At 52.5% G+C, this 144,179-nt stretch overlaps 1 protein-coding gene across 1 annotated transcript; it reads right to left on the reverse strand.

Annotated features, from left to right (window-relative positions):
* Positions 1 to 3,954: 3,954 nt before the first annotated feature.
* On the reverse strand, positions 3,955 to 75,647 carry LOC140398170 (intelectin-1a-like). Its single transcript, XM_072486517.1, has 7 exons — positions 75,539 to 75,647; positions 72,669 to 72,821; positions 53,307 to 53,554; positions 28,847 to 29,005; positions 27,583 to 27,703; positions 9,533 to 9,636; positions 3,955 to 4,424 (listed from the first exon to the last, which is right to left on the reverse strand). The coding sequence occupies exons 1-7, from the start codon at positions 75,606 to 75,608 to the stop codon at positions 4,272 to 4,274; spliced, it is 1,008 nt and encodes a 335-aa protein (XP_072342618.1). The 5' UTR covers positions 75,609 to 75,647; the 3' UTR covers positions 3,955 to 4,271.
* Between the last annotated feature and the right edge of the window lie 68,532 nt (positions 75,648 to 144,179).

Raw genomic sequence — 144,179 nt, forward strand, 5'->3', positions numbered from 1 at the left:
CATTGGAGTACGTCTAGAGAAAACCTAAAAGATCAGGGTCTGGATTCTCAGTTGCGTAGACGAAGGGTGGGATCATCCATTTCCTGACGCCGATTTTGTAATCTGCGATCGGGTGGAGAATCCCTTTTGATGCCGAAATTGGGGCCGACACCTATTTGACGCAGGTTTCGTATGCTCCACCCCATCCGAAACGGCGTTATCGCAGCGCTCGCTGTTGGGACAGCCTCAGAGGGTCATCTGAAGGCCCTCCTCTGAAGCTCGGCCCCCGATGGGCCGAGTTCCCGACAGCGCGGTTCACTCATCGTCTCAGCTGTTTGGGAACCCGGCGTGGCGGCTGCAGATTGTGACCAGCGCCATCACAGTTGCCGGGAGCCGTGTTGCTGGCCGGGGGTCTACCGCGAGGGCTGGGGGGAATTGCTGGGGGTGGTCAGGGGTGCACTATCTGGCAGGTCTGGTTCGCGCACGGCCAGCACCATGTTTTACGGCGCGACTGCTGCAGGTCATCAACGTGCATATGCGCAGCCACGAACCCGGCCATTCTCCGGCCATTTATTTTGTGGAGGCTGGGGGATTTACACGGCGCGGCTGCTCGCCTCTCACCGGTTGCAGGATCGGTGAGGGGGCAGCGCCAATTTTTTTCCATGTAAAACTCCACAGATCTTTCGCACTTAGCCTCAGTAAAGGAGAATCTGGCCCAATGTGCTGTCACCAGCAGAGAATTGGACCTGGTCTCCACTGGAACTGGGAGCAGGGCCCAAATACGAGTCTCTCTCCTGAACCATGCACATATATGCATCGAGGAAAGCTCGACAGATTACCTCAAATCCCAGTATCGGGCTGCCATTTTGAGCGCACGACCCGATCCCGAGGTCCAGCGGTGGGCCCCCCACCCCACCCCCCCACAAAGTTAATCCTGCTCTCATCCCCAATGACATGTAGGGGCATCCTCCCTCACCATGGGAATAATGGGTCACCCCCTCCCCACAGAACGCTGCATGAGGATGACCCAGCTCCTTGCCCCACCGAACCCCCATCAGAGACCACATCAGACCCCCTACAGAGATACTGTTGGAAAACCCTATCAGTGACCCCCATCAGACCCCCTCAGACCTCCCATCAGAGACCCCCATCAGAGGCACCCAGTAGAGATCCCCCATCAGAGACCCCCGTCAGTCACCCCTGCCTAAAGCTGAAAATCAGTCCAGGCAGTACATTGAAAGGTCTCTGTATTTTCACTTATCCTTCCCTAATATCTGCTGCCTCAGACCAAAGGGTTAAGCAGCAGCTGTTACAAGTGTCAGAGGCTTCGTCAAAAGCCACGTACACGAGAAAAGGCTTCAAATCCCCGACAGCCTTTGAAATGCAAAACGGTCATTCAATTTCTCACAGCAACACATTGCACTAGCCAGTGATTGACAGGTTTATCACTTCAGAGACAGGTGCGTGGTGAATTGGTTATCTATCTTTCCCTTCACACTTGAATGCATCTCAATTACCCTGCTTTGATGCTAACCACAATGTTTATAAACACTCTTGCTCTGATTGTCAGCTCCTCACCATGTCTAAAGGAACTAGGGCTTTTCCCCAGGGTAGAGGGGTCAATTACTAGGGGGCATAGGTTTAAGGTGAGAGGGGCAAGGTTTAGAGTAGATGTACGAGGCAAGTTTTTTACGCAGAGGGTAGTGGGTGCCTGGAACTCGCTGCCGGAGGAGGTAGTGGAAGCAGGGACGATAGGGACATTTAAGGGGCATCTTGACAAATATATGAATAGGATGGGAATAGAAGGATACGGACCCAGGAAGTGTAGAAGATTGTAGTTTAGTCGGGCAGTATGGTCGGCACGGGCTTAGAGGGCCGAAGGGCCTGTTCCTGTGCTGTACATTTCTTTGTTCTTTGTTTGTTAAGCAGTTTCACCTCTTATTCACAGCAGAAAGCACTTTGGCTTATGGGGGTCAGTGGAGGGGGTTCAGGGGAGGAGCGGTGGGGGAGGGGAGAGGGTTACCCTCATGCATGTGTGTTGTGGGCGGTGACCCCTTTTTACCTGGTGGGGGGGGAAATGCCCCTATTTTTCAGTGGGGGAGGGTGGGATTTGTGTAATTGGAGGAGGGGGTCCTTCCAATGGACTTTGGGGGGCACCTCAGTTTTGCACTGACCCCCTTGACCCACCTCAGGGTCCAGCACGCCGTGTCCAGGCTTGGGCAGACTTGTACCAAAGGCTGCCGAGTGGATATCCCAATGGGGGTTGGTACATAACAGGAGGATGGTGAATCAGGCCTGCAGGCCGTCAATCAAATTGAAATCCCGCTGGGTAGTTGCTGAGGCTGCCAACCGGGTGAAGCATCGCAACTGGTACCAAACCCATTTTTCAGGGGGCATTCCATTCTCTGCCCGATCAGGAACCAAAATCGCAGCATCGGAATAATGCACCCCCAGAAGTCTGAGGCATAAGAGCAAATAGAAAAGCACTTGGGCTTTTCAGCATTGAAACTGTTGTGTCAATATGACATGAAAAGCAATCAAAACTGCATGTATCATAACTTTATAATTTTCTGTTATTTTAAAATGGCTTCTGTTGAATCACAAAATGTCTGCTACAAGTCACATGACTACAGGACTTCCCTTTGTTCTGGAAGCTAACATCAGGAATCACAAAAACAAAAGCATCCTCTTTTTATCGTCATGGACTCTCACACCTAATTGTGAGGAGATGACCAGGATTTTCCAGCCCTGCCATAGTGGGACCTGCTGAGATAACATGGTCAGGGGCGGAGAAAGGGGCCATCTGGGATGGGCTAAGTTTAGGGTTGAATTAAGGAGGCGGGAGTTAAGTAGGGAAGATAACGGACGGTAGAGGGGACTGGAGGAGTAAGCCTCCGGTAAGGCTGGTAACGTGGAACGTCCGGGAACTTATTGGGCCGGTTAAAAGGTCACGGGTGTTCGCACACCTGAGGGGCCTGAAAGCGGTGGTCTTTCTGCAGGAGATACACCTCTGTGTGAAGACCAGGTTAGGTTAAGGAAGGGGTGGGTCAGGCAGGTTTTTCACTCGGGGTTTGATATTAAATTGAGTGATTTTGGTGATTTTAATGACCAAAGAATGGGGTTTGTGAGTGCGAAGGAGGTGAGGGATCCAGGTGGGAGATATGTGATTGTAAGTGGGGTATTGGAAGGGGCACCGGTAGTGTTGGTAAATGTGAAAGCCCCAAATTGGGATGATGTGGGTTTTATGAGGGGGTTGCTGGCAGCAATCCTGGATTTGACCACGCACCAGTTGATCATGGGAGGAGATTTTAACTGTGTCCTGGAGCCAAGGGTGGATAGGTTGAGGCCCAGATCGATGGGTAGGATACGAATGGCAAGGAAACTGGGGGGGTTTATGGAGATTTGGTTTAGAATGGGACGAGAGCAGAGGCCGGGGTGGAGGTTTGACTCTGGGTTGTTGGCAGATGGAGGTTTTTATGATAAGGTGCAGGCGGCGATTAAGGAGTATGTGGAGTTGAATCATAATGGGGAGGTGTCGCTGGCCATTTTTTATGAGGCACTGAAGGCAGTGGTCCGGGCGAAATTATTTTGTTTACGGCTCTTGCGGATAAGGAAAGGAGGGAGGAACATGACCGTCTAGTGAGCGAGATAGTGGAGGTGGACAGGGAATATTCGAGGGTGCCCACCGTGGAGGAATTGCCACATAAACAGAATGGCCTAAATTTTCCAGCCTTTCCCAATGGCGAGATTTTCTTGTCCCGTCAATGGCAAATTCCCCGGCGGCAGAGTGTGCAAAACCCTGGAAACACCAGTGGGATCAGAAGATCCTGCCTCCAGCCAATGGCAGGTCACCTCCGCCAATGGAAAATACGTCAGCCAATCTCCTGAAAACATTCCTGAGAGGCCTTCTTGTACCAAGTAACTAAATGTTATAACCTGAATGACACAGTAATATTTGAAAACAAACTCACACGGTTAGCATTTGCAATTCCAGTTTATTGAGAGCCTGTCAGGAATCTGATGAAAGTCATTCAGGAATTCAGCGTTAAGAAAAAATGATTGTCAGAAATCCCTGGTATGATCAGTGATTAATAAAATATTGCCCTTACACCAAGTATTAAGTGTTGTAAATTGGCCCCTTCATTAAATATCGGGATTATGGGAATTTCTGTTTGCAGAAGAGGAGCGTTATAACAAGCCAATTTAAAAAAATATCTTAAATGCTAAATGCTTTATGTTGCATTCAATTGTCAGTGTACTAGCAAGTGACACACATGACGATGTGGCTTGTGTTAACGGTAGAAGATCAGGACAACTGCTTCTGAGATTGCCTTAGTTGCACTCCACAAATTTCCTGTTCCATGACCATTCCAGTCAAATGCTGTGAAATCTCCACACTGCCTTGGCGAACTCTCGGGAAAGTATCCTCCACCTCCAAAACAGACCTAGACATAGATAATTTGAAATATCTTAACAGTCAAGTTCAGCGACATCCCGATGGGCAAACGCACCCAGTTACTGTATTATTGAGGCATAGGCTGAACTGTGTGTCATGATATGTACATTGACTGGGATGTAAAGGGTTAACAGGTTAATGATAATAATTCATGCCACTCGAGGGAAGCACAGACCAGTCAAATATATATCGTATAACTTGGGGATTCTGGGATTAGAAGATTAGATAGTAAACTTATTAGATAGTGGGGTGTGGAGAGAGCAGTTGTATCCTTGAGAGTTCTGTAAATTAGAGATTGCATAGTTTTATACAATAACCTTCTACATTTAGGAATGTGAACGAATCTTAGTTAGTAGCGTAAATAAATTTATAGGTTTTTTTGAGCTTTGAGTTCTTTATTCAACACTACGCTTCTGAGCAATCCGAGTAAAGCAGAATAGAGAACACAACATGGTACCAAGAATGGTACTAGAGTAGATTAGGTTCAGGGAGAAACAAAGAATCTCCATTCGAAGAAAAAAAAAGTGCAAAAAAAAAAATCTCAACCAGACTCCCGGTAGCAACAACCCGCAGCAACAAAAGGAGAGATACCCAGCCGAAGTGTCATGGAAGGTCTGCAGTTTCCAAAGGCATTCAGCATATCGGGTAAAGTAGATGTTAACTGGAAAATATTCAAACAAGAGTTTGAACAATGCCTCTCAGCCTTAAAACTCGAAATGGTCAGTGAAAAGCGAAAGATTGCGCTGGTACTGAATTGGGCTGGACCGCTGGCCATCAAATTGTATTACTCATTCCACTTTGAGAATGAAGTTGAAAAAAATAGCTTTGAAGTGGTCATTAAAATATTTGATCATCATTGTAAGCTTAAAGGAAATTAAAACCTCAGTAAACAACTGCAAAATAAACAAAAGATAATGCTGGAAGATTCAAACAGGGGCTGGTTTAGCACAGTGGGCTAAATAGCTGACTTGTAGTGCAGAACAAGGCAGCAGCACAGGTTCAATTCCCGTTTCAGCCTCCCCGAACAGGTGCCGGAGTGTGGCGACTAGGGGCGTTTCACAGTAACTTCATTGAAGCCTACTTGTGACAACAAGCGATTATTATTATTATCAATTAAAATTTCTCATGTGAGGGAAGAATCTAAAAGTAGAAGAGCCGAAACATTGAATCAAAGTGAAAAAAAATTTGCCTCCGTTCAAACTGTGGCGTAGTTAAAAATTCATTGCGCTGGAAAAGAAGACCAATCTGCGCAAGCACACCCGAAAAAAACGCGCGCTTCAGAAGTGGGACATTTCAGACATGCGCAGTGAAAGAAAAAATGCGCAATTCAGATTCTGAATGTTCTGTGCATGTGCGGGACCAGTTTGCACATGCGCACTTTGAAAAAAGATGCAATCTGGAAAAATACCGTTCTGCGCAGAGCAGAGAATTGTGCACGCGCACTTGAAAACAGAACGCACTCAGGACGTTGATCGATTTGCGCATGCGCTATGCATGTTTGCGCATGCACTCTGGACGACGATCGATTTGCGCGTGCGCAATGCATGTTGGCACATGACATCACGGACGTGATGATGTTAGAATGTTGTGGACACGCCCACTTAACAAGTTTTAACGGCATAAAACGTAAGTTGTTTTTTACCTCGCAAGGCAGGACATTGCCTGAATTTGAACAAACAGCTCAAGAAGGTTTTTGCAGTACTATGGAACAAAATGTTTGCAGCATGCAACAAGAAGAAAATGTTAACAAATCTAAAACTAAAGATGATAAATCCTACATTGCAGAATATTACTCAGATATGGCAGAGATATTCGGGTTAGATAATTATTGTGTTAGCAACAGGATTAAAAAGTGAAATACCACTACTAAAGGTAGCTGAATCCAATACATTGATGGAATTTCATAGCATTGCTGCATCGGATAGCAGTAACCGGACAAATGAACAACCAGAAGAAGAAGATTATGAAGGTCTATCTTGCGCAGATGACACGCAAGAAAAATACTATAAAAGTCTATCCACTGTATTTGCCAGTAAGTACAACAGTGAGGAAACAGATAATGAGCAACAACAAAAAGACTATGAAGGTTTTTCCACTTTATTTGCGACTAGTGATGAAGTGATCACAAGTAGCATACAAGCTGTGCAGGGCAAAAGCGAGACTGACAGATCTCAGCTGGACTACAACAAAAGAACATGGCAATCAGAGTGCAACAATGAATGAATCAATTGAGAACACATCAATTGTGAACAACCTACAAGAAAATGACATCTTGGAGAAGTTGATGCCAGATGAGAAGCACCAAGAGCTCAAGAGTACTTTGGATCATCCAGAAGGGACTGATGTCACAAAGCTCAATGATGCACCAGATCATCCACAGGAACCTGAGATCATAAAGTGCAGCGAAACATCAGACAATACAAAGAACATTGATACTAAAATGTTTGAAAATGAATCAAACAATCCAGAAGGAACAGATCTTGAGCACACAAGTGCAACTACGGAACACCAGGCTTTACACAGAGGTGTAGCTCTGAATCTGAAGGACATTGAGACTGCATAGTCTAATGCAATGGCAAGAAAGTGTTGAAACTTGCAGTCATACTTGCCAGACCATAAAGTCTGGAAAGCAATCCAGATGGCAGCCGAGCAGGGGACTGCACGACAGTGTGTGAAGCACACAGGTTGAGGTTGAACAAGCAAATGTGTGTGTAGACAATACAAAATTCATGCACAATGGCACCAAAGTCAGGAAGAACAGGACATTAAGTCATCCTAACAAATTTAATGAGCTCGTATTTGCTCAAAGACCGAAAAGCAAACTAGTTTTTAGGGCAAAGGACACACAAACTCGACACCACAAACACAGAAAAAAGACCATGTCAGACAACAAACAAGTTTCAACCAAACACCTGATCAATTTGGACTGATGACTTGGTACTTCAACACACTACCCAGTGAAGACTGAGTACAGACTCAAATTGTGGACTCTAAAAAAAGTTGTTTAAAAATTGTTAACTAGTACTCAGTTACTTGTAATGAACAGGCAATGATGTTGACATGAGGGGCGTCATTCTCCGACCCCCCGCCGGGTCGGAGAATGGCTGTTGGCCGCCGTGAATCCCGCCCCCGCCAAAGTCTCCGGTACCGGAGATTGAGCGGGGGCGGGAATCGGGCCGCGCCGGTTGGCGGGACCCCCCGCTCAATTCTCCGGCCCGCATGGGCTGAAGTCCCGCCCAGAAATTGCCTGTCCCGCCGGCGTAAATCAAAGCTGGTATTTACCGGCGGGACCAGGCGGCGTGGGCGGGCTCTGGGGTCCTGGGGGGGCGCGGGGCGATCTGACCCCGGGGGTGCCCCCACGGTGCCCTGGCCCGCGATCGGGGCCCACCGATCCGCGGGCGGGCCTGTGCCGTGGGGGCACTCTTTCACTTCAGCCTCCACCACGGTCTCCACCATGGCGGAGGCGGAAGAGACTCCCTCCACTGCGCATGCGCGGGAAACTGTCGGCGGCCGCTGACGCTCCCGCGAATGCGCCGCATTTCCGCGCCAGCTGGCGGGGCACCAAACGCCATTTCCGCCAGCTGGCGGGGCAACAAACGCCATTTCCGCCAGCTGGCGGGGCGGAAATCCCTCCGGCGTCGGCCTAGCCCCTCAATGTTGGGGCTCGGCCCCCAAAGATGCGGAGCATTCCGCACCTTTGTGCCGGCGCGATGCCCGTCTGATTGGCGCCGTTTTTGGCGCTAGTCGGCGGACATCGCGTCGTTGGGGGAGAATTTCGCCCATGTTGTAGAAATATCCAAATGTCTTTGAAAAAAGGGGATGTCATGATATGTATATTGACTGGGATGTAAAAAGTTAACAAGTTAATGATAATGATTCATACCACAAGAGGGAACCACAGAACACTCATATATATATCATGTGATTTGGGGATTCCGGGATTAGAAGATTAAGAAGACTGGATAGTAAAAGTATTGGATAGCGAGGTGTAAGAGAGAGAGCAGTTGTATACTTGAGAGTTCTGCAAGTTAGATATAGCATAGTTTTATACAGTAACCTTCTACTTTAGGAATGTGAACGAATCTTAGTAGTGTAAACAAATTTATAATTTTGTTTGTTAACAAAACTTTGTGTTCTTTATTCAACACTATGTATCTGAGCCATCCAGGTAAAGCAGAATAGGGAACACAACACTGGTCTGATCAAGAAAGCTGCAGGCAAAAGCAGGAGGAGTTTGTTAATCCCATTTGGGTTGGGACAGTGTTTGGTTAGAAAGAGGAAATTAGCATGGATCGTCTCCTGGTCCTTGGACAGTGATCTTTGCTGTAAAGTCTGTGTTTAGATTGTCCATTGCCTTTCCTTAATGTATATTTGCTCACCCATACACCCACTTGCATTCTTCGGTCTGTGCGCATTCAGGACCCTAACCTTCCCGCTGCTTGCCATTTTAACCACATGTCTGTTCTTGGCCTGCTGCAATGTTCCAGTGAAGCTCAACGCAAACTGGAGGAACAACATCTCATCTTCCAGTTAGGCACGCTACAGCCTTCCAGCCGGAACATCGAATTCAACGACTTCAGATGATCAGCTCTACCCCACATCGACCCATTTGTTTTCATCCCATTTCATTTTTACTGTCTTTTACCATTTCTTTATTTCTTAATATATTTTTAATTCCCCCTCCCCAATCTTATCCACCTTTCCTTCACCTTTCTCCTCTTTGCTTCCCCCTTCCTTCCCCCCACATCTACAGTTCATCCTCTGATGTTAGTTTCCCTGCTGTTTGACCTTTCACATCTTTTGTTCTCTCTGGGGGACTGCCATTAGCACTCTTTCCCCTTGGTTTCTGTGGCCATTAGCACCCGGTTTCCCTGGGTTTCTGTGGCTGTGACTCATCTTTCATTCTCACTGCATAGTATAAATATTTCCCACTTTCTCTGTCTGTTAGCTTTGACAAAGAGTGATCGGACTCGAACGTTATCTCTTTTCTCTCCCTACAGATGCTGCCAGACTTGCTAAGATTTTCCAGCATTTTTTCTCTCACCTGCTTGCATTCATTCCTTTATCATCCCTCTCTACAGCAGTCCCCTTACTTACATGTTCTGGATTGCATGCTTTGTATTTCACTCCAGAACACATGGCTAGTGCTGCCTTTTCATTGTTGAACACCCTGAATTGCACAAAGCCAGGGTCAAATTCACCTGCAAACACACAAAAGAAAATCACAAAATTATTTAGATATAGAAATTAGGCTTCTATGGCTCTGGATGTCACACTTCAATGGATTATCATTGCAAAAAATTAATAGGATCGATATTTGAAAACCATTTTGAATAATACATAGAATCCCTACAGTGCAGAGGGAGGCAATTCAGCCCATCAAGTCTGGATCGACCCTCCAAAATCCCCTATCCTATCCCCATAACACCACCTAACCTACACACCTCTGAGGCAATTTAACAGAACATAGAACATTACAGCGCAGTACAGGCCCTTCGGCCCCCGATGTTGCGCCGACCTGTGAAACCACTCTAAAGCCCATCTACACTATTCCCTTATCGTCCATATGTCTATCCAATGACCATTTGAATGCCCTTAGTGTTGGCGAGTCCACTTCTGTTGCAGGCAGGGCATTCCACACCCTTACTACTCTCTGAGTAAAGAACCTACCTCTGACATCTGTCCTATATCTATCTCCCCTCAATTTAAAGCTATGTCCCCTCGTGCTAGACATCACCATCCGAGGAAAAGGGCTCTCACTGTCCATCCTATCCAATCCTCTGATCATCTTGTATGCCTCAATTAAGTCACCTCTTAACCTTCTTCTCTCTAACGAAAACAGCCTTATGTCCCTCAGCCTTTCCTCATAAGGGGCGTCATTCTCCGACCCCCCGCCGGCATGGACGGGCCGAAGTCCCGCCCAGAAATTGCCTGTCCCGCCGGCGTAAATCAAAGCTGGTATTTACCGGCGGGACCAGGCGGCGTGGGCGGGCTCCGGGGTCCTGGGGGTGGCGCGAGGCGATCTGACCCCGGGGGGTGCCCCCACGGTGGCCTGGCCCGCGATCGGGGCCCACCGATCCGCGGGCGGGCCTGTGCCGTGGCGGCACTCTTTCCCTTCTGCCTCCGCCACGGCCTCCACCATGGCGGAGGCGGAAGAGACTCTCCCCACTGCGCATGCGCGGGAAACTGTCGGCGGCCGCTGACGCTCCCGCGCATGCGCCGCATTTCCGCGCCAGCTGGCGGGGTACCAAACGCCATTTCTGCCAGCTGGCGGGGCAACAAATGCCATTTCTGCCAGCTGGCGGGGCGGAAATCCCTCCGGCGTCGGCCTAGCCCCTCAGTGTTGGGGCTCGGCCCCCAAAGATGCGGAGCATTCCTCACCTTTGGGCCGGCGCGATGCCCGTCTGATTGGCGCCGTTTTTGGCGCCAGTCGGCGGACATCGCGCCGTTGGGGGAGAATTTTGCCCAAGATCTTCCCTCCATACCAGGCAACATTCTGGTAAATCTCCTCTGCACCCTTTCGAATGCTTCCACATCCTTCCTATAATGCGGCGACCAGAATTGCACGCAATACTCCAAATGCGGCCGCACCAGTGTTTTGTACAGCTGCAACATGACCTCATGGCTCGGAAACTCAAACCCTCTACCAATAAAAGCTAACACACCGTACGCCTTCTTAACAACCCTCTCAACCTGGGTGACAACTTTCAGGGATCTATGTACATGGACACCGAGATCTCTCTGCTCATCCACACTGCCAAGAATCTTACCATTAGCCCAGTACTTTGTCTTCCTGTTATTCCTTCCAAAATGAATCACCTCACACTTTTCTGCATTAAACTCCATTTGCCACCTTTCAGCCCAGCGCTGCAGCTTATCTATATCCCTCTGTAACTTGTAACATCCTTCCGCACTGCACAACTCCACCGACTTTAGTGTCATCTGCAAATTTACTCACCCATCCTTCTACGCCCTCCTCCAGGTCATTTATAAAAATGACAAACAACAGTGGCCCCAAAACAGATCCTTGTGGTACACCACTAGTAACTGGACTCCAGTCTGAACATTTCCCATCAACCACCACCCTTTGTCTTCTTCCAGCTAGCCAATTTCTGATACAAACTGCTAAATCACCCTGAATCCCATGCCTCCGTATTTTCTGCAGTAGCCTACCGTGGGGAACCTTATCAAACGCTTTACTGAAATCCATATACACCACATCAACTGCTTTACCCTCATCCACCTGTTTGGTCACCTTCTCAAAGAACTCAATAAGGTTTGTGAGTCACGCCCTACCCTTCACAAAACTGTGTTGACTATCTCTAATCAAATTATTCCTTTCCAGATGATTATACATCCTATCTCTTATAAACCTTTCCAAGATTTTTCCCACAACAGAAGTAAGGCTCACTGGTCTATAGTTACCGGGGTTGTCTCTACTCCCCTTCTTGAACAAGGGGACGACATTTGCTATCCTCCAGTCTTCTGGCACTATTCCTGTAGACAAAGATGACTTAAAGATCAAAGCCAAAGGCTCAGCAATCTCCTCCCTAGCTTCCCAGAGACTCCTAGGATAAATCCCATCCGGCCCAGGTGACTTATCTATTTTCACACTTTCTAGAATTGCTATCACCTCCTCCTTATGAACCTAACTGAACCTTCATGTCTCATCTTTACATAAGCCTCCTTCTTCCTCTTGACAAGTGTTTCGACTGCTTTAGTAAACCATGGTTCCCTTGCTCAACCACTTCCTCCCCGCCTGACAGGTACATACTTATCAAGGACACGCAGTCGCTGTTCCTTGAACAAGCTCCACACTTCCATTGTGCCCATCCCCTGCAGTTTTCCTCTCCATCCGAGCCATCCGATGCATCCTAAGTCTTGCCTCATCGCATCATAATTGCCTTTCCCCAGATGTAACTCTTGCCCTGCGGTATATACCTATCCCTTTTCATCACTAAAGTAAACATAATCGAATTGTGGTCACTATCACCAAAGTGCTCACCTACCTCCAAATCTAAAACCTGTCCTGGTTCATTACCCAGTACCAAATCCAATATGGCCGCGCCTCTCGTTGGCCTATCTACATACTGTGTCAGGAAACCCTCCTGCACACATTGGACAAAAACGGACCCATCTAAAGTACTCGAACTATAGCGTTTCCAGTCAATATTTGGAAAGTTAAAGTCCCCCATAACAGCTACCCTGTTGCTTTCGCTCCTATCCAGAATCATCTTTGCAGTCCTTTCCTCTACATCTCTGGAACTTTTCGGAGGCCTATAGAAAACCCCTAACAGGATGTCCTCTCCTTGTCCATACTACCTCAGCAGATGAGTCCTCATCAAACGTCCTTTCTGCCACCGTAATACTGTCCTTGACTAACAATGCCACCCCTCCCCCTCTTTTACCACCTTCCCTGAGCTTACTGAAATATCTAAACCCCGGCATCTGCAGCAACCATTCCTGTCCCTGCTCTATCCATGTCTCCGAAATGGCCACAACATCGAAGTCCCAGGTACCAACTCATGCCGCAAGTTCACCCACCTTATTCCGGATGCTCCTGGCATTGAAGAAGACACACTTTAAACCACCTTCCTGCCTGCCAGTACACTCCTGCAACTTTAGTTTGGCCAATTCCCCTAACCGTCATATCTTTGGACGAGACTGGGCTAAAATTCTTTGGCCTCCCGTTGCAGGGTGTTTCTTGGCAGCGAGAGGCTGCCTGTCGTTGGCTGGCAGTGGGATCTTCTGGTCCCGTCATTGTCAATGGGATTTCCCATTGAATACACCCTACGCTGCTGGGAAACCCATGGTGGGGGTGCACCATTGGCAGGACAGGATGATCCCACTCATCATGTCTGCTCTTATTGGATTTACACACAAACATACCAATTTGGAGCAGGAGTGGCCACTTGTTCCTCGAGCCTGCTCTGCCATTCAATAAGATTGTGGCTGATCTGATTGTAATCTAAACACCACGTTCCCACTGACCCTGATAACCTTCCTTGTTTATCAGGAATCTATCTAACTCTGCCTCAAAAATATTCAAAGACTCTGCTTCCAGTTCCATTTGAGGAAGAGAGTTCCAGAGACTGAGACTTTGGGAACTATGATTTTCTGCCAGCTGCATATTTGAGCCAATGATGTGTCTATTTAACCATTTCCACACAGGGATCAGTGGGCTTAAAGGAAACTCCAGTTTACAGCCAAACCGGAAAATAAAAGCAAAGTAATGTGTTTGTTGGCGATCTGAAATAATAAAAAGAAAGTGCTGGAAAATCTCAGCAGGTATGCGAACATCTGTGGAGAGAGGAACATTGGCCGCAATTTAAGGCCGTTCCCACTGGCGGGATCTTCCGGTCCTGCTGACGGTGAACCCCCGTCGCGGTTATCCCGGCAACAGGAGTCGTCTAATGGGAACGCTGTTGACAGCGGCAGGATCAGGTGATCTTGCCTACGGTCAATGGCGGGCTGCCAGGAAATTCTCCACAGGCTGTGGCAGCATCTATGGAGAGGTACAACGTTGTTCCGGTCTGTGACCTTTCATCAGAATATCTGCTTCTTCTTTGTAACTTTGAAGGGGTGGTGATATAAGTCCAAGTTGTGATGTGATGAGGGGTGTCCCCACACACTTATTGCCCTTTTCCTTTGAGGTGGCAGAAGGTATCGATTTGGAAGGTACTGTCAAAACAGTTTGAAAGGTGCTGCAGTACATCTTGCAGATAGTGCACAGTAATGGTACTCTGATTGGGGAGAGCATTTTAGAAGGTGGATTGGCACCAATGAAGTGGATGGTTTTGGTCTTCATCATGTTGAATTTTTTTACTGTTATTGCAGCTACACCCAGCCAGGTAAGTGGAGAATATTCCATCACATTTGTGAATTGTGCCTTGTGACTGGTTAGAAGAGGTGGAGAAGCTATTAGGTATCAAGAGGCCGGCCACTCACCAACGAATACCGAGCCTCTGAGCAGAACTAGAAGCAGAGACATTTAGTGGCTTGTCCAGTTCCATTTCTGGTTAATGGTGACACCCAGGATGATGCCTTGGGAACCATAGAATTCCTACAGTGCAGAGGGAGGCCATTCAACCCATCGAGTCTACACCAACCCTCTGACAGAACACCCTACCAACACCCCACCATACCCCATTACCCCATAGCCCCACCTAACCTGCACATCTTTGGACACTAAGGGACAATTTAGCATGGCCAATCTATTTAACCTGCGTATCTTTGGACTGTGGGAGGAAAGCGGTGCACCCAGAAGAGACCCACACAGACACGGGAGGAAAGTGCGAATTCCACACAGTAGTCACCAAAGGTAAGAATTGAACCCGGGTCCCTGGCGCTGTGAGGCAGCAGTGCTAGCCACTGTGCCGCCCAATTGAACAATGTTAATGTCATTGAATATCAAGGGGAGGTAGCGATGCTCTCTGTGTGGAGACTATCATTCATAGATTCATAGAATCCCTACAGTGCAGAAGGAGGCCATTCGGCCAATCAAGTCTGCACCGACCCTCTGAAAGAACATCCTACCTAAGATCAGGCTCCCACCGTATTCCTGTAACCCAGTAACCCCGCCTAACCTTTTTGGACATTAAGGGGCAATAGAGAATAGCCAATCCACCTAACATGCACATCTTTGAACTGTGGGAGGAAACTGGAGCACCTGGAGGAAACCCATGCAGACATGAGGAGAACGTGCAAACTCCACACAAACAGACAGTCACCCAAGGCATGAATTGAACCCGGGCCCCTAGCGCTGTGAGGCAGCAGTGCTAACCACTGTGCCGCTCTTGCATAGCACTTGTATGTCATGGATGTTATTTGCCACTTACAAACCTAGGTCTAGATATTGGTCTGGTCTTGTTAGATTCCATCTGATGGTTGTTGGGTTTAGGTTACTTTCCTGAGAAAATCCTGCAGTGAATCCGCTGAAGCTGTCTTCATTGACCTCCAACAACTACAGCCATTTTTCTTCATGCTATTCATGGCCAGCCAAGAAAGAGGTTTCCCCTGATCCATATGAACCTCAGTTTTAGTGGGACTCTTGATGCCAGATTGGTTAAACACTGATACAAAAACAAAATGCCCTCTGTTGGTTGGAGTCATACCTGGCACAATGGAAGATGGTTGTGGTGGTTGGAGGTCAATCATCTCAGCTCTAGAACATCACTGGAGGAGTTCATCAGAGTTAATGTCCGAGACCCAACCACCTTCAGCTGCTTCATCAATGACCTGCCTTCCAACATAAGGGGCGGGATTCTCCAACCCTACCCCGGGTCGGAGCATCGCCGGGGGCTGGCGTGAATACCGCCCCCGCCGGTTGCCAAATTCTCCGGCACCGGATATTTGGCAGGGGCGGGAATCGCGCCGCACCGGTCGGCGATGGGCTGAAGTCCCACTGCTGGAATGCCTGTTCCGAGAATCAAGCCACCTCTCTTACCGGCGGGACCAGGTGGCTCGGGCGGGCTCCGGGGTCCTGAGGGGTGGGTGCGGGGTGATCTGGCCCCGAGGGGTGCCCCCACAGTTGCCTGGCCCGCGATCGGGGCCCACCGATCCGCAGGCAGGCCTGTGCCGTGGGGGCACTCTTTTCCCTCCACCTCGGCCACAGCCTTCACCATGGCCGACGCGTAAGAGACCCCCCCACCCGGCCATGCACGGGGATGAAGTCAGCAGCTGCTGACGCTCCCGCGCATGCACGGACTTCCGCCGGCCGGCGAAGTCCTTTCGGCCCCGGCTGGCGTGGCGCCAAAGGCCTTTCCCGCCAGCTGGCGGCGCGCCAACCACTCCGGCGCAGGCCTAGCCCCTCAAGGTGAGGGCTTGGCCCCTAAAGGTGCGGAGAAATCCGCACCTTTGGGGTGGCCCGACGCCGGAGTGGTTCCCGCCACTCCATCCCGCCGGGACCCCCCTCCCCGCCGGGTAGGGGAGAATCCCAGCCAAGGTCAGAAGTGGGATACTCGCTGATGACTGTAGATTTTTCAACATCATTTGGGACTCCTCAGATACTGAAATAATCCATGTCCCAGTGCAGCAAGACCTGAACAATATCCAGGTTTGGCTGACAGGTGGCAAATAACATTCGTCCCACACACGTGCCAGGCAACAATCTAACCATCACCACTTGATATTCAATGCCCATTGGCATTCCCATCATATGGGTGGCATGGTAGCACAATGGTTAGCACTGTTTCTTAACAGCTCCAGGGTCCCAGGTTCGATCCCCAGCTTGGGTCACTGTCTGTGCGGAGTCTCCACGTTCTCCCCGTGTTGGCGTGGGTTTCCCACAGGTGCTCCGGTTTCCTCCCAAAATCCAAAGACGTGCAGGTTAGGTGGATTGCCTATGCTAAATTGCCCTTAGTGTCCAAAAAGGATAGCTGGGACTTCCGGTGGTGGCCATGGAGTGAGTGGACGCAAATTTTGTGGCTCCCGCTTGTGGTGTTATTGTTGTGGCCTTTGCCCCGGTATGTAACAGAAATTCTGGAGGAAAAAGGCATAGAGGTGAGAGCAGAAGAGAGTAACCCCTAGTTCATGGAGTGGAGGACCCAGAAGTGCCTGGAAAAAAGCAAACCAGTTGGCAGAGTCGGGTGTGGAGCTGGCAACGCACACGGAGATGGCGGATGGGCAGGGGCAGGGGCCGGCCCTGCCGGCCCAGTGGTCGATGGAGCAGTTGGTGAGCTTTTTGAATGAGAAGTTCACCCAGCAGCGGAAGGAAAGTTCGGAGGACCTGGCCCGGGCGGTGGACTCGATCAAGGCGGTTGTTGAGCGCATGGAGACGAGACTGACGACCAAGGGACAGGCGATCCAGAGGTTGGAGGAGCAGGCAGGGGAGCATGAGGGACAGACAACCTCGATGGCAGTGGAGATGGGACTGATGCAAGACCAGCAGAAGCGACTGCTGGAGAAAGTGGAGGACCTGGAGAACCGTTCACGTAGGCAGAATATCCAGATTGTGGCTCTGCCGGAGGGGAGCAAAGGAATGGATGCTGGTGCGTACATTGGGAAGATGCTGGAAAAGCTGCTTGGGGAAGGTGCGTTTGACCGGCCATTGGAGGCGGATCGAACCCACAGGGCGCTGATGCGCAAGCCCCAGGGGGGGCGAGCCACCAAGGGCGATGGTGGTACGGTTGCATCGGTTCCTGGATAAGGAACGTATTATGAGGTGGGCCAGGCAATGCAACTGGGAAGGTGGTCAGATCTGTGTGTACCATGGCCTGGGGGCAGAGCTGGAGAAGAGGAGGGTGAGCTTTAATAAGATCAAGTCGGGCCTATACAAGAAGGCGTAAAGTTCGGACTACTGTACCCGGCTCGCCTATGGGTGACCTATGGGGGCTGGGAGTTGTACTTTGGCTCACCGGAGGAGGCAGTCCACTTCATGAAAGCGAATGGACTGGCAGGAGAAGGAGGACTTTGGTGTTCGGGTTTCTTTCTTTTTTTGTTTTTCGGTTTCTTTTGGGGTTAGGCTGATTTACAGTTCTTTGTTAAGGGATGAGGGGTGGGTCTCTGTGTTTGGACCTTGGGAGGGATTGTTTGTTTGTTTTTACTTCTTGCCTTAGTTTTCATTGTTTGCACTAAGAGCGGGGGAGGGGAATCAATGGGGAATAGGATGTTAGGCGCCATGGGCGGGAGCTGCCAGGCTAGGTGGGCGGGCTAGTTCACGGAAGCAAAGTGGGGGGTGGGCTAAAGATCTATTGGGGCGGGGCGGACTATACTGCTGACAGGGAGGGGACTTTCAAATTGGAGGAGGAGTTGGGTTGATGACGGTTGTTACCCGAGGGTGGGCCAGTGGTGGTGCGGGACATGGGCTGAAGACTGGCCTCGGAGAGGCTATGGCTGATCAGCAGAGGAGGTGGGCATGGTGCCCCCCAACCAGGCTGGTCATGTGGAACATTCGGGGACTGAATGGGCCAGTCAAAATGGCCCGTGTGTTCGTGCACTTGAGGCAACTGAAGGCGGATGTGGCCATGTTGCAGGAGACACATATGAAGGTGGGGGATCAGATTAGGTTCAGGAAGGGATCGGGGTTAGACTTTAGAACAAGGGGAGTGGCGATCTTGGTTAATTATCGGGTGGCATTCGAGGTGGGGAATATAGAAGCGGACCCGTGGGGGGATAGATATGTTATGGTTAGTGGGTAGCTGGAGGGAATGGCCGTGGTGTTGGTAAATGTATATGCCACGATCTGGGATGATGTGGAGTTTGTGAGACAGTTACTGGGGAAGATTCCGGACCTAGAATCACATCAACTGATTATGGGGGGAGATTTCAACACAGTCCTTGATCAAGGTTGGACCGGTCGAGTTCTAGGTCTGCCATGTGCATAAGGTGCATTCCCGGATAGACTTTTCAATTATGGATAAGACGTTGCTGGCTGAGGTGGTAGATGCTGAATATTCAGCAATAGTGGTGTCAGACCACGCCCCTCACTGGGTGGACTTGCAAGTTAGCAAAGGAAAGGCCCAGCGCCCACAATGGAGGTTGGATGTGGGGCTGTTATCAATTGAGGAGGTGTGCGAGCGGGTGAGAGAGGCCATTCAGAGATATATAAGGATCAATGATACGGGTGAGGTTTCGGCCGGGGTGATTTGGAAGGCACTGAAGGCAGTTATCAGGGGAGAATTCATCTCAATTTGGGCCCATAAGGAGAAAGCTGAGTGGGTGGAGTTAGACAGGCTGGTAGGCAAAATTTTACAGTTGGAGAGGAGGTTTGCGGAGTCTCCGGATGACGGGCATCTGAAGGAGCGTCAGAGACAGCAGCTGGAATTTGGGCTCCTGTCCACAGGTGAGGCGAAGGGACAGCTGAGGAGGGTAAAGGGGACGGTGTATGAATATGGGAAAGAAGCCAGCAGGATGTTGGCGCATCAGCTGAGGAAACTGGAGGCAGGCGACGAGAGAGATTGGGAAAGTGAAGGATACAGGGGGGAAGGTGGTTCTGGATCCGGCGGGGGGGTGAATGATGTGTTTTGGAAATGTTACAGTAAATTGTATGAATCGGAAGCCGGGGAAGAGGGGATGAAGTGATTTCTGGGGGTGGTGGTTGGAGTTCCCGAGGATAGATGAGGAGTTGGTGGAGGATCTGGGAGCCCCAATTGGGCTTGGGAAGGTTCTAGAAGGGTTGAGGGCGATGCAATCGGGCAAAGTCCCGGGACCAGATGGATACCCAGTTGAGTTCTATAAAAAAAATTCCGGGCTATTGGGGCCACTTTTGGTAAAGCTTTTAGTGAGTCAAAGGAGCTGGGAGTGCTCCACCCAACATTGTCGCAGGCATTGATTTCCCTTATCTTGAAATGAGATAAAGATCTGGAGAGCCGTATAGGCCAATCTCACTGCTAAATGTGGATGCAATATTGCCGGTAAAGATCTTGGCCACACGGATAGAGGACTGTGTTCTGAGAGTAATAGGGGAGGACCAGACGGAGCTTCTTAAGGGGCGACACCTGACGTCCAACATTAGGCGGCTCCTTAATGTAATAATGATGCCTGCGGAGTTGCGCGAGGTCGAGGTGATGGTGGCCGTGGATGCAGGAAAAGCCTTCGATCAAGTGGAGTGGAAATATTTGTGGGATGTCCTGGGAAGGTTTGGGTTTGGACAGGGATTTATGGATTGGGTCCGGTTGCTATATAAGGCACCGGTGGCGAATGTAAGGACAAACCAGGTTCGATCGGAATATTTTAGCCTGTGTCGGGGGACGAGGCAGGGGTGTCCACTCTCTCCACTACTGTTTGCCCTGGCCATAGAGCCTTTGGCAATGGCGCTGCGAGCATCGAACATTTGGTGGGGGATAGTGAGCGGGGGTTGGAACACGGTCTCGCTCTATGCGGATGATTTGGTCCTTTACGTAACGGACCCGTTGGGGGGATTGCAGGAATTACGGGGATATTGGAGGAATTTGGCCGATTCTCAGGTTAGAAACTGAATATGGGAAAGAGTGAAGTTTTTGCGATTCAGGCAAGGGGGCAGGAGAGGAGACTGAGGGCCGTTCAAAGTGGTGCAAGGGAGTTTTTGGAACCTGAGTATTAAAGTGGCAAGGGACTGGGATCAGCTTCATAAACTAAATTTGGTCAGGTTGATTGAGCAGACGAAAAGGGACTTCCGAAGGTGGGACGTGCTCCCGCTGTCATTGATAGGGAGAGTACAGACTGTGAAAATGACAGTCCTCGCGAGATTGCTGTCCGTTTTTCAGTGTCTCCCAATTTTCATCCCTAAGGCACTTTTTAGGAAGATGAATGCGGCGATCTCGGGTTTTATATGGGCCTAGAAAGCCCCGCGGGTGAAGAAGGTCCTACTTGAGCGGGGGCGTGTGGAGGGAGGTTTGCCCTTCCAAACTTTATTAATTACTACTGGGTGGCTAATATATCGATGGTTAGGAAGTGGGTAGTGGGGGAGGGGTCGGTGTGGGAGCGAGTGAAGGCAGCATCTTGCAAGGGCACGAGTCTGAAGGCTTTGTTAACGGCACCTCTGCCGTTCTCGCCTGCTCGGTACTCCACAAGCCCGATGCCAGCTCTGAGGGTGCGGGAACACTGGAGGCAGCACATGGGACTGGAGGGGGCATCGGTGTGGTCACCGATCTGTGACAATCACCGGTTCACTCCGGGGGGGCTGGACGGGGGCTTTAGGAGGTGGCAACAGGCACAGATTGAGAGATTTGGAGGTTCTTTCATTGAGGAGGGTGTCCCGAGTTTGGAGGAGCTAGAGGAGAACAAAGAACAAAGAACAAAGAAATGTACAGCACAGGAACAGGCCCTTCGGCCCTCCAAGCCCGTGCCGACCATACTGCCCGACTAAACTACAATCTTCTACACTTCCTAGGTCCGTATCCTTCTATTCCCATCCTATTCATATATTTGTCAAGATGCCCCTTAAATGTCCCTATCGTCCCTGCCTCCACTACCTCCTCCGGTAGTGAGTTCCAGGCACCCACTACCCTCTGCGTAAAAAACTTGCCTCGTACATCTACTCTAAACTTTGCCCCTCTCACCTTAAACCTATGCCCCCTAGTAATTGACCCCTCTACCCTGGGGAAAAGCCTCTGACTATCCACTCTGTCTATGCCCCTCATAATTTTGTATACCTCTATCAGGTCGCCCCTCAACCTCCTTCGTTCCAGTGAGAACAAACCGAGTTTATTCAATCGCTCCTCATAGCTTATGCCCTCCATACCAGGCAACATTCTGGTAAATCTCTTCTGCACCCTCTCTAAAGCCTCCACATCCTTCTGGTAGTGTGGCGACCAGAATTGAACACTATACTCCAAGTGTGGCCTAACTAAGGTTCTATACAGCTGCAACATGACTTGCCAATTCTTATACTCAATGCCCCGGCCAATGAAGGCAAGCATGCCGTATGCCTTCTTGACTACCTTCTCCACCTGTGTAGCCCCTTTCAGTGATCTGTGGACCTGTACTCCTAGATCTCTTTGACTTTCAATACTCTTGAGGGTTCTACCATTCACTGTATATTCCCTACCTGCATTAGCCCTTCCAAAATGCATTACCTCACATTTGTCCAGGTTAAACTCCATCTGCCATCTCTCCGAGGAGTTTGAGTTGCCAGAGGGGAATGGGTGCCGGCACTTACAAGTGCAGGATTTTGTTCAGAGGCAGGTCCCGGGCTTCCCTCGCCTTCCACTAAGGGGGCTACAGGATAAGGTGATATCAAAAACAGGGGTCGGGGAGCGAAGGGTCTCAAAAATATAAAAGGAACTGATGAAGTGGGAAGGGGTTCCAATAGGGGAGGTGAAGAGGAAGTGGGAGGAAGAATTGGGAGGGGAGTTGGAATCGGGTTATGGGAGGAGGCCCTGAGGAGAGTCAATGCATCCTTGTTGTGTGTCAGGCTTAGCCTGATCCAATTCAAGGTGGCTCACAGGGCTCATACGACTGTGGCCTGGATGAGCAGATTTTTTGAGGAGGTGGAGGACAGGTGTGGGGGAAGTCCTGTGAACCATGTTTTGGGCGTGTCCGAGGCTGAGGGTTTTTGGCAGTGATTTTCAGATGTCATGTCAGAGGTCCTGGAAGGGAGGGTGACTCCAAGTCCAGAGGTGGCAATATTTGGAGTGTCGGAAGATCCAGGAGCCCAAGGGGTAGAGAGGCCAACGTTTTGGCCTTTGCCTCCCTGGTGGCCTGGAGACTGATTCTGTTGGGATGAAGGGACTCGGAGCCTCCAAAGTCGGGGGTGTGGGTCAGTGACATGGCAGGCTAGAGGAAATTAAGTTTGCCTTAATGGGTTCATTATAGGGGTTCGCTCGGAGGTGGCAGCCGTTCATCGACTTCTTCATGGAAAATTGACCGTCAGCAGGGTGGGGGGGATGGAAGTGACAAATGAGGGTAGGAAATCTAATGAAAGGAAAACCGTGGGATGGAGTAGGTACATGGACCATGATAGTTAGGGTTTATGCTGGGGGTTGATGGGTATGTTAGTGTGGGTTTTTTGTGTGTGTTGGATCTCTTTGTTTAAAATGTTAAAATTATAAATGCCTGAATAAAATATTTTCTTAAAAAACCCAAAAAGGTTAGATGGGGTTACTGGGTTAAGGGGATGGGGTGGAGGTGTGGGTTTAAGTAGTGTGCTCTTTCCAAGGGCTGGTGCTGACTTGATGGGCCAAATTGTCTCCTTCTGCACTGTAAATTTTATGATTCTATGACTGAATTCCCCACTATCAACATCCTGGGTGTTACCATTGACCAGAAACACGAACTGGATTAGCCATATAATATTCTGGCTACCAGAGCAGGTCAAATCATGAAGCGAGTAACTCACCTCCTGACTCCCCAAAGCCTGCCCACCATCTACATGGCAGAGGTCGGGGGCATAATACAATACTTTCCTGGATGAATGCAGCTCTAACACTCAAGAAGATTGACACCATCTAGAATAAAGTAGACCGCATGATTGCTACCACTTCCACAAATATTCACTCTCTCCACCACTGACGAACAGCGACAGCCATGTGTACCATCTACGAGATGCACTGCAGGAACTCACCAATCTTCTTAGGCAGCACTTTCCAAAGCCATGGCCACTACCATCTGGAAGGACAGGAGCAGCAGACACCTGGGAGCACCTGGGAACTTACCCTCCAAGTCACTCACCATCCTGACATGGAAATATATCACCGCTCCTTCACTGTCGCTGGGTCAACATCCTGGAAAAGTTCAAATTTCCAGATCCCGGGATAAGAACAGGAGAGTAGGTGCAAGTGGATATGGGGGGGGGGGGGGGGAGGGTGAACAGCCAGCTGTCGTGGTGCACATAGGCACCAACGATATAGGTAAAAAACGGGACGAGGTCCTACAAGCTGAATTTAGGGAGCTAGGAGTTAAACTAAAAAGTAGGACCTCAAAGGTAGTAATCTCAGGATTGCTACCAGTGCCACGAGCTAGTCAGAGTAGGAATGTCAGGATAGATAGGATGAATGCGTGGCTCGAGAGATGGTGCAAGAGGGAGGGATTCAAATTCCTGGGACATTGGAACCGATTCTGGGGGAGGTGGGACCAGTACAAACCGGACGGTCTGCACCTGGGCAGGACTGGAACCGATGTCCTAGGTGGGGTGTTTGCTAGAGCTGTTGGGGAGAGTTTAAACTAATGTGGCAGGGGGATGGGAACCGATGCAGGAAGTTGGAAGGTAGTAAAACAGGGACAGAAATAAAAGGCAGTAAGGGGGAAAGTGTAAGGCAGAGAAGCCATAGTCAAAAATCAAAAAGGGCGACAGTACAAGGTACAGTGACTGAGGGGAGCTCAGTGAATAGGACAAGGAATACTAAAAGAAATAAAACGGGAAGTGAAAACATTAATGGTAAGCGACGCGGCAGGTTGTTACAGGAAGATATGGGTTCGACAACAAGGAAAATTAGGAGAAAGGTTAAGAGGAAATATAACTTAGGACAGGTTACTGATCGAGGTGTTAAGATTCAGAACAGAGGTAAAAAAGCCAACATACGTGTACTTTACCTGAATGCTCGTAGTATTCGGAATAAGGTAAATGAGTTGATGGCGCAAATCATCGTGAATGACTATGATTTATTGGCCATTACTGAAACATGGTTAAAGGATGGTCACGACTGGGAGTTAAATATCCGAGGGTATCAAACTTTTTGGAAGGACAGAGTGGATGGTAAGGGAGGTGGTGTAGCTCTGTTATTTAAGGATGACATCCGGGCAACAGTAAGGGATGACATCGGTGCTATGGAGGATAAGGTTGAATCCATTTGGGTGGAAATCAGGAATAGTAAGGCGAAAAAGTCACTGATAGGAGAGAGTAATCTATAGGCCACCAAATAGTAACATTATGGTGGTGCAGGCAATAAACAAAGAAATAACAGATGCATGTAGAAATGGTACAGCAGTTATCATGGGTGATTTTAATCTACATGTTGATTGGTTTAACCAGGTCGGTCAAGGCAGCCTTGAGGAGGAGTTTATAGAATGTATCGGCGATAGTTTCCTCGAACAGTATGTAATGGAACCTACGAGGGAACAAGCGGTCCTAGATCTGGTCCTGTGTAATGAGACAGGATTGATTCAGGATCTCATAGTTAGGGATCCTCTCGGAAGGAGCGATCACAATATGGTGGAATTTAAAATACAGATGGAGGGTGAGAAGATAAAATCAAGCACGAGTGTTTTGTGCTTAAACAAAGGAGATTACAATGGGATGAGAGAAGAACTAGCTAAGGTAGACTGGGAGCAAAGACTTTATGGTGAAACAGTTGAGGAACAGTGGAGAACCTTCCAAGTGATTTTTCACAGTGCCCAGCAAAGGTTTATACCAACAAAAAGGAAGGACGGTACAAAGAGGGAAAATCGACCGTGGATATCTAAGGAAATAAGGGAGAGTATCAAATTGAAGGAAAAAACATACAAAGTAGCGAAGATCAGTGGGAGACTAGAGGACTGGGAAATCTTTAGGGGGCAACAGAAAGCTACTAAAAAAGCTATAACGAAGAGTAAGATAGATTATGAGAGTAAACTTGCTCAGAATATAAAAACAGATAATAAAAGTTTCTACAAATACATAAAACAAAAAAGAGTGGCTAAGGTAAATATTGGTCCTTTAGAGGATGAGAAGGGAGATTTAATAATGGGAGATGAGGAAATGGCTGAGGAACTGAACAGGTTTTTTGGGTCGGTCTTCACAGTGGAAGACACAAATAACATGCCAGTGACTGATGGAAGTGAGGCTATGACAGGTGAGGACCTTGAGAGGATTGATATCACCAAGGAGGTAGTGATGGGCAAGCTAATGGGGCTAAAGGTAGACAAGTCTCCTGGCCCTGATGGAATGCATCCCAGAGTGCTAAAAGAGATGGCTAGGGAAATTGCAAATGCACTAGTGATAATTTACCAAAATTCACTAGACTCTGGGGTGGTCCCGGCGGATTGGAAATTAGCAAACGTGACACCACTGTTTAAAAAAGGAGGTAGGCAGAAAGTGGGTAATTATAGGCCAGTGAGCTTAACTTCGGTAGTAGGGAAGATGCTGGAATCTATCATCAAGGAAGAAATAGCGAGGCATCTGGATGGAAATTGTCCCATTGGACAGACGCAGCATGGGTTCATAAAGGGCAGGTCGTGCCTAACTAATTTCGTGGAATTTTTTGAGGACATTAACAGTGCGGTAGATAACGGGAAGCCAATGGATGTGGTATATCTGGATTTCCAGGAAGCCTTTGACAAGGTGCCACACAAAAGGCTGTTGCATAAGATAAAGATGCATGGCATTAAGGGGAAAGTAGTAGCATGGATAGAGGATTGGTTAATTAATAGAAAGCAAAGAGTGGGGATTAATGGGTGTTTCTCTGGTTGGCAATCAGTAGCTAGTGGTGTCCTTCAGGGATCAGTGTTGGGCCCACAACTGTTCACAATTTACATAGATGATTTGGAGTTGGGGACTAAGGGCAATGTGTCCAAGTTTGCAGACGACACTAAGATAAGTGGTAAAGCAAAAAGTGCAGAGGATACTGGAAGTCTGCAGAGGGATTTGGATAGGCTAAGTGAATGGGCTAGGGTCTGGCAGATGGAATACAATGTTGACAAATGTGAGGTTATCCATTTTGGTAGGAATAACAGCAAAAGGGATTATTATTTAAATGATAAAATATTAAAACATGCTGCTGTGCATAGAGACCTGGGTGTGCTAGTGCATGAGTCGCAGAAAGTTGGTTTTCAGGTGCAACAGGTGATTAAGAAGGCAAATGGAATTTTGTCCTTCATTGCTAGAGGGATGGAGTTTAAGACTAGGGAGGTTATGCTGCAATTGTATAAGGTGTTAGTGAGGCCACACCTGGAGTATTGTGTTCAGTTTTGGTCTCCTTACTTGAGAAAGGACGTACTGGCACTGGAGGGTGTGCAGAGGAGATTCACTAGGTTAATCCCAGAGTTGAAGGGGTTGGATTACGAGGAGAGGTTGAGTAGACTGGGACTGTACTCGTTGGAATTTAGAAGGATGAGGGAGGATCTTATAGAAACATATAAGATTATGAAGGGAATAGATAGGATAGATGCGGGCAGGTTGTTTCCACTGGCAGGTGAAAGCAGAACTAGGGGCCATAGCCTCAAAATAAGGGGAAGTAGATTTAGGACTGAGTTTAGGAGGAACTTCTTCACCCAAAGGGTTGTGAATCTATGGAATTCCTTGCCCAGTGAAGCAGTAGAGGCTCCTTCATTAAATGTTTTTAAGATAAAGATAGATAGTTTTTTGAAGAATAAAGGGATTGAGGGTTATGGTGTTCGGGCCGGAAAGTGGAGCTGAGTCCACAAAAGATCAGCCATGATCTCATTGAATGGTGGAGCAGGCTCAAGGGGCCAGATGGCCTACTCCTGCTCCTAGTTCTTAAGTTCTTATGTTCATTCTGTGGTGCAGGATGCCATGTGCAACCTTGTACTTCTCCATATGGAACGGCATTTGTAATCAGTATGCCCAAAAAACAATCCTGTTAACATCTCTTTGGCAAATTTTGTCTTTGTCCAATTGAAAGACATTTATTCCAACCGTGACTTTCACATCGATTGTGTGGCTGATCCTTTATGGATAACAGAACCTAAACGAGAAAACGCTTTGCTTTTTTCAAGCTTTGCACGGAGCTCGAGGCAATCATTTTAAAGGCACAGTGCTTTAATGCAAAATAAAGAGAACATTTTACATTTACCATGAGTATGAGGCCCATAAAAACTTTTTATCTTCTCCGCATTACCAAAGTCATAACTGATGGGACTTGAAGGTCCGTTATCACCTGGACATTTCCCTTTGTTGTATTCGACAGGGTATTGCTGAAATGAAGCATATTTTTCACAGATTGAAAGACTACCTTCACAGACTTGTCTTCCTATGACCCTCCTCTTCCTGTGCCCACTTCTCTGACTTTCTCCTAACTTAGCAATTCCCCCCTTACCAAGCAACATCTTCCTGCTGTAACTGTACAGGACCTTGGTAAAACCACATCCAGAGCACAGTGGGCAGTTTTGCCTCCCTTATTTGAAAAATGATATAAATGTGTTGGGAGCTTTTCAAAGGTTCACTTGACTCGTTGCTGGGATGAAGGGCTTACCTTTTGAAGGTTGCCACTCTTAAATACATCAAGGAATATTTTAATGAGAAAATACAATAATACTCTTTTAATATGCCCAATTGCCCTTGTTCGTGGAAGATTTTTAAGTTTGTGGCAGTGCAATTAAAATTTGTTGGAATTTTGAACTGTAGCCTGACCAACTCAGGCTTGAGCCCCTTTTAGATTCAATTTCCCAATTTCATGGGCTGGATTCTCCGATTTTGGGGCTATGTCTGCAGGATCCGTGGTGTTTTACATGAGAAACATCGGCGAGACCCCACCGATCCTCCGACTGGTGAGGGGCTAGCAGCGCACCATATAAAACGCAAGGCCTTCCCGATATAAAAGCCTGGAGAATTGCCAGGTCCACGGCCTCACATGCGCATGGCGATGATCTGCAAGCAGTCGTGCTGGACAACATTGCACTAACCCGACCTGCCAGATAATGCCCCCTCTGGGCACCCGCTCGCCAGTCCCGGGGCCACCCCCCACCAATCACCTCAACCCCCGTCGAAGCCCCCATGTCCAGCAGCACGGCTCCCGTCCAACTGTGGCGCTGCTGGACACAGTCCGCAGCCGCCAGGCCGGGTTCCCAACCGCTGAGACCATGAGTCAACCGCACGGTCAGGAACTCGTCCCATCGGGGACGGAGCATCAGGGTAGGGCCTTCAGGTAAGGTCCTGAGGCCGTTCCAATGGTGTGTGGCGTGCTCCTCAATGATGCCGTTTCGGAGCCCTGCTCCCATCGTAAAAAGGAATTCTCCGCCTGATCGCCGATTACAAAATCGCCGTCCGGGAACGAAGAATCTCACCACATTCCTTTTTCAAAAGTTACAATGAAATTGAGGCAATGCTGAAACACTCACTTTGAAAAGCTGGCACAGATTTCCCCCGTACCGTTGTAGGAAGTTGGTTTCAGTGTGATAGCGGAGGATTGCTGCATCTTTCCAGTTCCTTACGGGTGTGTCATTGGGCACGTGCCAAACAGATAGGTCTGAAGCCGTTATGTCGTAGTAACCTGGATTCTGTTTGGAAACAGACAGTCAGAGTAGAATGCAGGAGCATCAAAAGCATCAGTAACTAAGGGCGATCTCTTTAGAAAACATACTGCTGCAGAGTGTGGCGTTGATAATACGATCATAGGATGGCTACAGCATAGAAACAGACCAATCAGCCCATCATTTTCATGCCATCTCTCTGAAAGAACACATCAGTTATCCTCCGTCCACCACCCTCTCATCAGAGTCCAGTATATATTTTCTCTTCAGGTGTTTATTCAATTCCCTTCTGAAAGCCACAATTGAATCTACCTTCCCCGCAGTCTCTGGCAGTGTGTTCCAGTTTCTTTTTTTAAACATATTTTATGACAAACATGCATCAAAACAGGTTTCAACACATAAACACCCTGGGAAACATACTTCCCAGCAATCAACAATATGGTCTGTACAAATTTTTCCCCCTTTTTCACGCTTCCCACCCCCAGCGACGAAACAGCTCCTCAAACACGGTTGTGTTTCAGTTTCTAACCACTTGCTGTGGAAAAAGCTTTTCCTCATATTGTTTCTGTTGCCAGTCACCTAAAATTGTTGTTCTCTGGTCCTCAATCCTTCTGCCCAAAGGGACAGTTTCTCCCTATCTACTCTGTCCAGAGGCCTCATGATTTTCAACAGCTCCATTAAATCTCCTTACAACTTTCTCCAATCCAACGAGAACAATCCGAGCTTCTCAGCCGGTCCTTTAAACTGAAGTCTCTCATTTTGCTAAATATTTTCTGCATTCTCTCTAAAGATCTTTTTGATGCCAGTTGCATTTCTGCTTATTTTATGTAGAGTAAGAAGTTTTACAACACCAGGTTGAAGTCCAACAGGTTTGTTTTGATGTCACTAGCTTTCGGAGGGCTGCTCCTTCCTCAGGTGAATGAAGAGGTATGTTCCAGAAACATATATATAGACAGATTCAAAGATGCCAGACAATGCTTGGAATGCGAGCATTAGCAGGTGATAAAATCTTCACAGATCCAGAGATGGGGTAACTCCAGGTTAAAGAGATGTGAATTGTGTCAAGCCAGGACAGTTGGTACGATTTCGCAGGCCAGATGGTGGGGGATGAATGTAATGCGACATGAATCCCAGGTCCCGGTTGAGGCCGCACTCATGTGTGCGGAACTAGGCTATAAGCTTCTGCTCGGCGATTCTGCGTTGTCACGCGTCCTGAAGGCCGCCTTGGAGAACGCTTACCCGGAGATCAGAGGCTGAATGCCCTTGACTGCTGAAGTGTTCCCCGACTGGAAGGGAACATTCCTGCCTGGTGATGGTCGCACGATGTCCGTTCATTCGTTGTCACAGCGTCTGCATGGTCTCGCCAATGTACCACGCTTCGGGACATCCTTTCCTGCAGCGTATGAGGTAGACAACGTTGGCCGAGTCGCACGAGTATGTACCGCGTACCTGGTGGGTGGTGTTCTCGCGTGTAATGGTGGTATCCATGTCGATGATCTGGCACGTCTTGCAGAGATTGCCATGGCAGGGTTGTGTGGTGTCGTGGTCACTGTTCTGAAGGCTGGGTAGTTTGCTGCAAACAATGGTTTGTTTGAGGTTGCGCGGTTGTTTGAAGGCAAGTAGTGGGGGTGTGGGGATGACCTTGGCAAGATGTTCATCTTCATCGATGACGTGTTGAAGGCGTGAAGAAGATGTCGTAGTTTCTCTGCTCCGGGAAAGTACTGGACGACGAAGGGTATTCTGTTGGTTGCGTCCCATATTTGTCTTCTGAGGAGGTCGGTGCGGTTTTTTGCTGTGGCGCGTTGGAACTGTCGATCGATGAGTCGAGCGCCATATCCCGTTCGGACGAGGGCATCTTTCAACGTCTGTAGATGTCTGTTACGCTCCTCCTCGTCTGAGCAGATCCTGTGTATACGGAGAGCTTGTCCATAGGGGATGGCTTCTTTGATGTGTTTAGGGTGGAAGCTGGAGAAGTGGAGCATCGTGAGGTTATCCGTGGATTTGCGGTAAAGCGAAGTGCTGAGGTGACCGTCCTTGATGGAGACGAGTGTGTCCAAGAATGCAACTGATTTTGGAGCGTAGTCCATGGTGAGTCTGATGGTTGGATGGAACTTATTGATGTCATCGTGTAGACGTTTCAGTGATTCTTTGCCGTGGGTCCAAAGGAAAAAAATGTCATTGATGTACCTGGTGTATAACGTTGGTTGAAGGTCCTGTGCAGTGAGTAGGTCTTGTTCAAACTTGTGCATGAAGATGTTGGCGTATTGGGGTGTGAATTTGGTCCCCATGGCTGTTCCCTGTGTCTGGATGAAGAACTTGTTGTCGAAGGTGAAGACATTGTGATCCAGAATGAAGCGGATGAGTTGCAGAATTGCGTCTGGAGATTGGCAGTTGTCGGTGTTGAGTACTGAGGCTGTTGCAGCAATGCCGTCGTCATGGGGGATGCTGGTATAGAGTGCCGAGACGTCCATTGTGACGAGGAATGTTCCTAGTTCAACTGGTCCATGGGTGCTGAGTTTCTGTAGGAAGTCCGTCGTGTCGCGACAGAAGCTGGGCGTACCTTGTACGATGGGTGCTCTGAAGATCTGGATCCAAGGTCTTGATCAGTCTGTTAAGTTGGCGGATGTGTTCCTTGGTCGGATCTGCGGGTAACTGTCTGTAGTGTTCTTGGTTGTTCAGTTGTCGGTATACTTCTTTGCAGTAGTCCGTTCTGTTCAGTATGACAGTGGCCCCTCCTTTGTCTGCTGGTTTGATGACGATGCTGCGGTTGGTCTTGAGAGCGCGGATGACATTGCGTTGTGCTTGGGTGACATTCGGGGCTGTCTTGTGAATGCGACTGATGAATCTGGCATTGACGCGTCTCCTGATGGCTTAACAGACTGATCAAGACCTTGGATCCAGACCTTCAGAGCACCCTACGTGCTCTCATCCCACGTACTCCCCGCATTGGAGATCTCTACTGCCTACCGAAAATACACAAGGCCAACACACCAGGCCGTCCTATCGTTTCAGGCAATGGGACCCTGTGTGAGAACCTCTCTGGCTACATCGAGGGCATCTTGAAACCCATCGTACAAGGTACGCCCAGCTTCTGTCGCGACACAACGGACTTCCTACAGAAACTCAGCACCCATGGACCAGTTGAACCAGCAACATTCCTCGTCACAATGGACGTCTCGGCACTCTACACCAGCATCCCCCATGACGACGGCATTGCTGCAACAGCCTCAGTACTCAACACTGACAACTGCCAATCTCCAGACGCAATTCTGCAACTCATCCGCTTCATTCTGGATCACAACGTCTTCACCTTCGACAACAACTTCTTCATCCAGACACACGGAACAGCCATGGGGACCAAATTTGCACCCCAATACGCCAACATCTTCATGCACAAGTTTGAACAAGACCTACTCACCGCACAGGACCTTCAACCGACTTTATACACCAGATACATCGATGACATTTTTTTCCTTTGGACCCACGGTGAAGAATCACTGAAACGACTACACGATGACATCAATAAGTTCCATCCAACCATCAGACTCACTATGGACTACTCTCCAAAATCAGTTGCATTCTTGGACACACTCGTCTCCATCAAGGACGGTCACCTCAGCACTTCGCTTTACCGCAAATCCACGGATAACCTCACGATGCTCCACTTCTCCAGCTTCCACCCTAAACACATCAAAGAAGCCATCCCCTATGGACAAGCTCTCCGTATACACAGGATCTGCTCAGACGAGGAGGAGCGTAACAGACATTGAAAGATGCCCTCGTCCGAACGGGATATGGCGCTCGACTCATCGATCGACAGTTCCAACGCGCCACAGCAAAAAACCGCACCGACCTCCTCAGAAGACAAACATGGGACACAACCAACAGAATACCCTTTGTCGTCCAGTACTTTCCCGGAGCGGAGAAACTACGACATCTTCTTCACAGCCTTCAACACGTCATCGATGAAGATGAACACCTTGACAAGGTCATCCCCACACCCCCACTACTTGCCTTCAAACAACCGCGCAACCTCAAACAAACCATTGTTTGCAGCAAACTACCCAGCCTTCAGAACAGTGACCACGACACCACACAACCCTGCCATGGCAATCTCTGCAAGACGTGCCAGATCATCGACATGGATACCACCATTACACGCGAGAACACCACCCACCAGGTACGCGGTACATACTCGTGTGACTCGGCCAACGTTGTCTACCTCATACGCTGCAGGAAAGGATGTCCCGAAACGTTGTACATTGGCGAGACCATGCAGACGCTGTGACAACGAATGAACGGACATCGTGCGACCATCACCAGGCAGGAATGTTCCCTTCCAGTCGGGGAACACTTCAGCAATCAAGGGCATTCAGCCTCTGATCTCCGGGTAAGCGTTCTCCAAGGCGGCCTTCAGGACGCGCGACAACGCAGAATCGCCGAGCAGAAGCTTATGGCCAAGTTCCGTACACATGAGTGCAGCCTCAACCGGGACCTGGGATTCATGTCGCATTACATTCATCCCCCACCATCTGTCCTGCAAAATCCTACCAACTGTCCTGGCTTGACACAATTCACACCTCTTTAACCTGGGGTTACCCCATCTCTGGATCTGTGAAGATTTAATCACCTGCTAATGCTCGCATTCCTAGCATTGTCTGGCATCTTTGAATCTGTCTATATATATGTTTCTGGAACAGACCTCTTCATTCACCTGAGGAAGGAGCAGCGCTCCGAAAGCTAGTGACATCGAAACAAACCTGTTGGACTTTAACCTGGTGTTGTAAAACTTCTTACTGTGCTCACCCCAGTCCAACGCCGGCATCTCCACATCATATTTTATGTAGAGCTCATGCATTGGATGGGATTTCCTGACCACTCTGCCACGTGTTTTTCGGCAGTGGTGGAGGGGCCCACTAGCTAGCACTGTTACTTCACAGCGCCAGGGACCTCGGTTCTATTCCCGACATAGGTCACTGTCTGCGGATTCTGCACGTTCTCCCCGTGTCTGCGTGAGTTTCCTCCACGTGTTTCGGTTTCCTCCCACATGTCCCGAAAGACGTGCTTGTTAGGTGAATTGGACATTCTGAATTCTCCCTCAGAGTACCCGAACAGGCACTGGAATGTGGCGACTAGGGGATTTCCACAATAACTTCATTGTAATGTTAATGTAAGCTACTTCTAACAGTAATAAAGATATTATTATATCTACCGGTCCTGACATTGTCAACAGGATTTCCTGTTGATAGCACGCCTTGTCACCGGAAGCCCGTACACCATCTTGGGACCGGAATTTCCCACCAGCCGGTAAATCTCACCCATTATGGGATGATGGGGCGAAATTCTCCCCAAACGACGCGATGTCCACCGACTGGCGCCCAAAAGGGCGCCCATCAGACGGGCATCGCGCCGCCCCAAAGGTGCGGAATGCTCCGCTTCTTTGGGGGCCGAGCCCCAACATTGAGGGGCTAGGTCGGCGCCGGAGGGATTTCCGCCCCGCCAGCTGGCGGAAACGGCCTTTGTTGCCCCGCCAGCTGGCGCGGAAATGACATGTCGGCGCGGCGCATGCGCGGGAGCGTCAGCTGCCGCTGAGTTTCCTGCGCATGCGCAGTGGGGAGAGTCTCTTCCGCCACCGCCATGGTGGAGACCGTTGCGGAGGCGGAAGGGAAAGAGTGCCCCCACGGCACAGGCCCGCCCGCGGATCGGTGGGCCCCGATCGCGGGCCAGGCCACCGTGGGGGCACCCCCCGGGGCCAGATCGCCCCGCGCCCCCCCCCCCCCAGGACCCCGGAGCCCACCCATGCCGCCTTGTCCCGCCGGTAAATAGGTACTCTAATTTATGCCGGCGGGACAGGCAATTTCTCGGCGGGACTTCGGCCCATCCGGGCCGGAGAATCGAGCGGGGGGGGGCCCGCCAACTGGCGCGGCCCGATTCCCGCCCCCGCCCAATCTCCGGTACCGGAGACTTCGGCAACCGGCGGGGGCGGGATTCACGCCGGCCAACGGCCATTCTCCGACCCGCTGGGGGGTCGGAGAATGACGCCCATGATGTCTACAGGGTGCCCAGTTCCTGCTTGATAATGCAATCCAAGAGTAACTCCGGCTCATTAAAAACACATTTCTGAATGAACTGAAAGGAGGCACCGAGAATACGAGTGTTCTAGGCACATGTACAAATAGGTTAGTTGGGTTACACTGAAATGTTGCAATATCTCCCTGCATGTGAAGGAGTAAACAAGTGAGTGACTGGGAAGTAAGAAGTAAAAATCATAAATAATGGTGAGAGGTTTATGGGAAGCCTCTGGACACTCCCGCCTCACATCTCTGAAGACTGGAAATAGATTTTTTTAAATGATCAAGAAGATGGCTGCCAAAAGCCACACTTCCTTGATGCAGACATCCACAGGATGTTGGATGCCATTGAGGAATGGAGGGACACCCTTTTCCCCAGGGTGGGGTGGAGACAACAGCCAGTTGTTATGAATAGTGCCTGGGATGAGGTGGCAGATGCAGTGAGTGCTGGCAGGCTGACCAAGTGGACTGGCATATACTGCAGGAAGAAGATGAACAACTTCCTTCAAGCAGCTCGGGTGAGACACCATGGATTCTCCACTCTCACGCCGAAGTGGCCGCGCCGTCAGGAACGCCGTCGAGGTTCACAACGGCGCGGACCGGCCCCGATCCCGACCGATTCAGGGCCCGAAAAAGGGCTAGGATCGGGGCCGCGAGAACCTTGGGCGGTCCTTCCGCGAAGGCCGCATCGTCACCGTGCGACGCCCGAATGACGCACCGCTGCGTCATAAATTGCGCGAACCGCGCACAGAGGACCCGGAGGAGAACCGAGGAGATGGCTGAACCCCGAAGAGCCGCACCGAGGTTCCGGGATACGGACCTGGACACCCTGGTGGATGAGGTGGAGCGGAGAAGGGACACCCTCTGCCCAAGACGTGGGCATTGCCAGCCATCCAGCGCGGTGAGGCGCGGCTGGTGGGAGGTGGGCACTGCAGTCAGTGCTGTGGGGCAGAACCCCCGGACGGGGGAGCAGTGCCGCAAGAAGCTGCACAACCTCACCCGGGCTGCCAGGGTAAGTGCCATGAGGGTGCCCCCAGGCTCCCCCCCCCCCCCCCCCCCGGCACCGGGGGAGGGGGGGGGGGGGAGTGGTGTTGGGGTTGGGGGGGGCGGGGGCATCAGGGGCGATGTTGGGGGTGTTTGGGGGGTGTCATGGTGCCCAACTATCTACTCGACCCACATGAGCCCTGGGACCCCCCTGGAGCGAACCCATGGCGTGCTGTCTCCTGTCTCCATGTGCGTGCTGTCTCCTGAGCCAGCCACAATGTTGTCAATATCTGCATGCCCTGATGATACCCGCCTAATGGTGCTGCTTTATCCAACCCCCCCCCCCCACCCCAAGGACAAGACAGCACATAACCAGCGGGAGCGCATGAGAACCGGAGGGGGTTCTCCGGTCCTGCACCCCCTAACCATTCACGAGCAGAGGGCCCTGGACCTCGCTGGGGGATCCGCCACCCGGGAGGTCGCGCCATGCCAGGTCGGAGGCGCAGAAGCAAGTGAGAGAACCCTGCATGTCCTCTCCACCCCCAACCCGTCATCGCCCCCCTCACACTCTGGCCACTGCACCCCAGATCCCATCCCCCCTCACACTCTGGCCACTGCACCCCAGATCCCATCCCCCCTCACACTCTGGCCACTGCACCCCAGATCCCATCCCCCCTCACACTGTGCACCCACCACCACCATACACCCGGGCCACCGTGTCTAACGAACCCCAAATCTTTTATGTTCCCCAGGGCCATCGTCCGAACCTTCAGGGACGTCTCGCAAAAGAAGCAGCGCAACGCCACCCACCGCAACGGCACCCAGGGACGCACGCCAGCGGTTGACAGTTGGTCGGACAGGAGGGCAGACCTCACAGTCTGGGACACAGGACCGGGACGCTGAGACCTCCGGGACAGACATTAGTCAGGGGCACAGGGTGGACAGTAATGCCGAAGCGCACATCACGGCCACACACCCGCTGGATCGAACTGGAGGTCAAGACGACATGGCCCGCATGGAGCTTGCGCCGGGCCATGAGGGGGAACAATACACACCAGACTTCTTGACGGATGATGACCTCGAGCTTGCGGCACTGCTGTCTCCCACACCGTTCACCATCACAGAGACACTCACCTCGGTTGGGCAGATAAGTGATGAGGCTCCCGGGTCATGGTCTGGTGCGCACCCCACAGCCGAGCCGGTACAGCAGGTGGAATTTGGAGCAGCCGAGGGGCTGGACGGTCGGAGGGCAGCCCAGGCGCAGCAACCAGCTGCCACCCTGACGGTTCCTGGGTTCCTGGATGTAATTGACCCACCCGGACAACCGATGCGTATGGACACCCATGGACTGAGTAACCAGATGAGGGCCATCTTCCAGGACCTGCACACGCAGCTGGAGGAGTCTATCCGCGTCCAGGAGCAGGGAGTGGTGCCGCTCATCGCAGCCACCCAGGCCGACATCGCACGGGTGGCGTCCGCGGTGGAGGCAATGGGTGAAGGGGTTTTGGCCATGGGTCAGGTTCTGCAAGGCGTTAGGCTTCACGTGCACACGTCATCCAATTGCCCAGGAGCGGACTGTCCTCTCACAGGTAGCCATGCGTCAGAGCCAACACGACATTGCCGCCGCTCTCCGGGCCCTCGCTGAGTCTCACCATGCCATGGCCCAGTCCCAGCAAGCGATGGCTCAGTCCCAGCAGTCAGTCGCGGAGAGCATAGACCGCCTGGCCCACGTGATGGATGGCGTAGTGCACTCACAGGTTGAGATAGCACAGACCTTGGCAGGAATGTGGCACTCCCTGGGCCCCGTCTCGGCGAACATTCGGACCGTGGTCAATACCGCTGCAGGCCTCCAGGACTGGCAGCGCCAGGTGTCGGGGGTGCGACGGGGCATGTCTCCGAGCGCATCTCCGTCCCACGGTGAGACCCGGGCTCCCCGAGGGAGGAGGAGGTTCTGGGGCCCGTCCCGGTAGCTCCAACAAGGGGCATCCCGGTACACTCAGCCTCCCCCCGTTCCGTCCCTGGCACATCTGGTGGGGAGCGGGCAGGTCAGGGTGGCACCACGCCATCCAGCACGCCCGCAGAGCAGCCTGGCCCATCGAAGCTGGGCCACCCCGGGAAACGTGTGCCGAAGGGGAGCCATGTCGAAGGGCGTGATTCACAGCAGTCCACCTCCACTCCTGCTGTACCATCTGGGAACACACCTAGACGTGGTGGTAGGGCCCGTAAGGCAAAGTCGTTAGGCACATAAGAAGTTGGCACGGGTGCAGGGCACAGTCTAGTTGTAGTGGGTAGGGCACCTATGTTCACCACACGAATAAACGCACTGTTAAATTTGACTTGTAAGACTCTGTGCTATGTCTGGTGCTAGGGGGCTCGTGAGGGTGCCCGATTGGCGTCGTGGTATACGAGCCGTTCAAGGTCTGTTCCGGATGTGGTGACCCTTTCCCCCCCCCCCATAATCGGACACCGTTGTCCTCGGTACACCGACGCAAGCCACCCCACACGGGCATGTGGTGAAATATCCGTCAGGAAGGCTGTGACCACCGGAGTGCATGGTTCAGCTAAAGCCACGAGTCAGACCTCGGCTGGCGAATCTGAGCACACAACTCATCGCAGAGCGGGCTGTCATCATTCAACATGGCACTGTTCACACCCGCTTACCCAATCATCAATGTTGTGCAATCCCGTAGTGCCACAGTGGTAAGGTGATGTGGAATTGTTGCCATGAACGCGGTGCGGGGGGGGGGGTTGGTGTGTGGTGCCCGTGTGCAGGACTGACGGTGCAAGTGGCAGTGTTCAGCGAATCCCACCCCCACAGTGCGTGAACCGTGCGGCCACCAACGCGTCGCATGCCCGCTGTCCCCGGCGGTGCCGTCGCGCAGCCTCCTGGGCGTAACGAGCAGCCGGGCAGTGTCTGCGTCCTGCGCCCCTCCCCCACCCTGATGCACCCCATCATCCTCATCCTCCGCATCCTCCTCTTCCCCATCCCCCTCGTTTGCATTGGGTCCGGTGCCGTCAGGTCCTCCCTCCGTCTCCTCCACCAGGTCATCTCCCCTCTGCATGGCAATGTTGTGCAGCGCACAGCAGACCACAACCATGCGACCGACCCTGTCGGGTTGGCACTGCAGGGCCCCTCCTGATCGGTCCAGGCATCTGAAGCGCATCTTCAGCAGGCCGAAGCACCGCTCCACCACACCCCTGGTTGCTGCATGGGCCTCGTTGTATTGGCTCTCCGCGTTGATGTGAGGCCTCCGTATTGGCGTCAGCAGCCATGACCTCAATGGATAGCCCTTGTCGCCCAGCAACCAGCCCCTCAGCCGGGGGGGGGCATCCATCGAACATTGCGGGGATGAACGACTGTGCCAGAATGTAGGCGTCATGCACACTGCCGGGGTACTTTGCACACACGTGCATGATCTTCATGTGGGGGTCGCACACCACCTGAATGTTCATGGAGTACGCGTCCTTCCTGTTCATGAACACGTCCCTGCTGTCTGCAGGTGGGCGCATGGGGATGTGCACACCATTGATGACACCCTGGCCCATCGGTATCCCGGCCACCTTGGCGAATCCACGTGCCCGTGCTTCCTGCTGTGCTCGGTCCTCGGGGAATTGAATGTACCTGTCCGCGATGGCGTACAAGGCGTCGGTGACGGCCCTGATGCACCTGTGTACCGATGCCTGTGAGATCCCGGATAGGTCCCCACTCGGCGCCTGGAAGGAACCGGTAGCGTAAAAGTTTAGGGCCACCGTCACCTTGACGGAGACTGGTATAGCGTGTCCTTCTCCCGTTCCACGTGGTGCGAGGTGCGCCACGAGCTGGCATATATGTGCGACCGTCTCCCTGCTGAACCGTAGTCTCCTCCTGCATGTGATGTCCGGTAGGGCCTCGAACGACATTCTGTCACGGTACACCCTCGGCCTTGCTGGACGCCTGTGGCGCCCTGGCATGACCATCGGTGGATCCTTGTGCTCCACCTGCTCCTCCTCCTCCTGCTCCCCCCCAAGCACTTCCTCTGCATTCCTCGCCATCTGGCGGTCAATGTTCCCCTCGGCATCTCCCTGTACATTCGAGTCCTGAGCGCCTGCGGCCTGCGCGTCGACGACGGGTCACTCCGCGGCCATCCCCTCTGCTGCACCGGCGACCGCTGCATCTGCAGCCACTGTGGGCCGTCCGACTCTATGCTGCCGGATGGCAAACTCCAGAACTGCGGCTCCAACCACGGCAGTGAACATCGCTGTCTGGTTGGCATACATGGTGACCTGCAGGAGGGTGGTGGGGGGCAGAGAAACGACATGTTACACGGAGGTTCTTCCACACCTCGGCAGCCGGGCTGCATGGGACCCCTGTGTGCCCTGGTGGCCTGGTCGCGCTGCAGACACGCAGCCAGCCTAACCCCTGGTCACTGTCTGCGCCCAACGGTCACTTCACACCGTACTGCTCACCAGTGTGCCACTCGCCTGTGCCCATCAGCCACACGCACCCTGCGGCCGTGTCCTCGTCACCGTCCTGCCATATCAGGTCGGCTGACATGTGGCATCCGCGGATGGACGATACCATCCACACTCTCCCTCACCCCCCTCCCACCTGCACACTCTCCCTCTCCCCCCCCACCTGCACACTTCCCCCCCCCCCACCTGCACTCCGCTCCCTCACCCCCCCCACCTGCACACTCTCCCTCTCCCCCCCCCACCTGCACACTCTCCCTCACCCCCCTCCCACCTGCACACTTCCCCCCCCCCCACCTGCACTCCGCTCCCTCACCCCCCCACCTGCACTCCGCTCCCTCACCCCCCCCACCTGCACTCCGCTCCCTCACCCCCCCCACCAGCACACTCTCCCTCTCCCCCCCCCACCTGCACACTCTCCCTCATCCCCCCCTCCCACCTGCACACTCTCCCACACACCCCCTCCCACCTGCACACTCTCCCACATCCCCCCTCCCACCTGCACACTCTCCCACACACCCCCCTCCCACCTGCACACTCACCCCCCCACCTGCACACTCTCTCTCTCCCCCCCACCTGCACACTCTCCCTCTTCCCCCCCCACCTGCACACTCTCCCTCATCCCCCCTCCCACCTGCACACTCTCCCGCACCTCCCCCACCTGCACACTCTCCCTCCCCCCCCACCTGCACACTCTCCCACACCCCCCCCACCTGCGCACTCTCCCCCCCCCACCTGCACACTCTCCCCCCCCCCACCTGCACACTCTCTCTCTCCCCCCCACCTGCACACTCTCCCTCTTCCCCCCCACCTGCACACTCTCCCTCATCCCCCCCTCCCACCTGCACACTCTCCCCCCCCACCTGCACACTCTCCCTCATCCCCCCCCCACCTGCACACTCTCCCACCCCCCCTCCCACCTGCACACTCTTCCCCCCCCCCCACCTGCACACTCTCTCTCTCCCCCCCCTGCACACTCTCTCTCTCCCCCCCCCTGCACACTCTCCCTCAACCCCCCCCTCCCACCTGCACACTCTCCCCCCCCACCTGCACACTCTCCTTCACTCCTCCCCCCTCCCACCTGCACACTCTCCCACCCCCCCTCCCACCTGCACACTCTTCCCCCCCCCCCCCCCACCTGCACACTCTCTCTCTCCCCCCCCCTGCACACTCTCTCTCTCCCCCCCCCCCCCTGCACACTCTCCCTCAACCCCCCCTCCCACCTGCACACTCTCCCCCCCCACCTGCACACTCTCCTTCACTCCTCCCCCCTCCCACCTGCACACTCTCCCGCACCCCCCCCTTTGGCCGCAGCTTCTCAGGGAAGCCGACCCGGTCTCCGGGCGCTGCGCTACAGTCCGCTCACCTCCTCCCTGCTCAGCGTCAGCCAGCACGACTGGCTGACGACTTTAAATAGCAGGTGTGAACGGCGACGGCGTGAACTGGGGTCACGCCATCGGGACTTCGGCCCATCCGGGCCTGAGAATAGCAGGGGTGCCGGAGAATCGCCGTTTTGGGTGTCTCAGGTGATTCTCCGGTCTGCGGCCCGCGAAACCCGACCGGGCAATTACCGCCGCTTGGGAGAATCGCGGGAGGACGCGGGAGAATGGCAGCCCAGGCGATTCTCCCAACCGGCGTGGGAGTGGAGAATCGTGCCCCATCTGTGTGACCCTGGAATCACTCCTGTCCTTGACATCTGGGGCGAAATTCTCCCCCAACGGCGCGATGTCCGCCGACTGCCGCCAAAAACGGCGCCAATCAGACGGGCATCGCGCCGGCCCAAAGGTGCGGAATGCTCAGCATCTTTGGGGGCCGAGCCCCAACATTGAGGGGCTAGGCCGGCGCCGGAGGGATTTCCGTCCCGCCAGCTGGCGGAAATGGCGTTTGGTGCCCCGCCAGCTGGCGTGGAAATGCGGCGCATGTGCGGGAGCATCAGCGGCCGCCAACAGTTTCCCGCGCATGTGCAGTGGGGAGAGTCTCTTCCGCCTCCGCCATGGTGGAGGCCGTGGCAGAGGCGGAAGGGAAAGAGTGCCCCCATGGCACAGGCCCGCCCGCGGATCGGTGGGCCCCGATCGCGGGCCAGGCCACCGTGGGGGCACCCCCGGGGTCAGATCGCCCCGCGCCCCCCCCCAGGACCCCGGAGCCCGCCCGCGCCGCCTGGTCCCGCCGGTAAATACCAGCTTTGATTTACGCCGGCAGGACAGGCAATTTCTGGCGGGACTTCGGCCCATTCGGGCCGGAGAATTGAGCGGGGGTCCCGCCAACCGGCGTGGCCCGATTCCCGCCCCCCCACCCAATCTTCGGTACCGGAGACTTCGGCGGGGGCGGGGGCGGGATTCACGGCGGCCAACGGCCATTCTCCGACCCGGCGGGGGGGTCGGAGAATGACGCCCCCGACATCTGCCCCCAAACCTTTATATCCCAGCAACACTCCACCGGCCAGCAAGTTCCTCAGAACCCTCCCTCCAGGAACCCCCAACACATGTCCTGCTCTCCTTGGCCAGGCACCTTGCTCCCATATACCACCAGCTAGAAACCCCCTCCATAAAACTGGTGTTCTGGCATCTCACTATGTCCTTTCTGTGTACCAAAGGTTAAAGCGGGGCATAATCAAAGGAAGAGACAGAAGACGGGTGTGGGTGTGCATGACATACGGGTCCAGACGGGCCATGGAACTCGTACGGGAGACCGGGGGGGGCGGGGGGGTGAAGCTGTGGCTAACATGGAGTTTGGCGTGCACTGAAGTAGTGAAAACCCAACTCAACTTTATTCAGATGTCTTATTCAAGTGAGTCTTTCATCTCCCACAGCCCGGTCCTCCCCAACAGCTGACCCCATGTCCTTTGTCTTTCAGGATCCCCATCAGACGAGGGTGGGCCGTCCAGGGTCGCAGCCTACCTCCAGACCCTCAGAAGACCCCAGCGCAGACGTCAGGGGAAGACACAGCTTTCACCATCCACCAGCACAGAGACTATCGCCTTGGTGAGAAATGTTAGCTGTTAGGCTCCTCGGTCTCCCCCGTGGGCAGCACCGCACACATATGCTGCAGCACATCAGGTGGAGTCAGGGACATACGAGGGAGCAACTTGTTGGAGGGCTGCCCAATCCCAGGGAACAGCTGCCCTTAATGCAGATGTCACGCTTCTAGAAGAGGTTATCCCATCAGTGGTGCAGATGTAGATTCAGAGCCAGAATTTACAGGACGGGGTGTCAGCTATATTCCAATTCTGAAAGTACAACTGGAGGAGTCCAATCGCCTTCAGGCACAGGAGATGTTGCAGACAATGCATGGCACCCAGGCCAACACTGAAAGGGGCAAGAAGTCAGAGCCTTGTGTCAGGACTTCCAAGGCTTAGGCGCAGGACCGGAGGACCCAGCCACAGGTGTACATCGTCCAGGCGCAGATGGACACTGCGGAGCACCTGGGCTTGGCCAATTCACACAGGGTCATGGCTGAGGGCATCGAGAGCATTGGCCGGGCGCTGACTGACCTTAGCCAGTCACAGAGGAATATGAGCAAGGCAATGAGGGACATGTCTCACCCGCTGAGGGGCATGTCCCAGTCACAGAGCACGCACCATGACTGAGGGCATTGACAGCATGATTCAGATGAGATGGGCTCTCCAGGATTGGCAGTGCCAGATGATGCTGAGGCCTCTGGAACTTTGGAACGGCTGCCCCTCTGCCCCATGGAGCAGCCCAAGTCCAACATGCATCCCACGGGAGGAGGAAGTGATGGGGTCCATCATGAGGCCACTCGCAATGGAGGCATTGGGACACTGCAGCTCTTCTGAATCCCACCAACCTGACACTTGTACATCTGATTGGCAGCAAGCAGAACAGGGGCGACATGTGGTCACCAGTGACAGCCAAAAGTCGTCCAGGTCTATCCAGGCCCAGGCCCTCCAGAGGACAGCCACCAAGGGCATCACAGGACAGAGGATGAGACAAGCAGCTGGCCGCCTCCACTCCTGATGTGCAATCTGGGGAACATCTTGAAGGAGTGAGAGAGTGCGGAAGATCAGGAAGATAGATGACTCTTAAGTTGGCATGGGTGAAGTTGAACATAGTGAGTCAGGAAAAGGTCACCAAATCTGTAAAAAGCCCCATCAAACACCTTTCCACCACCAGTCCGATCTGCCTCTCACTTTTATTCCAGGGGTGGGAAGGTTGGGCTGGGGGTGGGTCTTGGGTTCTGACAATTGGGGGTGGGAGGGGGTTCAGCTCACTTTGGACCCATGGACGTCCCACAGGCATCCACCCTCACCAAGAAGTGACAGGCCATGGGTGTGTGAGACTGCCTGGTATGACAGCATCCCCAGTCTATGAGCCCAGCCCTTGCCCAATCTCGCCCCCCCACCCTGAAAATAATGTGGCCGATGAGAAGGTGTCCCCACTGCACAACTAGGCATCATCCAGGCGGATAGGGGTATGTTAGCTAAAAGACAGGAGTCAGACTTTGTCAGACAATAAGGAGCATCAGAGGTCATCTCACAGTGAGTCATCTACATCCTCCACCCCACAGACTAGAGCTGCTGATACTGTCAACCCAGGCCCAGTATCCTGTTGTGATGCTGAGATGACCCTGGGGGAGGAATGGGAGCTGTGCTCATGGGAAGAGGTGAAAGGCTGAGGGGCAGTTGGGGTGAAAGGCTGAGGGGCAGTTGGGGTGAAAGGCTGAGGGGCAGTTGGGGTGAAAGGCTGAGGGGCAGTTGGGGTGAAAGGCTGAGGGGAAGGTTGGGGGAAGGTGAGCTATGAGACAGAAGGGACTGAGGGTGATGGTGGTGGGGTGGGGGGCATGAATGGTGAGGGCAGCCAATGAAAAAGGTACTTAGCCCTTGCGCCCCCCCGAAATTCATGGTGCCAGAATCCAGTTTGTAAATACTTGCACCAATTCACACCTGTGTGACTCCCAGCTGGGAACAGCATATCAGTGGGGGGGGGGGGGGGGGGGGGGACTGTTTGCAATGTTCTCGTCACTGCCGGGTGGGAATCCCGCTTTGCCCGGTGGGGTGGATCCGGAGAAAGCCGGCCGGTGCCGATCTCATTTTTCAGCCAGCACACGATTCTCCGCCCAATCAGCATTCCCGATTTTAACAGCAGGGAACGCAGAATCCCGGCCATTGCTTCAGTCAGAGATCAGGGGCGTCATTCTCCGACCCCCCGCCGGGTCGGAGAATGCCCGTTGGCCGCCGTGAATCCCGCCCCCGCCGAAGTCTCCGAAGGGAGAAAAGTCGGCGGGGCGTTAATGGCGCCGCTGCCGCGGAGAATGTCACGGGTCTGCACAAGGCAGCCGATTTTCGGCCTGCCGATATTCTCCCTTCCGGATGGGCCGAAGTCCCGTCGACGTGATGACCGTTCACGTCGACGTGAATCAAACCTCCTTTTCATCGGCGTGACCCGGTGCTCCAGGCTCACGCCGACCAGCGAGGAGGTGAGTGACGGCTTGGGGGGTTGGCTCTGGGCAGGAAATGGCGTGGCCGCAGACTGATTGCGTGAGGAGAGGTGTGTCTCGGCTTGTGTGTGTGTGCGGCGGGGGGGGGTGGTTAGAGTAGGCTGGGCTCCGGGGGAGTGCCGGGAGGGGGTCCGTGCCGGGGTGGAGGTTGGGGGTTGGGGAGGGGGTCCGTGCCGGGGTGGAGATGGGGGGGGGGTCCGTGCTGGGGTGGAGGTTGGGGGGGGGGTCCGTGCGGGGTGGAGGTTGGGAGGGGGGGTCCGTGCTGGGGTGGAGGTTGGGGGTTAGGGGGGGTCCGTGCTGGGGTGGAGGTTGGGGAGGGGGTCCGTGTCGGGGTGGAGGTTGGGGGTTGGGGGGGGTCCTGTTCTGGGGTGGAGGTTGGGGGTTGGGGAGGGGGTCCGTGCCGGGGTGGAGGTTGGGGGGGGGTCCGTGCTGGGGTGGAGGTTGGGGAGGGGGTCCGTGCCGGGGTGGAGGTTGGGGGGGGGTCCGTGCTGGGGTGGAGGTTGGGGAGGGGGTCCGTGCCGGGGTGGAGGTTGGGGGTTGGGGGGGTCCGTGCCGGGGTGGAGGTTGGGGAGGGGGTCCGTGCCGGGGTGGAGGTTGGGGGGGTGGGGGTCCGTGCTGGGGTGGAGGTTGGGGAGGGGGTCCGTGCCAGGGTGGAGGTTGGGGGGGGGGGTCCGTGCTGGGGTGGAGGTTGGGGGTCCGTGCTGGGGTGGAGGTTGGGGGTTGGGGAGGGGGTCCGTGCCGGGGTGGGTGATGGGAGGGCAAATGAGTTGGTCCACCTGGCCAGGTGCCAGCCTCCAACAGTTGGACCCATGCGGTCCATGCCACCTGGCTGGGGGGAGGAGGGGATATGGGCAATGATGACATGTCGTCGTTCCCCTCCCCCCCACCAGGCCGTCATGTTTTCAGACCATCCAGCGATGTTGGCCGCCGTGGTGGCAGCTGCTCATGTCTATGTTGCCCTGGATGAGGAGGAGGAGGAGGAGGAGCGTGCCAGAGAGGCGGCGCAGGCTGCCGCAGAGGGGCAGGCGGCAGCCGCCCAGGCTGGAGGGAAACCTGACCGACAGGACGAGGAGGGGGAGGAGGACGTCGCGGCCCCACGGCAACGGAGGCACCCGAGGGCGCCCCGTGTGTACCGGCCCCGGCAGTCATACCAGGACCTCACGGACCGGGAATGCAGGAGGAGACTCCGGATGAGCCGGGAAACCGTGGCACACATCTGCCACCTGCTGGCACACCTGTCACCGCGTGGCACTGGCGGGGGACACCCTCTCCCCGTGTCCGTCAAGGTTACGGTGGCCCTGAACTTTTATGCAACGGGGTCATTCCAGGCACCGAGTGGGGACCTGTCCGGCATATCGCAGACATCGGTGCATCGGTGCATCCGGGCAGTGACAGATGCCCTTTATGCCATGGCGCACCGCTACATCCGCTTCCCCGTGGACCGGGCCAGCCAAGATGCCCGGGCCGTGGGCTTCTCTGCCGTTGCCGGATTCCCCATGGTCCAGGGCGCGATCGATGGGATGCACGTCGCCGTGCGGCCACCTGCAGAGAACAGGGCCGTGTTCACTAATAGGAAGGGGACCTATTCAATGAACGTACAGGTGGTCTGCGACCACCGCATGATGATCCTGCACGTCTGCGCCCGTCACCCAGGCAGTGTACACGACTCATTCGTGTTGTCGCGGTCATCCATCCCCGGCATGTACGAGGGACGCCATCTCCGGCTGAGGGGCTGGTTGCTGGGCGACAGGGGCTACCCATTGCGATCGTGGCTGATGACGCCTATACGGAGGCCATGCAATGAGGCGGAGAACCGCTACAATGATGCCCATGTAGCGACAAGGGGAGTGATCGAGAGGTGCTTTGGCGTGCTGAAGATGCGTTTCAGGTGCCTGGACCTCTCTGGGGGCGCCCTCCAGTATCGGTCAGATAGGGTCGGCCGCATCATTGTGGTGTGCTGCGTCCTGCACAACATAGCCCAGCAGAGGGGCGATGTGCCGCAGGCAGAGGAAGGCGGAGTGGAGGAGCAGCAGGAAGAGGCCCAGTCCTCCCCAGATGAGGGGGATGGGGGGCAATGGTCAGGGCAGACGGGGTAGACACAGGCGGGTGGCTGTCCACCGTTACCAGCTGGCCCAGCGGGCACGGGACAGATGCCCGCTTCACTGACTAGATGGGCGTGGGAATCGGGTAGTATGGCCACAGACCGCACACCATGACAACAGCCGACCACCCACACCCCCCACCCATCCACCCACCCAGCACCCTCACCCCCCTCCCCAACCCCACACACCCCACCCGCATGCACACCACCCCCCACCCCCAATTGCCGATCCACCGGCGGCACAACGGGCCGGGCTCACCCAGTTGCGGGTGGACGCGTGTCTATCGCAGGCCATGGAGGATGATGACAACCCGCCTCCGATGAGCTCCTGGCTCTACATTGTTGGACTATGTCTGACCCATGGCCACAGTACCACCATCCACCCGGACCATCCCTGCATGCGGCTGTGACACTGCAGCGCACGGTCCCGTCCTCTGCCCGGGGGATGTTGATGGCGGCCCAGGGGGAAGGGGGCAGACTCACCTGGGGCTGAGGTAAGACCACCCGTCACACACACACTTGCGCTCAACGTACATGACACGCCCGCACACTTTGGACAGAGCACAAAGGCAGCTTCGGTAGGTGTAACATTGACTTTAATAACCAAAGGAGTTCATGCACGTGCCCTAGCCCCTAAAACTCATCTGTGCCCTGCACCCGTGCCAACTTACTCAGTGTCTAATTGTTTGGCCTTACGGGCCCTTTGACTACATCTACGTGGTTCCCCAGACGGTACAGCAGAACTGGAGGTGGACTCCTGTGATTCCTGCCCTCTGACACTGGATCCCTTTGGCGGCCGTTTCCTGGGGCGTCCTGGCCTAGATGGGCCAGGCTGCGGCCCGGGCGACAGGGATGGCGAGCTGCCAGCCTGTCCTGCCCGTTGCCCACCCGATGCACCTGGGACGGAAGGGGGGGAGTCCGAGGTGTCGCGGTGTACCGGGACCTCCCCTACAGAGGGAGCCGGGACGGACCACACCACCTCCTCCTCCCTCGGGGTGCCCGATGGCCCCCAGGCCTCTACATGGGTGGGGGATGCGAACGGACTGGCCATCCGACGCGCCCCCGACATCTGGCGCTGCCAGTCCTGGAGGCCCGTGCTGGTATCGACAGGGGTCTGCAGGTTTGCAGCCATGGAGCCCAGGGGGTTCTCGAACCCTGTCTGCGACAGTGCGACGCCAGCTCGCACATGGCCGCTGGCGCCGATGCCCTCAGCGATGGCCTGCTGAGACTGGGCCATGGCCTGCAGAGACTGGGCCATGGCCTGCAGAGACTGGGCTATGGCCTGCTGAGACTGGGCCATGGCCTGCTGAGACTGGGCCATGGCCTGCTGAGACTGGGCTATGGCGTTGAGCGCCTCTGCCATCTGGCACTGGCACTGGCTCATGGCCTCCTGTGAGAGGGCAGCCATTTCCTGGGCCACAGACGCCGCCTGCACGGAAGGCCCCAGGCCTCGCAAACCGTTCCCCATGTCTGACACCGTCGCACCCATTGCCTCCACCGCGGACGCCACCCGTGCGGTGTCAGCCTGGGTGGCACGCATGACCAGGACCACTCCCAGCTCCTGGACGTGGGTGGACTCCTCCACCTGCGACCGCAGCCGCCGCAAGCCACCCGTCACCCTATTCGCTCGTCTCCGTGTCGGTGGTTGCATCGGATCTATGTGTGGGTGTGGTAACTGCAGGAACCCGGGATCCATCTGGGCGGCAGATGTTCGCTTGGCCTGGGCTGCCCTCCGACCGCCCGGTCCCTCTGCTGCTCCTACCTCCACCTGCTGTACCGGGACGGCTGTGTTGTGCGCACCAGTGAGTGTACCAGACGCCTCATCACTAAAGTGCCCAACTGTGGTGAGTGCTCCTGCGATGGTGGAGGGTGTTGGTGACAGCAGTGGCGTTGTGTCGTGCTCTTCGTCCCACTCTGAGTCCATGGCACTTTGGGGTGGGGGTTCGTCTCCACCCATCCACTCTGAGTCACTGTCCGGTATTTCGTCTTCCCGGGTAGGGGTGTCCTGGGTAGTGCTGTCCCGGGTAGTGCTGTCCCGGGTAGTGCTGTCCCGGGTAGTGCTGTCCCGGGTAGGGGTGTCCTGGGTAGTGGTGTCCCGGGTAGGGGTGCCCTGGGTAGTGCTGTCCCGGGTAGGGGTGTCCTGGGTAGTGGTGTCCCGGGTAGGGGTGTCCTGGATAGTGGTGTCCTGGGTAGTGGTGTCCTGGCTCGGATGTGACGGGGGCCTGTGGCTGCCCCCCTCATCGCTGGGTAGTCGCTCCCGCACGTGACGGGGGTGTCATCTCCCTGTTGCTCCAGGTCTCTCCGTCTCCCGTGGTGTGCGAGGGGCATCCTGCGGGCGTCGCATGCTGGAGGGTCCGGGTCTCTCCGTCTCCCATGGTCTCCGAGGGGCATCCTGCGGGCGTCGCATGCTGGAGGGTCCGGGTCTCTCCGTCTCCCATGGTCTCCGAGGGGCATCCTGCGGGCGTCGCATGCTGGAGGGTGCGGGTCTCTCCGTCTCCCGTGGTCTCCGAGGGGCATCCTGCGGGCGTCGCATGCTGGAGGGTGCGGGTCTCTCCGTCTCCCGTGGTGTTCGAGGGGCATCCTGCGGGCGTCACATGCTGGAGGGTCCGGGTCTCTCCGTCTCCCGTGGTCTCCGAGGGGCATCCTGCGGGCGTCGCATGCTGGAGGGCGCGGGTCTCTCCGTCTCCCGTGGTCTCCGAGGGGCATCCTGCGGGCGGTGTGCATCTGCGGGGATGGGTGCCTGGACGTTTGGTCCTGCGATACACAATGAAGCATGCATGGTTAGGCATCAGGCAGTGATCAGGTGATACGGGGGAGGGGGATATAGGCGAGGGGGGATATGGGGACGGGCTGTTGGTGGCTCACTTGCACGTGGGGCCCCGACCTCTGCATCAGCAACCTCCCGGTCCTCAGGTCCGCCAGCCAGTTCCAGGGCCCTTTCCTCGTGTACGGTCAGTGGCCTCTCATCAGCGGGCCCTCCTCCAGTCCTCACATGCTCCCTATTGTTGTGTGCGCGCTTCTCCTGTGGGGGGGGGGGGGGTGGTGGCAGGGGTAAAAGGCAACAGTGTTAGGCAGGTATATGAATGCACGCCATCGGTTGCGCGTGCATTGCAGAGGTTAAGGTTAGGGCTGGATTCACTTGGGGATATGGGGGATATGGGGGAGGGGGGGATATGGGGGATATGGGGGAGGGGGGATATGGGGGAGGGGGGATATGGGGGATATGGGGGAGGGGGGATATGGGGGAGGGGGGATATGGGGGAGGGGGGATATGGGGGAGGGGGGATATGGGGGATATGGGGGAGGGGGGATATGGGGGAGGGGGGATATGGGGGGATATGGGGGAGGGGGGATATGGGGGAGGGGGGATATGGGGGATATGGGGGAGGGGGGATATGGGGGATATGGGGGAGGGGGGATATGGGGGATATGGGGAGGTGGGATATGGGGGAGGGGGGATATGGGGGATATGGGGGAGGGGGGATATGGGGGAGGGGGGATATGGGGGGGATATGGGGGATATGGGGGAGGGGGGGATATGGGGGAGGGAGGGATATGGGGGAGGGGGGATATGGGGGACATGGGGGAGGGGGATATGGGGGAGGGGGGATATGGGGGAGGGGGATATGGGGGAGGGGGGATTTGGGGGATATGGGGGAGGGTGGATATGGGGATATGGGGGAGGGGGTATATGGGGGAGGGGGGATATGGGGGAGGGGGGATATGGGGGAGGGGGGATATGGGGAGGGGGATATGGGGGAGGGGGGATATGGGGGAGGGGGGATATGGGGAGGGGGGATAGGGGAGGGGGTATATGGGGGAGGGGGGTATATGGGGGAGGGGGGATATGGGGGAGGGGGGGATATGGGGGATATGGGGGAGGGGGGGATATGGGGAGGGGGGATATGGGGGATATGGGGAGGGGGATATGGGGGAGGGGGGATATGGGGGAGGGGGGATATGGGGGAATATGGGGGAATATGGGGGAGGGGGGATATGGGGAGGGGGGGATATGGGGGATATGGGGAGGCTCACCCTGCCTGCTCTGACGAGGTCGTTCACCTTCTTGTGGCACTGGGTGCCTGTCCGTGGTGTTAGGGCCACAGCGGTGACGGCCTCTGCCACCTCCCTCCACAGACGCCGTCTGTGGCGTGGGGCAACTCTGCGGCCGTGCCCGGGATACAGGGCGTCCCTCCTCTGCTCCACCGCGTCCAGGAGCGCCTCCACATCGCGTGACTCGAACCTCGGGGCTGAGCGACGGCCAGCCATCAAGTCGGGTGTTGCGGTCGGCTGTTCCGGTCGGGTGGGGGGGAGCTGCGCGGCCTTATGAGCTGTCACGCCGTGCAGCGCGTATGACGCTGCACGGCGTGAACCACTGCGCAAGCGCGGATCCCGTTACGTCGCTGCTAGCCCATTTCGGGCCGCAGACTATCGGCCCATTTTTATGATGTGACGCAAGTGGGATTTGCGCCGTTTTTTGCGCCGATCGGCGGACTTTCCGCCGATAATGGAGAATTTCGCCCCAGTACTTACATTTCTGCATCATCTTTGTTCCTTTGTTAATTCACTTCCCGTAATCTTTCATTTCCTTCGTATTAACTTTCCACTTTGTGGAACGTTATGACCTCTATTCTGAACTACTAAAAACCATCTGCCCTCTCTTAGTCTATCTATTTAATTATCAATTTCACTTGGACAGGCTCTCGGTCATATTTGTTCAATGTCATCAGGAAATTACTGAGATGACTTTCCCCCTTCAACTTGTTAGGAGCATGAACTTTCCTTATTTCTAACCCCTGGGAGGTTATCAATTCCTCGTCTACATTAGATAAAAATACAATTTGTTTTAATTAAGTAATTTTGGAGCCTTTTTCTTCTTCAGAAGACTTCTGTTGCAACATCAGGGACTTGCATTTAAATAACAACCTTCAATAGGCAGTGGATTGTGTCACCCACATTGTCATCTCACGGAGTCAAATAGGAGGGAATTTTCTGCACAATTTCTCTTCCTAAGAGATAGTTAATTAGTGAATCAGCAAGACTACAAGAGGCAAGTGAAATGAGGCAATTGGGCTGCAAAACTGAATGGGACAGTTCAATAGATGTCCTTCCTCTTTTATTACAAAGCCACCCCCAGCTCCTCCAGTTAGAATTCCCATTCTTTCCACATTTGTCTTCATTGCTTCAGCTTTGTTCAGCTGTCCCATTAACATCAGCCATTATGAACCCCGTATTTTTAAAATAAAGAGATTTTGCAAAAGCTCATTACCTTGAAGTCATCACTTGTTGCTCCTTCTGGTGAACCAAACGTTGCATAGTTAGCCCATGACCTTTCTCCTGCTGGGTTATTAACATTGTTCCCTTGTTGGCTGGACCAGCGGTCTCCATTGGTGCATTTCCCGTATATGTTGTTCTCGTGGATGCTTGCAACAAGAGTCCAACCACCTCCATTACTGGTCATGTCACAAAAGGCTTGGTAGAATTCACCATTGCTGCTTACCAAGAGTTGAATACCATCTATGGTGAAAAGGATAATATTAGGCAAGTAAGTTGTCTTGGAGATTTGGAGAGCAGACATGGCTCTGTACATTAAATATTTCTAAAATTCATTTTATGGGATATGGGCATCGCTGGTTAGGCCAGCATTTATTGCCCAGCCCTAGTTGCCCTTCAGAAGGTGGTGGTGATTTGCCTTCTTGACCTGCTGTAGTCCTTGAAGTGTAGGTGCACCCACTGTGCTGTTCGGAAGGGAATTCCAGGATGTTGCCCCAGCGACACTGAAGGAACAACGATATATTTCCAAGTCAGCGTGGTGAGTGGCATGGAGGGGAACCTCCTGGCTTAGGTCACTGTCTGTGTGGGGTCTGCACGCTCTCCCGGTGTCTGTGTGGGTTTCCTCCGGGTGCTCCGGTTTCCTCCCACAAGTCCCGAAAGACGTGCTGTTCGGTGAATTGAATATTCTGAATTCTCCCTCTGTGTACCTGAATAGGTGTCGGAATGTGGAAACTAGAGGATTTTCACAGTAACTTCACTGCAGTGCTAATGTAAGCCTACTGTGACAATAAAGATTATTATTATTACAAGAGGGTGTTCCTCCTCTCCACCGTATCCAGCATTCGATCAAGCTCTTACTGTGAATCTCAGCACTGGTCTTCTTGGAGCCATCTTCTTGGCTGGGATGAGAGTGTGTGGGGAGTAGAGTGCTTATAAACAGCTCCAGCTTTTCAGCATCTCCAGCACCAATTCCGGCTCCAGGGAATCAGACCCCAGCAGGAATGCTCTAGACTCACGTCGACAGAGTGCTGCCTATTTGCATATCTTGACTCGCTTCCCAAATAGCGCCCCCAATGCAAACGCAAGCCACATGCAGTTTAGTCCCGGCAGCAACATTCTGCACCTGAAATGCAGCGCACCGCAGCCCAAGTGGCCGGTAACTGCCAGGAGACCCCACTCCCAGAATCTACCTGACTCACCACACCTTGTGAGACATAATGCGATCTTTTGAGACATCGCAATGTAAAGCCCACCCATTGTGGGTGGGATCACTTTTTGGAAAATCTGCAGATTACAGTGAGAAAGCTTGTCTCACTCTAATATGCAGTTCCCTGAGATAATCAAGAAGTCAGACAGAACAGCTGGATGTTGAAGCAGGCTTTTCCACAGACACAGCTTGCTGGGATTCACACAGCTTTTCCTGCTGCAGGCTGAGGTCACGAAACAGCGAACCAGCACACGTTAAAATTGCTCCTGAGACAATGGGCTGGACTCTCCACCGGCGGGTTCTCCGTTTTGCCGGCGCCTGAGGGTTTCCCGGCTGAGTGGGGCTGCCCCACAATGGGAAACCCCATTGACTGGCCAGTGTAACGGAGATACCCGCCGGCGGGTCGGGGCAGAAATGTGGCGGGGTGGGGGGAGAATCCAACCCAGTGCTTTCCCTTTTAATCTTCCCTTATCTGAATAAACCTCCTCAGAATCCCCCTTAATCACCTTCACTTTGTGTATTTAGCTTTTACAAAGTCATTGTAAAGTTCACATCTGGTCGCCTCATTTGAATCTCTAACACCTTACTCAAACAAACCCACGACTTTCTATGCTCCATTGTTACCAACTTGCCTTCGGTAAACATTTATTTACAGGGTTGCTAAACTCATCAACATATCAAAAGCACGAATTCTTTCAATCCAGCAATCTGCCACAAGATAGTTTCCATTTTTAAATAGTTTTTAACAATAAAAGCATATACCCAGCAGAACACGTTCGAAATTACTGAATTTCCCTGAATTTTCATTTTATCACAATTCCCTGAAAAAATGACAATGGCAATCTCAGATTAAATTAATGAATTTTTCAAAAAGCAGACAGACGCCTTCATAATAAAGAATTTACACGTATAAAGTATCTTTTGCGGCCCTAGAATGTCACAAAACCCCTCACAGTTAACCTAAGTGCAAGAAACAATTACATAGCTATGTGATGTCCTTGCTTAATTTTCCTCTGCATTGTACCTAGGTAATTCAATAAATCCAGATGCCGATGTCTAATTCCTCCCCACACATGATTGCTTTCCGTCCTCTTGTTTTATTAGACACTGTGCATTGCTGTGCTGACAATTTAGCTCATTTAAAAGGATTTAATCGACTTCTTGTTCAACCATCTTTTTAGAATCCCATTCTATAACTACTTATCCTGTTGCCATCAATGTTCTCCTTTAGTTTATTCTTCCTGATGTTTTCTCACCCTTGTGTTTTGTTTGAATTTAGCCTGTTTACCTTTCCTGTAGATCTGTCTAGTCCCTCTCACTGTACAAAGCCTTTTCCCACCCTCCCCATTTACCTCTTTGCTAGGACACGGGTCCCATCAGGGGTCAGGTGGAGCCCATGCCATTGGTATAATGCATTCTTGACCCAGAAATGGTGCCAGTATCCAATGAAAATGAACCCTTCCGCGAATAAGACCCCGAGAGTAAGGAGAGCGTTCCTGGAATGCAGTAGGGACCGAGGAGGGTTGGCGCTGCCAAACCTGGGGAGCTACTACTGGGCAGCAAATGTGGCGATGATCCGCAAGTGGGTTATGGAGGGAGAGGGGGCGGCATGGAAGAGGATGGAGATGGCGTCCTGTAAAGGAACGAGCCTGGGGGCGTTGGTGACGGCACAACTGCCGCTCTCGCCGACAAAGTATACCACGAGCCCTGTGGTGGTGGCAACGCTAAGGATCTGGGGCCAGTGGAGATGGCACCGGGGTGCAATGGGAGCATCGGTGTGGTCCCCGATCAGGGGTAACCATCGGTTTGTCCCGGGGAAGATGGACGGGGGGTTCCAGAGCTGGCATCGGGCGGGGATTGGAAGAATGGGGGACCTGTTCATCAATGGGAGGTTTGCGAGCCTAGGGGCACTGGAGGAGAAGTTCGAGTTACCCCCGGGAAATGCCTTTAGATATATGCAGGTGAGGGCTTTTGTGAGGCGACAGGTGAGGGAATTCCCGTTGCTCCCGGCACAAGAAGTTCAAGATAGGGTGATCTCGGGTGTATGGGTCGGGAGGGCAAGGTGTCGGAAATACACCAGGAGTTGAAAGAAAAGGGGGAAGCACTGGTAGAAGAGTTGAAGGGTAAATGGGAGGAGGAGCTGGGGGAGATCGAGGACGGTATGTGGGCTGATGCCCTAGGTAGGGTTAATTCCTCCTCCTCGTGTGCCAGGCTCAACCTGATACAATTTAAGGTGGTCCACAGAGCGCACTTGACGGGGGCGAGGTTGAGTAGGTTCTTTGGGGTAGAGGACAGATGTGGAAGGTGCTCAGGGAGCCGGCGAACTATGTCCATATGTTTTGGTCATGCCCGGCACTGGAGGGGTTCTGGAGAGGGGTGGCGGGAGCAATATCTCTGGTGGTGAAAGTCCGGGTCAAGCCAAGCTGGGGGCTAGCAATATTTGGAGTAGTGGACAAACCGGGAGTGCAGAAGGCGAAAGAGGCCGGCATTCTGGCCTTTGCGTCCCTAGTAGCCCGGCGAAGGATCTTGCTAATGTGGAAGGAGGCGAAGCCCCCCAGCCTGGAGGCCTGGATAAATGATATGGCTGCGTTCTCAATGGAGAGGATTAAGTTCGCCTTGAGAGGGTCTGCGCAAGGGTTCTACAGGCGGTGGCAACCGTTCCTAGACTATCTCGCGGAGCGTTAGAGGAAGGTCGGTCAGCAGCAGCAGCAACCTTGGGGGGGAAGGGGGGACTGCCTGGGAGAGTGGATGAGCAAGAGATAACATGAAGGGTTGGGGAAACTGGCACGTACGGGTGAGGGCCAGTGTACAAAGCTGTGTAAATATATCATTTTGCCATGTATATATCTTGCTCTGCGCGATTTCTCGTTTTTTTTTGTTACGAGGGGGGGGTTATTGTTTGTAAGGGAGAAAAATTGTGTTAAAAAACTTTAATAAATATATATTTTTTTTAAAAAGAAAATGAACCCTTCCTTTGCCACAACAAACCCTTCCTCCTCATGTTCATTCCCCTGATGTGTCTGCTCCTTTGAAGGGGTTCTCATAGATACTTAGAAAATTCTAACAGGACTGGACAGAGTGAAGACAGGGAGGATGTTCCCAATGGTGATGTGTCCAGAACCAGCGGTCACCGTCTGAGGATTCAGGTAGACCACTTATGAGAGCGATGAGGAGACATTTCTTCACCCATAGAGCGGCGAGCCTGTGGAATTCATTATCACAGGAAGTAGTTGAAGCTAAGACATTGAATATACTCAAGAGGCAGCGAGACATAGCACGTGAGGCAAATGGGATCAAGGATTACGGGGAGAAAGCAAGATCAGGCTATTGAGTTGGACCTTCGTGCCGAATGGCGGAGCAGGCTTGAAGGGCTGATTGGCCTCCTCCTGCTCTTATCTTCTATGTTTCTATGCATGTGGCTCTGGCAATAATCCAGAAATTATTTTAAAATTCTGCTTTTTAATTCCTCAGCAGGACCTCCTCCCTTTTCCCTCTCGGTGACATTTATTTCAACATGGACCACAACGACTGGATTTTCTCCTTCCCTTTCCATGTTCATCTCAGCCATGACGTATCCCTTACCCTGGCACCAGGTCGGCAACACATGGAAATTATTGTTCTGGGTGCTGAGGAAGTGACTATGAAGTCTTCTATTACTACCACATTTCCTTCGAGTAGGTGATGAGTGTGGTCAAGGACAGTGCGGTCACCAATGCGGAGGCTGGCGGACACCGCGGAGGTGAGGAACTAACGGGCTCTATCTGTAGAACCTGAGTTTTTATTGCCTTACTGACTGACCCGTCCCTCCCACTGACCACATGTCCAGTCTCCCACAGGTCCTCCAGCCGACCCATCCCGGGTGGCCCCCTCTCCAGCCTCCCAGGACACCATCTCGGAGGAGAGCTCCAAAGATGCCACCGTAATAGTTGCAGCACAGCTGTCATCCCCACCCTTCACCAGCGCAGATACACGCACCTCGGTGGGAAATGTTAGTGGACAGGCTTCTGGGAAACAACCTGGTGAGCACCACACTGCTGCTGATGTCCATCAGGTGGAGGCAGGAACCCCCAGGCGTGACAGCAGTCGGAGGTCTGCTGGATCCCTGGGCCCAGCTGGGTCCCAGCCTGATGTTGCGCCCCAGGAACAGAGTTAGCCTGAGCTGTTGGAGACATTAGGGAGCGGCCGAGCCATTCAGAAGGAGATGCCAGCGTCACTCCAGCAGAACTATTGCCCCTTGGAGGAGTCACAGATGGTACAGGTGCTGGAGATGTCGTCGGCAATGCGTGGCACCGAGGCCAACACTGCTAGGGTGATGACTGCAGTGGAGAGCCTGGTGCATGATGCCGTCACCATGAGTAAAGGTGTCCAAGGCGTTGCTCAGTTGTGACGGCCATGGGGAGGTTCTCGACAGAACGTCTTCCTCGCTGGATGATGTCACCCAGTACCAGGCTGACCTTGATGAGGTTCGGCGGGACATGTTCTGCTCTCAGATGGGCATGGCCGAGGGGCTGCAGAGCTTGTCGCAGTCATAGGTGGGCATTGCCGATGCGCTGCACAGCATGTCCCAGTCATTTTCTTTTTCTTTTTAAAATATATTTTATTAAAGTTTTCAAACACAATTTTTCCCCCTTACAAATCAACAAAACCGGTAACACAATAATTAATAGATAACATTGTTTAAATAAAGTAGTGAACGAACAAAGTAACAAGAAATGGTGCTTCCCCCCCCTCCACCCCAACTAGAACAAAAAACAAGTTGCCCCCTTCCCTCCCTCCCTCCCCCCGCCCTCTTTCTGGGATGCTGCTGCTGGCTATCTATTTTCCCCTAACCTTCCGCTAGATAGTCAGGGAACGGTTGCCACCGCCTGTAGAACCCCTGAGCCGATCCTCTCAGCGCAAACTTCATCCGTTCCAGCTTTATGAACCCTGCCATATCGTTTATCCAGGCCTCCACGCCGGGGGGTTTCGCTTCCTTCCACATGAGTAAGATCCTTCGCCGGGCTATCAGGGACGCTAAGGCCAGAATATCGGCCTCTTTCGCCTCCTGCACTCCCGGCTCATCCGCTACCCCAAATATAACTAACCCCCAGCCTGGCTTGACCCGGACCTTCACCACCTTCGAGATCACTCCGGCCACTCCCCTCCAATACTCCTCCAGTGCTGGACACGATCAAAACATATGTGTGTGGTTCGCCGGGCTTCCATATCACTCTACCCCCTCTAACCACCCCCCTCCATTTCTTAGAGTCTCTCAGCGCTATGGCCAGTGGTTCAATTGCCAACGCGAACAGGGGGTTGAGACCTATATAACCTCTCATAAAAGGTCTTAAACACCTCATTTACCTTCCCTACACTCCGCACGCGGCTGTGACACTGCAGCGCACGGTCCCGTCCTCTGCCTGGGGGATGTTGATGGCGGCCCAGGGGGAAGGGGGCAGACTCACCTGGGGCTGAGGTAAGACCACCCCTCACACACACACTTGCGCTCAACGTACATGACACGCCCGCACACTTTGGACAGAGCACAAAGGCAGCTTCGGTAGGTGTAACATTGACTTTAATAACGAAAGGAGTTCATGCACGTGCCCTAGCCCCTAAAACTCATCTGTGCCCTGCAGCCGTGCCAACTTACTCAGTGTCTAATTGTTTGGCCTTACGGGCCCTTTGACTACGTCTACGTGGTTCCCCAGACGGTACAGCAGAACTGGAGGTGGACTCCTGTGATTCCTGCCCTCTGACACTGGATCCCTTTGGCGGCCGTTTCCTGGGGCGTCCTGGCCTAGATGGGCCAGGCTGCGGCCCGGGCGACTGGGATGGCGAGCTGCCAGCCTGTCCTGCCCGTTGCCCACCCGATGCACCTGGGACGGAAGGGGGGGAGTCCGAGGTGTCGCGGTGTACCGGGACCTCCCCTACAGAGGGAGCCGGGACGGATCACACCACCTCCTCCTCCCTCGGGGTGCCCGATGGCCCCCAGGCCTCTACATGGGTGGGGGATGCGAACGGACTGGCCATCCAACGCCCCCCCGACATCTGGCGCTGCCAGTCCTGGAGGCCCGTGCTGGTATCGACAGGGGTCTGCAGGTTTGCAGCCATGGAGCCCAGGGTGTTGTCAAACCCTGTCTGTGACAGTGCGACGCCGGCTCGCACATGGCCACTGGCGCCGATGCCCTCAGCGATGGCCTGCTGAGACTGGGCCATGGCCTGCAGAGACTGGGCCATGGCATGCAGAGACTGGGCTATGGCCTGCAGAGACTGGGCCATGGCCTGCTGAGACTGGGCCATGGCCTGCTGAGACTGGGCCATGGCCTGCTGAGACTGGGCTATGGCGTTGAGCGCCTCTGCCATCTGGCGCTGGCACTGGCTCATGGCCTCCTGTGACAGGGCAGCCATTTCCTGGGCCACAGACGCCGCCTGCACGCAAGGCCCCAGGCCTCGCAAACCGTTCCCCATGTCTGACACCGTCGCACCCATTGCCTCCACCGCGGACGCCACCCGTGCGGTGTCAGCCTGGGTGGCACGCATGGCCGGGACCACTCCCAGCTCCTGGACGCGGGTGGACTCCTCCACCTGCGACCGCAGCCGCCGCAAGCCACCCGTCACCCTATTCGCTCGTCTCCGTGTCGGTGGTTGCATCGGATCTATGTGTGGGTGTGGTAACTGCAGGAACCCGGGATCCATCTGGGCGGCAGATGTTCGCTTGGCCTGGGCTGCCCTCCGACCGCCCGGTCCCTCTGCTGCTCCTACCTCCACCTGCTGTACCGGGACGGCTGTGTTGAGCGCACCAGTGAATGTACCAGACGCCTCATCACTAAAGTGCCCAACCGTGGTGAGTGTTTCTGCGATGGTGGAGGGTGTTGGTGACAGCAGTGGCGTTGTGTCGTGCTCTTCGTCCCACTCTGACTCCATGGCACTTTGGGGTGGGGGTTCGTCTCCACCCATCCACTCTGAGTCACTGTCCGGTATTTCGTCTTCCCGGGTAGGGGTGTCCTGGGTAGTGCTGTCCCGGGTACTGCTGTCCCGGGTAGGGGTGTCCTGGGTAGTGGTGTCCCGGGTAGGGGTGTCCTGGATAGTGGTGTCCTGGGTAGTGGTGTCCTGGCTCGGATGTGACGGGGGCCTGTGGCTGCCCCCCTCATCGCTGGGTGGTCGCTCCCGCACGTGACGGGGGTGTCGTCTCCCTGTTGCTCCAGGTCTCTCCGCCTCCCGTGGTGTGCGAGGGGCATCCTGCAGGCGTCGCATGCTGGAGGGTCCGGGTCTCTCCGTCTCCCGTGGTGTGCGAGGGGCATCCTGCGGGCGTCGCATGCTGGAGGGTCCGGGTCTCTCCGTCTCCCGTGGTCTCCGAGGGGCATCCTGCGGGCGTCGCATGCTGGAGGGTGCGGGTCTCTCCGTCTCCTGTGATCTCCGAGGTGCATCCTGCAGGCGTTGTGCATCTGCGGGGATGGGTGCCTCGACGTTTGGTCCTGCGATACACAATGAAGCATGCATGGTTAGAATCAGGTAGTGATCAGGTGATACGGGGGAGGGGGATATAGGGGAGGGGGGATATGGGGACAGGCTGTTGGTGGCTCACTTGCTCGTGGGCCCCCGACCTCTGCATCAGCAACCTCCCGGTCCTCAGGTCCGCCAGCCAGTTCCAGGGCCCTTTCCTCGTGTACGGTCAGTGGCCTCTCATCAGCGGGCCCTCCTCCAGTCCTCACATGCTCCCTATTGTTGTGTGCGCGCTTCTCCTGTGGGGGGGGTGGTGGCAGGGGTCAAAGGCAACAGTGTTAGGCAGGTATATGAATGCACGCCATCGGTTGCGCGTGCATTGCAGAGGTTTAGGTTAGGGCTGGATTCACTTGGGGATATGGGGGATATGGGGGAGGGGGGATATGGGGGGAGGGGGGATATGGGGGAGGGGGGGATATGGGGAGGGGGGATATGGGGGATATGGGGGAGGGGGGATATGGGGGATATGGGGGAGGGGGGATATGGGGGAGGGGGGATATGGGGGAGGGGGATATGGGGTAGGGGGGATATGGGGGAGGGGGGATATGGGGGAGGGGGGATATGGGGGAGGGGGGATATGGGGGAGGGGGGATATGGGGGAGGGGGATATGGGGGAGGGGGATATGGGGAGGGGGGATATGGGGAGGGGGGATATGGGGAGGGGGGATATGGGAGAGGGGGGATTTGGGGGAGGGGGATATGGGGGAGGGGGGATATGGGGGAGGGGGGATATGGGGGAGGGGGGATATGGGGAGGGGGATATGGGGGATATGGGGGAGGGGTGATATGGGGAGGGGGGATATGGGGGAGGGGGTATATGGGGGAGGGCGGATATAGGGGAGGGGGGATATGGGGACAGGCTGTTGGTGGCTCACTTGCTCGTGGGCCCCCGACCTCTGCATCAGCAACCTCCCGGTCCTCAGGTCCGCCAGCCAGTTCCAGGGCCCTTTCCTCGTGTACGGTCAGTGGCCTCTCATCAGCGGGCCCTCCTCCAGTCCTCACATGCTCCCTATTGTTGTGTGCGCGCTTCTCCTGTGGGGGGGGTGGTGGCAGGGGTCAAAGGCAACAGTGTTAGGCAGGTATATGAATGCACGCCATCGGTTGCGCGTGCATTGCAGAGGTTTAGGTTAGGGCTGGATTCACTTGGGGATATGGGGGATATGGGGGAGGGGGGATATGGGGGAGGGGGGATATGGGGGAGGGGGGGATATGGGGAGGGGGGATATGGGGGATATGGGGGAGGGGGGATATGGGGGATATGGGGGAGGGGGGATATGGGGGAGGGGGGATATGGGGGAGGGGGATATGGGGTAGGGGGGATATGGGGGAGGGGGGATATGGGGGAGGGGGGATATGGGGGAGGGGGGATATGGGGGAGGGGGGATATGGGGGAGGGGGATATGGGGGAGGGGGATATGGGGAGGGGGGATATGGGGAGGGGGGATATGGGGAGGGGGGATATGGGAGAGGGGGGATTTGGGGGAGGGGGATATGGGGGAGGGGGGGATATGGGGGAGGGGGGATATGGGGGAGGGGGGATATGGGGAGGGGGATATGGGGGATATGGGGGAGGGGTGATATGGGGAGGGGGGATATGGGGGAGGGGGTATATGGGGGAGGGCGGATATGGGGGATATGGGGGAGGGGGGATATGGGGAGGGGGGATATGGGGGATATGGGGAGGGGGGATATGGGGAGGGGGAATATGAGGGAGGGGGGATATGGGGGAGGGGGGATATGGGGGATATGGGGGAGGGGGGATATGGGGAGGGGGGATAGGGGGGATATGGGGGAGGGGGGATATGGGGGAGGGGGATATGGGGGAGTGGATATGGGGGAGTGGGGGATATGGGGAGGGGGGATATGGGGAGGGGGGATATGGGGGAGGGGAGGATATGGGGAGGGGGGATATGGGGGATATGGGGGAGGGGGGGATATGGGGCAGGGGGGTGATATGGGGGAGGTTCACCCTGCCTGCTCTGACGAGGTCGTTCACCTTCTTGTGGCACTGGGTGCCTGTCCGTGGTGTCAGGGCCACAGCGGTGACGGCCTCTGCCACTTCCCTCCACAGACGCCGGCTGTGGCGTGGGGCAACTCTGCGGCCCTGCCCAGGATACAGGGCGTCCCTCCTCTGCTCCACCGCGTCCAGGAGTGCCTCCACATCGCGTGACTCGAACCTCAGGGCTGAGCGACGGCCCGCCATCCAGTCGGGTGTTGCGGTCGGGTGTTCCGGTCGGTTGGGGGGGGGCTGCGCGGCCTTATGAGCCGTCACGCCATGCAGCGCGTATGACGCTGCACGGCGTGAACCACTGCGCAAGCGCGAATTCCGTTACGCCGCTGCTAGCCCATTTCGGGCCGGAGACTATCGTCCCATTTTTATGACGTGACGCAAGTGGGATTTGCGCCGTTTTTTGCGCCGATCGGCGGACTTTCCGCCGATAACGGAGAATTTCGCCCGTGGTTTTTAAACACAAAACAATGGGCGAAATTCTCCGCTATCGGCACGATGTCCGCCGACTGGCGCCAAAAACGGCGCAAATCATTCGGGCATCACACCGCCCCAAAGGTGCGGAATCCTCTGCATCTTGGGGGCCGAGCCCTAACCTTGAGGGGCTAGGCCCGCGCCGGACTGATTTCCGCCCCGCCAGCTGGCGCGGAAGTGACATTGCCGGGTGGCGCATGCGCGGGAGCGTTAGCGGCCGCTCACGGCATCCCCGCGCATGCGCTGTGGAGGGAGTCTCTTCTGCCTCCGCCATGGTGGAGACCGTGGCGAAGGCGGAAGGAAAAGAGTGCCCCCACGGCACAGGCCCGCCCACGGATCGGTGGGCCCCGATCGCGTGCCAGGCCACCGTGGGGGCACCCCCCAGGGCCAGATCGCCCCGCGCCTCCCCCCCAGGACCCCGCCCACACTGCCTTGTCCCGCCGGTAAGGTAGGTGGTTTAATCCACGCCGGCGGGCTCGCAGGCATTCTAGCAGCGGGACTTCGGCCCATACGGGCCAGAGAATCGCAGGGGGGGGTGGCCCGCCAACCGGCGTGGCGCGATTCCCGCCCCCGCCGAATCTCCGAATTTACAGGCACGGGCCTCATTCCCTCCTCCTCCCTTGGGATGCCTGATGGCCACTGGCGACTCTATGGGTCGGGAGTGCGAGGGGAACTATCCCCTGTGGCTCCCCCGCTGCCTGGCGTTGTCAGTCCTGGAGGCCCGCTCTGGTCTCGGCCAAGATCTGCATGCTCGCAGCCATGGAGCACAGGGAGTGGACCATCTCCATCTTGGATTACACACATCATGCTGCGACTGTGCCCCCACCTTCTGGATTTGTGTTAAATCAACCAGTGACTGCATCATCTCCCTGTGGGACTGGGCCACCTCCCTCTGTCTGTGCCACGTCGGCCAGTGCCTGGGTAATTCCGCCAACATTCCCAGCCATGGCCTGCTGTGAAGGAGTGGGGGTGTGGTGGTGTGGGGATAAGGATGGTGTGGGGGTGAGGGTGGTTGCAGGGGGTTGCAACACGCAACTCAGCAGGGTCTCGCTTCCTTGCCTGCTCCACCTCAGCGACCTCCTGTTCCTCCAGGCCGCCGACCACGTCTAGGGCACTCTGCTTGGCCATGGTGAGGGGGTGGAGGTCCAGCGGTCCCCCTCCTGTCTTCTCCCGGGGCTTCTGCCAGAACTGGGGGGATTAGTGGGGGATGGCCAGGAGGTGGGCTGTGGGGTCGGGGTGGACGGGTATACGGTCCAGCACAACCAGCGCCAACCTTTTGTGCGTGTCGGTACGTGTGTGGGTGGTGTAGGTTTACAAGCGGCTGCAGCTTGTCAGCGCTTCGCGTGTCCAGCACGGACCCGCCTATTCTCCCACCTTTTTACATGTGTTCAGCGGGTGTTTCAAGCAGCGCCGGTGCCAGCCCCTCACCGGTACCGGAATCGGTGAGAGTGTGGCAGCGATTTTTCCATTGTGGAACACCATGGGTCCTACGTTGGAGTCAGCACTTAGACACAGGAACGGAAAATCCAGGCCAACGAATTTGCATTGGCGCCAACACTAGTCTCAGAAACGGAGAATCCGCCAAGGAGGTCCAAACCTCTTTATTTCCCTAACTTCAGAGCTAATCCTCCCCAAACAATACCCTATTGGAATTTAATCCAGTAATAGCACCCCAATGTTTCTTCTGATGTCAGCCAGTACAGCTGGATACTGAAGCAGGCTTTTCCACAGACACAACTTGCTGGGATTCACACAGCTTTTCCTGCTGCAGGCTAAGGTCACGAAACAGCGAACCAGCACACGTTAAAATTGCTCCTGAGACAGTTTTCCCTTTTAATCTTCCCTTATCTAAATAAACCTCCTCAGAATCCCCCTCAATCACCTTCACTTTGTGAGTTTACCTTTTACAAAGTCATTGTAAAGTTCACACCCTCGTCTCCTCATTTGAATCTCTAACAGCTTACTCAAACAAACCCATGACTTTCTCTTCTCCATTGTCACCTACTTGCCTTAGGTAAACATTTATTTACAGGGTTGCTGAGCTCATCAACATATCAAAAGCACGAGTTCTCTCAATCCAGCCAAACTGCCACGACAGAGTTTCCATTTTTAAATAGTTTTTAAGAATAAAAGCATAAACCCAGCAGAACACGTTCGAAATTACTGAATTTCCCAGATTTTTCATTTTATCACAATTCCCTGAGAAGGTGACAATGGTAATTTCAGATTAAATTAATGAGTTAAAGAAAAGCAGGCAGAGGTAAAGTATCTTTTACGGCCCTAGAATGTCACAAATCCCCAGCAGAACACATTCAAAATTACAAAATTACAGCTTTGACAAAGGGTCATCTGGACTCAAAACGTTAGCTCTTTTCTCTCCCTACAGATGCTGCCAGATCTGCTGAGATTTTCCAGCGTTTTCTCTTTGGTTTCAAAATTACTAAATTCCCTTGATTTTTCATTTTATCACAATTTTATCAATGCCCTCATAAAAATACATCTTTATTATTGTCACAAGTAGGCTTACATTAACACTGCAATGAAGTTACTGTGAAAAGCCCCTAGTCGCCACATTCCGGCGCCTGTTCGGGTACATTGAGGGAGAATTTCAGCACATCTTTTATGACTTGTGGGAGGAAACCGGAGCAGCCACAGGAAACCCATGCAGACACTGGGAGAACGTGCAGACTGCGCACAGTGACCCAAGAGTTGAACCTGGGACCTTGGCGGTGTGAAGCAACAGTGCTAACCATGACCGTATCATACTAAAGAATTTACATGAATAAAGTATATTTTACGGCCCTAGAATGTCACAAATCTCCTTATAGTTAATGTAAGTGTAAGGAACAATTATATGTAGGTATGTATATTGTCCCAGCATAATTTTCTTCTGCATGTACTCAACTAATTCAATAAATCCAGGTGCTAAAAAATAAATCTAGTTACTCCCCACACATGATTGCTTTCCATCTTCTAGTTTTATTACAGACACTGTGCATCGCTGTGCTGACATTTTAGCTAATTTAAAAGGAGTTTATAATGATAAAATCCCATTCTATAACTACTTATCCTGTTGCCATCAATGTTCTCCTTTAGTTTATTCTTCCTGATGTTTTCTCACCCTTGTGTTTTGTTTGAATTTAGCCTGTTTACCTTTCCTGTAGATCTCTCCAGTCCCTCTCACTGTACAAAGCCTTTTCCCACTTTTGTGAGGGCCACAAAGAATCCAGCACGAGTTTTAAGGATACAAAGTAATAACATTTATTTACAATAACATATATATATAACAGCAGCAGCAACTTCCCTTGCTGCACACTCCTTCCTGCTGGTTGCAAACTGGCCAGCTTTATTTATACTTGGAGTTTACTAATGGTTTCTCCGCACCCTCATTGGGGAAGCTCATACTCCCACAGGATTGTGGGATTGTCATTAGTCCCCAGCCAATGGTAAGTAGGCAGGTTATAACACCCACCCTCCCCATTTACCTCTTTGCTGGGACATGGATCCCATCAGGGCTCAGGTGGAGCTCATGCCATTGGTACAATGCATTCTTGTCCCCAGAAATGGTGCCAGTATCCAATGAAAAGGAATCCCCCTTTCCCACAACCAGCCCTTCATCCTCATGTTAATTCTCTGATGTGTCTGCTCCTTTGCCAATTTGCATGTGTACAGGCAATAATCCAGAGAGTATATGGGCAGCACCGTACCACAGTGGTTAGCACAGTCGCTTCACAGCTCCAGGGTCCCAGGTTCAATTCCAAGCTTGGGTCACTGTCTGTGCAGAGTTTGCGTGTTCTCCCTTTGTCTGCGTGGGTTTCCTCCGAGTTCTCCGGTTTCCTCCCACAGTCTAAAAATGTGCAGATTAGGTGTATTGGCCATGCTAAATTGCCCTTCGTGTCCAAATAAGGTGTAGGTGGGGTTACTGGGTTTCGGGGATAGGGTGGAGGTGTGAGCTTAAGTAGAGTGCTCTTTCCAAGGGCCAGTGCAGACTCAATGGGCCGATTGGCTTGCTTCTGCACTATAAATTCTATGATTTCAAAGTTTTGCTTTTTAAAAAAATATATATTTATTAAAGTTTTTTAACACAATTTTTCTCCCTCACAAACAATAACCCCCCCCCCCCCCCCCCGCCCACCTCGTAACAAAAAAAAACAAGAAATCGCGCAGAGCAAGATATATACATGGCAAAATGATATATTTACACAGCTTTGTACACTGGCCCTCACCCGTACGTGCCAGTTTCCCCAACCCTTCATGTTATCCCTTGCTCATCCACCCTCCCAGGCAGTCCCCCCTTCCCCCCCTCCCTCCCCCCCCTCCCAGGACGTCCCCTCCACCCCCCCCCCCCCCCCACCAAGGTTGCTGCTGCTGCTGACCGACCTTCCTCTAACGCTCCGCGAGATAGTCTAGGAACGGTTGCCACCGCCTGTAGAACCCCTGCGCAGACCCTCTCAAGACGAACTTAATCCTCTCCAACTTTATGAACCCAGCCATATCATTTATCCAGGCCTCCAGGCTGGGGGGCTTCGCCTCCTTCCACAAAGTTTTGCTTTTTAATTCCTCAGCAGGACCTCCTCCCTTTTCCCTCCCTGTGACATTTATTTCAACGTGGACCACAACGAAGGGACTTTCTCCTTCCCTTTCCATGTTCAGCGTAGCCATGTCATATCACTTACCCTGGCACCAGGTAGGCAACACACCATTTGAAATTATTGTTCTTGGTACTGAGAAAGTGCCTTTGAAGTCTTCTATTACTACCACATTTCCATTCTGCTCTTTCCCATCTTGGACTGCTTTTGGAGCCATTGTGCCTTGGTGTATTGTGACTGTCGGCGCAGCAGGTTTTTGCTGTATCCTCACAGGTAGTGAGCACATTGTACATTTGAGAATAACAGTGTCTGTGAGACTTCCTTCTCATCTTCTCCTGAATGCTCGCTACCCGGCTCCCTTTAAATCGCACCCTCCCTTTCCTAAAAACATGTCGGGCATGATTCTCCGGAAAGATTTTTAAGTGTATTAGCAAGTGGGAATTGCCGCGAGCTTCCCGGCGCTCGGCCCAGCGAGGCTGGCAACACTATACAGCATTAATTGGTCCACTTAACGAGGCCTCATGGGCTGATTCGCCGGCAATGCCCTCGCCAGCCCCCTGCTCACAAGGTCAAGCAGCACTTAAGCAGCCCCAAGATTCAGGGACGCTGACCTGGGTAGGCAGCTGGATGCTGTGGAGGCCAGGAGGGATGTCCTGTTCCCCCGAGGGTCCCGGAGAGTCAGCCACAAGGCGGCCAGTGCTGTCGGGGATTAAGGTGGCGGAGGCTGTGAGCTCGTGGAGTAAGACCACTTACTGGCCTCCAGTGTCGAAAAAAAATCAATGACCTGCACCGGACAGCAGGAGTGAGGAGATACCAATATACCCCCCTCCCCGTGATCTTTCTACCACCAGGAGACATCCAAACCCCAACCTTTCCTCAACCTCCCACCCCTTCAATCCCCCAATCCTTCCTCCACCATCCTCCCTCTTCAAACCCCAACCCTTTCTCCTCCACCCCCTCCCTCTTCAAACTACCTAACCCTTCCTCCACCCGCCCTCCCCCTTCAACCCCCCAACACTTGCTCCACCCTCCTCCCACCACTGTGAACCACGCACTGGTTAACGATGCCCTCTCGGAGTCTCCTCAGGGAAAGTTCTCTCACAATCGCCGAGAGAGCACCAGACTGGTGGTGGTGTGCCAGACATCAGGATCCTCACCACCTTTGAGTGGTGGGTCCTGGAGGTGACTGGTATGGCTGAGGACGGGGCGGTCACCAACGTGGAGGCTGGCGGATGCCACAGAGGTGAGGAACCACCTGGCTCCACCCAGAGGACCTGTCAAACGTGGGTTGTTATTGCCTTATTGACTGACCCATCCCTCCCACAGCGCAGATACACGCACCTCGGTGGGAAATGTTCATGGACAGGCTTCTGGGGCACAATCTGGTGAGCACCACACTGCTGCTGCTAATGTACATTAGGTGGAGGCAGGAACTCCCAAGCGAGACAGCAGTCGGAGGTTTGCTGGATCCCTGGACCCAACTGGCTCCCAGCCTGATGCTGAGCCTCTGGAAGAGGTTTTCCCGGAGCTGATGGAGACGTTAAGGTGTGGCCGAGACATTCAGAGGGAGATATCAGCATCACTCCAGCAGATCCATAGCTGCTTGGAGGAGTCCCAAGGGTACGGGTGCAGGAGATGTCGCCGGCAATGCGTGGCACCGACGCCAACACTGCTAAGATGGTGACCGCAGTGGAGAGCCTGGTGCACGATGTCGGCACCATTAGTGAAGGTGTCCAAGGCGTCACGCAGTCAATCACATCTGTGGCTGAGGGTCTCAGCAGAATGGCCGCCTCGCTGGGGGATGTCACCCAGTACCAGACTGACCTTGATGAAGTTTGGCAGGACTTGTCCCACACTCAGATAGCATGGCCGAGGCACATTGCGGAACATGTCACAGTCACTGAGGAGCAATGCTGAGGGCCTCGACATGATGGAGCAAACCATGAGGAACTGCCAGGGCTGGCAGAGTGAGATGATACAGGGCCAGCTGCCCCTCTGTCCGATGGTGAGGGAGGGGAGGGAGGGGAGGAGGGGGGGGGGGGGGGGGAGGGAGGGGGGGAAAGACTTAGTGGGGTGGCGAAGGCCAGGATCGCTAGAAGTGCAGAGACATCCATGATTGGGAGAGAGCTGGTTAAAGATTTATTTTAGCAGCCAGGGAGAGGCACACGTGTCCCTCCTGGTCCTGGTTCCTGCTTTCCTGAAATTTCCTGAAACCAGGAATGAATAAACTTTAAATTGACTTCGTAATTCACTTGAATTAAACAAGTTAATTAAGTGTCCTGCTTCTCCACAACGACATGTGTCACTGAGATTGCATTTTGAGATTGTTTTCAAGGTATTTCGCTCTTTACCTCTGCCCTGACCATCTTCCTCTATCATGGGGGGTGAGGCGGTGTTTGTATCAAGACCATTAACATTATGAAACAATCTCATTTGTTATTGAAAACATGAGTGAGCACCTCACACAACCCAAGTGGATTCCCTTGGTGAGCGTGCCATATAACATGTGGGAGTCATTGCCTAGCATCCCAATCAGACTGCGATGCCTGGACAGTGTACCTGAACACTGCGGGAAGCAACACCACACACGCAGCAGCCAACATCCGAAGGCCCAGGGATTATCACCAGCTTTTCCTGCTGCAGGCTAAGGTCACGAAACAGCGACCCAGCATACGTTGCAATTGCTCCTGAGACACTGTTTTCCCTTTTAATCTTTCCTTATCTGAAAGAACCTCCTCAGAATCCCCCTTAATTACTTTCATTTTGTGAGTCTACCTTTTACAAAGTCATTGTAAAGTTCACACCCTCGTCTCCTCATTTGAATCTCTAACACCTTACTCAAACAAACCCATGACTTTCTCTTCTCCATTGTCACCTACTTGCCTTAGGTAAACATTTATTTACAGGGTTGCTGAGCTCATCAACTTATCAAAAGGAGTTCTTTCAATCCAGCCAAACTGCCACGACAGAGTTTCCATTTTTAAACAGTTTTTAAGAATAAAAGCATAAACCCAGCAGAACACGTTCGAAATTACTGAATTTCCCAGATTTTTCATTTTAGCACAATTCCCTGAGAAGGTGACAATGGTAATTTCAGATTAAATTAATGAGTCAAAGAAATGCAGGCAGAGAGGGAGGGAGGGAGGGAGGGAGGGGAGGAGGGGGGGCGGAGGGTTGGGGGGGAAGACTTAGTGGGGTGGCGAAGGCCAGGATCGCTAGAAGTGCAGAGACATCCATGATTGGGAGAGAGCTGGTTAAAGATTTCTTTTAGCAGCCCGGGAGGGGCACACGTGTTCCTCCTGGTCCTGGTTCCTGCTTTCCTGAAATTTCCTGAAACCAGGAATGAATAAACTTTAAATTGACTTCGTAATTCACTTGAATTAAACAAGTTAATTAAGTGTCCTGCTTCTCCACAACGACATGTGTCACTGAGATTGCATTTTGAGATTGTTTTCAAGGTATTTCGCTCTTTACCTCTGCCCTGACCATCTTCCTCTATCATGGCGGGGGGGGGGGGGGGGGGGGGTGAGGCGGTGTTTGTATCAAGGCCATTAACATTATGAAACAATCTCATTTGTTATTGAAAACATTTACCTTGGGTAATGTGATACTTCTCTTTGAGTTCCTTGCAGCTTCTTGTTAAATTGCGGTGCTGATTGGGTTTATCTCCACAGCCACTGTCTTTTACCTCGAAGTCACCAAGTACATTGAGAATTGCAATGTCATGGTTTGCAATGCCAACTTCACCTTAAACCAAAAAAGGATATATTTTGTATCATTTGATATGGTGAGATACAGAACGAAAGAGAGAGGAATGTTGCAAAGTTGTGGTGGTGGGCCGGGTGGGGGGGTGGATATTGGAGAGAGTGACACACAAACTGAGACAGGGACAGAGGAGCAGAGAGAGGGACACTCACTGACACAGAGATTGGATTCAGGGGCAAGGAGAAAGAGACAATGTCAGAGACCATGAGAGAGAGACAGAAGACATGGAGGCGAATCAGGAAACAGAGGTCAAGATAGATGCCGACAGATATTGACAGAAAGAGATCTTCGGGACACGGAGAGGGGAAAGGAAAAGGATAAAGAGAGAGACAACGGGCGTCATTCTCCGACCCCCCGCCGGGTCGGAGAATGGCGGTTGGCCGCCGTGAATCCCGCCCCCGCCCCCGCCGAAGTCTCCGCTCCCGGAGATTGGGCGGGGGCGGGAATCAGGCCGCGCCGGTTGGCGGGACCCCCCGCTGGATTCTCCGGCCCGGATGGGCCGAAGTCCCGCCCAGGAATTGCCTGTCCCGCCGACGTAAATCAAACCTGGTATTTACCGGCGGGACCAGGCGGCGTGGGCGGGCTCCGGGGTCTTGGGGGGGGGCTCGGGGCGATCTGACCCCGGGGGGTGCCCCCACGGTGGCCTGGCCCGCGATCGGGGCCCACCGATCCGCGGGCGGGCCTGTGCCGTGGGGGCACTCTTTCCCTTCCGCCTCCGCCACGGCCTCCACCATGGCGGAGGCGGAAGAGACTCTCCCCACTGCGCATGCGCGGGAAACTGACAGCGGCCGCGGACGCTCCCGCGCATGCGCTGGGAAACTGACAGCGGCCGCGGACGCTCCCGCGCATGCGCCGCATTTCCGCGCCAGCTGGCGGGGAAACAAACGCCATTTCCGCCAGCTGGCGGGGCGGAAATCCCTCCGGCGTCAGCCTAGACCCTCAATGTTGGGGCTAGGCTGCCAAAGATGCGGAGCATTCCGCACCTTTGGGCCGGCGCGATGCCCGTCTGATTGGCGCCGGCTTTGGCGCCAGTCAGCGGGCATCCCGCCGTTGGGGGAGAATTTCGCCCCAGGTGACAGATGTACAGAGCGACAGAAAATAAATAGATGCATTGATGGTGAAGGAGACAACAGAGCCAAAGATAGAGTTAGAATCTGAGAACAAGTGGGTGAGAGTTAGCACAGTGGTTAGCACTGTGGCTTCACAGCGCCAGGGTCCCAGGTTCAATTCCCGGTTGGGTCACTGTCTGTGCGGAATCTGCACATTCTCCCCTTGTCTGTGTGGGTTTCCTCTAGTTTCCTCCCACAATTCCCGCAGGAGGTGCTGTTAGGTCATTTGGACATTCTGAATTCTCCCTCTGTGTACCCGAACAGGCGTCGGAATGTGCCGACTAGGGGCTTTTCACAGTAACTTCATTGCAGTGTTAATGTAAGCCTACTTGTGACAATAAAGATTATTATAGTTGGGAGAAACATCCAGATTGAAAGAACCACAGGTGCTGACATGCAGAAGGAATGGGACAAAAAAAAGCGAAGTCAGAACCACACAGGCAGAAGGACAAAACAAAGGGAGAATGAGGTGTACGTTGTGATGTAGTTCAGAGACACTACTTGTCTTCTGGACATTGCTGAATTGATTGTTCTTCTGGTGTGAATACCACACAGGCTCTCTTTAGAAAGCCAATACTATCCTCATCCAATGACATTTAAATGAACATCTGACAAGAATTTCTGGAGGAACAGGGGGCGAAATTCTCCCCCAACGGCGGGATGTCCGCCGACTGGCGCCAAAGCCGGCGCCAATCAGACGGGCATCGCGCCGGCCCAAAGGTGCGGAAGGCTCCGCATCTTTGGCGGCCTAGCCCCAACATTGAGGGGCTAGGCCGACGCCGGAGGGATTTCCGCCCCGCCAGCTGGCGGAAATGGCGTTTGTTTCCCCGCCAGCTGGCGCGGAAATGCGGCGCATGCGCGGGAACGTCAGCGGCTGCTGTCAGTTTCCCAGCGCATGCGCGGGAGCGTCAGCGGCCGCTGTCAGTTTCCCGCGCATGCGCAGTGGGGAGTGTCTCTTCCGCCTCCGCCATGGTGGAGGCCGTAGCGGAGGCGGAAGGGAAAGAGTGCCCCCACGGCACAGGCCCGCCCGCGGATCGGTGGGCCCCGATCGCGGGCCAGGCCACCGTGGGGCACCCCCCGGGGTCAGATCGCCCCGAGCCCCCCCCAGGACCCCGGAGCCCGCCCACGCCGCCTGGTCCCGCCGGTAAATACCAGGTTTGATTTATGTCGGCGGGACAGGCAATTCCTGGGCGGGACTTTGGCCCATCCGGGCCGGAGAATCCAGCGGGGGGTCCCGCCAACTGGCGCGGCCGGATTCCCGCCCCCGCCCAATCTCCGGGAGCGGAGACTTCGGCAGGGGCGGGGGCGGGATTCACGGCGGCCAACGGCCATTCTCCGACCCGGCGGGGGGTCGGAGAATGACGCCCAGGAACTCTGGATTGCATGTCCCTCCCACGCTCTGGGGCACAAGGACACCCGGGCTGAGAAAGGATCAAATGGTAGAGACGTTGATCCTACTTTAATTGTATCAAGACCATTAATATTATGAAACAATTTAATTTGTTCTTGAAAGCATTTATCTATCCTCTACCTCAGGAAACCATTCATAAAGCAAACAAAGGGTTAAGATGTGATAGCATCGTCACTCACCTTCTGCATAATCAAAAGATGATTGTTCAGTATTGCTAATGACAAAGAGGAGAAGGAGGACGGCCTTCATGTCTTCACAACAGCTTTTATGTCGCTAGTTATAACTCTGGAAAAGTTAAATCAACAAGGGCCTGATTAAAAAAGTATGTTAACTGCTGACATTTTCAATATTGTATTAACTCATTAATTCTACATATTGACATGATCATGGAGAATTATAGAGTTTTATAGCATAGAAAGAGGCCCTTCAGCCCACCTTCTCTGTGCCAGCCATCAGAGAATCCCTGCTGTGCAGAAGGAGGCCACTTGGTCCATCGACTCTGCACTGACCATTGGAACGACCACCCTATTTAGGCCACAACAAACCCGTAACACGACCTAACCTTTGGACACTAAGGAGTAATTTAGCATGGCCAATCCATCGAACCTGCACATCTTTGGATTGTGGGAGGAAACCAGAGCACCCGCAGGAAACCCACGCAGACATGGGGAGAACTCCACACAGACAGTCTCCCAAGGTCGTAATTGAACCCGGGTCCCTGGTGCTGTGAAGCAGCAGTGCTAACCACTGTGCCGTGCTGCAACAACTTGCCAACTTTCCTTCAATGACACCTTCCAACCTGTAATCTCCACCATCTTGAAGGACAAGTGAAGCAGATGATCCGGAACACCATCACTTGCAGTTTTTTTCCCAAGTCACACACCATCTTAACTTGGAACTATATTGCTGTTCCACCACTGTGGCTGGGTCAAAAACCTGGACTTCCATTCTAACAGCACTTGTGTATTTACCGTCAAGTCAGGTCCAGAAAGAAATATAGAGGAAAGGAAATATCAGGTTCAGAGTTAGAGATATAAATATAAAAAGAAAATAATATGTTTTTTAATATAGGTATCCAAACAACATCCCCGTACCATGAAAGAATGAAACTCCAGACTTGTGCAGAGAGATTGACTGACCGTAACTTACTTACCTTATTTTCAAAATGATATTTCAACTTAAAATGGCTTAACTGCCAATGACAAATTTATTTTGTACTCACGTTTAATTATCAAAAATTAATATCTCTCAGTGCAATTAAAGATGGAGCCAGACAGCAAGGCCAAGAAGTTAATTAGGGTACAACTCCGGCAACAACCTTTTGACTTCTGTATTTAACCTTCATGCAAGTTCCTGTGGGATTTATGTCGAAATAGCAGCAAGGACTATCAGCTGCAAATTGATAACAAAACTTGGGCCATTTTAATTTATAAAACAACACCTTTCAAAGTTACAATATTTGGGACATGCTTTCAATTACTTGTTTTCTTAAAACGGGTTTTGCAATTAAAGGGTAATTTAGCATGGCCAATCCACCTATCATACACATCTTTGGGTTCTTTTTTTTCTTTTTAAAACACGGGTGGAGCTGAGTCCGGAGGTAGCGATCTTTGGAGTGTCGGAAGAGCCGGGAGTTCAGGGGGCGAAAGAGGCCGACGTCTTGGCCTTTGCCTCCCTGGTAGCCCGGAGATGGATCTTGTTAATGTTGTGGGACTCGAAGCCCCCGAGTGTGGAGACCTGGGTTAGTGACTTTTTTTAAATATAAGTTTAGAGTACCCAATTCATTTAGCCAATTAAGGGGCAATTTAGTGTGGCCAGTCCATCTACCCTGCACATCTTTGGGTTCTGGGGGTGAGACCCACACAGACGTGGGGAGAATGTGCAAACTCCACACGGACAGTGACCCGGGGCCAGTATCGTACCCGGGTCCTCGGCGCCTTGAGGAAGCAGTGCTAACCACTGCGCCACCATGCTGCCCCACTTTCAATTACTGGTACAAGAGCATCGATATTTAACACTCTCACTCCCTGAATTAAAACTCTGTGGAAACATAAAGAAATGTACTTTTCCAGATGCCCGATTTTAGAAATTCCTACCTGTCTCGACAACTTGACGACAAATGCAACTACACAACTGACACGAGGGGATTATTATACTGTATAATCATGTGACCACCACTCAATCTAACAACAGGTGATGGGAAGATGGATTTCTGAAAACCGACACCAGTTAATTGTACTGTACGGTATCTGAAGTAATCAGCAGGATATTGAAGACAACGAGAGATCTGTTTCTTTACTCTGTAACCCAAGCCTTAAATTGCTTGACCTGATTTCCGTACTGGGCGCAACAATAAAAATAACCTGCATTCTCTGGAGCTTTCATCACAGAAAAATGTCCCAAGGAAATTCACAATAACATTTCTATAAAAGGGAGTCAAATGCCAAGCAAGGGGGAATTATGATTGAGAACCAAAAGATTGGGCGAAGAATTGGATTAGGAGAGTCCTAAAGAAGGGAAAGAGATAGTGACATTGGGCGGGATTCTCTGTCGGCCAACGCTGGAATCGGAAAACGCGATTGGCGGAGAATCGGTTCCGATGCTAAAATCGTGGCGTGTGCCGGTTTCACAGCAAATCACAATTCTCCATTGCCTCGACAGTGGCGACAGTGCATTCCAGAATGCACACACAGTAAACACTGTTGGCATATCATTAGCGGGTGTGACACGGTATTCTCTGGGGCTTCCCCGATTCTCCGCCTCCACTGGGGTGAATTCCCAAAGGCAAGGTTCACGTGTAATTTTAAAAATCGTGAGACCGGAGCCATGGCTGATGAGGAAGAGAGAGGAGGTAGGACACGGAGTGTTGTACAATCCGCTGTCGAGTGCCCCAGCAGCCCATAACTCACCCATACCCACCATCACAGCTTCCGAAGTCAGATTGGCCTTTCTGAAAGTGAACCCTCGGAAGGCGAAGTGCCCGGACGGGATCCCTGGTCGTGCACTCAGAGCCTGCGCGGACTAGCTGGCAGAGGTATTCACGGACATCTTTAACCTGTCCCTACTCCATTCCGAGGTCCCCACCTGCTTCAAGATGACCACCATACTACCAGTGCCAAAGAAGAACCAGGCAACGAGCCTCAATGACTACCATCCGGTGGCCCTGACGTCAGTCGTAATGAAGTGCTTCGAGAGGTTGATCATGAAGCGCATCACCTCCATACTCCCAGCACACCTTGATCCACTGCAATTCGCATACCGTCGCAACCGGTCCACAGCAGACACCATTTCCCTGGCCCTACACTCATCCCTCGAGCATCTCGACATCAAGGACTCCTACATCAGACTCCTATTTATTGACCACAGATCCGCCTTCAACACCATAATCCAAACCAAGCTCATATCAAAGCTCCAAAACCTAGGACTTGGCTCCCTACTCTGCAACTGGATCCTCGATTTTCTGACCCAACAGACCACAATCAGTAAGAATGAACAACACCTCCTCCACAATAGTCCTCAATACCGGGGCCCCGCAAGGCTGCGTACTGTAGCCACCTGAGTTGGCCACTTCCCGACTTAAAATGGAGAACTGCAAAGGCTGAAGGGAAATTCAGCCAACACAGGCAAAGACTAGCAAATACAGAAATCATGTGTATTGAGACCTGTAAGGAACCAGACAGCACTGAAACCAGCAGCCATCTGCATAGTAATGTAGCAGCCATCTACATAGTAATGTGCGATTCCCAGGCACAATGGCAACAGTTAAGGTAAACAAAGCCAAGCCAGACTCCTCGGCGCCAGCAGGAGCCAAGACAAAGGAACGCCAATGAACATTTAGGGACCGCCTAGCGATCAGGGAACCGCTCCAGCATTGGAGAAATCAATCCACGTGATCAGAAAGTAGTCCAATCACTTGGAACCAGGTACAGGGTCCACCCCGAAGGGCAGGAAGCCCCTGGGGACTATAAAGTAAAGCCCCCAAGTTCAAATCGTCCTTCTTTGGCAGGGTCACTCAGCAACTTGAACCAACCCTTGACAGTGACCTGTCTTGTTGCCTCCAAGCAAGTAAGTCTCAAGTCAACGCTCGCTACGAGATAGGCGCTCCTAGCTACCAGTCCATACCAGCTTTTGAATCCCACAGATTCAGGACCTGAACGAAAGGCCATTTGTTCCCCTGACCTGGTGGGCTAGTCCTAAGCTAAGTATAGGCCTGTTAGTTATAGAAATAGCCTAGAAAGTAGGGTTTATGCATGAGTAGCGATTTACTGTGTATAATAAATGTGTTTTGATTTGAATCTTACTAATTGGTGTGTTGAGTTATTGATCATTACTTGAACTTGAACCTCGTGGTGGTATCATAAAGATACCTGGCGACTCTAGAGCAAAGGTTAAACAAACAGAGCAAATTACGATTTAAGAGCCAACCAAAAGTTAGCAACATATTACTGCCGACATCCTGACGGGACCCGATCTAGAAGTGGCTTAACCTCTCCGGGAGAACCCAAAAATTTGAATTAGAAATCCAATTGGGAACAGAAAAACCACAAGTGTTCAAGCAGTTCTGATCAATACTCAGAATTCGGAAGTGTGTTAATGCTTGCGTAACTAACAGGGCTATAAGGTAAACTGATAGATTTTTTGTTGCGACAAAACTGTCGGGAGTTTGTATTCCGGAAAATAGCGAAAGCCGTACCCGTAATTACAGCACCGCCTTAATACCCCTCGTTCCAAATTTTAAGAGAAGCATTCAGAGAGGAAAGATGTCAATGCAGGCAATGCAACGCCTCATGAACCCTGAAGAATTTGTGGTCGCAGCGACCAGCAGTAGAGTAGGACAGTGTCCTGTTTGGGAAGAGGAAGTCAGAAAGTACCTCAAAGGGTACTTTCGCCCCTTTGGAGCGAATTCTGTGAAAATGAGGAAACAGGTCCCGGGAGTATAGGACATACTTGGTGGGAGAACCTGAGCGAAATCCATAAGAAAAGCTTGGGAAAAGCTCACAAGCCAATGGCAATCGTGTCCTGTTTGGCACAATTGCGAGGCACAGAGGAGGTCGTTCGGACGCTCCGTAGAGAGATAGAGGAGGCACATCGAATGAGTAAGGTCGATGTGAGCGAGATAGAGAAAGAAAACCTAGAATTAAGAAGGAAGTTAGCAGCAAAGGACGGAGAGGTGGATGATGCCAAGTGGGCACACCCGTCTTGTCTGGCGCACTTAAGCAGCTTCCAATCCCAGTACGAAAAGGCCTATCAGGACACGCAACATGCAGTCCTGATACGAGAGGAAACAGAGAAGCAGGTAGAGGCATTGCAAAGGCAGTGTAGCGACCTGAAGGCAGCGTTAAGAGCACTCCATACTACCACCATGGAGCAAAGACAAAGCTCATTAGTCCACGCACAGTGCCAGAAGCAGATTGCAGAACTGCAATGTCTGCTTTCAGTTCAAAAAGGATTCCAGGAAACCTTTGGATCACAGTTAGGTGAGGAAGACGGCCCTGTTTGGGAAGAATTGAGTGAGACAGCGCAGAGATATGTTCAGGGAACATGTGCGCAGGGAAAGCCCCAGAAGAGAAAAGCGCCCCAACCCCCCACAGAGCAGATAGTTCAGGCTCCAATGAACCCAGTCACCACCCACCGCACAGCGACATCGGACGACACGGAATTTCTGTACACCACCCCCTTAACAGTGACCCAATTACGGGATGTGTGCGATAAAATCAAACCGTTCCTCCCCACCTCAGACCCCCACCACTTCTTTGCCAGAGTAAACCAGCAGGCTACCATGTACAGCCTGGATGAGTGAGAGCAAGTGAAGCTCACAGTTTTGAGTTTAGACCCTTCGGTCGTAGCAGCCCTTCCTGACCCACAGAATGTAGGAGGAGGCACCCTTGCAGAAGGCCTCAATAAGTGCAGGCAAAAGAAAACCGAGCACCCCACAACGTTTGCTGGACGCTTGTGGATCCATTTCGCAGCAGTTTTCGGAGACTTAGACCCCGCCCATTTGTCCCCAGACAACATGGCCAAATCTCCCATACCACAGAAACAGGATAAAAAGCTTGCGCCAATTATGATCCCTCAGAGGAGGCTCATAATGAGAAATGGGTTGTAAAAAGATTGTCCCGCACCTGGGAACAATCTGTTCAAAACAAACCCACGAATAAAAATCCCGAAGAACAGCAGGCAGAAGCAGACATACACCCAGTTAAGGCACACCAGAACCCCGCATGGGTAAATGAAGGCAGGAACAGCCCCCCACAAAAGCCACAGGAGTGTTACAACTGTGGAGAGTTAGGACACTTTGCACGAGAATGCAATGCCCCACGAAAGTCACAGAGAGCCCAGCAGGCAGGCACTCTGAATAAGAATAGGACGGAGCCCATACATAATGTGAGCACCTGTTCAGACCAGACAGACCTGAACGGAACGGACTGACGGTGTTCGGGCTCCCCCAGTTGAGTCTGCGACACCCTTTGGGATAGGTCCGGCCGACCAGTAGATGCAGCAAAAATACGGGGACAGCCCATCAAATTTCTCTGGGACATAGGAGGGTCCCGCATCACAATCAATTCCTCCACCATGTTTCAAAAGGACACGTGGCCCACTACAGCCACCATCACCCTCAGCGGCTTTACAGGCCACTCACAGCAGGGACACATCACAGCCCCTATACCCATTCAAATCGGCAACATCACCACCAAGCACCCCATAGTCTTAGTCGATCTACCCCACACAGCAGAACACATTTTAGGCATAGATTTTATGAATTCCCACAACCTGTCCTTTGATCCAGTCAACCAATGTGTTTGGAAAATGGCAAAAATCTGCAAGAGCCCCCGCAACGCTTACAATAGGAGAATATGCAAACAAAATTAGCGCAGTCGGCGAATTTTGGTTTGACCCAACCACAATTAGCACAGACAAGCAGGTTAGGGCAGTTCTGCAGAAGCACAGGACAGCATTCGTGACCCACAAACACGACTGTTGCCGGATGACTGGTTCCGTTCAAATCACAGGACCTGACTCTAGACCCCAAAAGCAATATGGATTTCCCCAAGAGGCAGAGGCAGAAATCGCAAAAGTTATCGACAGCTTATTAGAGCAGGGCGTACTCAGATCAGTAGCCTCCACTAATAATGCCCCGATTTGGCCAGTGAGAAAGCCCGATGGATCATGGCGACTGACCATCGATTACCGGGAACTCAACAAAATCACCCCCGCAGCAGCCCCCACGGTAGCCACAAGTCCTGAGACCATGCTCAAGCAGGGACTCAACTCACAATACTTTACGGTTTTGGACATCAGTAATGGATTCTGGTCCATTCCATTGGCAAAAGCGTGCCAGTACAAATTTGCCTTCACTTTTAAAAATCAGCAGTACACGTGGACATGCCTTCCACAAGGATTCCACAACTCCCCCTCCATTTTCCACCGACAGCTGGCAAATGGATTATCAAAATTTTCCCGGCCGGAATGTCTGGTCCAGTATGTGGACGATCTATTACTGCAGACAGACACCAAGGCAGAGCACATCGAGCTTCTGTCCGAACTCCTGGAACTAGTTCATTCAATTGGCTGCAAAGTAAACCCCAAAAAGGCCCAGATTTTGGAAAACGAAGTGATATATTTGGGTACAATTATCACACAAGGTAAACGCGAGATGGAGCACAAAAGAATTGACTTGATTGCCAAATTGCCCCTTCCCCAGAACGTTTCAGCCCTCCGGTCATTTTTAGGACTGGTTAGCTACTGCCAAAACCAAATTGACGGTTTCGCCAGCAAGGCAGCACCCCTCTCAGACCTCCTAAAGAATGGAGCCCTCTGGGATTAAAAGTTAACAACAGTACTTAGCCCCCTACTCTACTCCCTGTACACACATGACTGCGTGGCAAAATTTGGTTCCAACTCCATCTACAAGTTTGCTGATGATACGACCATAGTGGGCCGGATCTCGAATAATGACGAGTCAGAATACAGGAGGGAGATAGAGAACCTAGTGGAGTGGTGTAGCGACAACAATCTCTCCCTCAATGCCAGCAAAACGAAAGAGCTGATCATTGACCTCAGGAAGCAAAGTACTGTACACAACCCTGTCCGCATCAACGGGGCCGAGGTGGAGATGGTTAGCAGTTTCAAATTCCTAGGGGTGCACATCTCCAAAACTCTGTCCTGGTCCACCCACGTCGACGCTGCCACCGTCGAAAGCACAAGAGCCTATACTTCCACAGGAAACTAAGGAAATTCGGCATGTCCACATTAACCCTTCCCAACTTTTACAGATGCACAATAGAAAGCATCCTATCTGGCTGCATCACAGCCTGGTATGGCAACTGCTCGGCCCAGGACCGCAAGAAACTTCAGAGAGTCGTGAACACCGCCCAGTCCATCACACAAACCTGCCTCCCATCCATTGACTCCATTTACACCTCCCGCTGCCTGGGGAAAGCGGGCAGCATAATCAAAGACCCCTCCCACCCATCTTACTCACTCTTCCAACTTCTTCCATCGGGCAGGAGATACAGAAGTCTGATAACACACACGATCAGACTCAAAAACAGCTTCTTCCCCACTATTACCAGACTCCTAAATGACTGTCTTATGGACTGACTTCATTAACACTACACCCTGTATGCTTCATCTGATGCCGGTGCTTATGTAGTTACATTGTATACCTTGTGTTGCCCTATTGTGTATTTTCTTTTATTCCCTTTTCTTACCATGTACTTAATGATCTGTTGAGCTGCTTGCAGAAAAATACTTTTCACTGTACCTCGGTACACATGACAATAAACAAATCCTATCCAATCCAATCCGAGAGGCGTGACTGTGGGCTGCCGGGCCGGAAACTGGGGCGGTGTCGCGTTAATCACCCTGGGGTAACACGGACTGCAGTTGTACTGGAAAGTAGACTCCAAACGTTGATGTTCATTCAACACGTTTTATTGAACCTGCTAAGCAGTGCACACAGTTCGCTGTGGGTTTGACACTCTACTAACCTAAGCGTACTTGCTATAACTAACTAGACCAGACTAGCTCTGAGCCACGTGTAGAAGGTGCTAACTGATATATACACCCTGACTGTCACTAGAGTTGTCACTCGTGGAAAGAAGCAGAGTGCTGATGCCTCGTGTGTTTTATAGTGGGAAACCCTCTTCCAGTGTTCTGCCTGATGATTGGTTGTGTTCTGCCCTGTGTGTTGATTGGCTGTACTGAGAGTCTGTCACTGCCTGTCTGTATCTCATTATGTGCATGAGTGCATATTATGACAGTGTCCACGCATGAACCGCCATTGCCATGGCTTACAAGGCAGCCACCTTGCTGCGCACCCCACTGACCATCCACCTTGTCCTTGATTCTGACAAGTGACACCGGCTGTATGTGTGCCCACACCCCACCACCCCTGCACATCACCCTCACCATACCCTCCTCCCCAACCGGCCACCACCCGCCAGCTGGGTATCAGGCAGCCCACCCGAGGATAACGGCCACTGTAGCCCCTATGGGGGCGCTGGAAGGGGGCCGACGGGGCCAGGGGTGCGGGGGTGGGGGGGGGAACATGCGGGGGCAAAGTCCACAGTACCAACCAGGGGCACCATGTAGCCCGTTGGACCTGGTTGGGCACAGGGGTATGCACCATATTAACATGTCGGCTTTTCACCCCTGCAGATAATGGACATTGGAATACAGCCAGCAATGGTGGCCTTCCTCTGGTGGATGCCCTGAGGCTGTACGAGCTGGAGCTGCTCAAGGAGGAGGAAGTGTTGCTAACTTTAGCCTTAGTTTAATTGCTCTTGTTCTATCACCTTTGCTCTTGAGTCGCCAGGTATCTTTCTGATACCGCCACGTTGTTCAAGTCCGAGTAATGATCAATAATCCAACACACCGCATAGTAAGAGTTAAATCAACGCACATTTATTATGTACAGTAATCAATACTTAGGTATAAAATCTACTTCTAAGCTACTTCCTACAACTAACAGGCCAATACCTAACTTTGGGAATGGCCCACCAGGTCAGGGAAACAAATGGCCTTTCGAATGGGTTCTGAGCCTGCGGGATTTGAAGCTGGTACAGGTCGATAGTCAGGAGCGCCTATCTCGTAGCGAGCGTTGAAGTAAGACTTACGATTTGAGCGGTTGTTGCAGAAGGTCAGCAGAAGTATCTCGAAGGGTGCGAAAGGATGAAGAAGGGTCGATTTGAACTTGGACTCTATTCTTATAGTCCCCAGGGGCTTCCCGCCTTTCGAGGCGGACCCTGTACCTGGTTCCAAGTGATTGGACTTTGTCCCAATCACTTGGTTCGATATTCTCCAATGCTGGAGCGATTCCTTGATCGATGGGCGGTTTTGGGGTGGTCGTTCACCTCTCTTTGTGTAGGCTCCTGCTGGAGCCGAAAAGTCTGGGTTGGCTTTGTGTGTCTAATTTGTTGCACATTGTCCCCGGGGATTGCTAATTAATATTCAGATGGTTGGTGTGTTGTTATGCTGATGGCTGCAGGTATCAATTCTGTCTGGCCTTCCCAGAGGCGAATACACAGTTTTACCCGCAGCTGTTTGTTTTAGTCCTGTTGGCTGATTTTTCCATCAGCCTTTTCCGTTCGCCATTTTAAATTGGGGTTGGCCATTCTAAGTCGGGGGTTAGCCATTTTAACTGGCTACAGAAGCTGCAGCAGCAGAGCGTGCAGCAGTGGTGAATTCCGCAGCGGAGCGTGCAGCAGCTGGTGAGGATGGAAAGCCGGCTGCCCAACAGGCCGAGAGGAGGAGGAGTAGAGGAGCCGCATGAGGCCTCGCATGTACTGGTACCACCTGACATTGGAGGACCTGCTGGACCGGGAATGCTGTAAAAGACTCCGGCTGAGTAGGGGGACAGTGTGACATAGCTGCCAGATAATGGCGCACCGCGGTTGGACTCCTCCAGCTGCGCCTGCAGGAGCTGAATGCTCGCCGACAACCCCTCATGTAGTCCCTGGCTCTGTGACTGGATCGCCAATAAAGATGGAACTTTCCGTTCCAGAAGCCCGAAACCCATCTGGATGGCAGCAAGTCCATGGGGTCAGCCTGCCCTCTGACTGTCCGTCCCCTCGGGTGTTCCTACCTCCACCTGATGTAGCAGATCAGCTGTGTGGTGCGCAGCAGAGAGTGTCCCAGGAGTCCCTTCATTAAAGTGCCCGACCGAGGTGAGTGTCTTAGGGATGGTGGAGGGTGTTGGAGACAGCTGTGATGGGAAATCAGGCTCCAGCTCTGGGGTGTCTTGGGCCACAGGCTTCTGGCTCCCTCCGTATGATGTCCTCGTTGCTGTTCAGCACCCGGGGGGTGCTCAGGTTGTGGAACAGGCTGGGGGGGGGGGCACCAGATAGACCCGCCCCACCACCAGCTCCTGCAAGACTCAAGACAAACTGCATGATTAGACTGCGGGCTGGGGGATGGGGTGGTGACAATTGGTGTGAGGATGGAAGTGAGGGTGGTGTGGGGAGAGGGTTGTGTGAGGGTGGGGGTTATAGTGGTGGGGGTGATGGTGGGGTGAGGGTGGTGGGGGTGTGGGTAGTGCGGGGGTGAGGGTGGTGTGGGGGTGTCGGTGGGGGGACTGTGGGCTGAGGGTGGTGTGGAGAGAGGGTGGGGGTGGGAGCTGAGGGTGGTGCGGTGGTGATGGTGGGGTGAGGGTGGTGTGGGGAGAGGGTGGGGGTTGAAGGTGGTGCGGTGGTGATGGTGTAGTGCGGTGGTGATGGTGGGGTGAGGGTGGTGTGGGGGTGAGGGTGGTGTGGGGTGAAGGTGATGTGAGGGTGGTGTGGGGGTGAGGGTGGAGTGGGGGTGAAGGTGGTGTGGGGGTGAGAGTGGTGTGGGGGTGAGGGTGGTGCAGGGATGAGGGTGGTGTGGGGATGACTGGGGTGATGGTGGGTTGAGGATGGTGGGGGTGAGAGTGGTGTGGGGGTGAGGCTGGTGTGGGGGTGAGGATGTGTGGGCGTGACAGTGGGGTGATGGTGGGGTGAGGGTGGTGTGGGGGTGAGGGTGGTGTGGGGGTGAGAGTGGTGCGGGGGTGAGGGTGGTGTGGGGGTGAGATTGGTGTGGGGGTGAGGCTGGTGTGGGGGTGAGGGTGTGTGGGGGTGACAGTGGGGTGATGGTAGGGTGAGGGTGGTGTGGGGGTGAGGGTGGTGTGGGGGTGAGAGTGCTGCGGGTGGTGTGGGGGTGATGGTGGGGTGAGGGTGGGGTGGGGGTGAGGGTGGTGTGGGGGTGATGGTGGGGGTGATGGTGGGGTGAGAGTGGTGCGGGAGTGAGGGTGGGGTTGGTGTTGGGGGGGGGGGGTTGTTGACACCCGTGGCAAGTGGAACCCCAACTCAGCGGGGTCTCATTTCCGTGTCCGCGGCCGATCTCCACCACGGTGACTGCCCTTTCCTCAGGGCCGCCAACCATGTCCAGGGCCTGCTGCTCTACCGGGGTGAGGGGTCGCAGGTCCGGCGGTCCCCCTCTAGTTTCCTCCCACTCCCGGCAGTTATGGATGGCCGCCCAGGCAAGGGGAACTGCGGCGGCCGGCAGACTCCATCTCGGGCGGGAGTGGCCCACCTCTCCTCCACGGCGTTGAGCAGGGTCTCCAGCTGGGCATCCGTGAATCTTGGGGCCTCTCCTTGCTGCCACCTTGTTGGCTGGGATGGTGTGTGTGGGGAGTGAAGTGTGTGTATGCGGCTGCAGCTTGTCAGCCTCCTGAGTGTCAATCGCAAATCTGATGCATCTGGCACCGTTTCTCATTGGAATCGATTGTGTTGTACGTTATGCCAGTGCTAGCCCCTTGATAGTCGCTGAATCGGTCCAGGTTTTGCTGTTGTGGAACTCCATGAGTCCTGCCCCGACGTCAAGTGTGTCTTAGAGCTCTCAAGTGGTGGTGTATTTAACGTTTCTGAGAAATTGTCATGAAAGGAAGCTGAAGGGACATGAGGGAAAACTTTGCACAGGATAATCGATGGACAACTCGCCCGTGGTTTATCTAGTGTAACAATTCGTTCCCTGGTAAAATGCTTTGTGAAAGTAGATATTGCAGAAGTGCCTGTCGTTCGAGTAAAACCGAGGAAATCTTTGAGTTATTGACTGCGCTCCCCAAGTTGAACAAACAATTTGATCATGCTCTATGTGCTGTACTATTCATGTGACAGTTAGAAGGGACTGCCTTCATTGAAATCTATCACGACTGGCAGTGGTGAGCAGTGGGAGCTGTAAATTCTTAACGTTGTGTTCACAGTGATGATGTCGGCCTTGTGAACCTTATTACAACCAGGCCAGTAATTATGCAGTTATATATTCATAAGATGGACTTCTGGTGGCGGCCATGGAGTGAGTGCTCGCATATATGGTGGCTCCCGCTCAGGGTGGAATTTCTTGGTCCTTTCCCACCCTATTAAGGGGGTGTTTGCTGGTGTGAGGTGAATGAGCACTGAGTAATTAAAGTACTCCATCGGTGGGGCCGGTTTATTGCTTACCAGGCGAGGAGTGTAATAATTAAGAGGCAGCAGCTTGAGCGAAAGTTTATTTGAGGTGTGACACAGGGAAAGATGGCGGAGGGTGCTGGGGTGTTGTTGCCCGCCCATTGGTTGACCGAACAGCTTGTGGGCTTTTTGAATGCGAAGTTCCAGCAGCAGAGGCAGGAGACCCCAGAGGGCCTGGCGGAGGTGGTGGTGCCGCTGAGGGCGGCCATCGAGAGAGTGGAGCAGAGGTTGGAGGTGAAGGGTCCCCACTCCAGAAGGTGAATGGGCAGTGGGGGAGCATGAAGACCGGCTGGCCTCGCTGGAGGCGGAAGTGGTGCTCATGGCAGAGAGCCATTAGACATTGAGGAAGAAGATGGAGGATCTCGAGAACTGTTCTGGGAGGCGGACTCTCTGGATCGTGGGGCTCCCTGAATAGAGCAAGGGAACACCGGCCGCAAAGTATGTGGTGAGTATGTTTGAGAAGTTGGGGGGGGGGAGGGGTCTTTGACCCCCCCCCCCCCCGACCCCCCCCCCCCCCCCCCCCCCCCCCCCCCCCCCGAGTGGACCGAGCACACAGGGCGTTGAGGAAGAGGCTGAAGGCGGGGGAGTTTCTGAGGGTGATGGCGGTGCGGCTACATCGTTTTCTCAATAAGGAGAAGATATTGAGGATGGGCCAAGCAAACGGGAAAGTGCATCCGGGAGGGAAGCTTGCTGAGGATCAGGTCTTGGTTGCGGAGTTTTAAAAAAATATATAAATTTAGAGTATCCAACTATCATTTTTCCAATTAAGGGGCAATTTAGCTTGGTCAATTCACCCTGCACATCTTTTTTGGGTTGTGGGGCTGAGGCGCACGAAGACACAGGGAGAATGTGCAAACTCCACATGGACAGTGACCAGGATCAAACCCGGTGCCTCGGCACCGTGAGGCAGCAGTGCTAACCACTGCACCACCGCGCTGCACGGAGTTGACAAAGCAGCAGACTGGTTACAATCAGATCAATGCTGCCCTCTACAGGGAAAGGGTGAAGTTTGGGGTGTTGTATCCTGCTCGTATGTGGGTCACACACCAGAATCGACAGTTTTACTTTGACACGCCAGAGGAGGCATGTGAATATCTGAGAAACCATGGACTGGGAGGAGTGTGAGGACACTGAGCTTTGGGGTTGCTAAAGTGGGGAATGTGGGTTTACATGACAGGTGGAGTGTTGTAATTAATGAATATGGGTGTGGAGTGGGTGAGTATGTTTTTTTGTTACTGGTTTAAGGGGATTTGCGGGTGAAGGGCAGTTCAGGGGAAGGGGGTAGAGGGAGGCCTCGAGTGGGGGCCACCATCCCAGCTGGTTGGCTAGTTAAAGGGAATGAAGTGGGGGGTTAACATGTGGAGGGAGAGGGGTGGTTGGGTTTTCTTTGTCTTTGTTTATGGGGGAGAGGGGGTGTGGCGAAGGATGCTGACGTGGGTGGTGGCAGACAGATTGGGGCGGGCCCGACCTCCCGAGCAGATTCCCCCTGACACTTTCCCGCAGATGGCACTGGCTGCCCTGTGACTGACTCTCTGAGACCTCGTTTGTATATCTCCAAAATGTCACATACCGATGAATATTTAGGGCTCAGCTATGGTAACCTTTCCACCCTGTCTCTGTATCACGTCATACTCAGTTATTTCTATTTGTGATATCAATTCACCCATCTTGTTATGAAAGTGCGTGCAATCAGATACAGAGCTTTTAATCATGTATTTTTATCGTTTTTCCCCACTCTGCCTTATTTGCTAGTACACTCTCATGTTTGTATGTTCTGTCCCTTGTGTGAAACACTATCACTTTTCACTACCCTGCATGATTGCCACATCCTTTTAACTTTTGAAATTTTGCCGCACTTGAACATTTCACACCAATATTTAATTTAAAGTGCTCTTTACAGACCTGGCAATATGATTCACCAAGACATTGGCCCCAAGGTGTTTCAGGTGAAGGCCATACCAAAAGTACAGCCCCTTCTTTCTCCAGTGCTGTTCAAAAAATCAGCACAGTGGCACAGGGGTTAGAACTGCTGCCTCACAGCGCCAGGGACCCGGGTTCGATTCCAACCATGCGTGATTGTCTGTGTGGAGTTTGCACGTTCACCCCATGGCTCTGTGGGTTTCCTCTGGGTGCTCCGGTTTCCTCTCAGAGTCCAATGATGTGCAGATTAAGTGGATTTGTCATGTTAAATTGCCCTTTAATGTCTAAAGGTTAAATGGGGTCACGAATATAGGGCAGGGGAATGGGCTTGGGTGGGTGCTCTTTCGGAGGGTTGGTGCAGACTCGATGGGCCAAAAGTCCTAACCTTAGTTAGGCCACACTTGGAGTATAGTGTTCAATTCTGGTTGCCACACGACCAGAAGGATGTGGAGGCTTTAGAGAGGGTGCAGAAGAGATTTACCAGAATGTTGCCTGGTATGGAGAGCATTAGCTATGAGAAGCGGTTGAATAAACTCGGTTTGTTCTCACTGGAACGACGGAGGTTGAGGGGCGACCTGATAGAGGTCTACAAAATTATAGGGGGCATAGACAGAGTGGATAGTCACAGGCTTTTTCCCAGGGTAGAGGGGTCAAATACTAGGGGGCATAGGTTTAAGGTGCGAGGGGAAACGTTTAGAGGACATGTACGAGGCAAGGTTTTTACACAGAGGGTAGTGGGTGCCTGAAACTCGCTGCTGGAGGAGGTGGTGGAAGCAGAGATGATAGTGATGTTTAAGGGGCATCTTGACAAATACATGCATAGGATGGGAATAGAGGGATACGGACGCCGGAAGTGCAGAAGATTTTAGTTTAGACAGGCAGCATGATTGGCACAGGCTTGGAGAGCCTACGGGCCTGGTCCTGTGCTGTACTTTTCTTTGTTCTTTGCACTGTAGGGATTTTATGAAATGTGGGTAGTGTCCTGCGGTAAGGGTGACCATATTGCTTACCAAGATAAAGTAAATACTATTATCGCACCACTGAGATGACTTTCATTGAGGCAGGGGGCGTCCATTAACCCAGACCAGGGGCTGTGCAAACCCCTCCCATGAGTTCAATCTAGGACCCTGTTCGGTTACTTCAGTAACTGTAATTGGTCACAACATCATGAGAATACAGATACACGGGATTTGATAGAGGCTTGCAGATGTCACATTCAGAGGTTATCATTTTATCTATGCGCAAGGATTTCAAGCTAGAACTAATGTGAGTTATTCAATATTGGCGTTAAGTATTTAAAATTAATGCTATGTCAATGATAAATTAAGTGAGATATCAACCAGGCTTTGTAAACCTGTTTAAAGGATCAAGGACTAACCCAATATACTGCTTGTTATGACCCCCACGGAGGTCAATGAATAAGGACGATCCGATTCCCTGTGACCTCCACGGAATATGAACATTCCCGGGTAACGGGGGCAGAGCTTCCCTTTAACAAGGGGAGCCCTCACTAGTATAAAAACCCCTGACATGGGTGCAGGTCATGTAGGTGGACAAACGTTGGGAGGCTTTTGAAGAATTCTAGATTTAAATAATCACATCCTGAACTATGTATTTTGATTGAGATGGTCCCATATTAGTGTTTGTTTACTTGTTATCTTGTGATCGAGAGGTTTGAAAAGGACAGATTATCAGCAACCACACTCAACGTGTAGTCTCGTACTTGAATAATGGATATTTGGATGTAGATCCAGGGAATCGGTATCTCAAAGAACCATATTCTAACCCAAGTCAGGAGAGGAAAAGAAACTGGGACACATTCAGATAAGAGGAAGGATATATCCAATTTCAGCATTCAGTGAGCAACAGGTTGATGATTGATTTGTTTGATTTTATCAGAGATGTGAGCAGAGTTGATTGCCAAGCTACATGAGAAGAAGGATGTACATTTGAATACCCTCAGGTTAGGGGCAGGTGTACAGGTATTAATTGAAAGAGTCTTAGTTTAACTTACAATATAATCCTCCTTCATTCTCCTTCCCTGTTTTACTTTGCAATCTAGATCCCAGAGCTAGATTCAGGTCAGCTGGTGCGCAACTGGCATCCCCTTCCAACATTCCTGTGGCATCAGTGCCATTGACTGATGGAGGTTACATCATGCCAGATGTCTCCTGTGAAAGTGAGTGTGCAGCTCCTGCAAGTACTCCATCTGCAGCCTCATTTTTCTTGAGATTAGCCACTTTCGCAATGGAGGAACTCGCGCACGCAAAGCTGTTAGCCATGGTGCTGCACAAGATCCAGAAGAACTTCTCCATTCACAGCCCATGACCATGCACTGTCTCAGTGATGTCCAACATGTGGAATCACATATGTTTCTTCTGGCCTGTCATGTAACTCCTGAGTCCCTACATCTGTGCCCAGCTGAACAGGGTTCTGTCCATTCTCCATTTTCCGAGGGAGACTGTAAATAGCTTTGTCTGCCTCTGCCACTTCCTCCGCCACACTGTTGATATACTCATCACCCAGTGCCACCCTATTGAACTGCATGAGAGTACCCGCCAAGGTGACTGCACGTGTACTGCTGGAAAGTATGTAAGGATTGACAGTGTTTGATTGGAGCTCCGCTGTGGCAGTACTTGGCATGGTGATGCTGAAGGAATTGATCCAATTGCCTTGATGTCAGAAATGGTAGGAGAAGATGAGGAGAGCTAGCTTTGTCGAGCAGCTGCCTCTGCAATGCCCAAGCTTTCCAATGCAGCTGTCTTTGGTATGCTACGAGATGGACTGGAGTGCAATACACCTCCATCAAGAATGCATTACATTCTTAGCTTTGCTCAACTTTCTCATGGTCTGCAACCCTGACAAAGTCAATGGCGTCCCCCTCCATGGTGGTGAAGGTAAAGAGTCCCTGCTTCCTTCTGGGAATGCTCCTATGTGTTATGTGCCCATTGCTACTGCAAGGTCAAAAGAAAGAGAGAACAGACACTGCTATCGTCTATGACCAATGTTGGCTGATCCTGTTCTTGAGAAGCTGCATGTTTTGGTGCTGGCAAATCCTCAGCAGCAAAGTGCTTGAGAGCCATTTTGAGGGTTCAGTCAGTGATCTACTCACATGTTCAGGAGCAACAAAGGGTGGCACGGTGGATAGCACTGCTGCCTCACAGTGACAGGGACCCGAGTTCGATTCCGGCCTTGGGTGACTGTCTGTGTGGTGTTGGCCCATTCTCCCCGTGTCTGCGTGGGTTTCTGCCGGGTGCACCGGTTTCCTCCCACAGTCCAAAGAGGTTCGGTGGATTGTTCATGATCAATGCACAGGGTTACAGGGGAATGGGCCTAGCTCGGTGGAAAGCTCTTTGGAATCTCATAGAAACATACATCAAAAATAGAAGCAGGAGGAGGCCATTCGGCCCTTCGAGCTTGCTTCACCATTCATTATGATCATGGCTGATCATCAAGTTCAATATTGTGATCCCGCCTTCCCTCGCATATCCCTTGATCCCTTTAGTCCCAAGAGCTCTCTAATTCCTTCTTGATGTGGATATGCCGGTCCTGGACTGGGGTGGGCACAGTAAGAAGTCTCACAACACCAGGTTAAAGTCCAACAGGTTGATTAGAAATCACAAGATTTTGGAGCGCTACTCCTTCACCTGATGAAGGAACAGCGCTATGAAAGCTTGTGATTTCATTTAAACCTGTTGTACTAATTCCTTCTTGAAATGACACAACGTTTTGGCCTTAACTACTTTTTGTGGCAATGAATTCCACAGATTCACCACTCTCTGGGTGAAGATATTTCTCCTCACCTCAGTCCTAAAAGGTTTACCACTTATCCTGAAACTATGAACCCTAGTTCTGACTCTCCCACTATCGGGAACATTCTTTCTGAATCGACCCTGTCTAATCCTATTAGAGTTTTGTACATTTCGAGTTTTGTACATTTCTATGAGACCCCTCTCGCTCTTTTAAATCCAATGAATATAATCCTAACCAATTTAGTCTCTCCTCATATGACAGTCCCACCTATCCCAGGAATCAGTCTGGTAAACCTTCGCTGGATTCTCTCCATAGCAAGAACATCCTTCCTCAGATAAGGACACCAAAACTGCACACAATATTCCAGGTACAGCCTCACCAATGCCCTATACAATTGCAGTAAAACACCTCTATTCCTATACTCAAATCCTCTCGCTATGAAAGCCAACATACCATTTGCTGCTTGATTTAACTGCGCGCTTACTTTCAGTGACTGTTGCACGAGGACACCAAGGTCTCACTGAGTGTCCGCCTCTCTCAGTGCCATGAGGCAGCAGTGCTAACCACTGTGCAACCGTGCCAGCTTCCCCTTCCCTCTCTCATGACGTTAAAAAGGACCACTATGTCTACATCCTCTAATTGATGGATTGCCCTGCCCTATTTTCCAAGTCCCTGCCTCTCCTGAGATATTGGGCGGGATTCTCCGACCCCCCGCCAGTTCGGAGAATCGGCGGGGGGGTGGGGACAGCATGAATCCCGCCCCTGCCGGCTGCCGAATTCTCTGGCACCGGAGATTCGGCAGGGGCAGGAATCGCGTTGCGCCGGTCGGCAGGCCCCCCCCCCCGCCCCCAGCGATTCTCCGGCCCGCGATGGGCCGAAGTCCCGCTGCTGTAATGCCGGTCCTGCCGGCGTGAATTAGACCACCTCCCTTATCGGCGGGACCAGACGGCCCGAGCGGGCTCCGGGATCCTGGGGGGGGCGTGGGGCGATCTGGCCCCGGGGGGGTGCCCCCATGGTGGCCTGGCCCGCGATCGGGGCCCACCGATCTGCGGGCGGGCCTGTGCCGTGGGGGCGCTCTTTCCCCTCCGCGTCGGCCATAGCCTCCGCCATGGCCGGCGCAGAGGTGACCGCGCCCCCCTGCGCATGACGTCAGCAGCCGCTGACACTCCCGCGCATGCGCGGACTTCCGCCAGCCGCCGGAGTCCCTTCGGCCCCGGGTGGTGTGGCGCCAAAGGCCTTCCACGCCAGCCAGCGGGACGGCAACACTCCGGCGCGGGCCTAGCCCCTAAAGGTGAGGGCTTGGCCCCTAAAGGTGCGGGAAATCCGCACCTTTAGGGTGGCCTGACGCCGGAGTGGTTCACGCCACTCCATCCTGCCGACCCCCCCCCCCCCACGCCGGGTAGGGGAGAATCCTGCCCATCTTTCCAGCAGCAGGTAATGCAATGAAATGGCAGCTACATTAATGGCTGCGGAGGTTTGTTTAAATCAGGCCCACTCCCTTTCAGTCTCACCGTTATTTCCACCTCTGTGGTGACTAATTGGTTGCCATATTAGTCTCCAGACCAGCAAACTGGAGGAGCACACAGATCTTGGGAGTGTTGTAGAGCAGGAGGAGGTTACATGTGATAGGGAGGTGGGAGGTACAGGGTCATAGAGTCATAGAGATTTTACAGCATGGAAAGAGGCCTATCGGTCCATGGTCCGTAGCCTTGTATGCTATGGCGTTTCAAGTGCTCATCTCAATACTTCTTAAAATGTGAAGGTTACTGCCCCTACCACCCTTTCAGGAAGTGAGTTCCGGATTCCAACCACCCTCTGCGTGAAAACGTTTTCCCTCACATCTCCTCCAAACCTTCTGCTCCTCACCTTAAATCTATTCCCCCTGGTTATTGACCCCTCTGCTAAGGGGCAAAGTTCCTTCTCATCCACTCTATCTATGCCCCTCATAATTTTATACACCTCCCTCAGGTCACCCTTCAGCCTTGTCTGTTCCAAGAAAACAACGCCAGCCTATCCAGTGATAGTAAGAAGTCTTACAACACCAGCTTAAAGTCCAACAGGTTTGTTTCGATGTCACTAGCTTTCGGAGCGCTGCTCCTTCCTCAGGTGAAGGAGGAAGGAGCCTGAGGAAGGAGCAGCGCTCCGAAAGCTAGTGACATCGAAACAAACCTGTTGGACTTTAACCTGGTGTTGTAAGACTTCTTACTGTGCTCACCCCAGTCCAACGCCGGCATCTCCACATCATATCCAGTGATAGGAAGGGAGAAAGTTACAGTGATAGGGAAAGGTCACAGTGATAGGGAATGGGGAGGTTACAGTGATAGGGAAGTGGGGAGGTTACAGTGATAGGGAAGTGGGAGGGAGTGGGGTGGTTACAGTGATAGGGAAGTGGGAGGTTACAGTGATAGGGAAGTGGGAGGTTACAGTGATAGGGAAGTGGGAGGTTACAGTGATAGGGAAGTGGGAGGTTACAGTGATAGGGAGTGGGGAGGTTACAGTGATAGGGAAATGGGAGGTAACAGTGATACGAAAGAAGGAGGTCATGGAATGATTGGAAATAAAGGATCAGAATTTAAAAATTGAGGCATTGAAAAATTGGGAGAAAATGTAAGCCAATGAACACAGAGACAACTGGAATTCCAATAGATAGACTTGAAGTCAACCCCAGATGTCCAAGCACAGTGTCTAATATACTAATATGTTGAGATCAGAGAGGTTATGCTGGAATTATATAAATCATTAGTTTGGTCACAACTTCAGTACTGTGTGCAGTTCTGGTCACCTCATTACAGAAAAGATGCAACTGCACTGAAGAGGGTATAAAGCAAATTTATAAGGGTGTTGCCAGGACTGGAAAATTACAGCAATGAGGAAAGATTGGAAAAGCTGGGATTGTTCTCCTTGGAATAGGGGAGGCTGAGGGGAGATTTGATTGAGATGTACAAAATTGTTAAGATGTCTGGATAGAGTGGATGAGAAGAGCCTATCTACCTTAGCAGAGAGGTCAGTGACGAGGAGGCACAGATTTAATGTGACTGATAGAAAGATTAGAGGGGAGATGAGGACAAATATTTTCACCCAGTGGGTTGTGTGAGTCTGGAACTCACTGTCTGAAAGGGGAGTACAGGCAGAGACCCTCAACTGATTTAAAAGGTGTCTGGATGTGCCCCTTAAGTGCCGTAACCTACAGGGTTAGGGACCAAATGCCAGAAAGTGGGATTAGGCTGGGTGGCTCGTGTTTTGATCAGTGCAGACACGATGATTAAAGTGGCCTCTTTCTGTGCCGTAAAGTTTCTATTATTCTATGATTCTAATCAAAATACCGGCTGCTTTTTCAGCAGAGGCACTGGCTGAGAATCTGTTTGAGATTTTACTGAAAACAAGGCAGTGGCTTTATTTAAAAATGTATTAAAAACAAAATAGGTTTGGGGGATAGGGACGGGACGGGGGAAATGTGACCAGCTTCAGTAAGAAAGTGCTGATTTGCTGATGTTATTTTTGGAAACTCATTTATTGTGGAGCGAATGGGTGATTTTACTGCTCACCCACCGGCATAAATCATACATCGGACCCCAGTTTCAATATAGACCGTGTGCTGTGCTTTCTCTGCTTGGTTACAGAAAGCGGAGCAGCAGAAAAGGCCCCAAAAAGATGAGTTTAGAATGATTAATGTGGGACCCAGGAGGAAACGAATTTCGCTCCAGAATCCAAAAGATGACTGCGGGATGGTGCTGTTCCGGGTAGCCCCCCCTGCTCCTCTACAAATGGACTCCACATCCCCATTCTTCCCCGTTTCGGTCTGATAGCCTTCATACCACCTGGTATTCAACAGGCCTGGCTCCGGTAAGCTGCAGCAGGGATTCCTGTCCGGAACATGCACCTTGTTGGCGAGCTGTTAATGGAAAGTGATCATTCAGATTGAAGCAGACTTCCTGGCGGCAGGGTAGGAGGCTGCCAGGTGCTGCCAGCCAGCAGCCACATTCTGCCAGTCAGCCTTCTGAAAGTTAAAACCTACCCATTAATGTTTGTGATTTCAAAGTTATTTGAGCAGGCGGAAGCGAATGAATATCCCAGATCATTCACATATCTGGTGCACCAGGTTCTCATTGAAAATAACTTGATTTGATTTGCAGCATTGCCTACTTTACCTGTGCCAATTTGGAAACCAGGTCCCATTCATGAACTGTGCGAATTTGGAAACCAAGTCCCTTTCGTGAATGGACATACCTAAATCTTTGTGACAATAGAACCCTCGGGGATGAATTTGAACCTGCCTGCCAGACATGAAAGAACAGTGTGTAATGCATTGTCATACTCAGTTCTCCTACACAGTTTTGGGTTTCAGAAGTGAATGGAAAACATCTTGACAGAATTGTTATCATTAAGTAGCACTGTTATAATTGTTGTTATAAACTGACCGGAGGCCACGGAATCTGCAACATCAGAGTCCCCGTGGCCTTACCTGAATATGATCTCCCCAGATGAGGGTAAAGCAAGGGTTCCATGGGACATAAATACCTGGGTCGGGTGCAGGAGATCCTTTAGGGAGTAGGAGTTGTATCTAGTAGGTTTAATGAACATTCGGCGTGATCTTCCCGCCTCGTTACACTCGCGCTCAGGTGTAACAAGGCAGGTGAATAGTGGGAGAGACCAAAAACAGGAACTGTGCTGGGTGCCAAACAGTTTCCGATGTAACTGGCCTGCTCCCGTAGACAAATTCGGAATCTCGCAGTAACATGGCGAGAAACCAATTATCACCACTTAAGCTCCATTTACATACAATAAATAAGAGCCACCCGTCATCCAACAGCCTCCTGTCATTCACCGGCCTCCCCAGAAAGTGCTGAGGCTGGCGTTGATTAGTACTCCTTTTCACAAATGTGAACCTGACGGAAGGGCTGAGGAGGAGAGTCGCAATCTTTGCTCACAGGCAAGGAGACCGGGGGCGCTCGTCTTGCCACCCCAGTGCGCAGCAGGGGGTGGAGGTTCCTCTGCAGGGGTGGGGGGGTGGGGGGCAGCTCGCTTGTCGATGGCACATGCACAGTCATGCCACCCTGTGCTGAACCCGTGACGCGGCATTATCAGAGGGGTGGAACTCGGGAGTGCTGGTGGCCACCGTCGCCTCCCAATGGGACGGACCGAGGTTGGCACTCAGCGCCCCCTCCACCCTGTCGGTGCCCATAGGGCCTTGGGTTTGCCTTGGGATGGAGGGGCAGCGGGGTCGGGCCCCGACTGCCCCTGCATCATGTGGCTCTGCCAGCCTTGCTGGTTCCCCATAGTCCACACCATCGTGTTGATGCCCTCGGCGATGCTCCTCAGTGACTGGGCACATCCCCCACTGACCAGGCCATACTCTGCAGTGCCTCAGCCATGACCACCTGCGACTGGGACAAGCTCCGCAGCGCCTCGACCATTCCCATCTGGGAGTGGGACATGTTCCGCAGAATCCCATCAAGGTCAGCCTGGTACTGGGTGACATCCCCCAGTGAGACAGACATACTGCCGAGGCCCTCAGCCATGACCATCACCCACTGTGGGGCGCCTTGGACACCTTCACTCATGGTGCCGACGTCGTGCACCAGACTCTCCACTGTGGTGCAACTCATTGCCAGCATCATCTCCTCCGCCCGTAGCATCTGGGACTCCTCCAATCAGCTCTGGATCTGCTGGAGTGATGCTGACATCTCCCTCTTAACGTTCAGATTGGTCCCTATCGTTCCCATCAGCTCCGGGTAACTCTGTTCCAGAGGTTCAGTATCAGGCTGGGACCCAGCAGGTCCAGGGATCCAGCAGACCTCTGACTGCTGTCTCACTGCAGGTTCCTGTCTCCACTAGATGTACATCATCAGCAGTGTGGTGCTCACCAGATTGTGCCCAGAAGCCTGACCACTAACATTTTTGTGTATCTGCACTGGTGCTGGGTGGGGATGACAGCTGTGCCACGACTATAACAGTTGCATCCTCGGAGCTCTCCTCCGAGGTGATCTCCCTGGAGTCAGGAGAGGGTGCCACTCGGGATGGCTGCTGGATCAGTGGGAGAATGGACATGTGGTCAATGGGAGGGATGGATCAGTCAGTAAGGCAATCACTACTCACGTTTAACAGGTCCTCCGAGTGGAGCCTGGTGGTCCCTCACCTCTGCAGCTTCCGCCAGCCTCCGCGTTGATGACCGCCCTGTCCTCAGCCACACCAGTCACCGCCAGGGCCTGCTCCTTGAAGGAGGTGAGGATTCTCAAGCCCAGCACCCCACCACCAGTCTGGGCCCTCTCCCGCCAATTATGGGAGAGCTTTTCCTGAGGGGACACAGTAAGGGCATCGTTATCCACATGTGTGGTTCACAGTTGTGAGGGTGGGTGTGAAGGGAAGGTTGGGGTGGAGGAAGGGTTGAAGGGGTAGGTGGAGGAGTGCTGAAGGGGGAGGGGAATGGTGGGAGAGTTGGGGGTCGCCTGGGGGTTGCTCCCTTGGGGGGGGTGACGTTGATGTCTATTCACACGTGCTGCCCGGTGTCGGCCGTTGACCTACCTCCGATACTGGAGGCCTGTCCTCTTGGTCACACTGCCCGAGCTGATTGCTGCCACCATCTCATCCCAGCCTTGTGGCTCATCCTCCGGAACCCTCGGGGGAACAGGACATCTTTCCTGGCCTCCACTGCATGCAGGAGCCTTCCCAGGTCAGCACTCCCAAATCTTGGGGCTGGTCTCCTCGGCGGCATTGTTGCCAGCTGGATGGAGTTGGCTGACCAAGTGAAGCTCAAGTGCTGCTCGGCCTTGTTAGCGGGCGACGGAGGCGGGGGGGGGGGGGGGCTCGCAAGTGCGGTCCGGGCGAATCAGCTGGCATTCGGGACGAGAAGCCCGTGAGGCCTCATTTTGTGGACCAATTAACGTTGAATAGTGTTGTCGGCCTCGCCGCGCCAAGTGCCGGGAAACACGCGGTAATTCCCGCTCGCTACAGCACCTGCAAGTTAATAATAATGATAATCCTTTATTGGCACAAGTATGAAGTTACTGTGAAAAGCCCCGAGTCACCACATTCCGGCACCTGTAAGCCGGTACGGGAATTGAACCCGCGCTGCTGGTGTGGTCACGTCCGTGTGGCCACTTGCCTGGAACTTTACAATTGTCCTGTTTGAAACTGGTTAGAATTTTGTTCTTGTAGGTAGTGTCGTGTTGAGTGTTCTGATGTACAAACGATCCAACACGGCTGGAGATGGTGTAACTCAATTTTATTAACTACTCAACTGTAACAGCACACTGCTAACTTGGGTACGTGCATTACCAGCTAATCTGTGGACCCTGTCCTATCACTATCTAGGTGAGGCACTCAGCACGTGGTGAATGTCTGAGTGGCAGGCTCTGAGCTCGGTGCTCTGAGCTGGCTGCTGCTGGAACGAGCGGGAACTGTAGTGTCCCCTGTTTTTATAGTGCATGTGCTCTCACTGGTGATTGGCTGTGATGTTGTGTGTGTGTTGGTTGGTCCTACTGCATGTCCATCAGTGTGTGTGTGATTGCACCATGATATGCTGATCTAAATATCATGACATCCCCCCTTTTCGCAAAGAATATGTGCCTACATGATAATAAATAAAGAAGTGTAGTGAGTGCATCTAATCATGTGTGTGCAATATTTACAATAATATGTACATGTGGCTATACTATATACACAGGAAGGTGCCCGGTGCAGAAACTAACTATGTTACACCAAGAACGAAACCAATGTTATTAACAAACAATAACAAATCTTAAACAGTATGGCAAAAAGTCTGAAACAGTGGGCGGGATTCTCCCTGAAATGGAGGCAGAGTGTTTGTGCCGTCGTGAACGCCGTTGAGGTCCATGACGGCGCGAAACGGCCCCTTTCCCGACTGATTCAGTGCCCGATAATGGGCTAGGAGTGGCGCCACGTCATTTACACGCGCCAGGCCATGGCGGCATGTAAAGGCGGTGCCGCATACATGACGCGGTTGGCGCCGCATAACTGGCGTCACCCGCGCATGCGTGGTTGCCGCCCTCTCCGAGTCCACCCCGCAAGAATATGTCAGACGGATATGGGCACCGTTCGCGGGCCAGACCCCATTTGAGGCCCCCCCCCGATGCAGGATACCCCCTTCCCCCCCCCGCAGGTCGCCCCCCCCCCAGCGTTCCCGCGCTGTTCCCGCCGGCAGCGACCAGGGGCGTCATTCTCCGACCCCCCGCCGTTGGCCGCCGTGAATCCCGCCCCCGCCCCCGCCGAAGTCTCCAGTACCGGAGATTGGGCGGGGGCGAGAATCGGGCCGCGCCGGTTGGCGGGACCCCCGCTCAATTCTCCGGCCCGGATGGGCCGAAGTACCGCCCAGAAATTGCCTGTCCCGCCGGCGTAAATCAAAGCTGCTATTTACCGGCGGGACAAGGCGGCGCGGGCGGGCTCTGGGGTCCTGGGGGGGGCGCGGGGCGATCTGGCCCCGGGGGGTGCCCCCACGGTGGCCTGGCCCAAGATCGGGGCCCACCGATCCGCGGGTGGGCCTGTGCCGTGGGGGCACTCTTTCCCTTCCGCCTCCGCCACGGCCTCCACCATGGCGGAGGCGGAAGAGACTATCCCGACTGCGCATGCGCGGGAAACTGTCGGCGGCCGCTGACTCTCCCGCGCATGCGCCGCATTTCCGTGCCAGCTGGTGGGGCACCAAACGCCATTTCCGCCAGCTGGCGGGGCAACAAACGCCATTTCCGCCAGCTGGCGGGGCGGAAATCCCTCCGGCGTCGGCCTAGCCCCTCAATGTTGGGGCTCGGCCCCCAAAGATGCAGAGCATTCCGCACCTTTGGGCCGGCGCGATGCTCGTCTGATTGGCGCCGTTTATGGCGCCAGTCCGCGGACATCGCGCCGTTGGGGGAGAATTTCGCCCCAAGTGTGGACGGCGCTGGGGGGAACCCGCCATTTTGGGCTGGCCGCTCGGCCCATCCGGGCCTGAGAATAGCAGGGGTGCCGGAGAATCACCATTTTGGGCGTCTCGGCGATTCTCCGGCCTGCGCCGCACGGAACTCGACGGGGCCGTTGTCGCCGCTTGGGAGAATCGCGGGAGGGCATCGGACCGGCGTCGCGGGAAAATTTGGCGACCCAGGCGATTCTCCAAACCGGCGCGGGAGCGGAGAATCACGCCCAGTATGTCAGAACAAGTCAGTGAGTCCAATATGAAAAGGTACATAAATTAAGTCTCTCAGGTGGGCGACGAATACGGGTTGACCGCCTCAAGGGTGGGTCAGGATCCACCGGCTGAGGAACGGGCCGGGCCACGGTCGAGTGAGGAGGACGCAGGGTGTCCGGAAGGTCAACAAAGTTCATTGCAGGGACAACAGGAGGGCGTGGCATCGGTGCAGGATCACATAGCGAGCGCAGAACCAGATGAAGGGCATGCCGATTGCGGCGACGAAAAGAGCCATCAGGCAGACGAACCAGGAACGAGCGGGGATCTATCTGTCGGAGAACCTCAGCGGTTGCCGACCAGCCGCCCTCCGGAAGGTGTATGCGGACATTATCTCCAGGCGCCAGGGCAGGAAGATCACTCGCCCGAGCATCATGTGTCGCCTTTTGTTGCTCACGCTGTTGCTGCATCCACCGAAGTACCGGAGCATGGTCGAGATCTGGGACGTGAATGGATGGCACAGTGGTCCTGAGGGTGCGACCCATAAGCAGCTGGGCAGGCGATAGGCCCGTGGACAGTGGGGCTGAGCGATAGGCCAGCAAGGCGAGGCAGAAGTCACATCCTGCATCAGCAGCCTTGCAGAGGAGCCTTTTAACGATGTGGACGCCCTTTTCTGCTTTGCCATTCGACTGAGGATGCAGAGGTCTGGACGTCACGTGTGTGAAGTTGTATGAGTTGGTGAAGGAAGACCATTCCTGACTCGCAAAGCAGGGGCCATTGTCTGACATCACGGTGAGCGGAATGCCGAGGCGAGCAAAGGTCTCTTTGCAGGCCCGGATGACAGCCGATGATGTAGTGTCATGCAGGCGTATGACCTCTGGATAGCTGGAAAAGTAGCTGATGATGATGATGTAGACCCTGCCGAGCGCATGGAACAGGTCCACACCCACCTTCGACCAGGGGGACGTGACCAACTCATGGGGCTGAAGGGTCACAAGTGGTTGTGCCGGCTGAAACCGCTGACAGGTGGGGCAATTGAGCACAGTGTTGGCAATGTCCTCACTTATTCCTGCCCAGTACACAGCCTCTCGGGCCCTCCGCCGGCACTTCTCAAAGCCGAGGTGGCCTTCGTGCAGTTGTTCTGAGACAAGCTGGTGCATGCTGTGTGGGATCACAATGCGGTCCAGCTTCAGGAGGACACCATCAACGACTGCCAAGTCGTCCTGAACGTTGTAAAACTGTGGGCATTGTCCCTTGAGCCACCCGTCCGTCATGTGGCGCATCACACGTTGCAGAAGGGGGTCGGCCGCAGTCTCACGTCGAATGTGGGCCAGGCGTGCATCAGTGGCCGGCAGATTGGCAGAAGTGAAGACTACATGTACATGTCGACTTGGCAAACGAACCCCTCAGGGTCGGACGGCGTGTTGACTGCCCTGGACAGAGCGTCTGCTATGATGAGGTCCTTACCCGGGCTGTAGACAAGTTGAAGGTCGTACCTCCGGAGTTTGAGCAGAATGCGCTGGAGGCGAGGGGTCATATCATTGAGGTCCTTTTGAATGATGTCAACCAGCGGGTGATGGTCAGTCTCCACAGTGAACTGGGGAAGGCCATACACATAGTCGTGGAACTTGTCAATGCCAGTCAACAGGCCTAGGCACTACTTTTCAATCTGTGCATAGCGCTGCTCTGTGGGGGTCATGGCCCGTGATGCATAGGTGACTGGGGCCCATGATGAGGCGTCATCCCGTTGCAGGAGGACCGCCCCAATGCCGGACTGGCTGGCGTCAGTCGAGATTTTCGTCTCCCTTGCAGGATCGAAAAACGCCAGTACCGGGGCGGTGGTGAGCTTGACCTTGAGCTCCTCCCATTCACGCTGATGGGTGGGAAGCCACCTGAATTCAGTTGTCTTCCTGACAAGGTGCCGGAGAGCTGTAGTGTGGGAAGCAAGGTTAGGGATGAACTTCCCCAGGAAGTTGACCATTCCGAGAAAGCGTAGCACCGCCTTCTTGTCTGTGGGCTTCTGCATAGCCGTGATGGCTGCCACCTTGTCGGCATCCGGCCGCACCCCCAATCGGGAGATGTGGTCCCCCAGGAACTTCAGCTCGGTTTGTCCAAAAGAGCATTTGGCTCGGTTAAGACGCAGGCCCTGGTCCCGTATCCGTTTAAAGACATGCTGGAGGCGACTGATGTGCTCCTGGTAAACCTTCGCTGCACTCCTCCATAGCAAGAACATCCTTTCTCAGATAAGTGGGCAGCACGGTAGCATAGTGGTTAGCACAATTGCTTCACAGCTCCAGGGTCCCAGGTTCGATTCCCGGCTTGGATCACTGTCTGTGCGGAGTATGCACGTTCTCCCCGTGTGTGCATGGGTTTCCTCCGGGTGCTCCAGTTTCTTCCCACAGTCCAAAGATGTGCAGGTTAGGTGGATTGGCCATGCTAAATTGCCCTTAGTGTACAAAATTGCCCTTAGTGTTGGGTGGAGTTACTGGGTTATGGGGATGGGATGGGGTGGAGGTGTGGTTTTGGGTGGGGTGCTCTTTCCAAGAGCCGGTCCAGACTTGATGGGCCGAATGGCCTCCTTCTGCACTGTAAATTCTATGAATTTATAAGTTATTGTAGTTTTGCTGCTACTTTCTCATTGGTATTACTCTGTTATCCTGGTCTTGAGGCATGCATGTAGGATATGGAATGCAATAGATGCAACACTGTAATCCATCACTAACTGCATCTGAGCTTTTGCAGGAATTGCTGTCCCATGCATAGTGTTGCAGCACAAATAAACACAACCAAGACCATTCTTTCCATGCAGGGTGGAGCTACATTGAGTGATACTTGTGGTTGGCTTCTGGCCACACTCTTCCGGTGGACAGCAGTCTTCCTGTATTGTAGCAGTGGAGAAGGACCAGCTGTGAAGAGATTCATTGCAGCAGATCATCTTGCTTGCTTGACTTCAAAGGAGAAACACACCTTCTGTCTCCTAGCCAGCTAGCGACTGGTAAATTACAAATTGTGTCCCAATAAGAATGATTCATTATAGAATCTGAGCAGGCCATTCAACCCATTAAGTCTGTACCCAGCTTGTAGCTGGTAAATTAGAAATTGTACCTCAGTAAGAATGGTTTATTATAGAATCCCAGAAGCAGGCCATTCAGCCCATTGAGTCTGCACCAACTCTCCGAAAACCTCTACCCAGGTCCACTCTCCCACCCTATCCCCATAACCTAACGTGCATAAAACTGGACCTAAGGGGCAATTTAGCACGGCCAAAGCACCTAACCTATTAATAATGCAAGTGAATACAATTTGGAAATGTTACATGTTGTTTATAGACGCAGAGAGTTTTACAGCACAGAAAGAGGCTCTTTAGCCCATCATGCCTGCACCGGCTACAGATTCCATGCAGTGCAGATGGAGGCCATTTGGCCCATCAGGTCTGCACCGACCCTCTGAAACATCACCCCACCAATGGTCAGGTCCCCACCCGATTCCTGTAACCCAGTAACCCCCACCTAACCCTTGGACACTAAGGGGTAATTTAGCCTCGCCAATCCACCTAAACTTTGGACTGTGGGAGGAAACCAGAGCACCCAGAGGAAACACGCTGGTATGGGGAGAAAGTGCAAACTCCACGCAGTCACTCAAGGCCAGAAATGAACCCGGGTCCCTGGCGCTGTGAGACAACAGTGCTAACCACTGCCACTGTGTCCCCCCATCAAGAACCTATCTCTGCTAATCCCATTTTTCAGCACTTGGTCCATTGCCTTGGTGCTGTGGCATTTCTAGTGCTCACCTAATTGCTTTGAGGGTACCTGCCCCTACTAGACTTTCAGGCAGTGAGTTCCAGATTCCCACCACACTCTTTACCTTAAATCCCCTCTAAATCTCTTACTTCTTACTTTAAATCTATGCTTCCTGTTTATTGGCAGCAAGGTAGCACAGTGGTTAGCACTGTTGCTTCATAGTTCCAGGGTCCCAGGTTCGATTCCTGGGTCACTCTCTGCGGAGTCTGCACGTTCTCCCCGTGTTTGCGTGGATTTCCTCCAGGTGCTCCGGTTTCCTCCCACAAGTCCCGAAAGACGTGGGGCGTCATTCTCCGCCGGCGGGAGTCTCCGTTTTGCCGGCACCCAGGGGTTTCCCGACGGCGTGGGGCTGCCCCACAATGGGAAATCCCATTGACTGGCCGGTGTAACGGAGCATCCCGCCGGCGGGTCGGGGCAGAAATGTGGCGGGGTGGGATGGAGAATTTCGCTCGTGATGTTCGGTGATTTGGACATTCTGAATTCTCCCTCCATGTACCAGAGCAGGCGCTGGAGTGTGGAAATTAGGGTCTTTTCACAGTAACTTCATTGCAGTGTTATTTTAAGCCTACTTGTGACGATAAAGATTATTATTATTGCCCCCTCTACTATGTGGAATAGTTTCTTCCTACCTTGCCTATTCCCCTCATAATTTTGTACACCTCAATCAGGTCCCCTCTCGGCTTTCTTTGTTTGAAGGAACAGCCTAAGCAGCCTCTCTTCCAAGCTGAAAGGCTGCAGCCCAGGCAACATTCTGGTGAATCCCCTCTGTACCCTTTCTCGTGCAATCTATCTATATTTATCAATGTGCAGCAGCTAATTAATGCATTTGCTACTTAATGCATTGGACAATTCCAATTAGTTTGGGTCCCAGTCTTCAGCTTTTGATGCCACCTTGCGATATGGAAATTTCTGGCATTCCAGTCCAGCAAAGTTGACAATCTGCAGTCCTGTGATTTACAAATGTTTAGAAGTTTGGCAAAGTTGTGTCTAAGAAATTAGATCTCGTAAAAATAGCCACCTGTTATATGTTGCAATAAATCTAAATAAAGCACTTCAGTGCATTCATCAATGCTGAGCTAGTAACTTATTTGGCAGTTGCTATCTTGGTATAATTGCAGCACTGATGAATGTACGCCACTAAAAATGATTTATTTAGAATTTCCAACCCTGATGGGCTTATATGAGAAGTCTTAAATGAGACGTCTCTGAGTGAGGTCGACATCAAGCAGTTAAGTAAATTAATTAACATTTGCAAACTGCATCTAATGTCATAGAATTTACAGTGCAGAAGGAGGCCATTTGGTCCATCGAGTCTGCACCAGCCCTTGGAAAGAGCACCCTACATAAGCCCATACCTCCACCCTATCCCAGTAACCCCACATAACCTTTTTGGACACTAAGGGCAATTTAGCATGGCCAATCTATCTAACCTGGACATCTTTGGACTGTGGGAGGAAACCGGAGCACCCAGGAGAAACCCACGCAGACACGGGGAGAACGTACAGACTCTGCACAGACAGTGTCCCGGTGGGAATTGAACCTGGGACCCTGGAGCTGTGAAACAACAGTGCAAACCACTGTGCTACCATGCCGCCCACATGTGATTGAATCTCCTGGATTAGGCCCAACCAGAGTTGGCAACCACATGTGGATCCTGAAATCCATTCACCCAGCCATTGGCCTTGTTGATTACTTTTATAGAATTCTCTCCAATACCTCTTCCTTTGGCTCAGTGTTTATGTCCGACGGTGCTTCAGTGAAGGGTTTTGGGATGTATTTCTACATTTAAGTTGCTATTGTTACATATCATCATCTTGTTTTTGTTGTTGACAACATTTTTCATAAATTTTGAGGATTGTCACATAAATTCAAGTTGTTGTTCTTCTGGATCCCACTTGTAAAATGAGCCCTTGGACAAACAGTTGACAGGTGAGCACTACCGGTGGAATTGTAATCAGAGTGTGAATCAATGTTCTCGGGGAGAAAATTGGGAGGAACCCTTTGTACGAAGATTTGCTCTTCAGGTCACTAGTTGGTAACAGAGTTTGATCCTGCACCAAACGGTCCCGTGAAGGTATCTATACTGAGGCTGATACTGCAGCTGCATGCCAGAATTCCCGACTATTGGTTGGATGCACTCTCTTGCATTTTGGGTGAAATGTACAACAATGATGGCTTGCTTTGTCCATTACTATAAGAATAACATAGGCGCTTCATTGCGATTTAATTTGAGATCAAACCAAAGAATTAGGGAAGCCCTTTTTTGGTCAAAAGGTAAAACAGGCTTCAAATGGTTGCAAAGCAGACATGTCTGTTTGAACATGTTGGGGTTAGCACAGAATTTCTGTCCAAATGGTGACTACCACAATGTGAACTGTCCCAGCACTAGAAAATTGCACGGTTAACACTCAAGAGCTGATCAGATGCATTTTCTGTGGAAGAGCTTATGTGGGTTCCTTGCACCCCACTTCCAGAGAAGATGGTTCTCGTGGTTAGCACTGCTGCATCAGAGCACCAGGGACCTCTGTTCAATTCCAGCCTTCGGTGACTGTCTGTGTGCAGTTTGCACTTTCTCCCGTGTCGGCATGGGTTTCCTCTGGGTGCCCTGGTTTCCTCCCACAGTCCAAAGATGTGCAGGTTAGGTAGATTGGCCATGATAAAATTGCCCCTTAGCGTTCAGGGATGTACAGGTTAGGTGGGGTTACGGGGATGGGGTGGGGCAGCGGGAGGGCTAGGTAGTGAGCCCTTTCAGAGGGTCGGTGCAGACTCAATGGGCCGAATGGTCTCCTTCTGCACTGTAGTGATTCAATGATTCTGAGATGTGGAATCTGCTTGGCACACCGCACGTTGCACAATGGCTCAGGATCTGAGAGAGAGGGTGCACATGCACTCGGAAGTTCAGGTAGAGGAGGTCCAGAGGAGGAGGGATATCCCGTGCCACAGGGGGCAAGAATAGCACATTATCCCTCTGTCTTGCAGCAACTAATGCGGCTCTGCCTCACCTCATATCCTCCCTCCTTCCATTCCTCATCCAGACCAAGGGGGACCCTTGGCAAGATGTTCATGACCAAGAATGCCCTTTCTCCTGGTGACTCTTAGAAGGTGTATGCAAAGCATTTTTTTTAGGAGAACTCCCCATAGAATTTCTGGAATAATTGTTGCTCATGTGTTGGCAAAGTGCCCAGAAAGTCTCCCAATGTGTTTCAGAGGTCCTCTTCACAGCTGATGATGGCTATCCATTTAAGTGGTGAATATCCCTTTACATTTTTTCCTTGAAATCAAAATCAATGCCATGCTTTCTCTCAAACACTTTAACATGTTGCATGAAGGCATCGTTTCAAAATCTGTTTACCTCTGTTTATAAATAGTTTGTTTTAAACTTTATCCCTCTTCCTATTATGGGCCATGAACATGGCAAGTTAATTGCTATCTGGTCTCAGCCTGGACAGCAGGCCACAAGTGATCTCAATGTCTCTGGACTAAATTTGGATGAGAATCCCTTCCTGCTGTTTGTCACTATCTGGTGACCCTGGCTGAAAATGGTCATGTGGAGGTCAAATGGGAACAGGGGAACATGAGACCATGGTGCCAGCTGTGCTTGCCATCACTCAGAGGAGACATCAATGATTTTTGAGTACCTGTTTTCCGGGATATAAGAAGTGGAAGATTTGGAGTCATGAAGTTTGAATACTGAGCGAATAGGAACTGGTAAAGTTGTTTGATGCATCGTGAATTTCCTCTGAAAGGTAAGAACAGCAACTGTCGCAGTGAAATCTTCCAATTACAGCCAATCATTTGGCCGGCTTACTACCAGGGCTTAAGTGAGCAAACATAGAAACTACTGGAAGGAGTTGAGTTACCCATGGTAGCTGGAAATTCACTGACATAGTTATACTGGGCAGTGGCAAGTTACCTGCCATCTATGTGGGAAGGCATTCAGTTGCCCATTGATGGTGTGAAAACCGCGGATTTACACTGACCATAAAACTGTTAAGTGCTCCGGGTGGAGCATAAACTTTAAAAGTTCAAAGAAACTGAAGGGCCAGCTGATGAGTGAGTTTTGAAATGCTCTGTATTTGGAAACAAATTTGCCTGTTCAACACACTGGCCGAATCACCAATGCGCGCACACTTGTGAAAGACAATTTGCCTGTTCTGAATGTGGGAGGAAGCATAAACAGCCATCTGACGTGTTCATTCACTAACACATTCACACAGGGGTTATTTCAGGTGCCATCCTTGCTGGCGCACCATGGGCGGGATTCTCCCCTACCCGGCGGGGCGGGGGGTCCCGGCGTGATGGAGTGGTGTGATTTCTCAGCACTTTTAGGGGCCAAGCCCTCACCGTGATGGGCTAGCCCTGCGCTGGAGTGGTTGGCGCGCCACCAGCCGCTGCGAAAGGCCTTTGGCGCCACACCAGCCGGGGCCGAAAGACTTCGCTGGGCGGCGGAAGTCCGCGCATGCGCGGGAGCATCATCGGCTGCTGACGTCATCCCCGCGCATGCGCAGGGGGGGATGTCTCTTCTGCGTCGGCCATGGTGAAGACTGTGGCCGAGGCAGAGGGAAAAGGTGGGCCCCGATCGCGGGCCAGGCCACCGTGGGGGCACCCCCTGGAGCTAGATTGGCCGGCGTCCCCCCCCAGGACCCCGGAGCCCGCCCGCGCCACCTAGTCCCGCCGGGAAGAGAGGTGGTTTGATCCTCACCGGCGGGACAGGCATTCCAGCAGCGGGACTTCGGCCCATCGTGGGCTGGAGAATCGCCGGGAGGGTGGGGCACGCCGACCGGCGCGGCGCGATTCCTGCCCCCGCCGAATATCCGGTGCCGGAGAATTCGGGAACCGGCTGGGGCGGGATTCACGCCAGCCCCCGGCGATTCTCCGACCCAGCGGGGGGTCGGAGAATCCTGTCCCATATTTGCACTGGAGACAGGCTGCCAAGAAGGAAAAGCCAGTAAAACCTGAGAGGTGACTGGTACAGGTCCAGACTGGTCTGAGCACAGTGGGTAGCACTGTTGCTTCACAGCTCCAGTGTCCCAGGTTTGATTCCTGGCTTGTGTCACTGTCTGTGTGGAGTCTGCACGTTCTCCCCGTGTGTGCGTGGGTTTCCTCTGGGTGCTCCGGTTTCCTCTCACAAGTCCCGAAAGACATGCTGTTAGGTAATTTGGACATTCTTCCTCTGTGTACCCGAACAGGTGACGGAATGTGGCAGCTAGGGGCTTTTCACAGTAACTTCATTGCAGTGTTAATGTAAGCGTACTTGTGACATAAAGATTATTTTTAAAAATATATTATATAAATACTTTAAAATGGAGCTCCAGTTCAGCCCAGTACAAACCATTTCCAAGGTCTCCTGTTTTCCTTTCCTTCTGGGATAAATGTACCTACCCTGCATATGGGAAGACTCCCCACCTTCTGACACACGAGTGGCTTTACAGTGGGGAGGGTCCAATTAAATGATTGACCTGTGAAAAAGGTTTCACTCAATCATCCACCCTAATGAGGCAGTGACACATTCACACCCTGCTCTGTAGTAGAGTCATACAGACTCCCTGGGCACGATTCTCCACCCCCCCCGCCGAAGTGGCCGCGCCGTCGTGAACGCCGTCGAGGTTCACGACGGCGCGGAACAGCCCCGGTCGCGACCGATTCAGGCCCTGACAATGGGCCAGTATCGGGGCCGCGTCATCTACCCGCGCGAGGCCTTGTCGCCCGTGTAAAAGCGACGCCGATTAGATGATGCGGCCAGCACCGCATAACGGACGTCATCCGCGCATGCGCGGGTTGGCCGGCGCCAACACGGGCATGCGTGGTTGCCGTCCTGTCCACATCCGCCCCGCAAGAAGATGGGGGACGGATCTTGCGGGGCGGCGGAAGGAAGGAGGTCCTCCTTCAGAGAGGACGGCCCGACGATCGGTGGGCACCGATCGCGGGCCACCCCACATTTAAGGTACCCCCGGTGCAGGATCCCCCCTCGCCCCCCCCCCCCCCACAGGCCGCCCCCCCAGCGTTCACGCACCGCCCACGACTGTAGCGACCAGGTGTGGACGGCGCCGGGGGGAACCCGCCGTTTTGGCCTGGCCGCTCGGCCCATCCGGGCCTCAGAATCGCGGGGGTGCCGGAAAATCGCCATTTTGGGTATCTCCGACGATTCTCCGGCCTGCGGCCCGCGAAACCCGACCGGGCCGTTCCCGCCGCTTGGGAGAATCGCGGGAGGGCGTCGGACCAGCGTCCCCGGAAATTCTGGCGCCCCAGGCGATCCTCCCAACCGGCGTGGGAGTGGAGAATCGCGCCCCCTGTTTCTCTCTGCACAGATGCTGCCAGACCTGCTGAGATTTTCCAGTGTTTTATGTTTTTATTTCAGATTTCCAGCATCTGCAGTATTTTGCTTTCATTCACTTTTGGCTGCAGCTGGTGCTGTGAATTATGGTCAGGACTGAGCCTTGTTGCGACAGTGAGGGCTTGTTTATTTTGAGTCTAATAACCATTAGATCTGGGCTGACTTTTAATCCTATTTTATTTCAAAGGCAAAATGCTTTATTATAATGGTATGCTGTGTTGAAGAGAAAATACAGAATTTGCATTTATTATGCTCTTTTCATAATCTTTACAGCCAATGCTGCATTTTTTGAACAGTAAGAAGTCTTACAACACCAGGTTAAAGTCCAACGGGTTTGTTTCGAATCACTAACTTTCGGAGCACTGCTCCTTCCTCAGGTGAATGAAGGTATTTTTTGAAGGGTTGTCACTGTTACGTTCTGGAGTCCTTTTAAGGTATGATGTAAGCTAACTGGTAATCTTGGTGGGCCTGCACTATACCTCTCAAGAAACTCTTGGTGCAACCAATCCTGTTTTTTTCCATAATTTATCAGAACTTAATTTATGCAATAAAACAAATACTTTTCAACCGGATTCCCAAATTAATTTCTGGTGCACAATCTGCTCTATTTATTGAAATGCCTGGTCCAAACGATAGGCCAATACTAAACGACAATTACCACTGACCAGCAGAGTACACTCCAGTTGCACCTACATTATCTACCAGAAAAAAGCAAATTACTGTTGATGCTGAAATCTGAAACAAAAAACGAACGTACTCTACAATCTCAGCAGGTCTGACAGCATCTGTGGAGAGAGAAGGGAGCTAACGTTTACAGTCTGAATGCATCTTTGTCAAAGCTAGAGAGAACTGGAAATGGGGTCAGATTTATACTGTAGGGGAGGGGTGTGCGTGGAACAATGGGGCTGGATAGGGGGCATGCTATCGGTGGAAATTCACAAAGATGTCAAGGACAGAAGACAAAAGGAATATAAATGGGGGTGATTGAGACTAAGAAGGGTGCTGATAGTGGCACATAAAGAGATTAGAATGTGTGAATGGCAGAACAAAGGTGACAGTGTGTCAAAGGGCAACTAGGAACAGTTGACCCAAATATGGAGTGTGTGTGTGTGTGTGGGGGGGGGGGGGGGGGGGGGCGGAGAAACACTGATGAGAGACAAACAGATCAATGGAAGAAATGAAAATAAATAGAAATAAATAAAAATGGGGTGAATGTGGAGGAGAGAGTTCACAGTCTGAAGTTATTGAACTCAACGTTAAATCTGGAAGGCTGTAATGTGTGTTATGGGTCAGGGTATAGAGAACCCCAAAGTGTTTCATGGAGTTCACCTGACCCACAACTTTTAATAGATTGTGGTATGGGGAGCACGCGACCCACTCTACAGGTGTGGTACAGCAGAAATGGAAAAGTATTTTTTAAAGCAAAACAATGTTTATTCTATGAACTCAAGTTAACCTTTTTAAAACATACAGTGAACATCTTAGCAACCATTAATTCAACCCCCAAAGTCTACGACACTAAGTAATCCTTTAAGCTTTCGTTTTAACATCCATGAGACTTAAAAACAAAACCTTTAACAGAAGCACCTCAGGATTAACTTCACTGCTGAGAACAGTTACCACGTTCAAATCAGCAAATGGACATTCATAAATTTACAGAGATTCACACACATCCTGCTGTGATCTCCAAAACTAAAATGAAACCAAACCCACCCTGCAGCAAAAAGCCTAAAGCAAAAGTAAAAAGCTGACAGACAGCCCAGCTCCACCCACTCTCTGACATCACTGCAGTAATAAACACCCATTTCTTAAAGGTACTCTCACTACAGATATTTATATACACACCCATTTATACACATCCATTTCTTAAAGGTACACTCACATGACATGTGCCTAATCAGAAGATGAGGTGCTGTTCCTCCAGTTAGTGCTGTGCTTCACTGGAACATTGCAGCAGGCTACAGTTGGACATGTGAACTTGATAGTAGGACGGTGTGTTGAAATGGCAAGCGACAGGAAGGTCTGGGTCCTGCTTGCAGACGGACCGGAGGTGTTCTGCAAAGCGGTCACCCAGTCTGAGTTTAGTCTCTCCAATGTCTGCCATTATCTACAAACTGGGCAGGGAAGTTCTTGGTGGATTATCAAAAATCCTTCAGATTTGTTCCCATGGTCTGGCGATTTGCTTTTGTTGCTGGAATTCCTCCAAAAGATTACACTTCAGACTGAATTAGGTAATGCAACACTTTGAACCCTGTATTGTTACGACACCCTGGGTAAGAGTGTGGTCTGTTGTAGCCCCACAGACTCCGGAGTCTCAACATAACTGAATTAGCCAATAATTTGTGTATTTTCCTGAGATCTTTAACCCTTGACTGCTCCAGTGAGTTACAGGCACCAGGTTTATAAGTAAAACATTAACAAATTGATTATTTATAACAATTGGAATATAATGGAACAATGGCCTACTAGTCTACCTATTCCCCAAACCCTGTCCCAGTCCCCACCCAGACACACACAAGACAGACAAATGGTGGGAAGGATTAAAAAATAACAGGGATTTAAAAGGTATGAGACATTTGAGGATCCCTGCTGCTGAGGTTGTGATTTTTGTGGTCCACGATCTTCCAAGGACGCAATGGGTTGAACTCGGTTGGTTTGCCTTTCCTAATATTTGTCTTCGATTGGAGGTAGTATAATTCCCCCCAGGGTGTCACTTGCATTTGTTCGGACCTCTGCCAGTCTAATGCTCAGACCCACTGAGGTAATGTTAGAATTCTTCACCTAAGGATTTCACTAGGTTTTTAAACAACACCTTCATTCTGCAGGTGGCGCTGGACTAGGTCCCTCTGTAGGTTGACCTGACTGCAGAGAAAAAGGGGTTGGATTCTCCACCGGCGGGGTGCTCCATTTTGCTGGCAGCCCAGGGTTTTCCCGCTGGCGTGAGGCTGCCCCACAATGAGAAACCCCAATGACCAGCCGGTGTATCGGAGCATCCCGCCGGCGGGGTGAAATAGAAATGTGGCGTGGCAGGGCAGAGAACCCAGCCCTTGGTATTTAACCACACGTCATCAGTTGAGAAAAGTCAGTTTCAGTTCCCCAGTCTTTTACTCAGAGGTGGAATATTCACAGGCCGGCTAGAGGGTATTTTAATTGCCAGCTTTAGCTGTTAGAACGAGTGTTTCACATCACCAGCCTTCCAAACAGAGATTTAAAATTGCTACAGACCTGACAACTGCCTGCAGACTTTTAACCAGAAGGGACTTCCCCAGGCTTGGCTGGAAGCAGTTTAAATCGACAATTTTAAAATAATAATAATCTTTTTATTGACACAAGTAGGCTTACATTAACACTGCAATGAAGTTCCTGTGAAAAGCCCCTAGTCACCAAATTCCGGCGCCTGTTCAGGTTCACAGAGGGAGAATTCAGAATGTCCAAATTACCTAACAGCACGTCTTTTCCTCCCACAATCCAAAGTTGTGCAGGTTAGGTGGATTGGCCATGCTAAATTTCCCTGAGTGTCCAATAAAGGTTTAGGTGGGGTTACTGGTTACAGGGATAGGCAGGGGTGGATTTACTATGAAACTAATGAAGCTTAAGCTTTAGGGCCCCTATTCCCGGAGGGGCCCCAGAAGTGACTTTAGTCCACATTGTTTAAAAATTTTGGGTCTACTGTATGAGAAGGGGTTTTAAAAAATAATAATATTAATAATATAGCGTAATTCAATACAAAATAATAGTTAAAATAAAAATTTTAAGGTTATTAAAGTATCATGTAGGCTAGCCGTAAACAAAAAAACATTCAAATTAAGGATGTTTCATTCTAAATATATTTAATATAAAATAATTATAAATAATTTAAAACACTATTAACATTTATGACAGAAATACAAACAGTAGATGACGTGTCGTAACAAAAAAGGGGGGATGTTGAAAAGGCAATCACAATGCTAACGTGAATTTTCAACGTGATAGCACTCGTGATAGCGATCTGGACAAGAATTTTTTTCAATAAAGTGTTCATAAGGATACAATATTTTAATTACCCCTACTCAAAAATAAATGTTATATTTAGAAAAGTAAGGTAAGTAATAAAGGGGAAATAGTGTTTGATTAGCCTCAGCCTATTGTTTTTATGAAGAGGTGAACGGAAGGTAGGCTACGACCACGTAGCCTAGGCTAATACTATATTACAAGGATTTACGAAAAAGTAATAAAAGGGTGAATTTGTGTTAAATTACAGATGTTTATTATGAAAAGTGTTCAAATAATGGTAAAATTGTGTTACATTACCTTAGCCTATGAGTTTCGGTGGCCTAGTCTTGCCTAATTTAGTCTAGCCAAGCGTAGGCTAGCTTGAACATAGCCTAGTTTAGCCTATTTAGCTTATTTATTATAAATCTTAAAAAATGGCGCTTTACTTTCTGAGAGGGGGTTTTCAACAATCCCAAAGTTTGAGAGTCAGTAGCACAGATGTTGTAAAGGTGGAGTAAGTTGGCTGTTCTGCTGTGGCTAATGTAATTTTTTTCCCTTTTTAACAGAGGTCAAGACCCTAGAGGAATAACAATGAGTTCACGAAAGTACTTAAGTGGCTACCAAAAACGCAAACTCAATGAAAAACGACCTGACAAAATTTCTAAATGTCAAAAACTAACAAACTATTTTGCAATGTCAAGTTTGTCAACACCTCCAGTTGAAACAAGCCAAGCAAACACCATTGAAGCCAGTGATAGTGCACAAACCGTGGGAGCTCTTTCTAGCAATATTCAACCCACTGTTGACGCTTTTGATACAGATGACGATCACAGTGGTCAACATGAAAGTACCGCGGAACAAGCAGAGACTGAGCAGAAACATGAAACAGGAAGCAAATTCATTAATTTCAAAGAATACAGAGACCTCAAAAACGGCCCATACCAGTTGATAATGATTTCATACAGAATTGTTTAATGGAAGACATAGGTTTTTTTCAAAATAAAAAACCAGATGATGTATATACCGAATCAAGCAGGGTTTACAAGGAGCAAAACAGAAGTTTCTCAAACAAATATTTTGAAAAAAGATTGAAAAATGGTCAGACTGTGATGAGATCCTGGTTAGTTTACTCAAAGAGCAAAGGCTGTATATACTGTTTTGTTTGCAAACTCTTTTCTAAATGCCAAACATCACTTACAACAGGTGGGTGTTCTGACTGGGTGAATGTACTCAGAACTCTGGAGAATCATGAAGACAGCATGGAACATAAGAGGATGATGTTGTGTTGGATAACAAGAAAGTCAAATAAAAATACTGTGGATCAGCAACTTGACGAACAAATGAGAAAAACCATACAGTACTATTTTGAAGTACTGAAAAGAGCTGGAGCTGTTATAAAGTTTTTAAGTGAAAGAGGTTTGGCATTTAGAGGTCATGAGGAGAAGTAGGGCTCACCAAATGATGGAAACTTCATGGGGGCCATTGAACCTATTGCAGAGTTCAACCCATTTTTACATGAACATCTCGAGAAATGTAAAAATGAAAAGTAAAAGCTACTTACCTATCCAAACCCATGTATGAAGAATTGATAGAAATCATGGGAAAACATGTGCAAGATGAAATTGTGAATCAAATCAACAACCTAGACACCAAATGCTACTCTATTATTGTTGACTCTACGCCTGGCCTGATACATGTTGACCAGCTGGTAGTTGTGGTTCGATACTGCTCTAATGGAAAACACTGTGAGAGATTTTTAACATTTTTACCGATAGAAAACCATTCATCCACGACCTTGTTCAACAAAATACAACAAGTCCTGGGTGAACATAAGCTTTCACTTGAAAATATCCGTGGTCAGTCCTACGATAATGCATCTAACATGAAGAGCTCGGAGAAAGGGCTGCAAGTACTCTTTAAAAACATTAACAGGTACGCAGACTATGTACCAGGTGCAGCCCATTCACTTAACCTTGTTGGAGAAAAGGCAGTGTCTACTGTACCTGAAGTTGTTGACTATTTTGGCATTTTGCAGGAGCTGTATGTTTTCTTTTCTGGATCTCCACGAAGATGGGAGATTTTAAACACACAGGGCAATCTACATTTTTCTCTAAAGAGCTTAAGTGTAACTAGATGGTCTGCACACTATGAAGCAGTCCGGGCAATTAAAAATGGATATATGGGTATTTTACAAACACTCAAACATATTTTTGAAGACTTAGAAGAGAAGCCTGAATGTAAACGAGATGCAAAGAATTTATACCACAAGTTGGTAAAGCTGGAATATGCTATTTTAACAGTCGTTTGGGAAGAAGTGCTGGAGCGTTTCAACAAAACAAGAAAGAAACTCCAAACCCCTGGTTTTGATGTATTTGAAGGTTATCTTCTGCTATCATCTTTACTTTCGTTTGTTAAAGAACTCAGAGAAAATTCAGCCGATAGGATTGCACACTATGAATCAAAAGCAAAGGGTTTGTGTGAAGATATCACCTCAAGTTATTCTGATGCTTCCAAACACATTGTTACAAGGAAATTTTCAGGTGGAACAAGTGGTATTGCTTCTTTGAGAGGAGCTGACAAATTTAGGATAGAAGTTCTATATCAACTCTATGACTGCTTGATAATCCAGTTACGCAAGAGGATTGACCCATATGAGCAGATTGCGAAAAAGTTCAAGTTCCTCTCAGAATTGGTGAACAATTCTGAAATTGATGAGGACAGTATTAAACTTATAATATCGTATTACAAAGATGATATTGACCACAAATTAGTAAACGAGTGTTATCAGTTCAAAGAATATTTGCACCTTAGGAAATCCCAGAACACAGAAGAAAACACGCCATCTAAAATGCAATGCGCAGAAGTTCTTTAGCTTATTTGTGAGCAACACCTAATTGAAGTGTTCCCCAATATTACTACTGCACTTAAGCTGTACTTGACAATGCCTATCACGAGCTGTGAAGCAGAAAGGAATTTTTCAAAGCTATCCTTTATAAAGAACAAATTTCGGTCTACCATGACTGAAGAGCGCTTAAATTCTTTATGCATATTGTCTCTAGAAAATAACATTGCAAGGAAGCTCTCATATGACAAAACTGTATGTGAATATGTTGCTCGAAAAAACAGAAAAAAGAGTATTTTATAAAATGTGCTTCCTGTAGTATGTATTCTCATAGGTGTCTAAAATAAAAGATTATATTGACTGTGGTCTTTTCTATGTTTTATTTCAACATTCTATGATACATCATGCATGTATCTAACATTTCCCTAATTTTCATCCCCCCATAACTTGAAAACTATAAGGCATAGGAAAGTTTTATTCACACCAGTGACTTTGACATGTGAGATAATCCAGTACAGCAATTTTAATCAAAATCTGAGATGGAGTGGTTACATTTTAAAAAAAATTGTGATGATCTGGTGTGGAACAACCCCATTGAAGAAGATAACAGTGGTTACCCAGACCTCGTTGCTAGTTGCGAAGGGGCCCCCATAACAGTTCAAGCTTCAGGGCCCCAAAAATGTAGGCCCGCCACTGGGGATAGGGTGGGGTGCTCTTTCCAAGGGCCGATGCAGACTCGATGGGCTGTATGGCCTCCTTCTGCACTGTAAATTTGATGACTCTATGACTCTATGACTCATGTTCCTTACAATATTCAGTTTGACATGTCAATTGAACCAATTAGACATTGTCAACATTAGAATCATACATCACAGAAGGGAGCTATTAGGTTCATTGTACTCTTATCAGCTTCCAGTGAGGTCTTATCAATTAGTCCAGTTCATCCGCCTTATCGCATAACAATGGACATAATTCACTTCGTAAACAGATTCTCCCTCTCTCGATACTTTCCAAATCATTTTAACTCAGTTGTTAGCATATCTTCACACCCATATACTATTTTACTTTACCCTTTGGGGAATAGTGGGGGAAGGATTTCCAAATTGATTTTTAGCGTGTTGAACAAGGTTGAATGCTCCTTCCATAGCCAACAGATTCTGGCCTTGTTCTTGAGCCTTCTGGTCCAGTGCTCAGGGCACTACCACAACGCCACAAAACCTCCTATTTTAACCAGTTGCCAGTAGGTTACAGACCCTCTAAAATGCGATTGACTATCAAAAATATCACGATTAGTTAAGTTGAAATGTAAAAGCAAATATGTACCAGATACAATGGAAGGGCCACAACTCAAAAAATAATGTATTATTTTGCAAACAAAAACTTTAATACAAGCCTTTGTGCCTAATAATTTCAAATGTATTAGTCCTTTTCAAACTGCCATTGGTTGATTCCTGGAGATTTCAAGTCAGCATTGACTAAGTTTTAATTATTTCTTTTCAAGTGAATTGACATGCAGTAGTATATATTGTCACTTGGCTTAGTTTTTTCCCCCATAATTGAACACTTGAAACCCCAAATGCATTTTGCGTTACTGAAATGATGTTAACTGAGCTAGAAATGTGTTTCATTTGTATGAAACCAGAACATAGAATCGCAGAATTTACAGTGCAGAAAGAGGCCATTCGACCTATCGAGTCTGCATTGGCCCTTGGAAAGAGCACCCTACTTAAGCCCACACCTCCACCCTATCGCCGTAACCCAGTAACCCCACCTAACCTTTTTGGACACTAAGCACAATTTAGCATGGCCAATCCACCTAACCTGCACATCTTTGGACTGTGGGATGAAACCAGAGCATCCGGAGGAAACCCGCGCAGAGACGGGGAGAACGTTTAGACCCTGCACAGTGACCCAAGTCGGGAATCGAACCTGGGACCCTAGATCTGTGAAGCAACGTGCTAACCACTGTGCTACTAGCCATCCTCCAAGTCTTTTGGCGAAACGTGAGTTTGCAAAGAATTAGGTCGGTGTTATTGCTGTTTTCTCAGAAATCTCCCTCGGGATTCCAGAGTATCAACCATCCAACCTGGTGATGTATTTCAACAAAAGGATGCTTAAACTGGAAAATAGGAGATCAGCTACCCATTGTTCAAACTGCCCAAGTTTAATTTCTATTCAAATCAACACCACAAATTTCAGCTCCTTCTATCAGATGTTGTTTTATTCATAGTGATTGTTGCCATTACCTGCATAATAAGGACTGCATTCAAATTGTAACTCATTGATTTTAAAGCACCATGAAATATTTTGAACATGTAGATAAGAATTTAATTTTGAGCCACTGTGGGAACAAGAGTCATTGAATGTCAGTGAGGGCAGGGTTGATAGGAACAATATTTTGAGAGTGTCAGGAAGTGTTTTCTCACCTTTTCCTTCATAATGGGACCTCAGCTTTTGTTTCCTCTATTTTAGCTGATTCCATTGTGCCCAGGGATTTTGAGTTTCCACTTCCACAGTTACGATTAACATTGCAATATGGACCAGATCTTGTCATCAGTGGCAATGCCACAGCGGGTACTGATGACCACAACTACATGTATGGCTTCAGCAATTTTGGGCCTTCCAGCCAAGGCATCCTGTCCTGGAGAAAGGAGCAAGGCAAACATTGCATGGATTCACAAGCAGGACCAGCAAGGAGAAGGGACACCAGCTTAAGCAACTCACTTGCAAGATCAACAGGCTTGCAGTGTTATGTTAGGTTTTTGTTTGAAAGTTCTTCTTAGATTTTTAACCATTTCTAACGTTTAAGATTTTTAATTGCTGTTATGAATTTGTGGTTGGGAGGGTTGTGGGTGGGGGTGGCTGTAGGGGTTGGGATTAGGAATGGTGGGATATGGGATGAGGGGTAGTGCTGGGAGGGGAGGTGCAGGACAGTAAGCATTGTTGAGGGGGGTGAGCAGTGTTAGGGGTGTGGGGGAGTGGTAAGCATTGTTGGGAGGAGAGTCAAGGTGAGCATCGTTGAAGGTGCAGAGATACTGATCTCGGGTGCAGTGAGGTGAGAATTATCAGGGTGACGGGTATGAGTAGTCATGGGTGGGTGAGCGGTGTTGGGGTGAGGGGCATGACCATTGTTGGGATGAAGTGGGTGAGCAGTGGTGTGGGTGCGTGCGTGGGCAGTGTGGGAGTGGGGCATGGGCATTGTCAGGGTGAGTGGGGATGGGGATCTGTGGCTGAGCATTGTTGAGGTGTGGAGGGTGTGATCACTTTTGGGGGCAGGAGTGTTAGCATTGTTGGGGATATAGGGGTGAGCATTATCATGGGTGCAGGCAGGTGAGCATGATCAGGATATGAGCATGATTTGGGGTGCAGGGGTGTGAGTGTTACTGAGGGTGCAAGGGGGTGAGCATTATCGGGGGTTCAGGAGTGAACATTATTGAGGATGAGAATCATCCAGGGTGCAGCGGGTGAGCATCATCCAGGGTGCAGGGGGTGAGCATTATCCAGGTTGCAGGGGGTGAGCATTATCCAGGGTGAAGGGGCTGAGCATTATCCAGGTTGCAGGGGGTGAGCATTATCCAGGGTGAAGGGGCTGAGCATTATCCAGGGTGAAGGGGGTGAGCATTATCCAGGGTGCAGGGGGTGAGCATTATCCAGGTTCCACGGGGTGAGCATTATCCAGGGTACAGGGAGTGAGCATTATCCAGGGTGCAGAGGGTGAGCATTATCCAGGGTGCAGGGGGGTGAGCATTATCCAGGGTGCAGGGGGTGAGCATTATCCAGGGTGCAGGGGGTGAGCATATCCAGGTGCAGGGATAAGCACTATAGGGGGTTAGTATTATTGGGGTGCAGGGGGTGAGCAATATCGGGGATACAGGGAATTAAGATTACTGGGATTGGGTGGGGGTGAGCATTATTGGGGTGCAGGGGTGAGCATTACTTTTTTAAATTTATTTTATTATAAATTTAGAGTACCCAATTCATTTTTTCCAATTAAGGGGCAATTTAGTGTAGCCAATCCACCTAGCCTGCACATCTTTGGGTTGTGGGGGCAAAACCCATGCAAGCACGGGGAGTGGGGTGAGCATTATAAGGGGTGCATGGAGTAAGCATTATTAGGAGTGCAGGGGATAAACATTATTCGGGGTGAAGGGGATGAACATTATTGGGGTGCAAGTTTGTGAGCATTGTAATTGGTACTGGGGGGGTGAACATTATTAGGGCTACAGGGGCATGAGAATTATTAGGGATGTAGGGGGTGAGCATTATCAGGAGTGCGAGATTTATTAGGGGTGTAGAGGCTGAGCATTGTAAGGGGTGGAGCATTGTTTGGGTGATGAGCATTATTGTGGATGCAGGAGATGGCCATTTTTGAGGATTCGGGGGTGAGAATTTTTGAGGGTGCAGTGGGAGTGAGCATTATTAGTAATGCAGGAGGTGAATAATATTGGGGTGAAGAATGTGAGCATTATATTGGGAGTGAGCCTCATTGGGGGAAAGGGTCTGAGCATTACCGGGTGAGCATTATTGGGCAGCGAGCATTATTTGGGGTGCGTGGGGGTGAGCATTATGAAGGGTGCAGGGGGTGAGCAATATTGGTGTGCAGATGGGTGAGCATCATTGGGGGTGCAGGGGGTGAGCATTATTGGGGTGCGGGGTGTAGTGAACATTAGAAGGGATTGAGCCTAATGGGGTGTCAGGGTCATGAGCATTATCGGGGTTAAGCATGATTGAGGTATTGGGGTTGCAGAGGGCGGGGCACTATTGGGGTGCAGGGGTATAAATTATTCAGGTTGCAGGGGGTGAGCATGACTGTCGGACTGAGCCTTATTGCGGGGGCCTGAACATTATCGGGGGATGAACATTATTGATGGTACATAGGGGTGAGCATCATTGGGGGGGGAGTCTCATTGCAGGGACAAGAGTCTCATTATCGGGGCGCGAGCATTATTGGGGATGTAGGAGGTGAGCATTATAGGGGATGCAGGATTGGGAGCATTATTTGGGGTGCAGAGTGTGAGCATTATTGGGGTACAGGTGTGGGCGCATTCTCTGGGGTGCAGGGTGAGGATTCTTGGGCATGCAGGGGTCTGCGCATTATAGGGGTGCAGGGTGCGAGCTTGGGCTGCAGGGGGTAAGCATTATTCAGAGTGCAGGGGGTGAGCATTGTTGTGGGTGCTGGGTGTGAGCATTATTGGGGATTCAGGAAGGTAAGCATTAGTGGGGGTGGGGTGGCGTAACGTTGGTGAACATTATTTGGAGTACAGCGTCTGAACATTAGCAGGGTGTGAGCCTCATTGGAAGGGGCAGTGGGGCGAGTATGATGAGGGTCAAACATTATTGGGGTGCCAGGGAGCCAAGTATTATTGGGGTTCCAGGAGAGGTGATTATTATTGGGTTGAAGGCGTGAGCATCATCGGGGATGAAGGATGAGAGTTATTGGGGATGCTGGAGGTGAGCATTATTGGGGATGCCGGGGGTGAGCATTATTGGGGATGCCGGGGGTTTATTATAAAGCATTTATAATAAATAATTATTATAAAGTTTATTATAATGCCCTAAAGCATTATTAGGGCTCCATGTATTATCGGTGGTGCATGTGGGTGAGCATTATTGGGAGTGCTGTGGGTGAGAATTATTGGGGTCTAAGGGGCTAACTATTATTGGGAATGCAAGTGTGGGTATTATTGGGGAAGTAGGGGATGAGCATTATTGGGGAAGTAGGGGGTGAGCATTATCGGGGATGAAGGGTGTGAGCATTATCGGGGATGCCGGGGGTGAGCATTATCAGGGTTGCCGGGGGTGAGTACTATCGGGGATGCTGGGGGTGAGCTTTATCGGGGTTGAAGGTGGTGCCCATTATCTGCGATGCTGGGGGTAAGCATTATCGGGGATGAAAGGGGTGAGCATTATCGGGGATGAAGAGGTGGTTCATGTTTTTAGGGGTGCGAGCATAATCGAGGATGCAGATGGGTGAATATTTTTGGGGGGGTGGGGTGTAAGCAATATTTGGGGTGCAGAGTGTGAGCATTATTGGGGTACAGGGGTCTGCGCATTCTCAGGGGTGCAGCGTGTGAGCATTATTGGGGTACAGGGATGTGAGCATTCTCAGGGGTGCAGAATGTGAGCATTATTCGGGGTGCTGGGTGAGAGCATTATTCGGTTGGACGGGATAAGCATTATTCAGAGTACAGGGGGTGAGCATTATTGGGGTGCGGGGGGAATGGGGATGAACATTATTTAGAGTACAGGAGCTGAACATTAGCAGGATGTGAGCATCATAGGAGGGGGTAGTTGCGCGAGCATGATCAGGGTTGAGCAGTATTGGGCGGCAGGGGGTGAGCATTATTCAGAGTGCAGGGGGCTGAGCATTCTTGGTGCTGTGTATGAGCATTATTGGGGTTTTAGGAAGCCAAGCATTATTGTGGGTGCAGGGGGGGACGGAGGTGAACATTATTTGGAGTGCAGGAACTAAACATTAACAGGGTGTGAGCCTCATTGGAGGGGGGCAGTGGCACAAGCTTGATCAGAGTTGAGCATTATTAGGGTGCAGGGGGTGAGCATTATTGGGGTGCAGGGGGTGAGCATTATTGAGGTGCAGAGGGTGAGCATTATTGGGGTGCAGGGAGCCGAGCATTATTGGGTTGCAGGGCGGTGAACATTAACGAGGATGAAAGGGGTGACCATTTTGGGGGATGCTGTGGTGGTGTGCATTATTAGGGGAGCGAGCATTATCGGAGGTGCAGGTAGGTGAATATTATTGGGGGTGCAGGTGGGTAAGTTTTATTTGGGGCATGGGGGAGTGACTATTATTTGGAGTGCAGGGGGTGAACATTATAGGGGAGTGAGTCTCATTGGGGGGCAGGGGCGTGAACATTATTGGAGTTGAGCATTATTCGGGTGCAGGGGTGGGTATTAATGGGGATTATCAGGGCTGCCGGGGTTGGTGAGCATTATTAGGGCTCCATGTATTATCGGTGGTGCATGTGGGTGAGCATTATTGGGAGTGCTGTGGGTGAGAATTATTGGGGTCTAAGGGGCTAACTATTATTGGGAATGCAAGTGTGGGTATTATTGGGGAAGTAGGGGATGAGCATTATTGGGGAAGTAGGGGATGATCATTATTGGGGTGAGCATTATTGGGCGTGCAGGGTTGAGCATTATTAGGGGTGCAAGTGTGAGCATTTTTGGGGTGCAAGGTGGGTTGACCATTATTGTGGTTCAGGGGGTTGAGCATTATTAGGGATATAAGAGGTGTGCATTATTAGGAGTTTGAGCACTATTGGGGGTGAGCATTATTGGTGGTTCAGGCGTGAACATTATTGTGGATGTGGTGAGTGAGCATTATTATAGGTTCTGGGGTTGAGGATTATTGGGTCTTCAGGGGCTGAGATCTATGAGGGGTGCAGGTGGTGAACATTATCTGGGGTGCAAGAGTGAGAATTGTTGAGGGTGCGGGGGATGAGCCTTATTGAGCTGCAAGGTGTGTGAGCATTATTGGGGGTTCTGAGAGTGAGCATTATTGTGAATGTGGTGAGTGACCATTATCATGGGTACAGGGATGAGGATTATTGGGGCTTTAGGAGGTGAGATTTATTGGGAGTTCAGGTGGTGAGCATTATCCAAAGTGTGCAGTGGATGAGTCTTATTGGGCTGCAAGGTGGGTTGAGCATTATCAGGGTGCCTGAGGTGAGCATTATTAGGGGTGTAGAGGGGGTGTGCATTATTAGGGGTGCTGGGTGTGTGAACATTATTGGGGTTCAGTGGGTGAACATTATTGGGGGCGCAGGGGGTAAGCATTATTAGGGGTTGGCATTTTTGGGGTGCTGTGGGGTGTGCATTATTGGGGATACAGGGGTGTGAACAATTTTGGGATGTGCATTATTGGAGGCAGGGGCATGAGGATTATGTGGTGAGAATCATTTGGGTGCATGGAGGTGAACATTATTGGGGGTGCTGTGGATGTGTATTATCGGGGCGTGAGCGTATGCTTAAATATGGCATAATTGAAGTGGGTTGCAGCCAATGGAGCTCACACATAGTGATGGTACCTAAACCAAACGGTACCCAACGGTTGTGTGTGGACTATCGAAAGTTGAATGCAATTACAAGAACGGACTCTTACCCTATCCCACGTTTGAAGGATTGCATTGAGAAAGTGGGTCAATCTGCTTTTATTTCCAACTTCCAGACAGGGAAAGAACATTTAAAACATCGTATGGAGTTCTTCGATCGACTTCAGGAGGCGGGTTTGGTGATGAACCGAGCCGAAAGTGAATTTGGAGACGCCTGAATCACTTTCCTTGAGGAGTATCCGATACCCTCAAGATGAAGGGAGCATACTCTCAATCTCTTTGTTAACCTGTGCCAATTTTAAAGGATTAAGCCTATATGGATGTTGTTTGATAGGAACAGCATTTCCCACATCTACATCATGTATGGCCATTTTAGTACTTCCCAATTTATCTCTACAAACTTGCCCATGTGATATCAATAACTCTTTCAGGACAGTTCATTTTTCCTCTGGAAGGTAACTTAACAATTCATCCCAATTTTTAAAAACATCCTCATTTTCCAATTTAATTTGAGGATGTCAAATTCACAGTCATCTGGATTTGGTTTGTCACTTTGAGTTAGAATCATTAAAACCTCCTTTTTCTCTCCTTCCCTGTCAAAGTACTTTTTAAACATATTCACATGACACACTCGGTGAGCCTTCTATCTGGTGTTTTTACCACATAATTCACCTCACGTAATTTCTTTTCAATCTGATACGGTCCACAAAACCTAGTTTTTAAAGGCTCACCTATCACTGGTAACAACACTAAAACCTTATCCCCACTGGCAAAACTACGAACTTTGGATTTCTTGTCCGCTACCCGTTTGATCACATTTTGCGCAACTTTCAAATGTTGTCCAGCCAATTCACCTGCTCTATTTAATCGTTCCCTAAAATTTGACACGTAATCCAATAGTGTAATTTTCGATTTCTCACCCACCAATTTTTCCTTAATCAATTTAAGTGGTCCTCTTACCTCATGACCAAAAATTAGTTCAAAAGGACTAAATTTGGTAGACTGATGAGGTGCATCCCTAATTGCAAACAATACGAATGGGATTCCTTTACCCCAATCCTCTGGATAATCTTGACAATACGCCCTCAACATTGTCTTTAATGTCTGATGCCACCTTTCTAACGCTCCCTGCGATTCTGGATGGTACGCAGTTGATTTAAATTGTTTTATTCCTAAACTATCCATAACTTCTTTGAATAACTTTGAAGTAAAATTTGATCCTTGATCCGATTGAATTTCTGTGGGTAGTCCATATCTAGTAAAGAATTTAAGTAACTCCTCCACAATCCTTTTAGCTGAATTATTACATACTGGAATGGCCTCTGGAAACCTAGTAGACACATCCATTATAGTCAAAAGATATTGATACCCACTTTTTGTTTTAGGAAGCGGTCCTACACAATCAATTAGGACCCTCGTAAAAGGTTCCTCAAATGCTGGAATGGGTATTAAGGGCACTGGTTTTATCACTGCTTGAGGTTTCCCTATCACTTGACATGTGTGACATGGTTGACAAAATTTAACTACATCTTTATGTAGTCCTTGCCAATAAAAATGTTTCTGGATTTTAGCTTGAGTTTTCCTTATTCCCAAATGACTTCCCACTGGTACCCCATGTGCAACTCGCAACACCTCCCTTCTATACCCTACCGGCAATGCTACTTGATGAACTTCTGCCCACTTTTCATCCGCCTGCATATGTACAGGTCTCCATTTTCTCATCAAAACATCACTTTTACGGTAATAACACCCTCAGATTCCTCTTCTGTATATGCTTTCTGATATATCCGTTTTATTTCTACATCTTTCTGTTGTAACTCCGCCAAGTTTCCTGAACTAAAAATATCCGCCTCATCCTCTACCTGCTCTTGTTCTTTTTCAACCATCTGATCAAAAATCGTTTCTGATAATTGCACTTCAACTTCATCTTCACTCTTTGATTTCTCCTCTTGTCTTAACCTGTGACTTTGCGACCTTGTTGCTACACAATCTGGAAAAATCCCAGGATATTCGTCCTTCAACCCTTTGTCTGATTTCCCACTGGCCTATCAACCACAGTAGGCATCACTCCCACCTGCAATCCAGCTATATCATTACCCAAGATAAACTGTATTCCTGGACAAGATAGTTTATCTATTACTCCTACTACCACTTCACCACTCTTCACTGGACTTTCTAACCTTACCTTATATAATGGAACGCTACTCCTCTCACCCTGAATTCCACATATCACCACCTTTTCCTGCAACATTCTTCCCAAACTACATAATTCCTCATCTCTTACCATTAAAGATTGACTAGCCCCTGTATCTCTTAAAATTGTGACTTCTTTACCTGCTCGTCCTGATACACATGAGTAAACTTTACCCACACAAGTAAATCCTTTAAAGACATCGGGCACCTTCTTAACAATTACTTCTTGAACAGGCTGTACAATCATTTACACCTCCTTCACTTCCCTTGGGCTTTCCTTTACCCATCTAACAAATCCCACTGTCTTATCCTGTTTTACCACATCAGCCTTTCCAGTGCTTTTCTTCAACCACCAACACTGTGACTTTACATGGCCTAGTTTATTACAGTGAAAACATTTGAAACTTTTCATCTCTTTTCCACCCTCCTGGATTTCTTTTTTAATCTGAGGTACACTCTCTTTATTGTCTCCCATCAGATCACCTTTACCTTTACCCCTTGAGTATTTCTCATGTCCCCAGTTTCTATCCCTCACCGGCTGAAACTGATGTCGGAAACCAATCTTTGATTTATGAACTAATTCATAATCATCTGCCATTTCTGCTGCTAATCTCGCAGTTTTAACCCTCTGTTCTTCCACATGAGTTCTCACTACATCAGGAATTGAATTTTTAAACTCCTCCAAAAGTATAATTTCTCTGAGAGCTTCAGACGTTTGGTCTATTTTCAAAGCTCTCATCCACCTATCAAAATTACTCTGTTTGACCCTTTCAAACTCCATGTATGTTTGACCAAATTCTTTCCTTAAGTTTCTAAACCTTTGTCTGTAAGCTTCAGGCACTAGCTCATATGCATTAAGATGGATGTCTTTACCTCCTCATGCGTTCCAGATACCTCCTCCGGTCGTGATGCAAACACTTCACTCGCCCTACCTACCAGCTTTGTTTGAATCAGTAATACACACATGTCCTGTGGCCAGTGCATTCTCAAATGAAATGAAAAGGGCTTCTACCTCCTTCTCATCAAACCTTGGCAATGCTTGGACATACTTAAATAGATCCCCGCCACGTCTTCGACTATGACGCTCTGTCTCATTATCCTCATCCATCTCCTCCAACTGTACCTGTCCCTTTGCATCTGCCAATTTTAACTGATTTTCATGTTTCAGAGCCATTTTCCGAAGTTCAAACTCTCTCTCTTTTTCCCTTTCCTCTCTACCTCTTTCTTTGTTTCTTTCTTCTCCTTTTCTTTTTCCTCTGTATCTCTGTCTCTTTCTTTTTCTTTCATTGCATATTCAAGCCGCTTTAATTCTTTTTCATGTTCAAATTGCTTTAATTCTTTTTCATGTTCAAATTGCTTTAATTCTTTTTCATGTTCAAATTGCTTAATCTGCAACTGGAGCTTTGCCATATCTAATGAGTCAGAATGTATCACAGGCAAACGTAAATGTGCAGATACCGCGTTAAGTACCTCATCTTTTCGTATTTTGCTCGGCAGTGTTAACTGCAATGCTTTTGCCAAACCTATCAGTCTGTTTTTACTCTATGTCCGTAAGGTATCACGTGTTACTGCGTCCAACCCCAAAAACTTCTGAGCCTCCAAAAGTGCCATTGTTCACAACACTCTCCCCACTTAAACCAAAATACAACACCGGAAAAACAACAATCCTTCACTGTCTTTAAGTTCACAAAAGCCAATCCAATAGATAGACTTTTATCCCCCTCGAGCCCCCAATTGTTATGGGCGAGGTGTTTTCAGAACCCCAAATTGTATCATGGAGTTCAACCAACCTCCCCCTTTAATGGATTGCTGCTTCTGAAGCGCACGGCTTGTTCCCCAGGTGTGGTGTTACAATTATGGACACGTGGTTTTTAAAACAAAACAATGTTTATTCCATGAACTCAAATTAACCTATTAAATAAACATTGGATCTCTTAACACCCCTTACTTCAAAGATCACCCCGAAAATAATACAACACTAAATAATCCCTCAAAATGTTCCTTCAAACATCCAAAAGGCTTCAAACCTTCAAAACAGTAACACGCCAGGTCACAGAATATATATATTTTCTGTTTGATGGCAGAGATATATCAGCTTGGTTGACTTCAGCTCCAGCACCTTGTTTTTCTCCCTGCAGCTCTCTGGAAACACACAGACACACACAAGCTGCTTTTTCATACTGAAACCAAAAGCAGAAGTGAGCTCAGCTCAGCTCCCCCCACCCTCTGACATCACTTCAGTAATATGAGCAGCTTCATTTGTTAAAGGTACATTGCTTAAACATCCATTTCTTAAAGGTATTCTCACATGACAGGATGCATGAGCATTATCAGAGCATTATCAGAAGTGTGAACATTGTTGGGGAAGCAGGGGGTGAGCACTATTGGGGGTGCAGGGAATGGGCATTATTGCGGGTGCAGGGATTGAGCATTATTTGGGGTGCAACGAGGTGAGCATTATCTGGGGTGCAGGTGGGTGAGCATTCTCGGGGATTCAAGAATTGAGCATTGTTAGGAGTGCTGGGGGTGAGCATTATCTGTGGTGCAGGTGGGTGAGCATTGTTGGGGTGCAGGAGTGAGCATTATTGGGGTTGAGAAGGTGAGCATTATTGGGGACACACGGGTTAAGCATTAACAGGGGTGCAGGAAGTGAGCACTATCCAGTGTGCTGCGTGTGAGCATTATCTGGGATGCTGGGTGTGAGCATTATTTGGGGTGCTGCGTGTGAGCATTATTTGGGGTGCTGCGTGTGAGTATTATTTGGGATGTTGCATGTGAGCATTATCTGGGATGCTGGGTGTGAATATTATTGGGGATGCAAGACGTGAGCATGATTGGGGAGCTGGGGTGTGAGCATTATTGGCAGTACAAGGGTGAGAATTATTGAGGGTGTAGGATGTGAGCGTTGTTGGGGGTGTGGATTGGGGGTATTGTTGGGGTGAGCATTATTCGTGCTGCAGAGGTGGGGTGAACATGATTGGAGGTGAGCATTAATAGGGGTGCAGGGGATAAACATTATCGGGTTTGTCGGGGGTGAGCATAATCGAGGATGCAGGAGGAGAACATTATTGGGGTTCAGGGGTGTGAGCAATATTGGGGGTCCAGGATGTGAGCATTGTTGGGGGTGTAGGGAGGTCACCAATACTGGGGTGCATTGGGGTCAGCCTCATGGGGGGGGAGGAAGAGGCACGAGCATTATCGGGGAGTGTGCCTCATTGAGGGCAGGGGGGTGAACATTATTATGCGCTGAGAATTATTTGTGAGTTTGGGGGTGCTGTGTGTGAGTATTATTGAGGGGGTGAGTCTCATTGAGGGAGCAGGGCCGTGAGCAATATCAGTCGTGAGCATTATTGTGGGAGCTGGGGCATGAGCATTATCACGTGGTGAGAATTATTTGGGTGCATGAGGGTGGGCATTATTGGGGGTGCTGTGGGTTAGCATTATCGGTGTGGTGGGCCTCATGGGGGGCAGGGTGAGAGCATTATCAGGGTACAGGGGGTGAAAATTATTAGGGTGCAGGGTCAGCACTATCGGGGGGTGCAGGGATGTGCACATTATCGGGGGGTGCAGGGATGTGCACATTATCGGGGGGTGCAGGGGTGTGCACATTATCGGGGGTGCAGGGGTGTGAGCACTATCGGGATGCAGGGTGAACATTATCCAGGGTGCATGGGGGTGATTTTAATAGTGGGGTGCAGTGGGATGAGCAGAATTGGGTTTCAGGAGCGTGAGCACTGTTGGAGATGAATGGGGTTAGAATTATTGGGGTGCATGGGAATGAGCATTGTCAGGAATGTGGGAGTGGGAATTGTCACGGGTGCGGGGGTGAGCACTGTCAGGTGTGGGGGGGTGAGCACTGTCAGGGGTGCGGGGATTCGGGGGTGAGCACCGTCACGGGTGCGGGGGAGAGCACTGTCGGGGATTCGGGGATGAGCACCGTCATGGGTGTGGGGTGAGCACTGTCAGGGTGTGGGGGTGAGCACTGTCAGGGGTGTAGGGGTGAGCACTGTCAGGGGTGTGGGGAGTGAGCCCTGCCAGGGGTGCGGGGGTGAGCACTGTCAGGGATGCGGGGGTGTGGGTGTGAGCACTGTCAGGGCTGTGGGGAGTGAGCCCTGCCAGTGGTGTGGGGGTGAGCACTGTCAGGGGGTTATGGGGGTGAGCATTGTCAGGGGTATGGGGGTGCACACTGTCAGGGGATATGGGGGTGAGCACTGTCAGGAGTACGGGGGTGGGCACTGTCAGGGTGGGGGGGTGAGCACTGTCAGGGGTGCGGGGATTCGGGGGTGCGCACCGTCACGGGTGCGGGGGTGAGCACTGTCGGGGGTGTGGGGGTGAGCACTGTCAGGGTGTGGGGGTGAGCACTGTCAGGGGTGTGGGGGTGGGCACTGTCAGGGGTGTGGGGGTGAGCACTGTCAGGTGTGGGGGTGAGCACTGTCAGGGGTGTGGGGGTGAGCACTGTCAGGGTGTGGGGGTGAGCACTGTCAGGGGTGTGGGGGTGAGTACTGTCAGTGGTGTGGGGAGTGAGCCCTGCCAGGGGTGCGGGATTGAGCACTGTCAGGGATGCGGGTGTGTGGGTGTGAACACTGTCAGGGGTGTGGGGAGTGAGCCCTGCCAGGGGTGTGGGGGTGAGCACTGTCAGGGGGTTATGGGGGTGAGCATTGTCAGGGGTATGGGGGTGGACACTGTCAGGGGGTATGGGGGTGAGCACTGTCAGGGGTGCGGGGGTGGGCACTGTCAGGGGTCTAGGGGTGCACACTGTCAGGGGTCTGGGGGTTAGCACTGTCAGGGGTCTGGGGGTGAGCACTGTCAGGGGTCTGGGGATGAGCACTGTCAGGGTTGTGGGGGTGCGGGGGTGTGGGGGTGAGCACTGACAGGGGTCTGGGGGTGAGCACTGTCAGGGGTCTCGGGTTGAACACTGTCAGGGGTGGGTGGGTGAGAACTGTCTGGGGTGTGGGGGTGCGGGGGCTTGGGGGTGAACACTGTCAGGGGTGCAGTGGTCTGGGGTGAGCACTGTCAGGGGTCTGGGGGTGAGCAATGTCGGGGGTGTGGGGTTAGCACTGTCAGGGGTGTGGGGGTCTGGGGGTTAGCACCGTCAGCGGTCTGAGGGTGATCACTGTCAGGGGTCTGGGGGTGAGCACTGTCAGGGGTGCGGGGGTGTGGGGGTGAGCACTGTCAGGGGTGTGGGTGTGAGCACTGTCGGGGGTGTGGGGGTGAGCACTGTCAGGGGTGCGGGGGTGTGGTGGTAAGCACTGTCAGGGGTGTGGGGGTGAGCACTGGTAGAGGTGTGGGGGTGAGCACTGTCAGTGGTCTGGGAGTGAGCACTGTCGGGGGTGTGGGGGTGAGCACTGTCGGTGGTGTGGGGGACAGCACTGTCAGGGGTGTGGGGGTGAGTATTGTCAGGGGTGTGGGGGTGAGCACTGTCAGGGTTCTGGGGGTGAGCACTGTCAGGGGTGCGGGTGTGAGCATTGTCAGGCGTGAGGGTGTGAGCACTGTCAGGTGTGTGGGGGTGAGTATTGTCAGGGGTGTGGGGGTGAGCACTGTCAGGGGTGTGGGGGTGAGCACTGTCAGGGGTGTGGGGGTGAGCACTGTCAGGGGTGTGGGGGTGAGCATTGTCAGGGGTGCGGGGGTGAGCACTGTCAGGGGTGCGGGGGTGAGCACTGTCAGGGGTGCGGAGGTGAGCACTGTCAGGGGTGCGGAGGTGAGCACTGTCAGGGGTGTGGGGGTGAGGACTGGCAGGGGTGTGGGGGCGAGCACTGTCATGGGTGCGGGGCTGAGCACTGTCAGGGTGTGGGGCTGAGCACTGTCAGGGGTGTTGGAGTGAGCACTGTAAGGGGTGTGGGGGTGAGCACTGTCAGGGTGTGGTTCTGAGCACTGTCAGGGGTGTGGGGGTGAGCACTGTCAGGGGTGCGGGGTGAGCACTGTCAGGGGGTTATGGGGGTGAGCACTGTCAGGGTGTGGGGATGAGCACTGTCAGGGTGTGGTTCTGAGCACTGTCAGGGGTGTGGGGGTGAGCACTGTCAGGGGTGCGGGGGTGAGCACTGTCAGGGGGTTATGGGGGTGAGCACTGTCAGGGGTGTGGGGGTGAGCATTGTCGGGGGTGCGGGGTGAGCACTGCCGGGGGTGTGGGGATGAGCACTGTCAGGGTGTGGGGCTGAGCACTGTCAGTGGTGTGGGAGTGAGCACTGTAAGGGGTGTGGGGATGAGCTCTGTCAGGGGTGTGGGGGTGAACACTGTCAGGGGTGTGGGGGTGAGCATTGTCAGGGGTGTGGGGGTGAGCTCTGTCAGTGGTGCGGGGGTGAGCACTGTCAGTGGTGTGGGGGTGAGCACTGTCAGGGTGTGGGGCTGAGCACTGTCAGGGGGCTATGGGGGTGAGCATTGTCAGGGGTGTGGTGGTGAGCACTGTCAGGGGTGTGGGGGTGAGCACTGTCAGGGGTGTGGGGGTGAGCATTGTCAGGGGTGTGGGGAGTGAGCCCTGCCAGGGGTGAGGGGTGAGCTCTGTCAGGGGTGCGGGGGTGAGCACTGTCAGGGGTGTGGGGAGTGAGCCCTGCCAGGGGTGCGGGTGTGAGCACTGTCAGGGGTGTGGGGAGTGAGCCCTGCCAGGGGTGTGGGGGTGAGCACTGTCAGGGGTGTGGGGGTCTGGGGGTGAGCACTGCCAGGGATGCAGGGGTCTGGGGGTGAGCTCTCTCAGGGGTGCGGGTTTCTGGGGGTGAGCACTGTCAGGGGTGTGGGGTGAGCACTGCCATGCGTCTGGGGGTGAGCACTGTCAGGGGTGCGGGGGTGAGCACTGTCAGGGGTGTGGGGGTGAGCACTGCCAGGGGTGCGGGGGTGAGCACAGTCAGGGATGCGGGTGTGTGGGTGTGAACACTGTCAGGGGTGTGGGGAGTGAGCCCTGCCAGGGGTGTGGGGGTGAGCACTGTCAGGGGGTTATGGGGGTGAGCATTGTCAGGGGTATGTGGGTGCAAACTGTCAGGGGGTATGGGGGTGAGCACTGTCAGGGGTGCGGGGGTGGGCACTGTCAGGGGTCTAGGGGTGCACACTGTCAGGGGGTGAGCACTGTCAGGAGTCTGGGGGTGAGCACTGTCAGGGGTCTGGGGGTTACCACTGTCAGGGGTGGGGTGGTGAGAACTGTCTGGGGTGTGGGGGTGCGGGGTCTGGGGATGAGCACTGTCAGGGGTGTGGGGGAGTGGGGGTGTGGGGGTGAGCATTGACAGGGGTCTGGGGGTGAGCACTGTCAGGGGTCTCGGGTTGAACACTGTCAGGGGTGGGGTGGTGAGAACTGTCTGGGGTGTGGGGGTGCGGGGGCTTGGGGGTGAACACTGTCAGGGGTGCAGTGGTCTGGGGTGAGCACTGTCAGGGGTCTGGGGGTCTGGGGTGAGCACTGTCAGGGGTCTGGGGGTGAGCAATGTCGGGGGTGTGGGGTTAGCACTGTCAGGGGTGTGGGGGTCTGGGTGCGAGCACCGTCAGGGGTCTGGGGGTGATCACTGTCAGGGGTCTGGGGGTCTGAGGGTGAGCACTGTCAGGGGTCTGGATGTGATCACTGTCAGGGGTGAGGGGGTGCGCACTGTCAGGCGTGCGGGGATTCGGGGGTGAGCACCGTCACGGGTGCGGGGGTGAGCACTGTCGGGGATTCGGGGGTGAGCGCCGTCATGGGTGTGGGGTGAGCACTGTCAGGGGTGGGGGGGGTGAGCACTGTCAGGGGTACGGGGATTCGGGGGTGCGCACCGTCACGGGTGCGGGGGTGAGCACTGTCGGGGGTGTGGGGGTGAGCACTGTCAGGGTGTGGGGGTGAGCACTGTCAGGGGTGTGGGGGTGAGCACTGTCAGGTGTGGGGGTGAGCACTGTCAGAGGTGTGGGGGTGGGCACTGTCAGGGGTGTGGGGGTGAGCACTGTCAGGTGTGGGGGTGAGCACTGTCAGGGGTGTGGGGGTGAGCACTGTCAGGGTGTGGGGGTGAGCACTGTCAGGGGTGTGGGGGTGAGCACTGTCAGGGGTGTGGGGAGTGAGCCCTGCCAGGGGTGCGGGGGTGAGCACTGTCAGGGATGCGGGGGTGTGGGTGTGAGCACTGTCAGGGGTGTGGGGAGTGAGCCCTGCCAGGGGTGTGCGGGTGATCACTGTCAGGGGGTTATGGGGGTGAGCATTGTCAGGGGTATGGGGGTGCACACTGTCAGGGGGTATGGGGGTGAGCACTGTCAGGGGTACGGGGTGGGCACTGTCAGGGGTGGGGGGGTGAGCACTGTCAGGGGTGCGGGGATTCGGGGGTGCGCACCGTCACGGGTGCGGGGGTGAGCACTGTCGGGGTTGTGGGGATGAGCACTGTCAGGGGTGTGGGGGTGAGCACTGTCAGGGGTGTGGGGGTGAGCACTGTCAGGGTGTGGGGATGAGCACTGTCAGGGGTGTGGGGGTGAGCACTGTCAGGGTGTGGGGATGAGCACTGTCAGGGGTGTGGGGGTGAGCACTGTCAGGGTGTGGGGATGAGCACTGTCAGGGGTGTGGGGGTGAGCACTGTCAGGGGTGTGGGGGTGAGCACTGTCAGGTGTGGGGGTGAGCACTGTCAGGGGTGTAGGGGTGAGCACTGTCAGGTGTGGGGGTGAGCACTGTCAGGGGTGTGGGGGTGAGCACTGTCAGGGGTGTGGGGGTGAGCACTGTCAGGTGTGGGGGTGAGCACTGTCAGGGGTGTGGGGGTGAGCACTGTCAGGGTGTGGGGGTGAGCACTGTCAGGGGTGTGGGGGTGAGCACTGTCAGGGGTGTGGGGAGTGAGCACTGTCAGGGGTGCGGGGGTGAGCACTGTCAGGGATGCGGGGGTGTGGGTGTGAGCACTGTCAGGGGTGTGGGGAGTGAGCCCTGCCAGGGGTGTGGGGGTGAGCACTGTCAGGGGGTTATGGGGGTGAGCATTGTCAGGGGTATGGGGGTGCACACTGTCAGGGGGTATGGGGGTGAGCACTGTCAGATGTACGAGGTGGGCACTGTCAGGGGTGGGGGGGTGAGCAATGTCAGGGGTGCGGGGATTCGGAGGTGCGCACCGTCACGGGTGCGGGGGTGAGCACTGTCGGGGTTGTGAGGGTGAGCACTGTCAGGGTGTGGGGATGAGCACTGTCAGGGGTGTGGGGATGAGCACTGTCAGGGGTGTGGGGGTGAGCACTGTCAGGTGTGGGGGTGAGCACTGTCAGGGGTGTGGGGGTGAGCACTGTCAGGGTGTGGGGGTGAGCACTGTCAGGGGTGTGGGGGTGAGTACTGTCAGGGGTGTGGGGAGTGAGCCCTGCCAGGGGTGCGGGGGTGAGCACTGTCAGGGGTGGGGGGGGGTGAGAACTGTCTGGGGTGTGGGGGTGCGGGGGCTTGGGGGTGAACACTGTCAGGGGTGCAGTGGTCTTGGGTGAGCACTGTCAGGGGTCTGGGGGTCTGGGGTGAGCACTGTCAGGGGTCTGGGGGTGAGCAATGTCGGGGGTGTGGGGTTAGCACTGTCAGGGGTGTGGGGGTGTGTGGGTGAGCACCGTCAGGGGTCTGAGGGTGATCACTGTCAGGGGTCTGGGAGTCTGGGGGTGAGCACTGTCAGGTGTCTGGAGGTGAGCACTGTCAGGGGTGTGGGGGTGAGCACTGTCAGGGGTGTGGGGGTGAGCACTGTCAGGGGGTTATGGGGGTGAGCACTGTCAGGGGTCTGGGGGTGAGCACTGTCAGGGGTCTGGGGGTGAGCACTGTCAGGGGTGCGGGGGTGAGCACTGTAGGGGTCTGGGGGTGAGCACAGTCAGGGGTGTGGTGGTGATCACTGTCAGGGGTCTGGGGGTGAGCACTGTCAGGGGTGCGGGGGTGTGGGGGTGAGCACTGTCAGGGGTGTGGGTGTGAGCACTGTCGGGGGTGTGGGGGTGAGCACTGTCAGGGGTGCGGGGTGTGGTGGTAAGCACTGTCAGGGCTGTGGGGGTGAGCACTGTCAGAGGTGTGGGGGTGAGCACTGTCAGTGGTCTGGGAGTGAGCACTGTCGGGGGTGTGGGGGTGAGCACTGTCGGTGGTGTGGGGGAGAGCACTGTCAGGGGTGTGGGGGTGAGTATTGTCAGGGGTGTGGGGGTGAGCACTGTCGGTGTTCTGGGGGTGAGCACTGTCAGGGGTGAGGGTGTGAGCACTGTCAGGTGTGTGGGGGTGAGTATTGTCAGGGGTGTGGGGGTGAGCACTGTCAGGGGTCTGGGGGTGAGCACTGTCAGGGGTGCGGAGGTGAGCACTGGCAGGGGTGTGGGGGCGAGCACTGTCATGGGTGCGGGGCTGAGCACTGTCAGGGTGTGGGGCTGAGCACTGTCAGGGGTGTGGGAGTGAGCACTGTAAGGGGTGTGGGGATGAGCACTGTCAGGGTGTGGGGCTGAGCACTGTCAGGGGTGCGGGGTGAGCACTGTCAGGGGTGTGGGGGTGAGCATTGTCGGGGGTGCGGGGTGAGCACTGTCGGGGGTGTGGGGATGAGCAATGTCAGGGTGTGGGGCTGAGCACTGTCAGATGTACGGGGTGGGCACTGTCAGGGGTGGGGGGGTGAGCAATGTCAGGGGTGCGGGGATTCGGTGGTGCGCACCGTCACGGGTGCGGGGGTGAGCACTGTCGGGGGTGGGGGGGTGAGAACTGTCTGGGGTGTGGGGGTGCGGGGGCTTGGGGGTGAACACTGTCAGGGGTGCAGTGGTCTGGGGTGAGCACTGTCAGGGGTCTGGGGGTCTGGGGTGAGCACTGTCAGGGGTCTGGGGGTGAGCAATGTCGGGGGTGTGGGGTTAGCACTGTCAGGGGTGTGGGGGTGTGTGGGTGAGCACCGTCAGGGGTCTGAGGGTGATCACTGTCAGGGGTCTGGGAGTCTGGGGGTGAGCACTGTCAGGTGTCTGGAGGTGAGCACTGTCAGGGGTGTGGGGGTGAGCACTGTCAGGGGTGTGGGGGTGAGCACTGTCAGGGGGTTATGGGGGTGAGCACTGTCAGGGGTCTGGGGGTGAGCACTGTCAGGGGTCTGGGGGTGAGCACTGTCAGGGGTGCGGGCTGAGCACTGTCCGGGGTCTGGGGGTGAGCACTGTAGGGGTCTGGGGGTGAGCACAGTCAGGGGTGTGGTGGTGATCACTGTCAGGGGTCTGGGGGTGAGCACTGTCAGGGGTGCGGGGGTGTGGGGGTGAGCACTGTCAGGGGTGTGGGTGTGAGCACTGTCGGGGGTGTGGGGGTGAGCACTGTCAGGGGTGCGGGGTGTGGTGGTAAGCACTGTCAGGGCTGTGGGGGTGAGCACTGTCAGAGGTGTGGGGGTGAGCACTGTCAGTGGTCTGGGAGTGAGCACTGTCGGGGGTGTGGGGGTGAGCACTGTCGGTGGTGTGGGGGAGAGCACTGTCAGGGGTGTGGGGGTGAGTATTGTCAGGGGTGTGGGGGTGAGCACTGTCGGGGTTCTGGGGGTGAGCACTGTCAGGGGTGAGGGTGTGAGCACTGTCAGGTGTGTGGGGGTGAGTATTGTCAGGGGTGTGGGGGTGAGCACTGTCAGGGGTCTGGGGGTGAGCACTGTCAGGGGTGTGGGGGTGAGCACTGTCAGGGGTGTGGGGGTGAGCATTGTCAGGGGTGCGGGGGTGAGCACTGTCAGGGGTGTGGGGGTGAGCACTGTCTGGGGTGCGGAGGTGAGCACTGGCAGGGGTGTGGGGGCGAGCACTGTCATGGGTGCGGGGCTGAGCACTGTCAGGGTGTGGGGCTGAGCACTGTCAGGGGTGTGGGAGTGAGCACTGTAAGGGGTGTGGGGATGAGCACTGTCAGGGTGTGGGGCTGAGCACTGTCAGGGGTGCGGGGTGAGCACTGTCAGGGGTGTGGGGGTGAGCATTGTCGGGGGTGCGGGGTGAGCACTGTCGGGGGTGTGGGGATGAGCACTGTCAGGGTGTGGGGCTGAGCACTGTCAGATGTACGGGGTGGGCACTGTCAGGGGTGGGGGGGTGAGCAATGTCAGGGGTGTGGGGGTGAGCACTGTCAGGGGTGTGGGGGTGAGCATTGTCAGGGGTGTGGGGGTGAGCTCTGTCAGGGGTGCGGGGGTGAGCACTGTCAGTGTTGTGGGGGTGAGCACCGTCAGGGTGTGGGGCTGAGCACTGTCAGGGGTGTGGGGGTGAGCATTGTCAGGGGTGTGGTGGTGAGCACTGTCAGGGGTGTGGGGGTGAGCACTGTAAGGGGTGTGGGGGTGAGCATTGTCAGGGGTGTGGGGAGTGAGCCCTGCCAGGGGTGAGGGGTGAGCTCTGTCAGGGGTGCGGTGGTGAGCACTGTCAGGGGTGTGGGGGGTGAGCACTGTCAGGGGTGTGGGGAGTGAGCCCTGCCAGGGGTGTGGGGGTGAGCACTGTTAGGGGGTTCTGGGGGTGAGCTCTGTCAGGGGTGCGGGGGTGAGCACTGTCAGTGTTGTGGGGGTGAGCACCGTCAGGGTGTGGGGCTGAGCACTGTCAGGGGTGTGGGGGTGAGCATTGTCAGGGGTGTGGGGGTGAGCACTGTCAGGGGTGTGGTGGTGAGCACTGTAAGGGGTGTGGGGGTGAGCACTGTAAGGGGTGTGGGGGTGAGCATTGTCAGGGGTGTGGGGAGTGAGCCCTGCCAGGGGTGAGGGGTGAGCTCTGTCAGGGGTGCGGGGGTGAGCACTGTCAGGGGTGTGGGGGTGAGCACTGTCAGGGGTGTGGGGAGTGAGCCCTGCCAGGGGTGTGGGGGTGAGCACTGTTAGGGGGTTCTGGGGGTGAGCACTGTCAGGGGTATGGGGGTGAGCACAGTCACAGGGTATGGGGTTGAGCACTGTCAGGGGTCTGGGGGTGAGCACTGTCGGGGATGCAGGGGTCTGGGGATGAGCTCTCTCAGGGTGCGGGTGTCTGGGGGTGAGCACTGTCAGGGGTGTGGGGTGAGCACTGCCATGCGTCTGGGAGTGATAACTGTCAGGGGTGTGGGGGTGAGCACTGTCAGGGGTGTGGGGGTGAGCACTGTCAGGGGTCGGGGGTGAGCACTGTCAGGGGTGCGGGGTGATCACTGTCAGGGGTGCGGGGTGAGCACTGTCAGGGTTGTGGGGGTGAACAATGTCGGGGGTGCGGGGTGAGCATTGTCAGGGGGTGTGGCGAGTGAGCCCTGCCAGGGGTGGGGGGTGAGCTCTGTCAGGGGTGCGGGGGTGAGCACTGTCAGGGGTGCGGGGGTGAGCACTGTCAAGGATGCGGGGCTGAGCACTGTCAGGGGTGCGATTGTGAGCACTGTCAGGGGTGCGGAGGTGAGCACTGTCAGGGGTGTGTGGAGTGAGCCCTGCCAGGGGTGTGGGGGTGAGCATTGTCAGGGGTATGGGGGTGAGCACTGTCAGGGGGTATGGGGGTGAGCACTGTCAAGGATGCGGGGGTGAGCACTGTCAGGGGTGCGGAGGTGAGCACTGTCAG

This window comes from Scyliorhinus torazame, chromosome 2 (genome assembly GCF_047496885.1).
Source record: "Scyliorhinus torazame isolate Kashiwa2021f chromosome 2, sScyTor2.1, whole genome shotgun sequence".
NCBI classification, from domain to species: domain Eukaryota; kingdom Metazoa; phylum Chordata; class Chondrichthyes; order Carcharhiniformes; family Scyliorhinidae; genus Scyliorhinus; species Scyliorhinus torazame.

Excerpts from the sequence above, each read along its gene's own strand:
- LOC140398170 (XM_072486517.1), bottom strand. The coding sequence starts at position 75,608 with ATGAAGGCCGTCCTCCTTCTCCTCTTTGTCATTAGCAATACTGAACAA. Across the intron at positions 29,006-53,306 it reads CAACAAGTGATGACTTCAAG|AATCCAGGTTACTACGACAT; the intron begins GTAATGAGCTTT and ends GTTTCCAAACAG. Across the intron at positions 4,425-9,532 it reads AAGCATGCAATCCAGAACAT|GTCTGTTTTGGAGGTGGAGG; the intron begins GTAAGTAAGGGG and ends ATCTATGTCTAG.